The 130,876-nt window shown below is 46.0% G+C and overlaps 2 protein-coding genes and 1 pseudogene across 3 annotated transcripts; 1 reads left to right on the forward strand and 2 right to left on the reverse strand.

Annotated features, from left to right (window-relative positions):
• Nucleotides 1-5,757: 5,757 nt before the first annotated feature.
• Nucleotides 5,758-50,278, reverse strand: BRAP (BRCA1 associated protein). 2 transcript variants are annotated; one of them, XM_054442150.1, is made up of 12 exons: nucleotides 49,164-50,278; nucleotides 46,603-46,764; nucleotides 44,998-45,196; nucleotides 42,522-42,711; nucleotides 36,044-36,157; nucleotides 29,007-29,155; nucleotides 23,943-24,018; nucleotides 22,595-22,733; nucleotides 22,123-22,232; nucleotides 18,942-19,031; nucleotides 13,259-13,362; nucleotides 5,758-8,166 (listed from the first exon to the last, which is right to left on the reverse strand). In XM_054442150.1, exons 1-12 carry the CDS (start codon nucleotides 49,243-49,245, stop codon nucleotides 7,803-7,805), a joined length of 1,779 nt encoding a protein of 592 aa, XP_054298125.1. In that variant the 5' UTR covers nucleotides 49,246-50,278; the 3' UTR covers nucleotides 5,758-7,802. The 2 variants fall into 2 exon arrangements, with proteins under 2 accessions (XP_054298125.1, XP_054298127.1); XM_054442152.2 differs by lacking the exons at nucleotides 22,123-22,232; nucleotides 22,595-22,733 and having other exon boundaries at nucleotides 49,164-49,422.
• On the reverse strand, nucleotides 32,129-36,034 carry LOC134737643 (PEST proteolytic signal-containing nuclear protein-like; annotated as a pseudogene).
• ACAD10 (acyl-CoA dehydrogenase family member 10) lies at nucleotides 49,523-121,350 on the forward strand. Its single transcript, XM_054442153.2, is given in 23 exon segments — nucleotides 49,523-49,769; nucleotides 56,684-56,793; nucleotides 58,327-58,526; nucleotides 67,750-67,898; nucleotides 71,295-71,489; nucleotides 75,085-75,243; nucleotides 79,720-79,879; nucleotides 83,067-83,208; nucleotides 88,854-88,922; nucleotides 92,236-92,417; nucleotides 94,087-94,237; nucleotides 98,194-98,339; nucleotides 101,107-101,280; nucleotides 108,894-109,294; nucleotides 110,376-110,516; nucleotides 111,279-111,416; nucleotides 111,525-111,615; nucleotides 112,547-112,702; nucleotides 113,399-113,577; nucleotides 118,051-118,151; nucleotides 118,153-118,186; nucleotides 119,922-119,999; nucleotides 120,587-121,350. Coding segments are annotated over 22 exon segments (3,270 nt in total). The 5' UTR covers nucleotides 49,523-49,769; nucleotides 56,684-56,710; the 3' UTR covers nucleotides 120,728-121,350.
• Nucleotides 121,351-130,876: the final 9,526 nt, after the last annotated feature.

Below are 130,876 nucleotides of genomic sequence, written 5' to 3' on the forward strand. Positions count from 1 at the left end.
GTCCCTTTTGCAAACAGTTGGGCTCATAGCATCTGCATAAGCAGAAACTGATCAGTTAGAATATGAGTGAATACAGCTACAGCTAAGGTTGCTTCTATCACAAAAGATAATTCCTAAAAAATGCTGCCAGAAGACCCTCTGGCTGCGTGTGATAAGTCACAATTTGGTTGCTCTCTGTTGGAGTGTTTCCAAGATAGCAACTCTCCTTATTCCTCCTAAAATTTTCCGCTTACATGTCTTTACTTCTAGGTCTTTCTCTGTAATCTGTTGTGCCTTTAAAATTAATGCCTGTCCCTTCTTTTCAGTTAGCACTGAAGCCTTTTAGTGCTAAGCATTATGCTAATGATGTAAACTGATACAGGCGAGTTTCTTAAGTTGTGGAAACATCTTTATTTATTTATTTTTTTTAGACAGAGTCTCGCTCAGCCGCCCAGGCTGGAGTGCAGTGGCGTGATCTCAGCTCACTGCAACCACCGTCTTCCTGGTTCAAGCGATTCTCCCGTCTCAGCCTCCTGAGTAGCTGGGATTACAGGCACCCGACATCATGCCTGGCTAATTTTTGTATTTTAGTAGAGACGGGGTTTCGCCATGTTGGCCAGGCTGGTCTCAAACTCCTGACCTCAGGTGATCCGCCCGCCTCGGCCTCCCAAAGTGCTGGGATTACAGGCATGAGCCACCGCACCCGGCCGGAAACATCTCATTCTTTTACAGGGGACTTGAGTTCTCCCAGTTCTCTAGGGAAAACCTGAACTTTTGCCTATTGGGCCATAACCAAGGGATTGAGAATTCAAATCAGGAGTTGATATAGCTGGGAGAGCAGTGGTGTGATCATAGCTCACTGCAAACTCGAACTCCTGGGCTCCAGAGATCCTCCTGCCTTAGCCTCCTGAGTAGCTGGGACTACAGGCATGCGCCACCCCTGGCTAATTGTTTTTAATTTTTAGTAGAGACAAGGTCTATGTTGCCCAGGCTGGTCTTAAACTCCCAGCCTCAAGCGATCCTCCTATCTCGGCCTCCCAGAGTGTTGGGATGACAGGTGTGAGCCACAGCACCTAGCCTGGGCTCTTCCTTTTTAAATTAGGAGACACATGTACAAGGAAATCTGGTCTGGAACCTGCTGCTGCTTCTGGGCAAAAAAATGGCAGAAGACATCCTCACAGAGGCCAAGTTGGAACTGTTTTTCCTATTTGGCATTTATGCTTAGTGCTGTAGGTTTACTTTTACCATTTTTTTTTTTTTTTAGATGGAGTTTTGCTCTTGTTGCCCAGGCTGGAGTGCAATGGCGTGATCTCTGGCTCACCACAACCTCTGCCTCCTGGGTTCAAGCGATTCTCCTGCCTCAGCCTCAGGAGAAGCTGGGATTACAGGCATGTGCCACCATGCCCGGCTAATTTTGTATTTTTAGTAGAGATGGGGTTTCTCCATGTTGGTCAGGGTGGTCTCAAACTCCCAACCTCAGGTGATCCTCCTGCCTCAGTCTCCCAAAGTGCTGGGATTATAGTCGTGAGCCACCATGCCTGGCCTGCTTTTATCTTTTGAAAATACAACACCCAGGCTGGGCGTGGTGGCTCACGCTTGTAATCCCATCACTTTGGGAGGCCGAGGTGGATGGATCACTTGAGGTCCGGAGTTCGAGACCAGCCTGGCCAACATAATGAAACCCCGTCTCTACTAAAAACACAAAAATTAGCTAGGTGTGATGGTGGGGACCTGTAATCCCAGCTACTTGGGAGGCTGAGGCAGGAGAATCGCTTGAACCCAGGAGGCGGAGGTTGCAATGAGCCGAGATCCAGCCACTGCACTGCACTCCAGCCTGGGTGACAGGGCAAGACTTGGTCTCAAAAAAAAAAACCACCACCCAGATTTATCCTGAGTGCTGTACACGTTCTTGTTCTGGGATCTTGCATGTAATTTCACTCTTGGACTTCCCCTCCTGGACAAACCTCCCTGCATTTGTTTCAAGGCAATCTTGAGCTGGATCGGAAAGGAGTCTTGGGTCAGGAGATTTAGAACAAGGTCTGAAAAGAAACAAAGCTGCTTCAGTTCACTTAGTAAGTGTGGTAATTAGCCTTGGAGTAACAAATGTTATCTGCACCAGTGCAGCTCCGTGCCAAGTACGAAAACCACATTTTCCAGATGATTCCAGTGAGTTTTTCACTCGAAGCAATTCAACATTAGGCCCCAAAGACTGCAATCATCTTGTATAAAACAAGATTGTTCATCTCTTCCTTTCATGCAGCAAGAATGCAAAATCCAGATTAAGAACCAACTGCAGAACCCCTTTCTTCCATGTCCTCCTAAGCTTCCAGAATTACAGGGAGAGACTACTCAATGTTCATGAAAAGCATACTAGCTACAATAATTCTGAAATTGTTTTGGCTTCTGGAAGTACAAGTTTCCAAATTAATGTCTGATAGACCCTATGGTCGTAAATGTCTGTGAACATGTGAGTTTCAGGAATACAAGGTAAAGAAAGGTTATCACTAAAACATGAAAAGATGGCCAGGCATGGTGGCTCACGCCTGTTAATCCCAGCACTTTGGGAGGCCGAAGCAGGCAGATCACTTGTGGTCAAGAGTTTGAGACCAGCCTGGCCAACAGGGCGAAACCCCATCTCTACTAAAAATACAAAAATTAGCCGGGCATGTAGTGTGCGCCTATAATCTCAGCTACTCAGGAGGCTGAGACACGAGAATCACTTGAACCCAGGAGGCAGAGGTTGCAGTGAGCTGAGATGGCGCCACTGCACTCCAGCCTGGGGGACAGAGCGAGACTCCATCTCAAAAAAAAAAAAAAAGAAAGAAAGAAAGAAGTTGTTGATTATGGCATTAATCAGGATAAATAGGCCAGCCCCCACTCCAGTAAAAATTAAAAGCCTTATGTAACTTCCCTGAAGTCCACTAATACCCAAATGCAAATAATGCTTTTCACTTGCTCCAGGGAGACTACAGAACAGGGTTTGGGGGAGGCCCGTGGGTGAGGGTGGGAGGTGAAAAATCAACTTCACCTTGCAGAGGAGAAGCAGACACTTGGCCTTGGCTCTAGGATAAAACTTGGGGCTCCTAAAGGACAGACTTTTCTCCCTATTACTCCTTCACTCTTTACTGTCAAAGCTATATCTGGGCCAGGTGCAGTGGCTCACACCTGTAATCCCAGCACTTTGGGAGGCCGAGGCAGGCAGATCATTTGAGGCCAAGAGTTTGAGACCAGCCTGGCCAACATGGCAAAAGCCCATCTCTACCAAAATACAAAATACAAAAAATGGCTGGGCACAGTGGCTCATGCCTATAATCCCAGCACTTTGGGAGGCCGAGTAGGTGGATCACTTGAGGTCAGGAGTTCGAGACCAGCCTGGCCAACATGGCAAAACCCCATCTCTACAAAAAATACAAAAATTAGCCAGGCATGGTGGTGTGTGCCTGTAATCCCAGCTACTTGGGATGCTGAGGCATGAGAATTGCTTGAACCCAGGAGGCGGAGGTTGCAGTGAGCTGAGATCACGCCACTGCACTCCAGCCTGGGCAATAGAGTGAGGCTCTGTCTCAAAAAAAAAAAAAAAAAAAAAAAGCTGCATCTGTTGGTGTAACCATTTTATAGGTATTCTGGGTCTCTATTTCAAGATTTTTCACAGGGAAGCATGAAAAGGACTGGCCAGCAGAAAAGGTCTGCCACAGAATACTCGGTGGCTTCCTAAACTCAATTAAGGTGATAGCCTGGTCTCTGGGTAGTTTAAAGGACCCCCAGCACTGTTAAGGTGCAGGAGCTGATTCTTAAGAGACTTTTAATTTCCCTTCTGCTGCCAAGAGAAGTGATGCAGCAGAGTCACTCTGCAGCAGTTAATTCAGCTTTATCCTGGAGAAAACAAGAGTGACTTTTTCCTTTTTTAGATAAGCCCATGGCATCGCACAAGCCAAAATATGCCACCAGCCCAAGCAACGTGGCATCATGCATGGCAGCCAAATCTCATGGATGGTATTTGTAGCTTGTGGAGCCTGACTGTACTAGGAGAGGGGTTTCTAAACGATGACAGAAGGTTGTTCATTCGTGATTTGCCAAGTTCTCCACACTCTACTAGCTCGCTGTAGAAATCAGTTTCTCAGCCCTTTTGAGGAGGACAACTTTGCCATGCAAGCAGAGAGTGGGCAGTTGCTTCAGTGTTTATATATTGATCAATGTATCCTAACAAGTCACATTTATGACGGTTTCGCACCAAGAACAACAAACCCCCCCAAAAAAAACAATCTCAGCTTAGTGTAGGGCATGGGAAATAGTCTCAGGTGTAGAAATTGCTTTTAGTGGCTGGGTGCGGTGACTCACAACCGTAATCCCAGCACTTTGGGAGGTTGAGGCGGGTGGATCACTTGAGGTCAAGAGTTCGAGACCAGCCTCGCCAACATGGCAAAACTCCGTCTCTACTAAAAATACAAAAAAATTAGCTGGGCGTGGTGGCACGCGCTATAAGCACAGCTACTTGGGAGGCTGAAGCAGGAGAATCGCTTGAACCCAGGGGGTGGAGGTTGCAGTGAGCCGAGGTGGAGCCACTGCACTCCAGCCTGGGAGAGAGAACAAGACTGTCTCAAAAAAAATAAAAAATAAAAAAATGTGCTTTTAGTTTGCAAGAGTTGTGTGCCTAGGACTTCCCTTGCCCAGTTCAGCTACTTTTCACTAGTTTGGGAACCTGGAAGAAGGGAGTGGAAAGATGAATAATCTAGATGCTCACTATATTGTTGAGGGCCTTTTTTTTTTTGAGACAGGGTCTGTTGCCCAGGCTGGAGTGCAGTGGTACAATCACGGCTCATGCAGTCTCGAACTCCTGGGTTCAAGCGATCCTCCCACCTCAGCCTCCCAAATAGCTGGGACTACAGGTGTGCAAGACCACGCCCGGCTAATTAAAAAACTTTTTTTTTTTTTTTTTTTGTTTGGTAGAGATTGGGTCTGGCCATGTTGCCCAGGCTGGTCTTGAACTCCTGACCTCAAGCATTCCTCCCACCTCAGCCTCCCAAAGTGGTCGGATTACAGATGTGAGCCACCGCACTCAACCAAGGGGTTGATTTTTACGTTGCTTTTTAAATCAAGGCCACTTTTTTTTTTGAGACGGCGTCTTGCTCTGTCACCCAGGCTGCAGTGCAGTGGTGCAATCTCGGCTCACTGCAAGCTCTGCCTCCCGGGTTCACGCCATTCTCCTGCCTCAGCCTCCCGAGTAGCTGGAACTACAGGCGCCCGCCACCACGCCCAGTTAATTTTTTTTTGTATTGTTAATGGAGACGGGGTTTCACTGTTAGCCAGGATGGTCTCGATCTCCTGATCTCGTGATCCGCCCGTCTCAGCCTCCCAAAGTGCTGGGATTACAGGCGTGAGCCACCACGCCCGGCCCACTTTTTTTTTTTTTTTTTTTTGAGATGGAGGCTTGCTCTGTCGCCCAGGCTAGAATGCAATGGCGCCATCTCAGCTCACTGCAACCTCTGCCTCCCGGGTTCAAGCGATTCTCCCACCTCAGCCTTCCCAGTAGCTGGGATTACAGGAACCCACCATCAAGCCTGGCTAATTTTTGTATTTTTGTAGAGGCGGGGTTTCACCATGTTGGCCAGGCTGGTCTTGAACTCCTGACCTCAGGTGATCTGCCCACCTCAGCTTCCCAAAGTGCTGGGATTACAGGTGTTGAGCCATTGTGCCCGGCTGACACTTTCTTAGATTATTAGAGACATGCTCCCAAGCAAACGTCAGTCAGAGACACAAATTTCACACAGGGCAGAATAATTTCAAAGTTTGGCTATTTTAATTCAATTTCATTGTTCAAGGTAGTATGGGTATATTAAGTGGTTCATTTCCCTCCTGAAGAAAACAACTTCTGTCTGATGTGATTTTGTGAAATTCAAACATGACTCTGACTGTTTAAAAAAAAAAACATTTTCTTTACATATCTTGGTAAGATTTTTTTTTCTGGGACATATTTTTTTAAACCTTCAAGTAGTTTGGAAACATTTGCCTATTTGCTCATTCCTCTGGGCACAGCCTTTCAGAGCATTTATCCCACCTATGCTGAAAAATCTGTTTTCCCAGGTGGTGGTGGGGCCACTGGACAGACGGGATCACAGAGAAATGAGGAGTGAGCGAGCTTTGTAAACTACTTCTAATTCTCTTCATTAGTATGCTATGATCCACCCCAGCTTCTGCAAGGTCAGACATGCAAGACAAGTACTTGGCCAAAACAGCAGGATTCTAACTAGTGTAAAAATAGATTTTAAATAAAATAGAATCTCTATAGGAAAGAGAATTAGGTTATGCTTTACATTCCCACTCTTAAGATATCTGTATATATAAGTCCAAGAGAGACTCAAAGAGTTGGTCTGCCCTAAGTAAAAATTAAGAATGTCTGAGTACATTCATTTTGCAACATTACAGGTAAAGTTTTTTGGGAAATGCTGCAGCACATCCCACAAAAACGGATGGTGATTAGCGATACCGTTGATGTGCTAACAAGTAACATGTAAGACATTTAGGTCAAAGGGGATGAGGCCTAATTACAGGCTAAAAACCTATTCTGAAATGTGATCATTTGAAAACCTGTGGCTAATTATAAAGCAAAAACCAAAACCTCTTGTTTAACAATACATCTTACTAACCTATCCTTCTACCTCTTCAAGAAACTAAATTCCAACTCAGGTCTTATTTTAAGTTTGCTCAGTTACTGCAGGTTATGAATTATTTGACATTTATGGTTCCAGAGAGAGTACACAGCCCCTCTGTTGACCCACACAAGCGTTATATGACTGTTCTAAAGGGGGCTCTGTTGAAATTCTAATTTTAGGATTTAGAAACAGCCTTTGGTTATATCTTGAAAGCATAATTGAAAATCTGCCCAAGCTCTCTCTAGCTGCAACCTGAACACGCAGCCCAATATTTTGTAAACATTTAGAAAATACTAAACCCAACAAAATACACAATTAGCTAGTCAGAGGCCTCACTCTACATTTTCACACGGATGAGAAATCTCCCCACTTAGTCTTGCTAGATGCTAGGATACCCACTCTGAGATTTGAGTTTGGGAACAGCCATTAAGCCTCCTCCTTAATTGCGGTTCATAATGACGTATGAAGTCACCAAAAATAAACAGTGGAGCTGCCACCATTTTTCCTACACTGAGTCTACCCAATGTGCCCCGGGTTATTTGTTTTTCCTGGCTGGCCCCAGAGCAAGAAGAGATGACTGCTGGTAAAGAGCCAGGGCCTGGTTTACTACCGGGCCTCTTTTCAGATAACATTCAAGCAATTCTTCCACTCCCCAGAGGAAGGGGGAGATGATAATGATATGATACTATTGCTAGGGAATTTTCATAACTCCTTAGTAGCCAATGGAAACCTCTCTTTAAAGCAGCTGTTATGACCTCAGAGAGGTTTGGTGCTTTAGTGCTATATAACCTTACCTTTGAGGTTACAAGAAATAACTTAACATCTTAAACCTACCCCAGAACTGAATGTCAAATACACCAACTCCATAAATACAACGGAAAAATGCACAGCAGAGTTGGGGCTTCTACCAAGCAGGAAGGCAAAATGGTCATTAGAATGTCTGAGGTTAGTGAACTCTTAAGACCTTTTCAAACGCAGCGCCTTTCTATCAGCCCTCCAGTCAGCACCCTCTACATTCACTACATCACACACTAGCAAATGAAAGAGCCAAACAACTGTGGCTTGATCCTCACTTGTACTTATTAGGGCCCACCCTCACATTTAGCTGAAGGTCCCAGCACACTCTCACAGTGTCAGGGAGAACAGTCTCAGGGACGTCTGTTGCTCTGAAGGTCACTTGCCCCTCTTGCTGCGGCCCTTCCTGGAGGGCAACTTCCCACTGCCCCCCGAAGAGGCAGGGCTCGAGGCTGAGGCCATGGCGATGTTGATCTGTCCCTCCTGGATTTCCTGCCGGGTCTCGGCAGGCAGATGGTTGATCTTCTGCTGGGTCTCCAGGTAGAACATGACATCACGCAGCTGCTCCTGGATCTCGGTGATCTGCAGATCTTTTTGGTCACAGGTCTCCTTCAAAATCCTCTCCTCCTCTTTTAGCTTGTTCTGCAGGAGGACTTGGTTGGCTCGCAAACACTTGTTCATTTCCTGCTCCTCTTTGAGCTCGTTGGTAAGTTTGGCCACTTTTGTGTTTAGCTGAGTGCACCTTTTGAAAAACAAAGGAAGACAAAAGCACATTTTTCATTTGCTGACACAGTCCCCTTTCTGCGCTGGGATTGAACAGAGAAACCATGACCTCAGAATCCCTTTAGGACAGACCCCTTTCTCCCATGGTGAGGGAGACTGGTTTGCTGCCATCACAATCAGCTATGCAAAGCAAGAATTTTGCTCTACTTAACACAAGTGTATTTTTTTCTGAGATGGAGTTTTGCTCTTGTTGCCCAGGCTGGAATGTAATGGCACGATCTCAGCTCACTGCAGCCTCCACCTCCTGGGTTCAAGCAATTCTCCTGCCTCAGCCTCCCAAGTAGCTGGGATTACAGGCACCTGCCACTATGCCTGGCTAATTTTTGTATTTTGAGTAGATACTGGGGTTCCGCATGTTGGCCAGGCTGGTCTTGAACTCCCAACCTCAGGTGATCCACCCGCCTCAGCCTTCCAAAGTACTGAGATTACAGGCATGAGGCACTGCGCCAGTCCACAAGTGTATTATTTATTTATTTATTTTTTGAGATGGAGTCTCACTCTGTTGCCCAGGCTGGAGTGCAGTGGCGTGATCTTGGCTCACTGCAACCTCTGCCGCTTGGGTTCAAGCGATTCTCCTGCCTCAGCCTCCCAAGTAGCTGGGATTACAGGAGCCTGCCACCGTGCCCGGCTAATTTTTGTATTTTGTATTTTTAGAGAAGGGGTTTCACCATCTTGGCCAGGCTGGTCTTGAACTCCTGACCTTGTGATCCACCCACCTTGGCCTCCCAAAGTGCTGGGATTACAGGTGTGAGCCACTGCGTCCAGCCCACAAATGTACTTCTAAGACACTTTTTTTTAAGCATCAGAAAGTTTTCAGTAGCATAAACTATTGTGACTGATGGTAAAAATTCTACTGCTTCTTTGTTTTGCAGTCAGTGGTTAAATAGGTGCCTTCGAGATGATAGCTGTGATAAGGAAGTTATGAGGAAAAGTGGCATTCTTGGAGAGTCAGGTACTCTGACTTCATTGCATTTGCTGAAGGGGAAAAAAAGGGCACTTATTCTAACCAAAGGGCTTTAGACTTGGGAGTGCCCTATTCTTGATGTCCAGTCTTACTCATAAGTAAAGAATTGCAAATGAAACCACCATTTGAGGCCAGGTGCATTGGCTCATGCTTGGAATCCCAGCACTCTGGGAGGCTGAGGTGAGAGGATCACTTCAGCAAATGAAAGAGGAAATAAATGAGTTCGAGACCAGCCTGGGCAACAAAGTAAGACCCTGTCTCTACACAAAATCAAAAAAATTAGCCAGGTGGGGTGGCATGCACCAGTGGTCCCAGATTTACAGGAGGCTGAAGCTGGAGGATTGCTTGATCCCAGCAGGTCAAGGCTGCAGTGAGCTGTGTTCATGCTACTGCACTCCAGCCTGGGTGACAGAACGAGACCTTGTCTCAAACAACCCATACCATCTGAGACCCAGTAGAGTGGCTCATGTCTGTAATCCCAGCACTATGGGAGGCAAAAGTGGGAGGGTCACTTTGAAACCAGCCTGGTCAACATAGCGAGACACCGTCTCTACAAAAGAAAAATTTAAAAAATTAGCTGGGTGTGGTGATGTGCAGTTGCAGACCCAGCTACTTGGGAGGCTGAGGCAGAGGACTGCTTGAGCCCAGGAATTTGAGCCTGCAGTGGGCTATGACTGCATCACTGCACTCCAGCCTGTCTGACAGAGTAAGACCCTGTCTCAAAAAAACAACAACAAAAAACAAAAACAGTCACACACAAAAAACACAAAAAACTCCCACTATTTGAGATGCTATTTTTATGCATCAGAACACCCAAGAGCTGAGCCATGAGAAAAGAGGCACTTCCACACTAGCACTGGAGCATGAACTGGTATAAACTCTTTCGAAGACAACTTGGCAACATCTATAAAAACAAAAAATTTGGGCCAGGCACGGTGGCTCACGCCTGTTATCCCAGCACTTTGGGAGGCCGAGGAGGGTGGACCATGAGATCAGGAGTTCAACATCAGCCTGGCCAACATGGTGAAACTCCGTTTCTACTAAAAATACAAAAATTAGCCAGGTGTGGTAGCTTGTGCCTGTAATTCCAGCTACTCGGGAGGCTGAGGCAGGAAAACTGCTTGAACCCGAGAGGCGGAGGTTGCAGCGAGCCGAGATCGTGCCTGGAGTGCCACTGCACTCCAGCCTGTGTGACAGAGCAAGATTCCATCTCAAAAAAATAAATAAATAAAAACAAAAAATTTGCATGCCCTTTGACACAGCTATTTTACTTCTAGGAATTTATACCATAGAATACTCAGGATTGGGCAAAAAGAGACATGGAGAAAGATGCTCTTTACAGTATTGCTTATAGTAGTGTGATATCTGACACAACTTGACACAGCTATTTTACTTCTAGGAATTTATACCATAGAATACTCAGGATTGGGCAAAAAGAGACATGGAGAAAGATGCTCTTTACAGTATTGCTTATAGTAGTGTGATATCTGACACAACTTGACACAATCAATAGGGACCTGGTCAAAATTATTATGGCAGGCCAGGTGCAGGGCTCATGCCTATAATCCCAGCATTTTCGGAGGCCAAGACAGGAGGATCACTTGAGGCCAAGAGTTCAAAACCAGCCTGGGCAATATGGCAAGACCCCGTCTCTACAGAAAAATTTTAAATTGGGCAGGCATGGTGGCACACACCTGTAGTCCTAGCTACTCAGGAAGCTCAGACTAGGAGGACCACTTGAGCCCAGGAGCTGGAGGTTGCAGTGAGCTATGATTACGCCACTGTACTCTGGCCTAGGCAACACAGCAAGACCTTATTTCAACAACAACCACAACAACAGAAATCATTATGGTACATCCATACAATTAAATAGCATGCAGATGTTACAAAGATCAGGATAGATTTAGATGTGCTAGTATCAAAAAAAATCCAAAAACATATTTTATCAAAGAGAATACCTAGATTCTATTTTTGCAGAGAAAAGATTATGCATGTGAGATATTTATGTGGGCAGAGCTAAACATCTAGAAGAAGAAATATTCACTGGTACTGGTTAATAATGGTTAACACTAGATAGCAGGATCTAGAGGGTGAAAAAGAACTTCCAGTTTTTGCAGGGTGTGGTGGCCCATGCCTGTAATGGTAAAACAGTCTCTACAAAAAATTAGCCAGAGGCCAGGCATGGTGGCTCATGCCTGTAATCCCAGCACTTTGGCGGGCGGATCACCTGAGGTCGGGAGTTTGAGACCAGCCTGACCAACATGGAGAAACCCTGTTTCTACTAAAAATACAAAATTAGCCAGGCATGGTGGCGCATGCCTGTAATTCCAGCTACTCGGGAGGCTGAGGCAGGAGAATTGCTTGAACCCCGTAGGCAGAGGTTGCGGTGAGCCGAGATCACACCATTGTAGCCTGGGCAACAAGAGCGAAACTCCATCTCAAAAAAAAAAGAAAGAAAAAAAAATTAGCCAGGGGTGGTGGTGCACAGCTGTAGTCCAGCTACTTGGGAGGCTGAGGTGGGAGGATCACCTGAGCCTAGGGAGGTGGAAGATGTAGTGAGCCGGCTGAACACAGTGGCTCACGCCTGTAATCCCTGCACTTTGGGAGGCCGAGGCGGGCGGATCTTGAGGTCAAGAGATCGAGACCATCCTGGCCAACATGGTGAAACCCCGTCTCTACTAAAAATACAAAAATTAGCTGGGTGTGGTTGCGTGCTCCTGTAGTCCTAGCTACTTGGGAGGCTGAGGCAGGAGAATCACTTGAATCTGGGAGGCGGAGGTTGCAGTGAGCTGAGATCGCGCCACTGTACTCCAGCCTATTGCGCCACTGCACTCCAGCCTGGCAACAGAGCAAGACTCTGTCTAAAAATAAAGATGGGCCGAGCACGGTGGCTCACGCCTGTAATCCAAGCACTTTGGGAGGCCAAAGTGGGTGGATCATGAGGTCAGGAGATCGAGACCATCTGACTAACACAGTGAAACCCCATCTCTACTAAAAATACAAAAAAATTAGCCGGGCATGGTGGCGGGCGCCTGTAGTCCCAGCTATTGGGAGGCTGATGCAGGAGAATGGCGTGAACCCGGGAGGCGGAGCTTGCAGTGAGCTGAGATCGCGCCACTGCACTCCAACCTGGGCAACAGAGTGAGACTCCGTTTCAAGAAAAAAAAGAAAAAAAAAAAAGATGTAGTGAGCTAAGGTTGTGCCACTGTACTCCAGCCTGGGTGACAGGGAAAGACCCTGTCTCCAAAAAAAGAAAAAAAAAACCCCCGTCCAGTTTTTACTTTGTATTCTTTAACAGTTGTTCAATTTGTTAGGGTGCTGAAAGTACAGGGTAATTTTTAACCTTCTATTAATTTTGTAGTGTTGTTTTTACAATAGCTTAACAAAATTTTATTTTTGTTGAGACAGGGTCTCGCTGTTGGCCAGGATGCAGTGCAGTGGTGAGATGTTGGCTCACTGCAGCTTCTGCCTCCCAGACTCATGTGATCCTCCTACTTCAGCCTCCTGAGTAGCAGGGTCTTCAATTCCTGGGCTCAAGCAACCTGCCTGCCTCAGCCTCCCAAAGTGCTGGGATTACAGGCGTAAGCCACCATACCTGGCTGGTAATTTCAATCAGTAGCAACTATCTTCCCAAATAACAGTAAATAAGGAATGTTAACGCCATGCTGTTCATGAGTTTTTTGCTCCATATTCAACATCTCTTGCCTTTAACTCCTGCCCAAGGCCACAGCATAGAACATCTCCAGCTTAGACACAGTCTCCTTCCTAACTGCCAGTTCTCAGCCACAATGGCTCAAAGAAGCCGAAGGCTCTGGATGGAAGAAAATTGCTTTTCACAGGCAAAAATGGAAGATATCTGCACACAGTGCAAGTGCACAGACATCAGAAGAGAGCACTGCATTCCACATGGCATCCATCTGGTATGAAACCCCGCATTTTTTAATAAACGAGAAGCCTGTTCCATATATAGGGAGACTCCTGAAAACCTGGTGATACATATATTTGAAAATGAGGGTGTTTCCATAGGAATGAAAGAAACTGTCTGTTTATAGAGCCTGTTACAACAGAATAGACCGATTATACCTACTTTCTTTCCACAGACTGCTTTTCTTTTAGGAGATCATTTAGTTTGTGCTCTAGATTATCACACTTCTCAATCGTTTCTTTAAACTTGGTCTTCATGTTGTTAATCTGAAAGAGCAAAGAGAAATCAGATTCATTTCACAAAGGTAATGTGGTGTGCTCTTTGGGACTAACATCATATTTTTCCCCCCAATTATCTGTATATAACTTTGACAAACCAAAATTAGAAAAGGTGAGATATGGCAGTTTCCAGGCAGGGGAAAAAAAATAAAGAAAAGGTGAGGTAATCATTTGAAAGAATTTCTGTAATAGGATTAAAAATGCCGGGAAATCTTTTTTTTTCTTTTTTTGAGCCGGAGTCTTGCTCTGTCGTCCAGGCTGGAGTGCAGTGGGATGATCTTGGCTCACTGCAACCTCCGCCTCTTGGGTTCAAGCAATTCTCCTGCCTCAGCCTCCCAAGTAGCTGGTACTACAGGCGCCTGCCACCACGCCCAGCTAATTTTTGTATTTTTAGTAGAGACAGGGTTTTACCATGTTGGCCAGGCTGGTCTCGAACTCCTGACCTCAGGTGATCCACCTGCCTCGGCCTCCCAAAATGTTGAGATTACAGGCATGAGCCACCACGCCCGGCCTAATTTTTGTATTTTTTAGTAGAGATGCCACGTTGGCCAGGCTAGTCTCAAACTCCTGACCTCAAGTGATCGGCTCGCCTCGGCCTCCCAAAGTGTTGGAATTACAGGCATGAGCCACTGCGCCTGACCTAATTTTTGTATTTTTTGTAGAGACAAACATTGATAATCTAAGAAACTTGTGACAGTTGACTCTAGTCGTTTATTTTTTCCAATTCACAATATTTTTTTCATGTATCATGAAGCCACATGGAATATAAGCAGTCCATGTTCTTTTGAGTCTATTTATAAAAACAATATACATAGACTAATTCATATTACACAGCCTTAAAAACATAAGAGAATTAAAAAATTCTGATGTATAACATATCAGACGGCAGCCATCCTAGCCCAGAGTATGTTGGAGTCTGGCTAGGTAGATACTGGATCCACTTCTGTGTGAAGATCTGCGAACTTGGGAATTTCCTCAACTCCACTGGTCTAAGGACACTAGCAAAAGATTTGGTGGGGAGGCAAAGTTGGGAGGCCGGGTGAACCACAAGGCAATATAACAGGAACTGAAAGTGGCTGAGAATTTAAGTCATACAGCCCAGGGATCAGCTAGACCTTTCTTTTTAATCATTTTCCATACAGCCTGCCTAGCAAGTCTCTAATAGCACTAGCTCTAATAATAATACTAATACTACTACTAATAATAGTAATAATAATAGGCCGGGCAAGATGGCTCATGCCTGTAATCCCGGCACTTTGGGAGGCCAAGACGGGTGGATCACGAGGTCAGGAGTTCGAGACCAGCCTGGCCAAGATGGTGAAAGCCTGTCTCTACTAAAAATACAAACATTAGTCAGGCACAGTGGCAGGCGCTACTCAGGAGGCTGAGGCAGGGAGCAGCTTGAACCAGGGAGGTGGAGATTGCAGTGAGCCAAGATCACACCACTGCACTCTAGCCTGGGAGACAGAGCAAGACTCCATCACAAAAAAATACAATACAATACAATACAAATAAATGTTTTGTTCAAATTAACTTTATAGCCAACCTCCATTGGAAGAACATGGAAGAGAGATTTCTTTTTTTTTTTTTTTTTTTTTTTTTTGAGACAGAGTCTTGTTCTGTCACCCAGGCTGGAGTGCAATGGCGCTATCTTGGCTCACTGCAACCTCCAACTCCCGGGTTCAAGCGATTCTCCTGCCTCAGCCTCCTGAGCAGCTGGGACTACAGGTGCATGCCACCACGCCCAGCTAATTTTTGTATTTTTAGCAGATATGGGGTTTCACCATATTGGCCAGGCTGGTCTTGAACTCCTGACCTCATGATCCGCCCGCCTCGGCCTCCCAAAGTGCTAAGATTACAGGCGTGAGTCACCACGCCTGGCTGGAAGAGAGATTTCTAAATGTACTTCTATGTCATAAAAATCAAAATAGCTTTAAAATCGCTCAAATTCTAGTTAGGTATTAATTTTCTCTTCAATATTATTTTAAAATAACAGAGCACTAGATCCTTTTGAAATTTTCTTCTAAACTGACTCCTGTCAGTTTAAGGAAGTTGAAAAGGACAGAAATTACTATCATAAGGAACCAAACTGTACATGTCTTGGACAGTAAAGATACTTAAGCCAAACACATTTAAATCAAGATGAAAATATAAAGGTAACCCTAAAAAGGTTTGTTCGTTTGTTTGTTTGTTTTTTGAGACGGAGTCTCACTCTGTCGCCCAGGCTGGAATGCAGTGGTGCAATCTCGGCTCACTGCAAACTCCGCCTCCTGGGTTCATGCCATTCTCCTGCCTCATCCACCTGAGTAGCTGGGACTATGGGCATCCACCACCACGTCCAGCTGATTTTTTGTATTTTTAGTACAGACGGCGTTTCACCATGTTAGCCAGGATGGTCTCGATCTCCTCACCTTGTGATCTGCCTGCCTCGGCCTCCCAAAGTGTTGGGGTTACAGGCATGAGCCACTGCACCTGCCCAAAAAGGTTTTTAATATTGCTACAGACAAATGTTAACAATGATTTAAATTAGTGCTTATTAAAACATTTCTGGTCCGGTGCCATGGCTCACGCCTGTAATCCCAGCCCTTTGGGAGGGCCGTGGCAGGTTTGTTTGAGCCCAGGAGCTGGAGATCAGCCTGGGCAACATAGTAAGATTCCCCCATCTCTCTCTCTCTCTCTCTTTTTTTTGAGATGGCATCTCGCTCTGTTGCCCAGGCTGGAATGCAGTGGCGCGATCTCAGCTCACTGCAACTTCCGCCTCCCTGTTCAAGTGATTCTCTTGCCTCAGCCTCCTAAGTAGCTGGGACTACAGGCACGTGCCACCACGCCTGGCTAATTTTTTGTATTTTTAGTAGAGATGGGATTTCACCATGTTAGCCAGGATGGTCTCGATCTCTTGACCTCGTGATCCGCCCACCTTGGCCTCCCAAAGTGCTGGGAATTACAGGCGTGATCCACTGTGCCCGGCCGACCCCCCGATCTGAATAAAAATTCTTTTTAAAATCAGCCAGGCACAGTGGCACCCTCCTGTGGTCCCAGCTACTAGGGAGACTGAGGTGGGAGGATCGCTTGAGCATGAGAGGCTGAGCCTGAGGCTGCAGTGAGCTGTAATGGTGCCACTACATTCCAGCCTGGGCAACAGAGTGAGATCTTATCTCAAAAAACAAATGAAAAATTCTGACCATTAGCCCACAGTAAGAAACACCCATGACACACACAAAAGTGAAATGTTTCACAAAACAATATTAATTGTACTACACCCTAATATTTACATCTACACTATTTTATCTAATAAAAATGCTAGTTGTGGTCCACCAAACTCATTTTACAATCCACAGCTGGAAAAATACTGATTAAAATGGAGCTAGACATCCACAAGAGAAGATATACTTTTAGAGGAGTTCACCTTACGACTGCCTCTGCCTACCATGTGTTCCTCATACATGGCCATGAAAACTAAGAACCTTTGAGTGTCTGTGAGCTTCATCGTCTAGAATAGGCTCTGCTCACATGCTATAATAACGGCACTACCTAAGGCACTGGGGGAAAGAAACAGTGTTTATAACTGAAGCCCACAGTGAATTTCAACCTTGATCCACACCCCTCCTCCACATCTACGGAAGGCCCACAAACAAGAATCTCTGTCAGTGAGATCCAGGGTCCGGGTTACTGTTTCTCCCTGAACATGTTCTACTGCTGGGGGTGCTAATGGACAAGGGACTAGCCAAAAGGAGGACCGTGGCGGAACAAAAGGCTTGCATCATCCATTAACTTATGGATAAATGACATTTGTTACCAGAAAACAAAAGCATCCTTTTAAGCACCCCAAGCGTTTTATTTAGAGCTGCTCTGGCTTCCATTTTACCCTGACCTAAAAGCAAACATAAGTTTCAGTGTTTCGTTTTCCTGCCCCTTGACTTGCTTTTCATTGGCATGTTTTAGGGAATGCAGTTAATCCTGAAGAATCCTAGAGGGCAGAGAGAATCCTGAGCTTAGCTCTCAAGGGTCTGGATGAAGCACTTGAGATAGTCACACTGGTATATCCCGTGGAAAAACCCATGAGTGCAGCTGCAGTGGAGCTGCCAATGCACTTCCCGTGAGCCAACTTCACAGTACGCGGCAGCGACCTGCGCTCTGCTCCATCGAGAGCCTTGGGAGGTGGTCCGCCCTGCACATACTCTAATCAAGCCCTATTCAGAACTAGTAAAGTCAAGTGACCTTGGGTGCCACTGGAAGGGCACATGCATTGATTAGAAGGCTCTTGTAAGAATTTCATCAATAACTTTTAACTGCAGATCATTTTAAAACTGACTTTTTTTTTTTTTTTTTTGAGACGGAGTCTCGGTCTGTTGCTCAGGCTGGAGTGCAGTGGTGCAACCTTGGCTCACTGCAACCTCTGCCTCCTGGGCTCCAGCAATTCTCCTGCCTCAGCCTCCTGACTAGCTGGGATTACAGGCGCCTGCCACCACGCCCGACCAGTTTCTGTATTTTCAGTAGAGATTGGGTTTCGCCATGTTGGCCAGGCTGGCCTCAAACTCCTGACCTCAAGTGATCTGCCTGCCTTGGCCTCCCAAAGTGCTGGGATTACAGGTGTGAGCCACTACACCTGGCCTAAAGCTGATGTTAAGCATTAATTTTTACAAGACTTGATTTTGCCCACTTATGGCATATCCAGAAACTGGGGCCCATGGCCCTGCCTGCTAAACTCCAGGATATTCCTAGCCACCTCAGAGGTGGGCCCCAAGCCCAGCTCTGTACTGCCTATCTGAAGGCCCAAGGATAGGTGAGGACTCACAAAGTTACTAAAGTAATCATTGAGAAATTTTACAAGATTTTATTTCATACTAAGGGAATCACTGAATTACAAACACTGTCCCTAGGTCCAAAGAAAGGTTCCTAGAGCCATAATTATACACAATTATACACAGGTGCTTACTAGTTTTCAGACTACCTTCTTTGGAAGTCACAGGGTTCCTTGCACATACTGGAGACAGAGCTCTGGGCTGGGCCTTCCATCTGAGTTTCCACCAAAATCATACCACTTTTTAATTTTGCTGAAGTAGTGAATGGCATCTTTTTTAAAGGACTATTTTGTTGAAATTTGAAAACTGCTGCCCTAGACCTTCAGGGTGAATAATGAAGTGCCAATATCTCTGCCCAATTTTATTTCCTTCCATTTAGAAAGGCTCTGCGCCATTTCATTGCCTTAGAAGTTCATGTTTAGCTCCCAAAGGCAGCAGTTCCCAAGTGCCTGACTCAAATGACAAACCCTCATGTAGATACTTCTATGTTTTTAGTGGAACTTCACAAGGCACTAGAAAACCAGATTGAGGTTAAAAAAAAAAAAAAAAAAAGCAAACAAAACCCCCTAAGACCCCAAAATATCAAAAAAGTCAAGCCTTTAAATCCAAAGTTTCTTTTTAGTGGCAAAACAGTTCTCCACCTATTACCTGCCTGAGAAGGGAAGATGGTAAGATTCCTCTTTCCCTGTACTCTGCCTTCCACACCCCCCATCAGAGTGCCCTGCCATATGTCATTTCAGCAGTCACCAAACCAAACAGACTTACTTCCTCTGCTGTGTCCTTCTCTATCCGAACTATCTTGTTTTCCCAGTAGATTCGCTGAGATTCCAGCTGGCTTGTTAGTAAATATGAATACTAGAAACACAGAGAATAAAGACCAAAATGTAAGTCACTGTTGTCAGTCTCTGAAATCCAATTTAAAAATCTGATCTTTAATGATCCACAGAAAACTAAAACTAACCAACAGAATGGTATATTTAAGCCCTGCTTCTACTCTACTCAATATATACTGGACCAGGGGACACAAATGACATTATGCTTCTGTCCTCCTGGGGCTTACAATCTAGTCAGAATAAATGTACTTATAAAAACTTTTATTCTGGTCAAGCTGACTTTAAGAAGAACCACAGTGGTTTTAAATCTATGTGTAACTCAAATAAACTTACCTGTCTCCCTGACCCCATGAAGCAGTCCTGTCCCAGGTCCTGTCCCACCCAGCACTTGAGTCAGGCACCCCCTGACTGATAGCACTGTGCCTATCAGTAACAGCACTCAGGACAGCAGCACTTCATCACCAGTTTACCTGCCTGTCTCCCTGACTGGACTATGAACTCTTTGAAAGCGAGGGTTATATCTCTACTGCTGTATCCCCAGTGCCTGGCACATGGTGGATGTCAAGAACTGTTTGCTGCATGACTGCATGAATGAATGAACAGTGCTGTGTAACCACAGGGAAGGGACAGATGTCGTATGACAGTAAGACCTGAGAGAAGGCGAGATTTGAGAGGGTGCTGACAGATAGGAGAAGAACAGATAAAGACAGAGATCCGAGTCCAGAGAACTACTTGACCAAGACAGAGCTGTGGACATTAGAATCTCTTCAGAAATGAATGAGTAACACTAATGAGGCTGTTGTAACACTAATTTGCTGGGTTAGGAGATATGGCGCCAGTGGAAGGCTTTGGGGTATTATAATATTGACAAATATGGGCAATGGGGAACCCAAGGCCAAGGAGTGGCAAGGTCACATCTCCACTTTGGAAAAATCATTCTAGAAGACTAGAAGAGATATAAACATGTCTGCAGGCTACAGAGAGGGCAAGGAGAAGAACATCTATCCTACTGAACCCTAAGCTCCATGAGAGCAGGGAGTTTGTTCAATGCTGCGTTTGCAGCACTAGCACCAGTGGCTGACAGCAAACATTTTTCTTTTTTCTTTCTTTTTTTTTTGTTTAAAACTGGGTCTCACTCTGTTGCCCAGGTTGGAATGCAGTGGTGCAATCACAACTCACTGCAACCTCAACCTCTTGGGCTCAAGGGATCCTCCTGCCTCAGCCTCCTGAGTAGCTGGGACTACAGGTACATGCCACCACACCTGGATAATTTTTTTAAAAATTTATTTTTAGTAGAGACAAGGCCTTGTTATGTTGCCAAGGCCGGTTTCGAACTCCTGAACTCAAGCAATCAAGCCTTGGCCTCCTGAAGTGGTGGGATTACAGGCATAAGCCACCATGCCTGGCCAATAAATATTCCTTTCTTTTTGGAGATGGAGTTTTGCTCTTGTCGCCCAGGCCGGAGTGCAATGGCACCATCTGGGCTCACTGTAACCTCCGCCTCCCAGGTTCAAGCGATTCTCCTGCCTCAGCCTCCCAAGTATCTGGGATTACAGGCGCCCACCACCACACCCAACTAATTTTTGTATTTTTAGTAGAAGTGGGGTTTCACCATGTTGGCCAGGCTGGTCTCAAACTCCTTACCTCAGGTGATCCACCCACCTCAGCCTCCCAAAGTGCTAGGATTACAGGCATGAGCCACTGTGCCCGGCCAGTATTTCTTGTATGAACAGAATGCATGTACACTTAATGTGGAGGATTTACTAATTCTAAACACTTACAAGTGTTTGATCTTTTTTTATTAATACAATGATTTATTAATAACAATATAAACCTCATTTTAGGCCATTTTACTATCAGACCTTTAAGAGTCTTGAAATGAGCAAGTTTTCAAATGTCCACTTCCTCCTAAGGTTAAGGTATGTTTCTAAAACAACATTTTTTGAAATTTATATAAAACATGACTCGTGGCCGGGTACGGTGGCTCACGCCTATAATCCCAGCACTTTGGGAGGCCAAGGCAGGCGGACCACGAGGTCAGGAGATCGAGACCATCCTGGTTAACACAGTGAAACCTTGTCTCTACTAAAAATACAAAAAATTAGCCAGGCGTGGTGGCACACACCTGTAGTCCCAGCTACTCGGAAGGCTGAGGCAGGAGAATCGCTTGAACCCGGGAGGCAGAGGTTGCAGTGAGCCGAGATTGCACCACTGTACTCTAGCCTGTAGCTACGGGAAGACAATCTTAACACTGAACTTGAGACAACTACAGACATCACAATGAAAGTAATAAGACACAGTGAAACTTAGACTTTTTTTTTTTTTTTTGAGACAGGGTCTTGCTCTGTCGCCCAGGCTAGAATGCAGTGGCACAATCTCAGCTCACTGCAACCCCTGCCTCCCGGGTTCAAGAAATTCTGGTGCCTCAGCCTCCCAAGTAGCTGGGATTACAGGCATGAACCACCACGCCCAGCTAATTTTAGTAGGGACAGGGTTTCACCATGTTGGCGAGGTTGGTCTCGAACTCCTGATCTCAGGTGATTCGCCTGCCTCAGCCTCCCAAAGTGCTGGGATTACAGGGGTGTGAGCCACTGCACCCAGCTGACATTTAGACTTTCAAAGAAGAAAAACAGAATAAAAATATTTTAAAAACACCTCACAGCAATGACCAAACTTTTTTTTTTTTTTTTTTTTGAGACAGAGTTTCGCTCTTGTTGCCCAAGCTGCCGTGCAATGACGTGATCTCGGCTCACTGCAACCTCTGCTTCCCAGGTTCAAGCGATTCTCCACTTCCCGGGTTCAAGCGATTCTCCTGCCTCAGCCTCCCGAAGAGCTGGGATTACAGGCGTGTGCCACCATGCCCAGCTAATTTTTTGCATTTTTAGTAGAAACAGGGTTTCACGTTAGCCAGGCTGGTCTTGAACTCCTAAACTCAGGTGATCCACCTGCCTCAGCCTCCCAAAGTGTTGGGATTACAGGCATAAGCCACCGCGCCCGGCCATGACCAAACTTTAAAAAAAAATGTACATCCAGGTAAATGACAAATATTTCAAATTAGAATAGTAAAGAGCAGTAGAAACAGATACTGAGTGATAACTCATTAAGTCTCTTACCTCTAACTGTAAGGCATCTATTTTCTCTTCCTGGCAAGTATCCCCCTCACATTCATACTGTACTATTTTTCCATCTGTTTTACTTGCAACCAGTCGATGAACATAGTTATCTAAAGAAAGAGTCAACAAAAGTGTGTTTCTTTAGAATGAAAAGGGTCTCTGTACACTTTTAACTCTGACAAAATTTTTTTTTCCAGATCTAATTTAAATGCCTTACAATATTTCTTTAAAAGTGTCAAATCATTTGAATTTTAGAGGGGAGGGAGAAAGCAAGAATGGAAGTATTAAATCCCTTTATAATGTGTGATTCAAGACATTCCTAGAAAAATAGTGCCCTCAGGGAAACTGAGAATTTGGGTTTGCAACAGCTGTCAGAAGATGACATTTCAAGCTGGGAGGGAAAGTGAAGAGGTTGTGAAGGCAAAGTTTCCACACAGAATGAGTCCAAATTAGAAAAGAGAGTGGTGTTCACCTCCAGCATAGTCCCAGACTCGATGGTTGGTAAGCTGCATGGCATACGTGTGCTGCGTTTCCTCAAAGTGCTTATAAGCATGTCGACTGACATACCGTCCACATCCTATGTGGCCGCATATTAAACAAATCCAAAGATTCTGCCGGAAGAGGTAAGATCTTAATTAGTTAAATAAAAATAAATGATCTGGCTGGGCGCGATGGCTCGGAGGCCGGGGCAGATGGATCAACCTGAGGTCAGGAGTTTGAGACCAGCCTGGCCAACATGATGAAACCCCATCTCTACTAAAAATACAAATATTAGCTGGGCGTGGTGGCAGCTGCCTGTAATCCCAGCTACTCAGGAGGCTGAGGCAAGAGAATCGCTTGAACCCAGGAGGTGGTTGCAGTGACCCAAAATCGTGTCACTGCACTCCAGCCTGGGCGATAAGAACAAGACTCCATCTTAAAACAAACAAACAAACAATCGATCCAGCTCACTCAGAGTGGGAAGGAACCTGAGACACTAGAAGACAGAATTGTTGGTTGGGCACAGTGGCTCACACCTGTAATCTCAGCATTTTGGGAGGCTGAGGCAGGAGTATCGCTTGAGCCTAGGAGTTTAAGACCAGCTTGGGCAACATAGCAAGACCCCAACTCTACAAAAAAAACAAAAAACAAAAACAAAACAAAAATAACCTACTAGGCCATGGTGGCATGCACCTGTGGTTCCAGCTGCTTGGGAAGATGAGATGGGAGGAAGGCTTGAGCCCAGGTATTTGAGGTTACAGTGAACTATGATCATGCCACTGCACTCCAGCCTGGGTAACAGAATGATACCCTGTCTCAAAAAAAAAAAAAAAAAAAAAAAGAAAAAACTGTTTCTACAGGAGCCTGATTGATTAAATGTATGTTTAAAACCCAACAATCAAGGATGCTTTTATGGGTCATTTTTTTTTTTGCTGATTTCTAAGGAGCACTATGTGAATAGCAAGAAAAAAATTCACAATTCATCAGTAAAAGTCTAAGCCTTTCAAAAGTGCAAAGAAAAAAAGGAATAAATTTAGCTCAGGAGCAACATAATTTGTGTATTCATATGTCTTGCCTGACCCTAGACAAAAAGAAAAAAAATTTTAAAGAATTTAGGCTGGGTGCAGTGGCTCACACTTGCAATCCCAGCACTGTGGGTGGCTGAGGTGGGAGGACTGCTTGAGGCCAGGAGTTCGAGACCAGCCTGGGCAACACAGTAAGCCCTGTCTCTTAAAATAAAAAATAAATTAAAAATAAAGAACTTAAGTCCTACCAGGCAGAAGAAAACTCATGACAATTAAAGCTGCATTCTTTGTTCTTTTCCATCACCCATTACTTACTTCCTGAACACCACACTCAAAACACTTATTTTCTTCTACTGGCTCGGGCGTTTGACAGTACCGGCAAACAGGACACCTATCCAGGACACCAAAAGATAATGGTGCAGGTTAAATATAAAAGACAGCTGTTACAGAACCCAAAAGTCAAACACTAGATTTTATATCCTCCTCCTCTTATATGCTATTTTTAACATAACTAAGCATATCACTTAAAATAAAATATACAAAATAAAAATATACAAAATCTTGATAAAACAGAACAGAGAAATTGGGATCTGCCTCATGTCCTTTTCCGCTCTTCTGTCCAAAGCTTAGATGATCAAAGAGCTAAGTATTTACAGGTTACAATTAGGATTTCATTTCATGTCTGATTATTTATAATTTTTTTTTGTTTTGTTTTGTTTTTTTGAGACAGAGTCTTGCTCTGTTGCCTGGGCTGGAGTGCAGTGGCGCGATTTCAATTCACTGCAACCTCTGCCTCCCAGGTTCAAGCAATTCTCCTGCCTCAGCCTCCCGAGTAGCTGAGACTACAGGCATGCACCACCACACCCAGCTAATTATTGTATTTTTGGTAGAGACGGGGCTTCACCATGTTGGCCAGGGTGGTCTCGATCTCTTGACTTCATGATCCACTGGCCTCGGCCTCCCAAAGTGCTTGGATTACAGGTGTGAGCCACCGCTCCCAGCTTGTTTGTTTTGTTTTGTTTTTTGAGACACAGTTTTGCTTTTGTTGCCCAGGCTGGAGTGCAAAGGCATACATAGTATCGGCTCACCGCAACCTCAGCCTCCTAGGTTCAAGCAATTCTCCTGCCTCAGCCTCCTGAGTAGCTGGAACTACAGGTATGCGCCACCACGCCCGGCTAATTTTGTATTTTTAGTAGAGATGGGGTTTCTCCCTGTTGGTCAGGCTTGTCTCAAACTCCCAACCTCAGGTGATCTGCCTGCCTTGACCTCCCAAAGTACTGGGATTACAGGTGTGAGCCACTGTGCTCGGCCTATAATGTATTTTTACTCCAAACAACCTGTCTTATCCCCATTTCCCAAAGATTTAAATCATTCAAAAAGTACCCTTTCTTCTCCAGGTTGCTCCTAAGAATTGGATTTAAAATCTGTAGTAAAAAAACAAAGGTTTTTTTTTTTTTTGAGACAAGAGTCTTGCTCTGTCACTCAGGCTAGAGTGCAGTGGCACGATCTCAGCTCACTGCAGCCTCTGCCACCCAGGTTCAAACGATTCTCCTGCCTCAGCCTCCCAAGTAGCTGGGATTGTAGGCGTGCACCCCCATGCCCAGCTAATTTTTGTATTTTTAGTGGGCATGGGGTTTCACCATATTGGCCATGCTGGCCTCCCAAAGTACTGGGATAACAGGCATGAGCCACCGCACCTGGCTAAACACAAAGGTGTTAATGTACTTATTGAAATGCACATGATATCTCACTGCACCATAAACATCATGTGGAAGATACCAGTGCTCTATTAGGCATTCATGTCTCAATTTACAAAAAGCCAATAAAAACAATGTTGAAAAAATCCATTAACTGTTTTCTATTACACTCCACACAAAATAATACTAAATACTAGTCATGAGTATTTTTGTTAGATGGGCAACTAGGACAGAAAGTGGGTTATAGCTGAGGCTGACTGAACTGGCACCAGGAAGAAACAATGCTCAAAATATAACTAGTGGCCAGGTGTGGTGACTCACACCTGTAATCCCAGCACTTTGGGAGGCCTAGGCGGGCGGATTACCTAAGGTCGGGAGTTTAAGACCAGCTTGACCAATACGGAGAAACCCTGTCTCTACTAAAAATACAAAATTAGTGGGGCATGGTGGCACGTGCCTGTAATCCTAGCTACTTGGGAGGCTGAGGCAGGAGAATCGCTTGAACCCGGGAGGCAGAGGTTGTGGTGAGCTGAGTTTGCGCCATTGCACTCCAGCCTGGGCAACAAGAGTGAAACTCCGTCTAAAAAAAAAAAAGATATAACTAGTAACAGTTACCCAACTAAGTAAATAAAACCAAGAAAATGGAATAAACAGGAACAACACTAAGTGTGTCACAGATGACACAGCTCTATCTGTGTAAGAGAAAGGAAAGGATCTAGTCCACTTCTTCCTTTAGCATCAAAAGAGACGACAGAAGACAAACTCAAAGAAAGAACAGAAATGGTAGCCAGAAAGCAAAATGCAGTCTTACTAGAGGTAGAAATTGGCTTTGTCTCATCCCTTCGGTCTGTGTGGTGGCTGTGAAAGTGGTTGAATAAGAAAACAGGCCAGGTGCAGCGGCTCACATCTGTAATCTCAGCACTTTGGGAGGCCGAGGCAGGAGGATGGCTTGAAGCCAAGTCTACCCTGGCCAATGTAGCAAAAGCCCTTCTAAAAAAAAAAAAAAAAAAAGAACAGAACCAGTTCTTGAAATCTAATTCTCTACATTGTGCCCAAATGATCAAAACGATCTTTCTGAAATGTAAATTTGATCTTGAAAAGAAAAAAAAATTACAAGAATAAACTTATAAATAAACAATTAACATTCTATGATATACTACCTCATCTGTCTACTAAAAAATAATCAACAGTTTATCGGCCAGGCACAGTGGCTGAGGCCTGTAATCCCAGCACTCTGGGAGGCTGAGGTGAGTGGATCACCCGAGGTCAGCAATTCGAGACCAGCTGGGCCAACATGGCAAAACCCCATCTCTACTAAAAATATAAAATTAGCCAGGTGTGGTGGTGCATGCCTGTAGTCTCAGCTACTCGGGAGGCTGAGGCACGAGGACTGCTTGAACCCAGGAGGTGGAAGTTACAGTGAGCCGAGATCACACTACTGCACTCCAGCCTAGGTGACAGAGTGAGACTCCATCTCAAAAAAAAAAAAAAAAAAAAAAAAACCTAACAGTTTATTAAATTCTTCCTGCCTTTCTCTGCAAAAAATTATTTTATCCTATTTTCCTGATGAGATCTTTGGGAGCTCTTCCCAAAGCCTTCTCTGACATCTCTCTCTATCAAAAAGACCAACATTGCCTCCTACTGCAGCCCTTTCTGAGTACCCCTGGTTGGGGATGCCATCATTCTCTCTTCCAATCTCCACCCTGAACCACATGTGTTTACATACAAGTGTAAACTCTCTTATACCAAACCACCCCAAAGAGGACCTGAATTTGCTTCCTCTGTCTCAGCATCTCTCACAGTTCTATGCATGTACCAAGGCTCAAAACTCACTAAATGAACTGCATGATTCTGAGGGCAAATGGCATGTCTTATATCTCATATGACAGGTTGAATTCTAGTCCCAGTTCTGGCATTCTCTGGCCATGACACTTTGAGCTTGCAAATTCTCATCTCTGGGCCTCAGTGTCCTCCTCCTGTATAAAATGAGGTTATTGGAAAAAATGGTCCCTGATGAAACTTCCAACTTTAAAATGCTATGGTTCTGTAACAGTTCATTTATATCAAAAGGAATACTGGGGATGGGTATCATGGCTCATGCCTATAATCCCAGCACTTTGCGAGGCCAAGGCAGGAACACTGCTTGAGCTCAGGAGTTCAAGACCAGCCTAGACAACACAGCGAGACCCCATCTCTACAAAACAAACAAAAAAACAATTAGCTGGGTGTGATGGTGCACACCTGTAGTCCCAGCTACTTGGAAAGCTGAGGCGGGAGGATCACTTGAGCCCAGGAGTTTGAGGAGGCAGTGAGCTGTGATCATATCACTGCATTCCAACATGGGTGACAGAGCAGACTCTGTCTCAAAAAAAAAAGTAAAACTGGAGTGGCAGGGAACAAAGAATTGCCTAGAACTTAACTGGTATAGCAGATGGACTGAAGATACAGATAAACACTTTAAGGAATGCACATATCTCAGTATGGCTTTGTTCAAGGCAACCAGACAATTCCTTGAAAAACTCCCAAATGATACCTAAGAATTGACTGAGGACTTCACGGAATTGGAGCAAGACTCCTGTCCAGCTAAATAAGCAGAGCAGTGATAAGCTGCAGAGACCCAGTTTATTTATGTGCTCCTCAGTGTCTACCAAGCTCCTCCTGTGTGCCACATCCCCCACCAGGTGTGAGAGACACAGCAGTGAGCAAGCCAGGCATGGCCCCCGCTCTGTGAAGCTGATATTCTTCTTCCAGCCACCAGGCCACTTGTGGGTGGACAGAGATTCCTGTAGACTTTCACCCCTCCTCAATTCTGTGCTTGGGAACATGATCTTCCCCTTCCCCCACTGCCTTCTCTGGGTTCTGCTCTTTACCCGGCTTGACTCCTAATTATCCTCCTGGAGATGCCACTTCTCAGGTGGTCCTGGCTTCATTAGGGCCCCAGTTCTCAGTCCCAATGTTGCACACTGCTCTTCTGTAACACTGGTTATGGCTGTGATTTATTTACTTGTGTGATTTCATTCTGGGTTCCCCTCTGTACTAGGAAATCCAGAAGGCCAGCATCTGATACACCTTTCTGGTTAAGTCCCACAGTGCAGTCTGCAAAGGGAGCAACCATCCTGGATTTAGGGGGTAAAAAAAAAAGGTACAGGCCTCACCTGTTCTTTGTCTGTAGCAACATCACCTATGACTAAGATCTGGTATGTTGGGAATCAGGAGACTGCAGAGTAGATCTCATACTTAGTAACTGCTATTTCTACTGGCCACCAAGCCATCAACAGCCCAGCAAAGCTAAAATATTAGGCTGCTGTAGCCCAGTTGATAAGAAGCCCAGAGTGAATGGCAGACACCAAGTGCAGCTGATACATGAGATTCCAGACCTAGATTTCATTGCAGCATGAGAGCCTCAAACTAAGCTTTGCTTTTTTTTTTCACTCTCTGTCTCTTGGAAGGAAAGAACAACTCATGCTGCTTTGGGGAATTCCACAAGGGTTCAGAATCAGCATACTAAAAAAGGACTTGGTCTCAGAATGCTGATTCCCTGAACTTAGGAAAGGGAAGGAGAAAAAGGACCTCTTGAATAAAGCCAAATACTTGGAATGGTTCATTTCTGCTGGTGGCTCTTTTTAATTCTGGAAGGGTTACAATGGGCTTGTACACAGAGGGGTTCGGCCCCTGCACTCACGTGGTGTCGTCCCAACGCTGTAGACACTGGCTGTGGAAGCTGTGGTTACATAACGTTGTGAGGATGCCATTCACAGACTCGTCCATGCGCTCTAGACACACCGTGCACTTGGGGAGCTCAGTCAGGTCCATCACTGGGAGGCTGGCACCCTACAGGAAACACCTCACATAAGCCTCACTCTTCATCTACCAGCAATACTTTATTTTTCCTTCTTTTTTCTGAGACAGGGTCTCGCTCTCTGTCACCCACGCTGGAGCCCAGTGGCGCAATCATGGCTCATTACAGCCTTGACCTCCCAGGCTCAAGAGATCTGCCCACCTCAGGCTCCCCAGTAGCTGGGATTACAGGCATGAGCCACTGTGCCAGGCCTTTCTTCTTTTAATAATAGTATTCTAGTTGCTTTTCTGACTCCTGGCAGGATATCCTCAATATCATTACTCTAAGCAAATAATTTAAATTGGTAATATTTTCATTCATTTATTCATTCATTCAAGAAACAAGGATGGAGTACCTCCTGTGTTCCAGCACTGTGCCAGGTACTGGGAATACAGCGGTGAACAAAACAAAGATCTCTGCCCTCACAGAACTGACATTCCAGGAAGGGAGACTGCTGTCAAAACCTTAACATACAAATCTCAAATGTGACCAGACTCCTAGCTCAAGCTCTAAGTGTCTACGACTATAATAGAATACAAAGGAACAAAAGAATAGCTGGACCTGAAGGATTTTTCCATAGAGTAAGTTATAACTTAACACTTTCTACTCAGTGATGACAGCACCAACAACACTGATTTTTCTTTATTCCCTCATTGTACAGATAGAGATTGAGCCCCTGCTATGTGCAGCAGACAGACACTGTTCTAGGTGTGGAACAGTGGTGAGCAAAAACAGATACGTTAAGTCCAAAAAACAGTCAGCTCCTGCCCCCACAGAGCTTAGAATCTAGTGGAGGGAGAGACAAAAACCAAACTAAAAAGCAAACAATACAGGAAGCCACAACAGGGTGTGAATTAGGGGGCATGACAGTCTAGATGGTCAGGAAAGGCATTCCTAAGACAGTGCTTGACTTGACGCTTCCAGCCAGAAAAGGAGAAGGAATTACTTAGGCAAAGGTCAGGGAGCACACACTTACGGACGGAGAAAAAGCACATTAACCTACAGTCCCTGAAGAGTAGATACTTACAGGAAATCTCTCAAGAAGCCATGTTCATTTAAGAAAGGGATCTCTAAAACTGAGGCCTTGTGCAGCATCCAGCACAAAGGATGCCCAATTTTATCACATCAATTTTTTTTTGAGTTTGACAAATTTATCGGTATTTTAGTAAAGACATACATCTCAGTTGTTTCTCTCTCCCAGCTTGACCTTAGGTTAATATTTCATTTGGGTCAAGAAAAGAATACCTAGGAGAGGTATGTTAACAAACAGGAAAATGGACAAAAATTGATAGTTTGCCTACATTAAAGTAAGTTAAATTCATGTATTTTGATATAATTAACTCATGTAAGAACTAAGTTCTATATACATTTCCATTGTTTTACTTGGGGCTCGTTCTAAACTCAAATGCTAGTGAACAAGTGTTAGGAATATACACGGGATGCTTCTCTGGAGTTATTACCAACTACAAGAGCTCAGTGAGCAGTTACCACCAATAAAACAGTCTGAAGCTGCCTCCAAATATAATATTGTAGGAGTTTTCAAGGAAATTTTTATACTGTATGCTTCTTTTGTCTGTGACTATGCTTTTAAAGATGTGTTTAACTGTCACATTAAAAAAGATGCCGGGCGGGGTGGCTTACGCCTGTAAGTCCAGCACTTTGGGAGGCCGAGGCGGGTGGATCACAAGGTCAGGAGTTCAAGATCAGCCTGGCCAAGAGGGTGAAACCCTGTCTCCACTAAAAATACAAAAAATTAGCCGGGTGTTGTCGTGGGTGCCTGTAATCCCAGTTACTTGGGAGGATGAGGCAGAGAATTGCTTGAACCCGGGAGGTGGAGGATGCAGTGAGCTGAGATTACACCACTGCACTCCAACCTGGGTGACAGAGTGAAACTCCATCTCAAAAAAAAAAAAAAAAAAAAAAAAAGCTCATATACAATGCAAAAATACAAAAACAAACACCCTACAATACACAAATCTCACAAAGTATATGTGGTGAGATTCCAAAAAAATGTTTGAAGATGCATTTTCTTTCCTTCTACTCCAGTATCTAAAATGTGCTTTTTGAGAGGCCATTGGTCAACATGTATACATTTAAAATCAACCATGTAATTTTACTAGTAAGAAAGCTGGGGCTGGCACAGTGGCTCAGACCCGTAATCCCAGCACTTTGGGAGGCCAAGGCGGGTGGATCACGAGGTCAAGAGTTTGAGACCAGCCTGGCCAACGTGGTGAAACCCCATCTCTACTAAGAATACAAAAATTAGCTGGGCGTGGTGGTGCGTGCCTGTAATCCCAGCTACTCAGGAGGCTGAGGCAGGAGAATCGCTTGAACCTGGGAGGCATAGGCTGCAGTGGGCCGAGACTGCTCCAATGCACTCCAGCCTGGGCAACAGAGCAAGACTCCGTCTGGGTGGGGGCGGGGTGGGGGGAAGCCAGTAGTTAAGTTCAATTTAAATTGGATTCACAAGTTAGTAATTTAAATCCTCAGACAAAGTTACAGAAAGTGTATCTTCTTGTTTTCCATCTTCATACAATGTTAAATTTTTTTTTTTGGTGTTTATACTTTTTAAAAAATAAAAATAGTCAAATGCTTAATATGTACGTTTAATTTTTTGGTGGTGGTTTGTATTTTAAAAGAAACAGCTTCCTTATGATTTGCCTCAAGTTCTGGTGGAAATGCTTAAAGCAACTAGCTAATAAACAAGAGAAGCACATTCGAAATACTGATTTACTTTGGTAGCAAATGGTTTTTCTTTGAAGACTAATGAAGATACACAAGACCCATTAAGGTGAAGTGGGCTATTTCAAATATTCAACAGTTTACATTAAAAAAAATCCTTTTTTTTTTTAATTTGTTTTTTTTTTTGAGACGAAGTCTCGCTCTGTCGCCCAGGCTGGAGTGCAGTGACGCGATCTCGGCTCACCACAAACTCTGCCTCCCGGGTTCACGCCATTCTCCTGCCTCAGCCTCCCGAGTAGCTGGGACTACAGGTGCCCACCACAACGCCCAGCTAATTTTTTGTATTTTTAGTAGAGATGGGTTTTCACCATGTTAACCAGGATGGTCTTGATCTCCTGACCTCATGATCCACCCTCAACCTCCCAAAGTGCTGGGATTACAGGCGTGAGCCACTGCGTCCGGCCAAAAAAAACTCTTTTAAGAGCTAAGCATCTGTATCCACTGATAGCAATGCAATACCTACTTTACAATGATTTGAAACAAAACAAATGCCTATAAGGAAAAAAGCTGCATTTTAATTTTGTCTAAATTTACTTTTAGTCAATAGTTCAGTAACGTTTTCCTCCCAATACTCCCTGTCTCTATAAGGCTGTTCCTGGGAGCCAGACAAGTTTAGGTAATAAGGGAGTTAAGACAGTAACTGCTTACAGCTTTAAACAGACAATAACTATTTGCTTCCCTCTTTTTTTTTTTTTTTTTTTTTTTTGAGACAGAGTTTCGCTCTTGTTGCCCAGGCTGGAGTGCAATGGCGTGATCTTGGCTCACCGCAACCTCTGCCTCCTGGGTTCAAGTGATTCTCCTACCTCAGCCTCCTGAGTAGCTAGGATTATAGGCATGCACCACCACGCCTGGCTAATTTTGTATTTTTAGTAGAGACGGGGTTTCTTCATGTTGGTCAGGTTGGTCTTGAACTCCCAACCTCAGGTGATCCGCCTGCCTTCGCCTCCCGAAGTGCTGGGATTACAGGTGTAAGCCACCATGCCTGGCTTTGCTTCCCTCGTAATGTGTTAATAGTTGTCTCTAAAAAAATATGCAATTCTTAAAAAGGTACCATTTCTGATTTATTATCTGTAACCTTTGGAAACTAATCACATGAAACTACAAAATTAGCAAATGTCTTGAAATCTGTATGTAAAACATAAATTACCTCTAATTTTGAACCCTAATTTATTAGTGTGCAACTCAATATTTTAAAAAAAATGAAAGACAAAAAAAAAAGTGGCTCCAAAAATAGTCTTATACCATTCTTTAAAAAAGGAAACTGTTCCTTTTAACTTTACACCTACCCCACACCCCAATTTCAAAACATCGTTTAATTGTCTTGGTCATTGACATTTCCAACGTAAGATTTTATATTTCGCTCCCATAGCTTCTGGCTATCAAAAAACCCATGCTTTCTTTTATTGAAGGAGTTTGGTCCAGCTGATGTTGGTGTATCCCTTCCAATATTCTTCATCTTCATCTTTGCTTCTGGAGACATTTCCTCGGGTTCACTATCTTCATTAAAAGCTGCTGCTCCTGAAAGAGTGTTTGGAGCAAGAGTTGGAACAGTTTCTTTTGGCTTATTTGATCCAAGTTTGATGGATATTGTTGATGCTTTCTTTGTCATCCACCTAAGGCAAATCCAAACTTGGAGATCACTGTAGGTTTTGTTGGGAGGTCTGCAGCTTCTTCTTCAGCTGACCGTTTCTCAATGCCGCGACTGGAACTTTCCCCTCCATTACTGAAGAAACAGTTTTAGTTTTCACAAGTTTTTCTGCCTCTTCTTCAGGTCCTCTGGCGGCTCCAGCTCGCTGAGACTTTTCAGCCTTCTTCTCTCCCATCCACCATTTTCCCCTGCCGCCCACTTATCAAATTTTGATTTCACCTAATCAAATGCTAAAGCAATCTACTCAGAACTAACTTCCATCAAGCGGATCTCAAAGTAAAAAGACCTTCAGGTCTACTTAATTTTTTAATTTTAATTTTATTTTTTAGATGGGAGTCTTGTTCTGTTGCCCAGGCTAGAGTGCAGTGGTGCGATCTCAGCTCACCGCAACCTCAGCCTCCAGGGTTTAAGCAATTCTGCCTCAGCCTCCCGAGTAGCTGAGACTACAGGCATCTGCCACCACACCCGGCTAATTTTTGTATATTTAGTAGAGATGAGTTTCCTCATGTTGGTCAGGCTGGTCTCAAACTCCTGACCTCAAGTTATCCGCCCGCCTTGGCCTTCTAAAGTGCTGGGATTACAAGCATGAGACATCGCATCTGGCCCAGGTCTAATTTAAAATCAAAGAAATCTGGCCGGGCGCGGTGGCTAATGCCTGTAATCCTAACACTTTGGGAGGCCAAAGTGGGCCGATCACCTGAGATCAGAAGTTTGAGACCAGCCTGGCCAACATGGCGAAACCCTGTCTCTACTAAAAATACAAAAAGTAGCCGGGAGTGATGGCGCATGCCTATAGTCCTAGCCACTTGGGATTCTGAGGCACGAGAATTGCCTGAACCTGGGAGGTGGAGGTTATAGTGAGCCGAGATCACGCCACTATACTCCAGCCTGGGTGACTCAGTGAGACTCATGTCTTCAAAAAAAAAAAGAAAGGAAAAAGAAATCTTAATCTTAAAATATATCTTAAAATAAAGAGCTGTATCGCTACTTTATAAAATGATTCCAGTGAGCACATAATATAGGAAAGGTTCCCATGGGAGTGAAAGATCAGAGCCATTACAAATTGCTATCAAAACAGAATCAAGGCCATGCACGGTGGCTCATGCTTGTAATCCTAGCACTTTGGGAGGCCAAGGCGGGCGGATCACTTGAGGCCGGGAGTTCAAGACTAGCCTGGCCAGTGTGGTGAAACCCCGTCTCCACTAAAAATAAAAAAATTAGCCCGGCATGGTGGCATATGCCTGTAATCCCAGCTACTCAGGAGGGTGAGGCACAAGAATCGCTTGAACCTGGGAGGTGGAGGTTGCAGTGAGCCAAGAGAGTGCCACTGCACTCCAGCCTGGGCAACAGAGTGACACTCTGTCTCCAAAACAAAACAAAAAAAAACGGAATCAAGAGGCCAGGCACGGTCGCTCACGCTTGTAATCCCAGCACTTTGGGAGGCCATGGTGGGAAGAATGCTTGAGCTGAGGAGTTCAAGAACAGTCTGGGTAACAGGGAGACTTTTCTTTTTTTTTTTTGAGACAGGGTCTCACTGTTGCCCAGGCTAGAGTGCAATGGCAAGATGATGGCTCACTATAGCCTGGACCTCCCCCGACTCAGGTGATCTTCCTGCTTCAGGGTCCCGAGTAGCTGGGACCAAAGGTGCTCAGCATCACACCTGGCTAATTTTTGTATTTTTTGTAGAGACAGGGTTTCGTCATGTTGCCCAGCCTGGTCTCGAATTCCTATGCTCAAGCAATCCATCACCTCGGCCTCCCAACTCCTGTGATCAAGCGATCCGTCACCTCAGCCTCCCAAAGAGCTGGGATTATAGGCATGAACCACCGCACCCGGCCAGGGTGATCTTGTCTCTAAATCAAATTTAAAAGATTAGCCAGGCATGGTGGTACACGCTTGTAGTACCAGATACCCAGGAGGCTGAGGCTAGCAGATGCTTGAACCGGAGAGACACAGGCTGCAGTGAGCCAAGGTAACACCACTGCGCTCCAGCCTAGGTGACACAGCGAGACCCTGCCTCAAAAATTAAAGGCAGAAACAAGAATTAGGAAGACAATTAAGGGTTAATATTGAAAACAAAAACATTTATTTTCAGCTCCAGGATTCGTTGATCTAGAATTGATAAACACTCAATTTCAACAATGCAGTATCTTTTTTCTTTTTTTTAACGTTTTTTGAAATTTTAGAAAATGAGAAATTCAATAAAATTCTCTATTTTAAAGTATACAGTTCATTGGCTTGTAGTATATTCACAAGGTTGTGCAACTGTCATCACTATCTAATTCTAGAACACTTCCATCACTTTCAGAAGAAAGCCTGTATCCTATTAGCAGGCACTCCCCATTCGTCTCTTCCTGCAGCCCTGACAACCACCAGTCTACTTTCTGTGTCTATCGTCTGGCCTATTCTGGGTATTTCACAGATACCTTAGCATTCAATTTTACACCAATCTGATATATTTTAATTAAATATAGGAACAATTCACACTTACATCTTCAGATTTGAGCACTTCAGCTCTTTCCACATACACTAGCTGGCAAACGTCATCTTCTATTGAGTTGAACTGGCGGCCATTGCATGCCATATAAAAACTATCCGCATCAGCCTATGTAAACCAACGGAGAAAAGGAAAAAAATTAAGATAGATACTCTGAAAATCTGCTTTACATTCAATATGCATGGCTTTATTCATTCTCATCAGCTTTTAAAATTTATACTTAGGAGAGAAAGCAACCACCAAAAGTCACATCTACTGAAGCTGATTGGTAGGCTAATCGCACTCTGTAAGTCAATATTCCACATTTACAGTATTTCCTGGGCTACAACAGAGTTTTTACTTGAACTGGCAGAAGGTACTAAAGTGCAACAAGCTGAAAGCTGGTACAATTTTAATATTCAACCAGCAACAGTCAACACTTCCCTTACCAGCAGTTTTTTTTCCCTCTAGTCATCACTTGTGCAGCTGAAAGTAAACACTCATTTCTGCAAAGCCTGGCACCAAATAATAACTGACGCTTGTTATGAAAGAACTCTTTAAGGAAATGTCAGCATTGGGCTGGGTGTGATGGCTCACGCCTGTAATCCCAGCGCTTTGGGAGGTCGAGGCGGGTGGATCACCTAAGGTGAGGAGTTTGAGACCAGCCTGATCAACATGGAGAAACCCTGTCTCTACTAAAAATACAAAATTAGCCGGGCATGGTGGCCCATGCCTATAATCCCAGCTACTCAGGAGGCTGAGGCAGGAGAATCGCTTGAACCCAGGATGCAGAGGTTGCGATGAGCTGAGATCGGGCCATTGCACTCCAGCCTGGGCAACAAGAGCGAAACTTCATCTCAAGAAGAAAAAAAAGAAAAAAGAAAATGTCAGCACTTATGTTAGAAAAAAATAAAAGACCAGGGGAACTGGTATGAAATGAAAAACCAACTACTCTTTAATAAACCAAATAATAATAATGATAATAATACATGAGAGTTAGATCCCATCTAATGGATCCCATCAGGAGGTCTTAAACCTCCACCTACTGTCCAATACCAAAAGCAAAGCTTAGTCAAGGTCAAGGGGCCCAAGATGAACCAGCCTTTAAAATACTAACAGTCTCATTCCCTAGCGTTAGAAAATGGGTGAAATGTGGAAAAACAGTCCCCTTGAGGTAAAGCTGCAAAGGCACATGTGCGTCTATGAAATGGACACAGGTAAACAGAACCTTCTAGTCTAGCCTTAGTAGAAGCAACGGAGATGATTCCAGTTTTTAAACTCAGCCAATTTTTTGAGGCAAGCAGGGAGGCCAAGGCTTGTCTGGATTTTATTCCCATATGGGCATTAGCCCAAACAGAGGAAGTTATGTGCTTTGGCCCTACCAACATTGACAGGCTGCTTCTGGGAATTCTGCAAAAGGAAATGCAGCATCGTCAACCTTAAGGAAGAGATTCAGGGCTGCACCAGGCAAAAATAGTCCTGCCTGTCCACCCTCACAAGGTTCTGAATCTCACAGACACTGTAAGCTTCTTGGCAGCTTTTAATTCCTCTCTAATGAGGTAATTGTGAATTCTTGATTACTTATGCTTCCCCCCCACCTTTTTTTTTTGAGATGGTGTCTCGTTCTGTCACCCAGGCTGGAGAGCAATGGCACGACGTCGGCTCACTGCAACCTCTGCCTCCCAGGTTCAAGCAATTCTCCTGTCTCAGCCTCCTGTGTAGCTGGGATTATAGGCATATGCCACCACACCCAGCTAATTTTTTGTATTTTAGTAGAGACAGGGTTTCACCAAGTTGCCCAGGCTAGTCTCGAACTCCTGAGCTCTGGCAATCCACCCACCTCGGTCTCCCAAAGTGTTAGGATTACAGGCATGAGCCACCGCGCCCGGCTACTTATGCTTTCTTAACATGACCAAGTGAGCTAAGCAGCTGAGGAAGGATGATCAATTCTGAATATACTTTTATTTTGGAGGGGCAGAGTGGCAACAGGTCGGGGTGGAGAGGCTTTACTTAAGAAAATAATCTGTGTATTGAGCATAGTGCATTATAATTTGAAAATGTTTAAAGCCAGCTGTTGGACAAGAAGCCTCTTTAATACTAAGAAGTTACAACCTAATATGGCTTCCCCCATTCTTCAGGAGCAACGGTTTCTTGAAATGCTTTTGGCTGAGTAAGCAGCAAAGTCAGCACATGGATTCACCAGGAGAAAACGGACTGCCTGAAAGTCAGGGCCTTCTCTCATCTCTTCAGAGCCTCAGGCACCACCAGGGGCTGGCAGAGCCCTCTTGGGGTCTAGAGCTCTGCAAATGCTCACTAAATGACCAGGCCTCCTCAGAGGAAAGGACAAGGCATGTGACCAAAACCATTCAATGAATTATTCCTTTCTGCTACCTGAGCCCAGGAGTTTGAGACCAGCCTGGGCAACATGGCGAAACCCCATCTGTACAAAAAATACAAAAATTAGCCGGGCATGGGGGTGGAAGCCTGTAGTCCCAGCTATTTGAGAGGCTGAGGTGGGAGGATAGCTTGAGCCCAGGAGGTGAAAGTTGCAGCGAGCCAAGATCGTGCCACTGCAGTCCAGCCTGTGCAGCAGAATGAGACCTTGTTTCCAAAAATATAAAATAAAATAAAAAAGGAGAAGAGGCATGCAGGTGAGTTGTCATGGTGGCCTAAACTAGGATGATTGTGGCAGAAATGAAAAAAGTAAAAAAAAAAAAAGTACTTTTTTGTAACGACAACATCACTAAATAGCTGAGATTTCCCAATTAACATATTGAGCTCTTCTTTAAAATCTTGGTATTAGAAATGCACCTTCGCCTGTTCACATATTTTCTGAGCATCTAGTATGTGCCAGGCCCTGTGCTATGTACTAGGTAGAGAGTAGGGAACAAAATACACATGGTTCCTACTTCAACTCACCATCTAAATGCACTAAACAAAAGCCTGAAGCTAACTGCAAAGAACATTGCAGAAACAGCTTTTACTGAAAATGTTTGCATTGTATGGACCCGAAACTTTAAATAAACCTGGCTTTTGTTTCCTTCTAGTACTTTGGTTTTATGGTTCTCTTCTGAGGATTAATTCAGAAAAAGACAAATCCATATGATCAAGGTCCTTCACTGTCACAGGAATCAACTACAGTGTTGAGAACATACCTCTGCTTCTCCAAGGAGGCGTCTGCTAAGGCTATGGTAACTAAGCATGCAGGTGAAAAAAAGCCAACATACTCTATTAAGTGGCCATCTGTCCTTTTCTGCCCCCAAGAACAACAAAATTGAACTTCCTTCTGCTTTGCCTATGTCCTGAAGAACTGTAAATTCTCTACCCAAAGACCAAGTTTCTAAGGGTCACACTACAAATTTGTAAGCACAACCCCCCCCTTTTTTTTGATCTTTTAAAACAAATTTTTAAGAGACAGGATCTTGCCATGTTGCCCAGGATGGTCTTGAACCCCTGGCCTTAAGCAATACTCCTGTCTTGGCCTCCCAAGGTGTTGGGATTACAGACATGAGCCACCACACCTGGCCTCACAACTCTTTCAGCTAAAGCTAAGGCCAACAGAAATTCAAAAATTACCAAAGATAAAGAGAAGGCTTGTAAGTCCTTATTTAAAAATCTGTGGTGAGGAAAAGAATAAAAACGTAGTTAGGTGCCCAGGCTATGGAGTCAGGCTGCCTAGGTTTGAACCCTAACTCTGACACCTACTAGCTGTTTAGCTGCGGGCAAGTGACATATCTGTGCCTGTTTCCTCAACTGTAAAATACATGGCATCTTTTTTTTTTTTGAGACACAATCTCGCTCTGTTGCCCAGGCTGGAGTGCTGTGGAGTGATCTTGGCTCACTGCAACCTCCGCATCCCAGGTTCAAGTGATTCTCCTCATCAGCCTCCCAAGAGGCTGGGATGACAAGCGTGCGCCACCAATCCAGATAAGTTTTGTATTTTTAGTAGACATGGGCTTTTGCCATGTTGGCCAGGCTGGTCTCAAACCACTGCCCTCAAGTGTTCCGCCCACCTCGGTCTCCCAAAGTGCTGGGATTAAAGGCGTGAGCCACTGCACCTGGCCAACATGGCATCGTTGAGAGGATTCAAGGAGACAATGCATGGAAAGCACTTGGCACAGGGTCCAGTCTCTAGTAAGTGCTTCAGAGTTGATAGCTACTGAGCCTATTATTCTCACTACAGCCGATATTAGTTTAACTTCCAGTCTTACAACAAGAGGGTATTATTAGGTCTTAGAAAATCCCTGATAGGATGATAGGGATCAGCCCCTAAGATCCAGAGTTAGCAATAAATAATACAACTCATGATACCAAGATAAAGGGTTCTAGCCCCATGGGGAAGAACATGCAGCAACCTGTTTCACAGTCTCAGAAAAACATGTCAACTTGAGCAACCTTCACTTGATCAAAAGACACAAGGGGAAGGATAGTGCAGATGCACAAGGAAAATTCATTCACACTAAATATCCACAGTATTACCTGCACATTATGAAGGGCAATACTTGTTATAGGGAACGGTGTTGGTTTATTAAACAGGTGACTGTGGTGGATTTATAAGACTTCAGACTATTTTAAAAGCCTAAATGTTCTTAAACATTTTTTCCCAGTCTATTTCTGGGTCTTTTCCTTTGTTACTTGCTTATTGTCCTAGTTGTTAAGTAGAAACTATAACAATACTGCTGTCATAGAATGTCTCACAAACAACCGCCTCCCTTCCCCACACCTTCATCACACTCCTACTAGAAGAGAAACGCGTCCCTGGAATTAAAAGTGAGGGTGCCACACTCTTGCTTGTCATTTATGTCTAGCTATGTAACCCTGGGCAAACCACTTATCTCCCTCTGCAGTCACCCTCCTCATCTGTAAAACAAAGATAACAACACAGTTTCCGCAAGGGATTGTAGTGAGGATTAAATGAGACAAAGTGTATTGAACACTTAGCACAGTGAGTGATACAGAAGCCATCAATAAATGTTGGATATTATCATCGTTATCCTTATTATTACATGTGCTCCCAGACTGAAACGGCTTAAGGCACGATTTCCTCATGGTTTGCAAAGCTCCTTGGCACCTTTGGAAGGCTTTCTGACGGACAGTGAAAGGAGCTATTCAAGTGTTTTTCTGTTCTTAATGTCAACTTGTAAACTTTAAATCCAAAGGATAATTGAAACATTTTAAATGTCTCCCTAAATGATGGGGTACTTTGTAAATATAAAACATAATAACTGTGTACTCTCTTGCAGACAGAACTCCACACTAAAGCTTCACTCTGGGGCTCACAGAACAGGTACACTCTTCCACCATTAAAAAGAGAATGAGTCCAGGCGCAGTGGCTCACGCCTGTAATCCCAGCACTTTGGGAGGCCAGGGCGGGCAGATCATCTGAGGTCCAGAGTTTGAGACCAGCCTGACCAACATGGAGAAACTCCGCCTCTACTGAAAATACAAATTAGCCAGGCATGGTGGTGCATGCCTATAATCCCAGCTACTCCGGAGGCTGAGGCAGAATGGCTTGAACCCGGGAGGCAGAGGTTGCTGTGAGCTGAGATCACGCCATTGCACTCCAGCCTGGGCAACAAGAGTGAAACTCCGTCTCAAAAAAAAGAAAAAAGAATGAAAGAAGTGGGGGTAATGGAAAAATAATAAGATGGTGTTAACTTCAAAAAGTTTGTGAACCACTGCTTTTCTGGAATAGTTACCGCTTGTTTAAAAAAACAAACAGGCTGAGCATGATGGCTCACGCCTGTAATCCCAGCACTTTGGGAGGCTGAGGCGGGTGGATCACAATGTCAGGAGTTCGAGACCAGCCTGGCCAACATAGTGAAACTCCGTCTGCACTAAAACTACAAAAATTAGCCAGGGATGGTGGTGCATGCCTGTAGTCCCAGCTACTCAGGAGGCTGAGGCAGGAAAATCGCCTGAACCCAGGAGGCAGAGGTTGCAGTGAGCCAATACCACACCACTGCACTCCAGCCCGGGCGACAGAGCGAGAATTCATCTCAAAAAGAAACAAACAAAAAAAAAATCACTAGATCTTTTTTTTTTTTTTGAGACGAAGTCTCACTCTTGTCACCCAGGCTGGAGTGTAGTGGTGTGATGTCAGCTTTCTGCAACCTCTGCCTCCTTACAAAACCCTGAACTTCATACCCAATCTGATCTATAAAAAATCATGGGCATGAGGCCAGGTGCAGTGGCTCAGAGCATCTGTAATCCCAGCACTTTGGGAGGCCAAGGCAGGAGGATTGCTTGAGGCCAAGAGTAGTCTGGAAAACACAGCAAGATCTCATCTCTACCGAAAAAAAAAAAGTGTATATGTTATAATGGTATTTCTGCTAATGAATTTAGAAACACATCTAGAATTACAATTACATCTCAGAAGACACATCAAGAATCTTAAGTGCAAAATGTTGTAAATCACACACAGCTACCATCATAGTTTGAATAACACAGTTTCTGTGGCAAAGAGATTTTTAATACCTTTAATAACTTTTACCTGTGCACTAAACTTTATCAGCACCATATACTGGTTGGGAGTAGAGTCTCTGATGATTTTCATTTGTTCAATTACTTCGTTAAATGGGGCAACAAACTTCATAAGGTCATGACTGGTCATTGCAGCAGGGACTGTGAGAATACACAGCATGGCACTGCGCCGCACATCTTCTTTTAAGGAGGTCATCTTACTAACAAAACAATAATTAGAGTGTCTTGAATAGATGAGGTATGGTTAGTTTAAGCAATATTAGACAACTTTTATGTCCAAGAAAACAGGAAAAAATAAAAATTGTAATATTTCATTAATTAATTGTTCTATATTATACCCCCATTGGACTTTTTAATCTTCAGTTCAACATTTATTACGGTTATAAATCTGCATTCGGCAAATTTGCAGTGTTTTACTCTCATCAATGTTTGAATAATAATCTGTCACTGGTGGCCAGGCGCAGTAGCTCATGCTTGTAATCCCAGCACTTTGGGAGGCCGAGGCGGGTGGATCACGAGGTCAGGAGATCAAGACCATCCTGGCTAACACAGTGAAACCCCATCTCTACTAAAAATACAAAAAAAATTAGCTGGGCATGGTGGCAGGTGCTTGTAGTCCCAGCTACTTGGGAGGCTGGGGCAGGAGAATGGTGTGAACCCGGGAGGCGGAGCTTGCAGTGAGCCAAGATCATGCCATTGCACTCCAGCCCGAGCCACAGAGCAAGACTCCATCTCAAAAAAAAAAAAAAAAAAAAAAAATCTGTCTCTGGTTAACTTAAAAGCACAACTCTGGCTATGGACCTCTTAAAAGGCCTTAAAAAACAGCTCTAAATATACGAGATAATTCTGTCTTTTTTTTTTTCAGACAGAGCCTTGCTGCATGGTCTCGGCTCACTGCAACCTCTGCCTCCTGGGTTCAAGCAATTCTCCTGCCTCAGCCTCCCAAATAGCTGGGATTACAGACGTGCGCCACCACGCCGGGCTAATTTTTGTATTTTTAGTAGAGATGGGGTTTCACCATGTTGGCCAGGCTGGTTTCGAACTCCTGATCTCGTGATCCCCCTGCCTCAGCCTCCCAAAGTGCTGGGATTACAGGCGTGAGCCACCACACCCAGCAAGAGAGAATTCTAAACCACGAGGATGTAACTGAGGATTACAGGAAGTGTTACCAAGTTGAGATGGCCAGAATAGAGAGGAAAGAAAATCCTCCCACAATGCAATTTGTTTTTTGAAATGCTGCAAACTCACTTGACAGCTGTGATCCAGAACGGCTACCTGTGCCGGGTGCAGTGACTCACACTTGTAATCCCAGCACTTTGGGAGGCTGAGGTGGGCTGATCACTTGAGGTCAGGAGTTCAAGACCAGCCTGGCCAACATGATGAAACCCCATCTCTACCAAAAAAAAAAAAAAATTAACTGGGCATGGTGGTGTGCACCTGTGGTCCCAGCTACTCTGAGGTGGGAGAATTGCTTGAACCCGGGAGGGGAGGTTGCAGTGAGCCAGGATTGCACCACTGCACTTCAGCCTGAGTGATGGAATGAGACCCTGTCTCAAAAAAAAAAACAAAAAACAAAAAACAAAATGGCTACCTGAATAGTCACTGTTTTCCTAGTAGAGATCTGGCAAATGAGTTAGCACAAGAACAGCCTTAAGGTATCAGCTACTATTATCCAAGAAGGTAGTGGCTGGACTTGTAGATTATCTAGCCAAATGCTTCCTTTCCTTGGGGCTCCAGCAAGCTTTGTTCGAACCACAGAAAATGGTAAAAAAGAGGTAATAAAATTGTAATGAGTTAACTGACTTCTTAGCAGCCTCTTCAGTAAAGATTTGGTGGGGACATGAGACTACAAAGATGCTGTGGATCATTTTCTTTGTCCTTTCAATTCCCCATCACCTTCCATGCCTATCTGCTAAGAAAACATTTTCCTGGCAGGGTGCAGTGGCTCACGCCTATAATCCCAGCACTTTGGGAGGCTGAGGCAGGTGGATAACCTGAGGTCGGAGTTCAAGACCAGCTTGGCCAACACAGTGAAACCCCATCTCTACTAAAAACACAAAAAATTAGCTAGGTGTGGTGGCGGGCACCTGTAATCCCAGCTACTTGGGAGGCTGAGGAAGGAGAATCACTTGAACCCAGGAGGCAGAGGATGCAGTGATCTGAGATCGCACCATTGAACCCCAGTCTGGGCAACGAGAGTGAAACTCCGTTTCAAAAAAAAAAAAGAAAACATTTTTCCCACATGTTCTCTTAAGTGTATCTACAGGCATTTCTTTTATAAGGAAAAGCTTTGACCCAATCCACAAGATTAATCAAATGTAAAACATCTGAGAATTCTCTAACATACAACAGACAAAAGTATTATTATTTTGAAGCTTAAAATACCCACTTTCCTTCAGGGCAAGAGACTACGCTAAAGCAAAGCAAAAAAAAAAAAAAAAAAAAAAAAAAATTGACTAACCCCCAAGAAAAGAGGGTTTTCTTACTTTGTCTTATATAGGTGCATAATACCATGAACTATTTCAACTGACGGATTTCCACTGAAGAATGAAATCTGGTCTGGAAGCTGCTTGGATGGAGAATCTGGGGCAGCGTTTATGCATTCCTTACTGTGATCCTTACTTCTTTGCGCAGTGAGGGAGGCTTCTGAAGACTTCCTTTCTTCCACTGTAGTTTTTAGTTCATCTTTCACCAATTAAAAAATAGCAGATTATAAATGGATAGGACATATGCTGAAGGATTCGAACTAGATTAAAATTTCAAGTCAGAGGAATAAACTTTGATAGAGTAATTATAATGTAATGCATTAACAGCTATTATTTGTAGAATAGCTGAGTTTATGAGGGCATCATACTTTAAAGCTCTCTTTGCTCCATAAAAATCTCATTAACACCCTCAGGAACTTAAGGATGGCTATTGCATTTGGCAATACCATAATGCAAGCAGGTATCTTCTTTAAAGCTCTCTTTGCTCCATAAAAATCTCATTAACACCCTCAGGAACTTAAGGATGGCTATTGCATTTGGCAATACCATAATGCAAGCAGGTATTTTCTATCACAAAATCCTAACTGGGACAAACATTCAGGGCTACTAAGTTTGAAATCCAAACCTACCAGTTCTGACCACCTCCATGTTGGAGATGTAGTACTATCTACACATCCACTTCCGCAGATGAAATGAGCTGGCTGGCTGGGTGCAGTGGCTCATGCCTGTAATCCCAGCACTTTGGGAGGTCAAGAGGTTGAGACCATCCTGGCTCACATGGTGAAACCCTGTCTCTACTAAAAATACAAAAATTAGCTGGGTGTGGTAGCGTGCACCTGTAGTCCCAGCTACTTGGAAGGCTGAGAGAGGAAGAAGAATTGCTTGAAACTGGGAGGTGGAGGTTGCAGTAAGCCGAGATCGCGCCACTGCACTCCCACCTGGCGACAAAGTGAGACTCTGTCTCAAAAAAAAAAGCAAGCAAGCAAGAAAGAAATGAGCTGGCAGAGCAGGGGAAAACACAACATGTTTATTTGGACACATTAATGATCTGCCACTGAACTAGGTGGTAAGAAATTCTCCCTGGTAGCCGGGTGTGGTGGCTCACACCTGTAATTCCAGCACTTTGGGAGGCCGAGGCAGGCGGATCACTTTGAGACCAGGAGTACGAGACCAGCCTGGCTAACATGGAGAAACCTTGTCTCTACTAAAAATACAAAAATTACCCAGGCGTGGTAGAGGGCATCTGTAATCCCAGCTACTTGGGAGGCTGAGGCGGGAAGACTGCTTCAGCCCAGGAGGCCGAGGTTGTAATGACCCGACATTGCACCACTGCACTCTAGCCTGGGCAACAGAGACCCTGCCTCAAAAAACAAAAAGTCTCCCCCCGACACTGAACTGAATTGTCAACCCCAACTGTCTGAATTAATTTGGAAGAAATATTTGGAAACGCTAACATGTGGCTTAACAGTGTCATATAAAGCACACAGGTAGTGAAAGATAAAAGTATGGTAGATGTTGAAATTGTAGGCTCATCAAACACCGTGTATAAAATAGGCAACCAGGGTTCACATTACAAAAGAGAGTCCGGGGTTTTAGAAAGCATACCTGGGTTGGACTTCATGGTCTCAATGATCACATCTGTCATTTCTCGACGGCCGAGATGCTGATGGATAATCGCTACTTTCTCTCCTGGTGACTTCCCTTCTAAACAGGCTACAGCTGAAGCTAGTGTCGTCTTTTTTATCTCCTCATCAGACATTTCCCCAGCTAAAGAACACATGAATGATTAATACAAGGTAATAAAACAAGCTCCTCTCTGTTCTCTATTCCTCTATCATTAGGTTTTCCTTTTCTTTCTCCTGCCTTCCGCCAAGATGATAAGAAGCCTTTGTAGTATCCATCTCACTCACCTCTGGGACCACTGCAGTATGCAGCAAAGAGTCAATAAGCAGCCAGGAGAATATACTCAGAAATGCAGGGCTGTTCTACTGAAATCATGCACTTTATTTTTATTTTTTGAGACAGAGTCTCACTCTGTCACCCAGGCTGGAGTTCAGTGGTGTGATCTTGGCTCACTGCAATCTCCACCTCCCAGGTTCAAGTGATTCTCCTGCCCCAGCCTCCCGAGTAGCTGGGATTACAGGCACACGCTACCATGCCCAGCTAATTTTTGTACTTTCAGTAGAGATGGGGCTTCACCATGTTGGACAGGCTGGTCTCGAACTCCTGGCCTCAAAGTGATCCGCCCACCTTGACCTCCCAAAGTGCTGGAATTACAGGTGTGAGCCACTGCACCTGGCCCAAAATCATGCACTTTAAAGCAAATCGCCAAAGGGGGAGCCTTAAAGAAGGTTCAACAGTGATCATGCCCAGATGAGCTAACATTTTAGTAATACCTGATAAAATGAAATTGTGTTCAGCCCAAAATGAAGATATCAAGTCCATTAAAAAAACAAAATTTCAAAAACTTGTAGGGGTAGTCTTAAACATCCTGGCTTATGCTCATGCCATGAACCAAGCCATGAACATCTGTGATTACCGTCCTAAATCAATGAAACACATGAAAAGGGAAACGGAATTTGGAGACTTAACTGAAATATCCCTAATATATGCTCTGTCAGGGCAGGGACAAGGCCTGTTTTGCCCACCACTGTATTCCCAGCCCTTATACCACAGTGCCGAGCACACAGAGGAAGCTCTCTAAATGTTTGATGAATAAATGACTACATGACTGACCCATGCAGATGTCTATATGCGGCTAACATCAATTTAGCTGACTTTCAGAACTCAGAAGCCACTTTTAGCCTTTGGAAAGGTGCTCATAAGCCATAAAATCATATTCAATCTTTAATTTGCAGCTCCAAAGGTCAGGTCCTCAGGAAGTTCCCAATGACACCATCCCTACCTGCCCCCATCCCTCTCTCCAAACCAAACACATCTTCTTGTAATAGTTTCCCAAATTGTTTCTCCTTTCCTTCACAGCATTTACCACAGTTGTAATTCTACACATATTCTGCACTTATTTAATTCATCTGTTTCCTCCACGAAACTGGGGTGCCATTAAAGCAGAGACTCTGTCTGATTCAGCACACAAGGAACGCTCCAGCAGATATGAGCATAAGTTTTTTTTTTTTTTTTTTGAAATGGACTTTATCTCTTGTCGCCCAAGCTGGAGTGCAGTGCCACAATCTTGGCTCACCGCAACCTCCACCTCCCGGGTTCAAGCGATTCTCCTGCCTCAGCCTCCCCAGTAGCTGGGATTACAGGCACCTGTCACCACGCCCAGCTAATTTTTGTATTTTTAGTACAGACAGGGTTTCACCATGTTGGCCAGGCTGGTCTCGAACTCCCAACCTCAGGTGATCCGCCCGCCTCGGCCTCCCAAAGTGTTAGGATTACAGGCGTGAGCCACCGCGCCCGGCCAAGTATTTCTTGAATGAATGTTAGTTAATTATCTGAAGACCAAGGAACAGAGTCAGAGCTGCATTCCCCACTAAGGAGCTTCCTTACTCGTGTTAATGGTGTAAAAAGCTCAGACTCAAGTCCAGCTCACTGAGTTAGAATCCCAGTTTCACCCATTACAGATAACCTTGGGCAAATCAATTAATCACCAAGCTTCAGTTTCCCAATGTGTAAGAGGCACATGCCGCACCCATCTGCCTCTTAGGGCTGCTGCAAAGGTAATTAAAGAATACAATATACAAAAGGTGCTTAGTACAGTGCTGGGATATAGGAAGTGTCCAAATTTTAGTTATGACTATGGTTAGGGGGCACCTCAACGGGTATCCTTCCAAAAGGGAACAATTTAATTAACCCAGGGACCGTCCAGCGTTGCTGGGGACCCAGTCCCTGCCTTTACGAAGCCCATAGGGAAGCAAGTGAGACAAACACACCACTCGACTATCTCGAGAGGGAGAGGCGCCAGGTATAAACTGAATGTCCTCAGACGGCACAGGGAGGGAGGTTCGAGGCAGGGCTTCCCTGAGATAATATACGGGAAGGCCTCTCAAGGGTGGATGGGAAAGAGAGGGATCCTGATCACCTCTCCGTGTCTTCCTGAGGCAAGAGCCCTCGCCGCGGGCTTTTCCCGGGCCAGTGCTTTGGGAGGGGAAGCCCTCCGGGCCCAGACCCGGCTACAGGTAATGCGGCGAGGCCGCGGGACTCACCCGCGGCGCTGAAGCCGAAGCCGGCGGGGACAGGCGAGTGTTCCGCGAGCTCCAAACGGATGACAACCAGTGACACACTCATAGGGCAGGCGCTGGCCGGCGCGGGCCCCGGCGGGCTCAGGCGAGGCTGGAAGGCGAGCCAAGAGGCCGAGCGGCCCGTGGCCGGCAGCGCCGCCACCGCCTCAACGCAGTCGCCGCCGCCTCAGCAGCAGCACCTCCTCGAACAGCCCTCGGAGCCACAACAACCTCTACTTCCGCCTCCCGGCCGCCGTCGCTGACCCGCGGTTTACGCATGCGCGCATGACCGCGCACAGCGATTGGGCGACGTGGCAGGGGTCAGCCACTGCCCTTCCGGACGCGATTTTGAGGAGGTCGGAGCGGAAGGACGTCGTGGCGATTGCTAACGCTGGGGTCCCACGCTTAGGCTGAGCTGCAGGTTTTCGCACAGCTGCGAGTTAACCTCTGCCTGCCCCAGAGGCCTCGTCCTAATCCACCTCGGCTGACGGCGCGGGATCCCTGGCTCCGCGAGGTCTCCGAATTGCTCGAGCTGTCTGCTATGCAGAACTTTGCCCCTTTTGTTGTGTTTGACTCCCGTCTCTAACCCTAGTATGGATGGTTTTGTTTCTGTCCCACTTTACAGATAGGTACAACGAGGCTCAGAGAGGTGAAGTTCCTTCTAAGGGGCCGTAGAGAGTGGAGACTCGATCGCTGTTCAGATAGCGATCTGGCTGGGCGCGGTGGCTCACGCCTGTAATCCCAGCACAGAGGCTTAGGCGGGCGAATCACCTTAGGTCAGGAGTTCGAGACCAACCTGGCCAACATGGTGAAACCTCGTCTCTACTAAAAATACAAAAAATTAGCCGGGCTTGGTGGCGAGCGTCTGTAGTCCAAGCTACTTGGGAGGCTGAGACAGGAGAATCGCTTGAACCCGGGAGGCGGAGGTTGCAGTGAGCCGAGATAGTGCTACTGCACTTCCGCCTGGGCAACAAGAGCGAAACTCCGTCTCAAAAAAAAAAAAAAAGAGAGAGAAAAGATGGTGATCTGCTGTTACGAGCACAGTGCTGCAGTTAGACCTGGGTCCTCCTCCCCACCCTGTCACTTCACAAATGTTTACTGAGAGTCTAGACACCCTTGGGATGCTTGAGATACGTTGGCGTATAAGATAAACACAGTTCCTGTCCGTACTATGAGGTCGACCTACCTCAGCAGTTGTGCAGTCTTGAACTAGTATAGTCATTGCATAAAGTTGGCATGATATCATATCCTCATGCAGTTGTGAGGATGAAATGGAATTATGTATATGGAGATAACATTAGCTTTTCTGAGGCTCAGCATTCTTTCCAGTATGTCAGACTGGCTTTTGCATGTAGACACTGACACAATCAATGCATATGGGACACATACATGACAGGATGCTACTCTAGGTACATTGTGTAATGATACATATGTAAGTACATAGTACATTCTAGAATAGATGTGTGTGTATGTGGACATAGTACGTTGTAGATGTGTGTGTATGTGAACTATATAACGTGACCACAAGACATGCATATATAGATCTTGTGACTACATCCTATGAAATACGTTTCCACATGCCCTGTTTAAATCAGGGTTTCTCAACTCTGCACTATTAACATTTTGGGTCCTGATTATTCTTTTTTGTTTTTGGCAAGGGGGCGGGGTGTCCTGAGCGTTGTAGAGTGTTTAGAAACATCCCTGGCCTGACCCACTAGATGTCAGTAGCACCTCTCCCCAGGTGGTGACAACCAATAATGTCTCTGGACCTTTCCAGATGTCTCCTTGGGGTTAAAAAACATAACCCTTTTGAAGAATCACAGGGTTATGTGAAAGTGCATAAACCATACACACATACTGTATGCATAAAACCTATGAGACCTCTTGTGAACTTTTTTAGTATATTACTGTAGAAGATAACATTTCAACATGTGCCAGGTACTAATTTGAGTGTTTCATATACCTTGTCTCATGCAATGGTCACAATAACTTTATGAAACTGGTACCATGTCCCTGTTCTACAGAGGAGTAACCTGAGGCTTGGAGGAAGAGTAACTGGCTTAGGATTTCACAGGTAGTAGTGGCAGAGCTGGAACTGAAATCCAGGCAATCTGAATACAGAACTAACACTCTTTATCTCTTTACCAAACAAACCATTTTTTTTTTTTTTTTTTTTTTTTGGTATTTTGAGACAGAGTCTCACTCTGTCGCCCAGGCTGGAGTGCGGTGGTGTGATCTCGGCTCACTGCAACCTCAGCTTCCTGGGTTCAAGCTTCCTGCCTCAGTCTCCCAAGTAGCTGGGACCACAGGCGCACAGCACTGCACCCAGCTGATTTTTATATATTTTTTTAGAGATGTGGTTTCACCATGTTGGTCAGGCTTGTTTCGAACTCCTGACCTTGTGATCCACCCGCTTCGGCCTCTCAAAGTGCTGGGATTACAGGCGTGACCACCGCACCTGGCCCCAAGCATCTTCTTAATGTATGACAACACACACTGTGTGTGCATATTTATGAGAGCATCATTTAGGTAGCAAGTCTGCATTATCATGCTAATCCCATTTTGAGTGTCAGGAAGAAGATAAATCTTTTTTTTTTTGTTTGAGATAGAGTCTCGCTCTGTTGCCCAGGCTGGAGTGCAATGGCAGGATCTTGCTCACTGCAACTTCCACCTCCCAGGTTCAAGCAATTATCCTGCCTCAGCCTCCTGAGTAGTTGGGATTACAGGCACCTGCCACCACGCCCGGCTAATTTTTGTATTTTTAGTAGAGATGGGGTTTCGCCATGTTGGTCAGGCTGGTCTCGAACTCCTGACTTTAGGTGATCTGCCCTCCTTGGTCTCCCAAAGTGCTGGGATTACAGGTATGAGCCACTGCGCCTAGCCTGACAAATCTTTATGGTAGGTACCAGTAACAGAGAACTACAACTGTTAGCCAGAGTTGGGCAGGTTGGGAATGTTACAGCTCTTTGTGGCTACCAAGGATTAAACCTTTCCCCATCTTTTCCCTGTTTTCCGATATTTCCAGTTTATGCATCCTTCCAGCTCATATGGAGCACCAGCTATGTGTCTAAAACCTGTACTACGTCCCAGGGGATGTATGCATACTAAGATGAATGAGATAGTCCTTGTCTTAAGGAGCTTATGAGTTCAGAAACACGTAGATGTGAAAACAGGCTGGGCACAGTGGCTCTTGCCTGTAATCCCAGAACTTTGGGAGGCTGAGATGGGAGGATCGCTTGAGGTCAGGGGTTCAAGACCAGCTTGGCCAACATGGTGAAATCCTGACTGTATTAAAAAAAATACAAAACCTTGTAATCCCAGCACTTTGGGAGGCCAAGGCAGGCGGATCACGAGGTCAGCAGATCGAGACCATCCTGGCTAACATGGTGAAACCCCGTCTCTACTAAAAATGCAAAAAATTAGCTGGGCGTGGTGGCAGGTGCTTGTAGTCCTAATTACACGGGAGGCTGAGGCAGGAGAATTGCTTGAACCCGGGAAGCAGAGGCTTCAGTGAGCCAAGATTGCCCCACTGCCCTCCAGCCTGGGCATCAGAGCAAGACTCCTGTCTCAAAAAAAATGAAAACAATTACTGTGTAATGGGGTAAGTGCTCTGCCGAAGATATAGAGAAGAGGCAATGGGAGTGAAAAAAAGAAGTCCCACACTCTACCTGGAAGAAGAAAAGAAAAGGCTCCCCAGAGGAGCTAAAACTGAGGTTGTGATGTCAAAGTGAATGGAAGTTTACCTAACAGATAAAGCAGGGAAAGGTGTTCCAGTCAGTGAGCACAGCAGGTACCAAGGCCTAGAGGTATGAGAAATGACAGCATTTCCTGCCTTGGGAAGTGGCTAGAGCAGAACAGTTGTCTGTAGTTGAAGGAATAAGCAGGCTGCTTGTGGGAGCATTGCCCACATGTCCATTAGTGGGACTACGTGGAGGACAGTGTCCTCCATAAGGATTAAAGTCGGGCGGGGCGCGGTGGCTCACGCCTGTAATCCCAGCACTTTGGGAGGCCGAGGCGGGCGGATCACCTAAGGTCAGGAGTTCGAGACCAGACTGACCAACATGGAGAAACCCCGTCTCTATTAAAAATACAAAATTAGCCGGGCGTGGTGGTGCATGCCTGTAATCTCAGCTACTTGAGAGGCTGAGGCACGAGAATCGCTTGAACCCGAGAGGCGGAGGTTGCGGTGAGCAGAGATGGTGCCATTGCATTCCAGCCTGGGCAACAAGAGTGAAACGCTGTCTCAAAAAAAAAAAAAAAAAGGATTAAAGTTGCCCCTTCAGACCCCAAAGGCATTTTTCTTTTTTTTTCTGTTTTTTTTTTTGAGACGGAGTCTCCCTCTGTCACCCAGCCTGGAGTGCAGTGGCGCGATCTCGGCTCACTGCAACCTCCGCCTCCCAGGTTCACGCCATTCTCCTGCCTCAGCCTCCCGAGTAGCTGGGACTACAGGCGCCCACCACCACGTCCGGCTATTTTTTTTGTATTTTTAGTAGAGACAGGGTTTCACCATGTTAACCAGGATGGTCTCGATCTCCTGACCTCGTGATCCGCCTGCCTCGTCCTCCCAAAGTGCTGGGATTACAGGCGTGAGCCACCGCGCCTGGACCCCCCAAAGGCATTTTTCATCTCTACTAAGCCCTCACACAAAATATGAAAGTGTGTAAGTAAATTTTTCTTTCTATCATAAACATTGGCCTTGGCATAGGAACGTAAGTAAAACTGAAAATGCAAATGAACCTTGACATTTTTAGTTTCAAATATTGCCCCCAAATTCAGCAAATTTCCAATTACTGTCGTTGCATGGTGGTATCCTCAGCAGATGGGTGCAGGACCCCCTGCAGATGCCAAAATCTGTGGATGCTCAAGTTCCTGATATACAATGGTGCAGCATTTGTTTATAACCTATGCACACCCTCCTATATGCTTTAACCCATTTCCCGTTTAGAAAAAAAAGTACTTGACCGGGTGTGGTGGCTCACACCTGCAATCCCGGCACTTTGGGAGGCCAAGGCCGGTGGATCACTTGAGGTCAGGAGTTCGAGACCAGCCTGGCCAACATGGTTAACACCCATCTCTACTATAAAAATACAAAAAATTAGCTGGATGTGGTGGCGAGTGCCTGTAGTCTCAGCTACTTGGGAGGCTGAGGCAAGAGAATAGCTTGAACCTGGGAGGCAGTTGCAGTGAGCCGAGATCATACCATTGCACTCCAGCCTGGGCGACAGAGCAAGACTCCGTCTCAAAACAAAAAAAAACACAGCAAAAAACGTGCAGCTCGCTGCCAGCGCAGTATTCGCAGGGCAAGCAGGATATGAGTTAAGTAATCCCTAGATTACTTATAATACTGGCTGGGCACGATGGCTCACGCCTGTAATCCTAGCACTTAGGGAGGCCGAGGTGGGTGGATCATGAGGTCAAGAGATCAAGACCATTCTGGCCAACATGGTGAAATCCCGTCTCCACTAAAAATACAAAAATTAGCCAGGCGTGGTGGCACGCACCTGTAATCCCAGCTACTCAGGAGGCTGAGGCAGGAGAATCACTTGAACCTAGGAGGTGGAGGTTGCAGTGAGCTCCGATCATGCCACCGCACTCCAGCCTGGTGACAGAGGGAGACTCCATATCAAAAAATATATATATTTAATATATATTATATATATTAAATCATATCCATATCAAAATATATAAATATATATACATATATGTATGTATACCTAAAACAATGTAAGTACTGTGTAAGTAAATAGTTGTTAACCTGTATTTTTTGTTTGCATTTTTTATTGTTGTGTTGTTATTTTTGTTGGTTTTTGTTTGTTTGTTTTTGAGATGGAGTCTCACTCTATAATCCCAGCTGGAATGTGGAGTGCAGTGGTGCAATCTTGGTTCACTGCAACCTCCACTTCCCCAGTTCAAGTGATTCTCATGTCCCAGCTTCCCGAGTATCTGGGATTACAGGTGTGCACCACCACACCGGGCTAATTTTTTTTCTGTATTTTTAGTAGAGACAGGGTTTCACAATGTTGACCAGGTTGGTCTCGAACTCTCGACCTCAGGTGATCCGCCTACATTGGCATCCCAAAGTTCTGGGATTACAGGTGTCAGTTACTGTGCCCTTACTGTGTGTGTTTGTTTTGTTTCGTTTTACTTCAAATATTTTCTTTTTTTTTTTTTTTTTTGAGACGGAGTCTCTGTTGCCCAGGCTGGAGTGCAGTGGCACCATCTCGGCTCACTGCAAGCTCCGCCTCCCGGGTTCACACCATTCTCCTGCCTCAGCCTCTTGAGTAGCTGGGACTACAGGCGCCCACCACCACGCCCAGCTAATTTTTTGTATTTTTAGTAGAGACAGGGTTTCACCGTGTTAGCCAGGATGGTCTCAATCTCCTGACTTTGTGATCCGTCCGCCTCGGCCTCCCAAAGTGCTGGGATTACAGGCGTGAGCCACCGCACCCGGCCTTACTTCGAATATTTTCTATTATAGTTGGCCGAATCTGCAGATGTGGAACTCACAAATACAGAGGGCTGACTATACATGAGAAACACATTATATTCAAGATTTACCACTTAAGAGTCCTTTCTCTAGGTGTTTATAGAGGTTAAGTATCCCTTGTCCCAAATGTTTGGAACCAGAAGTAGTTCAGATTTTGGATTTTGGTATATCTGCGTATATATAATGAGATATCTTGGGGTTGGGACCCAAGGCTAAACATGAAATTCACTTATATATATATGTATCATATATATCTTATACACATAGCCTGATGGTAATTTTATACAATATTTTAAATAATTTTGTGCATGAAACAAAGTTTGTGTTAAGTACTCACATGTGGAATTTTTCACTGTGGCATCGTGTGGGGTCTCAAAAAGTTTTGGATTTTGGATCATTTCAGGTATCAGATATTTAGATTAGGGAAGCTCAACCTGTATAGTTTTTTGAGTCCTAGCCGGGCGCCGTGACTCACGCCTGTAATTCCAGCACTTTGGGAGGCCGAGGTAGGTGAATCACCTGAGGTCAGGAGTTTGATACCAACCTGACCAACATGGCGAAACCCCATCTCTACTAAAAATACAAAAATTAGCCAGGTATGGTGGTGCGCACCTGTAGTACCTGCTACTCGGGAGACTGAGGCAGGAGAATCATTTGAACCCGGGAGGCAGAGGTAGCAGTGAGCCAAATTCGTGCCACTACACTCCAGCCTGGGCAACAGAGTGAGACTCTCTCTCAAAAAAAAAAAAAAAAAAAAAGAGTTTCTGATTTTGGAGCATTTCAGATGTCAGATATTTGGATTGGGGATGCTCAAACTATATAGTTTTGGAGTCCTTTTGGCCCCACTGAAGTGACTCCTGTAAACTCAGATGCTGTCTTACCAACCTGTTTTGCACTCTCCTGATTTTTAGTAAGTTTTTTAACTGTAGAAATGACACAAAAAGCTTAAAGATTTTCATGAAGAAAATAGAATTTGCCTTCATTATTTTGTTTTTTTCCCCCATCTTTTTATTTCAAGCTTATAGAAAAGTCGAAAGAAGTTACAATGATCTCCCGTTATACCTTTCATCTAGACTCACTATTAATGTCTGGCCATGTTTGGTTTTCTCTATACACGAGTGTATATAGGTATGCATCTGTATACATGTGCACGTATGTGTGTTGTGTGTGTTGTGTGTGTCTTTTTTTTTTCTGAACCTTTTGAAAGTAAGTTTGGGGAACAGTTACCAAGCTGCTGCAGTGATCTGTAAGTGGAAATGATGGTGTTTTGTGGTGTGAGGGTGTCATCGTAAGTGCTAGGAGGAGGTGAGTACAGGACATCTTAGGTGCACACAGGAGAGACTCCTAATGAGTCTTTTCTGGTATCCCCAAGAGTTTTCATGAAGACAGTGACTGGTAAACTACAACCCAAAGGACTGTTTGGAATTAGCCAGGCAACAGGTGGAACAGAGCATTGCAGAGGAGGAGAACATGTGTTTGAGGAAACTGCATGTAGATGTGTATGTCCAGATCATCCCAGGTTGAGGTGAAAAAATGGGGAGCTGCTGCAGAAAGGAATGAGATTTTTTTTTTTTTTTTGAGACAGACTCTGGCTTTGTCACCCAGGCTGGAGTGCAGTGGCACAATCTTGGCTCACTGCAACCTCTGCCTCCCAGGTTCAAGCAATTCTCCTACCTCAGCCTCCCAAGTAGCTGGATTACAGGCACCCAACACCATGCCCAGCTTATTTTTGTGTTTTTGAGTAGAGATGGGGTTTCGCCATGTTGGCCAGGCTGGTCTCCCAACTCCTGACCTCAGGTGTTCTGCCCATCTCAGCCTCCCTAAGTGTTGAGATTACAGGCGTGTGCCACTGCGCCTGACAGGAGTAGATCTTTTAAGCCAGGCTTAGGAATTGGGAGTTTATTTTAAGGGCAATGGGGAGCCATTGAAGGTGTTGTTTGTTTGTTTTTTGAGATGGAGTTTTGCTCTTATTGCCCAGGCTGGAGTGCAATGGCATGATCTTGGCTCACTGCAACCTCTGCCTCCCGGGTTCAAGCGATTCTCCTGCCTCAGCCTCCCGAGTAGCTGGGATTACAGGCATGTGCCACCACGCCCGGCTAATTTTGTATTTTTAGTAGAGATGGGGTTTCTCCATGTTGGTCAGGCTGGTCTCGAACTCCCAACCTCAGGTGATCCACCCGCCGCGGCCTCCCAAAGTGGTGGGATTATAAGCATGAGCCACCATGCCTGGCCCAGATTTACAATTTTTAAAGAATACTCTGACTGGAGGGTGAAGAAAGAATTGGAGAGAGGTCTGAGAAGAGGCAAGGGTGCCAGTTAGGATCCATGGGCAAGATGGTGGCAGTGAGAATGCAAAGAGGTAGATGAGATTTTTAGGAGAAAGACTTGACAGCACAGAACTAGATAGGGCAAGGTGAGGTAGAGATTGCGGAAAGTCACAGGAGAGTCCCAGCTTTCTAGCTTGGGCAGCCGAGTAGGCGATGGAGCCCTTGACTAAGTAGCCAGGGAGGGAGGAGACACTGAGGTCAGTTGTGGGTGTGATTCGAAGTGCCTGTTGGAGATGGGTTAGAGATGTCTGGCTGGCCCCTCTGAGCTCCAGGATGGAGGCCTGGGTGGGAGGCAGTGCAGGCAAGTCACGCCCTGTGCCTTCTTCCCACACAGCCTCGGCCTCACCATGTATGTCAGGAGCTGTTTCCAGTCCCCCTGTCTCCAGTGGGTATGGAGGACAGCCTTCCTGAAACACACCCAGCGCAGGCACCAGGGGTCCCACCGATGGACGCGCCTTGGAGGCAGCACCTACAGAGCGGTGATTTTCGACATGGGCGGAGTTCTCATTCCTTCTCCAGGGAGAGTCGCTGCAGGTGAGCTATTGATTCTGTTTCACTTTGCGGGACTAGGGTGGCGGTGGGAGAATGAAGGGTGATCGGGAAGCCAGAGGGGAACACTCGGGCAGCAGTGTGTCCCAGCAGGCCATGCTCTGGCTCTCGAGTCGAATTCCAAGCACCACTAGGGGGCTGAGTGTCCTGGGCGCGTGGTTCAGCTTCTCCAAATCTTACTTTCCTCATCATTAAATAAGCTAATGGTAGTGCCTTCCTCCTTGGGATTCGGCGGAGAGTTATCCGTGGGAAGCACTTGCTTAGCACAGTGATTGCTCAGTGCATCCTAAATTCTCAATGGATGAGCTGCCATGAATGCTGTGATTAGAATTTAACCACCAAGGCAGGGCGCAGTGGCTGAAGCCTGTAATCCCAGCACTTTGGGAGGCCGAGGTGGGAGGGTCGTTTGAGCCCAGGAGTTCAAGACCAGCCTGAGCAACATCATGAGACCCCATATCTGCAGAAATTTAAAAATTATCTGGGCATGATGACAGGCACCTGTAGTTCTAGCTACTCAGGAGGCTGAGGTGGGAGGATCACATGAATCCAGGTGGTTGAGGCTGTAGTCAGCCATGATCATGCCACTGCACTCCAGCCTGGGTAACAGAGCAAGACCCTTACTCAAAAACAAACAAACAAAAAACCCAAAGAATTTAACCACTTCTTCTTGGGAACTGTTCTACTTCTGAAATCTAGAATGCTGAAATTCCCCTTTTGATTACAGCCTTCCTCCCTTCTACCCCACTCCCTCTAAACCTGCTTCTGGACTGACAGGGTAAGGGTCAGCCGTCTGGTCTCTGGTCTTCTCTTTACCAGCCCCTTTCTGGTTTTACTTCTTTTCTACTCAGTTCAGTTTTTATTAGTTAGAGTCGTTTTAGCTTCAAGCAGTAGAAAACCTAACAAAACAGTGACTGAAACGAGCTAGAAGTTTCTTTCTCTTGCACATAAAAGCTCAGGTATGTGGTCTGGGGCACTGTGTGATGCGACTCTGTGGTATCAGGGACTCCGACTCTTTCTAGTATGTTGCTCTGCTGTGACTTTTCATTTCCACTCTTACCTTGTGGTCTGTCTTGGCCGTGTCACCTCCTGCTATCATATTCTCATGACAGCCAGCAGGAAGGACAAAGGGCCAGACAGCCATCCCTCTCCTTTTGACCTTCTGTGGTGGCTGGTTGGCCAGTTCTCCATCCTAAATCAACCCAGGCACAGGTTTTCTGTGCCTGCGTGTCTAGGCTTTCCAGCACTGCTGACCAAATTACTCAGCCATGCGAACTGGCTGCACAAGCTAGTTTCTGAGCTCCAGCCTCAGTTGGGCCATTGGTGCTATGCCTGAGCCTCTCTGTTCCTTTACTCTTGTCTCTCTGTTCCTTCACTCGTATCTCTGTCATGTTTACCTCAGGGGCTGTTCCAGACTGTCCACTCCCCCTGCTCCTTACCACCCCCAAATATTCTTGCTCTGCAGACAGCTGAATCTATTCTTTTACAAAGAACATAAAGACTAAGCCTGAGCAACACAGTGAGACCCCATCTTGAGCTAGGATTGCACCACTGCACCCCAGACTGGCACAACAGGCTTTTTTAGAGAACCTGTCTCTAAAAAAAAAGGCAGCGGGGAAGAACATAAAGATCACTGGACAGAAAGTTTCTTGACTTTCTCTAGAATATCTTAAGAACCAATTCACTTCTCTCCATTCCCACTGCCTCCACCCTTGCCTTCTCTCACCCGAATGATGTCGTCAGCCTCCTAACTCTTCCCCTGCCTCTGGCTCTCTGGATTTTACAAAATCTCCTCCCAGCTCCAGAATTACCTTTCTAAAACATAGATCTTGCTTCTGCGCTTAGTGGTTCACACCTGTAATCTCAGCACTTTAGGAGGCCGAGGTGGGCAGATCGCTTGAGCACAGGAGTTCAAGACCAGCCTGGCCAACCTGGTGAAACCTCGTCTCTACGAAAAATACAAAAAGCGTACCTGGGCGTGGTGGTGCATGGATGTAGTCCCAGCTACTTGAGGGGCTGCAGTGGGAGGGTCTCTTTAGCCCGGGCGGTTGAGGCCGCAGTGAGCTGAGATTGCACCACTGCACTCCAGCCTGGGTGAGAAAGTGAGACCCTGTCACAAAATAATAAATAAATAAAATAAAAATAAAGCATAGATCTTGTTCCTTTCATCCCTGGCTTGAAAACCTTGAATGCCTGCATGTGGTCCCCTAGATTAAGTCTAGAAGCTTTCGCGTGGGATTCAGGGCTCCTCTCAGTTCTAGCTTTCCTGCTGTGGACTACCTGATGCTACCCAGGCATGCCAGACACATTTGCATGTTTGTGCCTTTGCAAGCTCTGTTTCCTCCCTGCCTCCTCTGCCTGTTCAAATCCTACTGATGCTTTTAATGGCAAATTTAAGGGGATATTATTCAGCAATGACTGGAATCTTTTAAACACTCAGTAAATCTCATGGTTGTTACTAACTTCACGAGTCCTCTTCTGTCAAGACTTCTCCAACCTCATTTGCAACCTGGGCAGAATGTTCCTGGATAGCCAATTCCCATTACGTTTCACCTTCACCAAGACATTTTAGTTTGCAGTGGGATATGTACATGTCTCCTCTATGGGGCTCTTGGATTCCAGGAGCCCAGGTCTGGGATTTCTTCACTTCACTGTTGGCAGTGTTAGCTCTGCAGGCTGGCTCAGTCATTCAGGAAATGTTTGATGGGTAGGTATGTGAGCAAAATAGTGATGCCTTCTACTTTGTCTTTTGCTTGACTGGAGCTTCTAATGTTATTTATTTCAAATGAACCATATCAAGGGTCATTTGATAAGAATATACTAGAATTGGCCAGGTGCGGTGGCTCATGCCTGTAATCTCAGCACTTTGGGAGGACGAGATGGGCAGATCACTTGAGGTCATGAGTTTGAGACCAGCCTGGCCAACATGGCAAAATCCCATCTCTACTAAAAATACAAAAATAAGCGAGGCATGGTGGTGGGCACCTGAAATTGCAGCTACTCTGGAGGCTGAGCAGGGAGAATCACTTGAACCCGGGAAACAGAGGTTGCAGTGAGCTGAGATCACACCATTGCACTGCAGCTTGGGAGACAGAGCAAGACTCTGTCTCAAAAAAAAAAATAAAAAATAAAAAATACGTATATATACTAGAATTACTGTACTATACTATTTTTTTTTTCTTGAGGTGGGATCGCGCTCTGTTTCCTAGGCTGGAGTGCAGTGGTACAATCATGGCTCACTGCAGCCTGAAACTCCTGGGCTCAAGCAATCCTGCCTCAGGCTCCCAAGTAGCTGGGACTACAGGTGTTTGCCACTATGCTTAATTTTTGTTTTTTATAGATACGGGATCTTGCTATGTTTCTCAAGCTAGTGTCGAACTCCTGGGCTCAAGTGATCCTCCTGCCTTGGCCTCTTGAGTCATTGGAATTACAGGCGTGAGTTACCATGCCTCACCTGCTGTCTGTTTTTGTATGGCCTGTCAGCCAAGAATGACTTTTATGTTTTGAAATACGTAATTGAAAAATATCAAAACAAGAATAATATTTTGTGACGTGAAAATTATGTGAAGTTCATATTTCAATGTCCATAAAAATGAAATTTTTTAGAAAACCGTCTTGCCCATTTGTTTACATATTGTCCATGACTGCTTTTGCCCTGTACTGGCAGAGTTGAGTAATTTCAACAGGGTCCGTAATGCTTTCAAAGCCTAAAATATTTACCATCTGGCCATTTTCAGAAAAGCTTGATTTAAGCTGTTAGTTTACTATAAAATTAGTACACACGACAAAGAATTCAAAGTATAGCCCAAACAATTTAGTTTTTTTATTTTTTATTTTACTTTATTTTTCTCCAAAAATGCATTTTCAGACCAAAGCTCAAACGCTTTAAGATTGAATTTAGGCCGGGCACAGTAGCTCACGCCTGTAATCCCAGCATTTTGGGAGGCCAAGGCGGGTGGATCATGAGGTCAGGAGATTGAAACCATCCTGGCTAACATGGTGAAACCCCGTCTCTACTAAAAATACAAAAAATTAGCCAGGCGTGGTGGTGGGTGCCTGTGGTCCCAGCTACTTGGGAAGCTGAGGCAGGAGAATGGCGTGCACCCAGGAGGCAGAGCTTGCAGTGAACCTAGATGGCACCACTGCACTCCAGCCTGGGCAACAGAGCGAGACTCCATCTCAAAAAAAAAAAAAAAAAATTGGGCATGGTAGTCCATGCCTGTAATCCCAGATACTCAGGAGGCTGAGGCAGGAGAATTGCTGGAACTCGGGAGGCAGAGGTTGCAGTGAGCCAAGATAGCACCACTGCACTCCAACCTGGGTGACAGATCAAGACTCTGTCTTGGGGAAAAAAAAAAAAATTGAATTCAGAGGGTATAATGATTTCAAAACTTCAAAATGTTTGCCTTTAAAATTTTTGTTAGTGTGATAGACGAAAATTCCATCTTTGTGGTTTCTTTTCTTTTCCTTTTTTTTTTTTTTTTGAGACAGAGCATCATTCCGTTGCCCAGGCTGAAGTGCAGTGGTGTGATCTTGGCTCACTGCAACCTCCATCTCCCGGGTTCAAGCAATTCTCGTGCCTCAGCCTCCCAAGTAGCTGGTATTACAGGTGTGTGCCACCATGCTCAGCTAATTTTTGTATTTTCAGTAGAGACAGGGTTTCACCATGTTGACCAGGTTGGTCTCTTTTTTTTTTTGAGACGGAGTCTTGCTCTGTCGCCCAGGTTGGAGTACAGTGATGCTATCTCGGCTCACTGGAAGCTTCGCCTCCCGGGTTCACACCATTCTCCTGCCTCAGCCTCCCGAAGTAGCTGGGACTACAGGTGTCCGCCACCACGCCCTGCTAATTTTTTGTATTTTTAGTAGAGACAGGTTTCACTGTGTTAGCCAGGATGATCTCAATCTCCTGACCTGGTGGTCCACCCGCCTCGGCCTCCCAAAGTGCTGGGATTATAGGCATAAGCCACTGGGCCTGGCCTTTTTTTTTTTTCTGTTATTTTAATGTTCATTTGCCTGATTGCAACTGAGGTTGCGCCCTTTTTTTTTTTTTTTTTTTTTTTTTTGAGTTAGAGTCTCACTCTGTCACCCAGGCTAGAGTGCAGTGCTGTGATCTCGGCTCACTGTAACCTCTTGTCTCCCTGGTTCAAACTATTCTCCTTCCTCAGCCTCTCAAGTAGCTGGGACTACAGGCATGCACCACCACACCTAGCTAATTTTTTGTATGTTTTTAGTAGAGATGGGGTTTCACCATGTTGGCCAGGCTGGTCTTGAACTCCTGACCTGAAGTGACTTGCCTGCCTCAGGGTTCCAAAGTGCCGGGATTATAGACACAAGCCACTGCTTCTGGCTTTTTTTTTTTTTTTCCAGAGAGCATCTTGCTGTATTGCCCAGGCTGTCAGGCTGGTCTCAAACTCCTAGTCTCAAGTGATTCTCCCACCTCCTGAGTAGTGAGCCTTTTTTTTTTTTTTTTTTTTAATATTATTGGTCATTCAGTTTTTCCGTGAATTGCTCACTTTTCTTGTTGATTTTCAGTAAACCTTTTTTTTTTTTTTTTTTGAGACAGACTTTTGCTCTTGTTGCCCAGGCTGGAATGTAATGGCGCAATCTTGGCTCACCACAACTTCCGCCTCCCAGGTTCAAGCGATTCTCCTGCCTTAGCCCCCTGAGTAGCTGGGATTACAGGCATGCACCACCACCCCTGGCTAATTTTGTATTTTTAGTAGAGACGGGGTTTCTCCACGTTGGTCAGGCTGGTCTCGAACTCCCTACCTCAGGTGATCCACCCGCCTTGGCCTCCCAAAATGCTGGGATTACAGGCATGAGCCACTGCGCCCAGCCAGTAATAACCTTTTATCTGTTACATCACTTGCAAATATTTTCTCCCTTTTATGCCTTATGTTTTGATTCTATTGATAATGCTTTTAGCTGTACCAAAGTTTTCTTTTTCTTCCTTTCTTTTGGAGACGAAATTTCACTCTGCCACTCAGGCTAAAGTGCAGTGGAGTGACCTCGGCTCACTGCAACCTCTGCCTCCCAGGCTCAAGCTATCCTCCCACCTCAGCCTCACAGGCAGCTGCACTATAGGCTCGCACCACCACACCTGGCTAATTTTTGTATTTTTTGTAAAGATGGGTTTTCACCATGTTGCCCAGGCTGGCCTTGAACTTGGGAGCATAAACAATCTGCCCACCTCTGCCTCTGCCTCCCAAAGTGCTGGGATTTTAGCCATGAGTCACCATGCCCAGCCTTCTATATTATTTTCGAAGTTTTAGAATTTTGTTTTTCTGACTTGGATATTTACTGTATTGGGAATTTGTTTTGTGATGGCCTGAAAGATGATTTAATTTAGTTTCTATTCCATATTGAAACCTAGTTATGCCAACCCCGTTTATTGAATAGTCACTGCTAAAAGAGCATAAAATACAGAGAAAATTTCCTGCTGCCACCTCGACCCTTTCCTAGTTGGTTCCAGACTTCAGTGGTTGTCATTGTGAAAAGTTTCTTGTTTATTTTTGAAAAATTGCCCGTGTGTGTTGCGGGGGGGGGGTTGGGGGGGCATATACAAATTGGATCATATGCTGTAGACTGTTCCATAGCTTTTTTTTGACTCAGTATTATATTTTGCCATCTTTTTCATATCAGTTGGCATATGTCTAGGATCTAGTTTGGAGGTTAGTAAACTTTTTCTATAAAGGGCTAGACATGGTGGATGTGATGGCTTATGCCTACGATCCCAGCACTTTGGGAGGCCGAGGTGGGAGATTGTTTGAGGCCAGGAGTTTGAGACTAGCCTGGGCAACATAGTGAGATCCCCATTTCTACAAAAAATAAAAAAATTAGCTGGGCATGGTAGCACGCACCTGCAATCCCAGCTACTCAGGAGGCTAAGGCAGAAGGATCACTTGATCCTGGGAGCTTGAGGCTGCAGTGGGCCATGACTGTGCCACAGCACCCCAGCCTGGGCAACAGCAAGACCCCATCTTAAAAAAAATAAAAATAAAAAGGGCTAGATAGGCTTTGTGAGCCAAACTCTCAGTCACAACTATTAACTTCTACCATTGCAGCAAGAAAGCAATAATAGACAATAGTAAACAAGTGTGGTTGTGTTCCAGTAAGACTTTATTTACGAAAATAGGTAGAGCCAGGCATGCTGGTGTGTGCCTGTAGTTCCAGCTACTAGGGAGGCTGAGGTGGAGGTTCATTTGAGCCCAGGAGTTTGAGGCCAGCCTGGGCAACACAACAAGACCCCATCTCTTAAAAAAATAGATAGGAGACAGATTTGGCCCCAAGCCATATTTTGCTGACCTTTGGGCAAGTTTATATGTTTTAACATCTGTATGGTATTCCGTTATATGAATATATCATAATTGATGTAATAAACACCTTATTAATATGCATTTAACTTTTCTAGTTCTTTTTATTATGAGCAATTCTGCACAAACAACTTTGTACATAACCTTTGCTTACTTTCATAAATATATATGGAAGAAATTTCTGAAAGTAGAATTACTATGTCAAATGTATGTGCATTTCAGATTTTGACAGAAATTATCAAATTGCTGTCTGCAGAGGTTGTGCTTGTTTACGCTCCCGTCAACAGCATATGATGGTGCCGGTTTCCTCACATGCTTGCCAACTCCGGGACTGTGAAAAATGCTATATGCTTTAGCTCTAAAATTAAAGAAGTATTTTTTGGATTGAGTTTTAAAAGTCTTGTTATTTTCAAAGGACATATACCAGATTGTTAACATTGGTTATTTCTGAAAGATAGGATTGCTTGTCCTTTTACTTTCCTTCCTTCCTTCTTTCCTCCTCTTTTTTTTTTTTTTTTTTTAAGAGATGGGGTCTTGCTCTGTGTCCCCAGGCTGCAGTGCGGTGGCACCATCATAACTCACTGCAGCCTCAAACTCCTGGGCTTAAGCGATCCTTCCACCTCAGTTTCCCGAGTAGCTAGAATTACAGGTACAACCCACCATGCCAAGCTAATTTTTAAATTTTTTCTAGAGACAGGGTTTAATCATGTGGCCCAGGCTGGTATCAGACTCCTAGCCTCAAGCGATCCTCCCATTTTGGCCTCCCAAAGTGCCGGGATGATAGGTGTGAGCTACTGCACTCAGCCTACTTTCTTTTATATAGCTTTCTATGAAATATATCTGAAAAATTTTCAATGCACAGACACTACTTTATGAGAAAAAAACAACAAAGGTGTTTTAATTCCAAAACAAAAGCTATATATAAAGTATATTTTGTCTTAGATATATGATTATGAATGTTGTATGTATATATTTGCCCCCAGCATCTGTATTATAGACAGAAAAAGTAACTGTGGATGAGGAGAAACAATCCTTGCACAAATGTTCCCAGTATTCTACAGATGCTGATGCTGATCCATCCACTGCCTTAGCTCTTTGTGGACAGAAATTTCCTTCTTGGCCAGGCACAGTGGCTCACACCTGTAATTCCAGCACCTTGGGAGGCCCGAGGCAGGCAGATCACCTGAGGTCAGGAGTTTGAGATCAGCCTGGCCAACATGGCAAAACCCTGTCTCTACTGAAAATACAGAAATTAGCCAGGCTTGGTGGCACATGCCTATAATCCCAGCTGCTTGGGGGGCTGAGGCACGAGAATCAGTTGAACCTGTGAGGTGGAGGTTGCAATGAGCTGAGATTGTACCACTGCTTTCTAGCCTGGGTGACTGAGTGAGGCTTTTTCTGAAAAAACGAAGAAATTTGCTTCCTTATCCACAAAGACAGCATTTTAGGCGAACATTTCAGTGTACTCACTCCATGCTGTGAAGAATTACTATAGCTTATAGAAGGAAGGGCATGTTCTGGGGGCCACCAGGATCTGGCTTATTCCTTCATGTGCTTCCATAGTCTCTGCCAGGTCCAGGTAAGTGCCCTAACGTGTGGTCCAGTGAATATGAGACCAAGGAAGAAAATTCATCATGCAGTGCACGGAGTCCTCTCAAGCAACCACTAAGGATCTGATGCTTCACAGCAGTGTGCTCTCTGTAGTACACATTAGCATTGCTCTTCCTCTGGGGGTCTAAGGTTGAGATTTTGCATTTTGTGAATGTCTGCAAATTTCCAACAGCATCCACCCTGGCAGTGCAGCGAGGCCGTAGGAACTGGTATGGTAATTTTCCTGAGCTCCCTAAACCCCAGCATGTATCAATGTATTCCACTTTTGCATATTTTACTTCCTATAGAATGGGAGGTACAGAATCGTATCCCTTCTGGAACTATATTAAAGGCCTTGATGGAAGGTGGTGAAAATGGGCCCTGGATGAGATTTATGAGAGCAGAAATAACAGCAGAGGGTTTTTTACGAGAATTTGGGAGACTTTGCTCTGAAATGGTGAGTGATAAACATACCTACATTTCCATATTTTTCTTTTTGCCTTGAATAGTGGTTGCAACATTCATGTATAAGTTAGTTAAACTGAAAATAAAGTGAAACCTAATAACCCATTACATGTTTTAAAGTTATTTCTTAGGCTAGGCACGGTGGCTCATGCCTATAATCCCAGCACTTTGGGAGGCCCAGGGGGTGGATCACCTGAGGTCAGGAGTTCGAGACCAGCCTGGTTAACATGGTGAAACCCCGTTTCTACTAAAAATACAAAAAATTAGCCAGCTGTGGTGGCGCACACCTGTAATCCCAGCTATTTGGGAGGCTGAGGCAGGAGAATTGCTTGAACCTCAGGGGTGGAGGTTGCAGTGAGCTGAGATCATGCCATTGCACTCCACCTTGAGCAACAAGAGTGAAACTGTCTCAAAAAAATAATAAAGTTATTTCTTTCACCCCTGGGTGTTCAATGTTCAATTCATATATGAATAACTAAAAGTATTCTTAGCCGGGTGTCATGGCTCACGCCTATAACTTCAGCACTTTGGGAGGCTGAGACAGGAGAAGTGTTTGAACTTTGGAGTTTGAGACCAGCTTAGGCAACATAGCTAGACCTCGTTTCTACTACAAATCAAAAAAATTAGCCAGGCATGGTGGCGCACACCTGTGGTCCCAGCTGTTCAGGAGGCTGAGGCTTGTGCCCTAGGGATTGAGACTTCAGTGAGCCATGACTGTGCCACTGCACTCCAGCCTGGGCAACATAACAAGACTCTGTCTCAAAAAAAAAAAAAATTCTTTACTAAGTTCCTCCAGCATATTTTTTAAAATGTTTTCTGGTGTATTATAAAGGATATTATGAAGGATACGAACGAACAGCCAGATGACAAGATACCTGGGGGCAAAGGTTTTAGAGCCACTGTGCCCTTTCCGGGCCTGCCACCCTCCTCCCAGCACCTCCATGCATTCAGCAACCTGAAAGCTCCCCTCTAATAGATACTAAAACAGGAGCTGTCTACATAATGGCTCTGATAAAAAAGCTTATTTAAAGCAATAATAATATTGAACATTTTTTTCTGTACTGTGCACTGTTCTAAGCTCTTTATATAACTCATGTAACTGCAATAGCTCTACTAAAATATAATTTAAAATATAGTAAGAAAAGTTCTGTAGGTAGATGGTGGTGATGGTGATGGTTGCATGACAACACGACTGTACTTAATGCCACTGCACTGTGTACTTAAAAATGGTCGAGTGCGGTGGCTCACACCTGTAATCCCAGCATTTTGGGAGGCCAAGGTGGGCGGATCACCTGAGGTCAGGAGTTCAAGACCAGCCTGGCCAACATGGTGAAACCCCATCTCTACTAAAAATACAAAATTTAGCCAGGCGTGGTGGTGGGCATCTGTAATCCCAGCTACTTGGGAGGCTGAGGCAGGAGAATTGCTTGAATCCGGGAGGCAGAGGTTACAGTGAGCCAGGATCGAGATCACACCACTGCACTCCAGCCTGGGTGACAGAGTGAGACTCCATCTCAAAAACAAAAACAAAAAAAGGTTAAAATGGTAGATTTTGTGTTACATATATTTTCCACAATTTTTATATATATATATATATATATAAATATGTATATATAATAGTAAACTTTGAAAACATTATGCAAAGTGAAAGAAGCCAGTCAAAAAAGACTGCATGGTATATGATTCCATCTGTGTGAAATGTCCAGAATAGGCAAACCCATAGAGATAGAAAGTAGATTGGTGGTTTTCTAGTACAAGGAGACTTTGGGAGAAATGAGGAGTGATTGTTAATGGGTACGGTTTACTCCTTTTTTTTTTTTTATTTTTTTTTTGAGACAGAGTCTCACTCTGTCACCCAGGCTGGAGTGCAGTGGAGCGATCTCGGCTCACTGCAACCTCTGCCTCCTGGGTTCAAGCGATTCTCCTGCCTCATCCTCCCGAGTAGCTGGGACTACAGGCATGTGCCACCAGCCCCAGCTAATTTTTGTGTTTTTAGTAGAGATGGAGTTTCACCATGTTGGCCAGGATGGTCTCAACCTCTTGACCTTGTGATCCTCCTGCCTTGGCCTCCCAAAGTGCTGGGATTACAGGCGTGAGCCACCACGCCTGGCTGGTTTGCTCTTTAGAGTAATGAAAATGTCCTAAAATTGACGGCAGTGATGGTTGCACAACTTTGTAAATATATTAAAAACCATTGAATTGTACTCTTTAAATAGGTGACTTGCACGGCATGTGAATTATAGTTCAGTAAAGCTGTTCTAAAATCTGTGTGTGTATATGTATATATAAAATAGCAGACTTGCCTTTGCAGATTTTGAAATGTGATAATATAAGAGTTTTCTTTTTTTTTTGAGATGGAGTCTTGCTCTGTTGCCCAGGCTGGAGTGCAGTGGCATGATCTCGGCTCACTGCAACCTCCGTCTCCTGGGTTCAAGCAATTCTCCTGCCTCAGCCTCCCAAGTAGCTGGGACTGCAGGTGCGTGCCACCACGCCTGGCTAATTTTTTGCATTTTTAGTAGATATGGGGTTTCACCATGTTAGCCAGGATGGTCTCGATCTCCTGACCTCGTGATCCGCCTGCCTCAGCCTCCCAAAGTGCTGGGATTACAGGCATGAGCCACCACGCCCGGCCTTATAAGAGTTTTCAAAACCCACACAGATTGAATTTAAAAACAAGAAAAAAATTGATCAGAAACTAAAGTTCATAATGGTGATACTGAGGCAATACAAAAAGCATTAAATGACTTCTCAATCATTAAAAATTAAATGACATATACTTCATATACTTTTAGAGTTCACTGTATCCTCTTATGATATGCTGTTTTTTTTTTTCAACTAGCAATCCATGAGCAGAATAAAGAACTCATTTAATTGTAATATTGATATAAATAGCTCCATTCCCTACTCTGTTGCTCAGGCTGGAGTGCAATGGCTTGATCATAGCTCACTGCAGCCCCAATCTCCCAGGCTCAAGCCATCCTCCCACCTCAGCCTCCTGAGTAGCTGGGACCACAGGTATGTGCCACCAAGCCTGGCTAAGTTAAAAAAAATTTTTTTTTAGATGTCACTTTGTTGCCCAGGCTGGTGTCAAACTCCTGAGCTCAAGCAGTCCTCCCACCTCAGCCTCCCAAAGTGCTGGGATTACAGGTGTGAGCCACTGTGCCCAGCCTGTAACTCTAGTCCTAGATAACTTTTAAAAACCTTATGTGAGAGTTCAGCACAGGGGCTGAGGAACACAGTTCCTGCAGGCAGCAAGGTATGAGCCTGGGCTCTTGTAGCCAGAGAGCAGAAGGACGCCAGGAATAAGCATTTTTTTTTTTTTCTGTTGGCCATGAATGTTTGTCACTCTTAATGATTGCTGTTCTCCTGTGCCCTCTCCTGTTCTTAGTCAAAGACCTCCGTGCCTGTGGACTCATTTTTCTCTCTGCTGACCAGTGAGCGAGTGGCAAAGCAGTTCCCAGTGATGACTGAGGCCATAACTCAAATTCGGGCAAAAGGTCTTCAGACTGCAGTCTTGAGCAATAATTTTTATCTTCCCAACCAGAAAAGCTTTTTGCCCCTGGACCGGAAACAGTTTGATGTGGTAAGCTTGAGCTAATTGAAAACCATTGGAACAGAATCTGTGGCCTCACTTCAGGGTGCAACGTTAAATGCTGTCTTCTAGCAGGTCTTGAGTGAGGGAGTTTTTCCTTCAGACACTTGACTAAGTTAGGTTTAAATGCAATAGGTTGAAAACAGACCCTTTAAGATATCACTGTGTTCTTAGCAAGGTCAGACATTTATGGCATTTGATTACTGGTTGACACTTCAGCTTTACATTCTGAATTCGAACCTTAGTCTTCATATAACACAAGCATCTCTATCAGCCCTCATATCTTAATGGATCCTTTGGCCTTTTCTAAGACTAACTATGTTGCCTTCTATTTCTGTGACATTAGTTCCTAGACCAGTGCTGTCCAATAAAACTTTACTGCTTTCCGCGGCCTGATTTACTTCCTATACTAAATCCATCTGCTCCATGTGTGTATCCCAACCTGTCATGTGATAAACCTATCGTATTGACATGCTTGGCTATATTTGGGTACCTTACCTATTTATTTATTTATTTATTTATTTATTTATTTTATTTATTTTATTTTGAGATGGAGTCTTGCTCTGTAACCCAGGCTGGAGTATAGTGGCGCAATCTCAGCTTACTGCAACCTCTGCTTCCCAGGTTCAAGTGATTCTCATGCCTCAGCCTCCTGAGTAGCTGGAATTACAGACGTGTGCCACCATGCCTGGCTAATGTTTATATTTTTAGTAGAGATGGGGGTTTCACCATGTTGGCCAGGCTGGTCTCGAACTCGCAACCTCAAGTGATCCACCTGCCTTAGCCTGTCAAAGTGCTGGGATTACAAGTATGAGCCACCGTGCCTGGCCTATTTATTTATATATATATATATTTTTTTTTTTTGAGACAATCTCGCTCTGTTGCCCAGGCTAAAGTACAGTGGCACCATCTCGGCTCACTGCAACCTCCACCTTCCAGGCTCAAGCAGTTCTCCTGCCTCAGCCTCCTGAGTAGCTGTGATTACAGGCATGCATCACCACCCCTGGCACCACCACCCCTGAATTTTTAGTAGAGACAGGGTTTTACCATGTTGGCCAGGCTAGTCTCGAGCTCCTGACCTCAAGTTATCTGCCCACCTCAGCCTCCCAAAGTGCTGGGATTACAGACATGAGCCACCATGCCTGGCCCCTATTTGGGTACTCTCTTTTTTTTTTCCTTGAGAGAAGGTCTCTCTCTGTCGCCCAGGTTGGAGTTCAGTGGCGCAATCTCAGCTCATTGCATCCTCCACCTCCCGGGTTCAAGCAATTCTCATGCCTCAGCCTCCTAGTAGCTGAGACTACAGGTGCATGTCACCACGCCTGGCTAGTTTTAGTGTTTTTTATGAATATTAGAGACTGGGTTTCACCATGTTGGCCAGGGTGGTCTCAAACTTCAGACCTCAAGTGATCAACCCACCTCAGCCTCCCAAAGTGCTGAGATTACAGGCGTGAGCCACCGTGCCCGGCCCTATTTGGATACTTTAAAAATGTTTGTTTTTGTCTTACAACCAACAGCAGTGATAATTCCCTTTAGAGACTCCAAAGCCCAGATTGGCAGTTGATCTTCCAGCACTTTTAGAGTTGTGATGGATCAGAAGGACCCTTCCCCTGGCCCATTCCTCCAAAGATATTCTGAGTCAGTGCAAAAGGGAACAGCTCACGAAATATAGTGAGAGTCATGGTAGCCTCTGGAACACGTTGGATTAAATTTCTCTGATAACTCAAGTATTGGACATTTTGCTACCAGAGCCCCTTTCTGATTCTTTCCATCTTTGGAAGAGCTACTTTTGCTGGACTCCAGGAAGTGGCATATTACCTTAGCCCTACATCTGCCTATGCCTGGGTGTATTTGTACCCTTCGTTGGGCCAGTGAGATTAAAGATTTTCAACTCTGCCTACACATCACATGACCTGGAAGTTTGTAAAGACGCTGGGTCTGTTTCCCTGGAGGCTTTCATTGAGTATGTCTAGTTGGGATCCAGGCATGTGTATTTCGAAAAAGCTCCACAGGTGATTCTGCCTTGCAGCTGGGGTGAGATACCCCAAGATGCGGTAAGGGACTTCAGATTCTGTCCATGCTTTTCTTTTATCACACAGCCTCTGTCATGCTTACCTTGAGAAGGAGGCTTTCCCTCCATCTTCCTGGGATATAGCCTTGATAAATAAAATCATTTTTATCTGATCTACATTTGGAAAAACACTGACCTTGTTCCCACAGTTCCTGCTTTGCCAAGAAAGTAATAGAAGCCCTGAATAAGTTCATGCCATCATGTGCAAAAAAGAAAAGAAAGAGAAGGCTAGAGATCTTATCAAATAAATCTTAAGAATTTATTTTACTTCCCCCAAATATAATTCACCTAGTGAGAGGAGCCGAATGCTTCCTGGAACTTTGCCCCATCCCCCCCAATTCCCTCCACTCTCCCATCTCTTGTCTCAGCCAGTACAGCTCTGCCGCTTCCATCTGGTATGTTACATCGACTGGTGTCTGAGATACCCTGCTTCTGTACTTCTCACTATTGACGTTTTCTGTAGGGTAGCTTCTTAGACTTTTTTTTAGCTCATTCAGGTCCTTTGGAGACAAGAGAAAGCAGAAAGGTCCAGTTTATTCCAGACATTTATTTACCTGAAAGGGCAGTTCTCACCCAACCCAGAATGCAAGTGTAGGGTAGAGAGAGGGGCCATTGGGTTTGTCCTTGGCCTTGGAGAGCTTGGGTCATTCCAAGTGGCAAGTCAGAGATTTAGTTCTGTTCTTAGGGCAGATCAGAGGGTATTGGTTATAGGCTATGTGGCTGTCTTGGGCCCACTCTATAGGAGATTAAGCCCTGGGGACACTGTGAAAGGACTTTCATGGAGTCAGTGGATCAGAGACAGCCTGACACTGAGAAGGCTTTCCCGTGTTTTCCTGAACTCTTACCAGCACCCTCCACCCATTCCGGATCAGATATGTGGCTGAAGCAAGGTCGTCAGAGTACAGGAGCCTCTTAGCATGTCAGGAACAGTGTCAGCCCTCCCATGGAATTTCTGTCTAAATGGAGTATGGATGAGTTTTTAACCTCTGAAATAAACACTGAGTTCGTATTTATTTTATACTTGTAATAGTGTCTTCTTTCTGGAAAAAAAAAATGGTGAAATACTTTCCGTCAAACTGACATGTACAGTTTTTCTTCTGCTCTATTTAGCCCCAAGATGTGACATTAGCCAAATGCTTTGTCGTTTTGGAACTCACTTAAGTTTCATTTAAGTTTCACAACTTACTGAGCTAAGATAGGTAAGATGACTATTAATATTATTCCCATTTTATTGATGATGGCACTGAGGGCCATTATGGCTTTGCTCACTGCACAGGGTCACAGTGTCTGAAACAGACACTTTGGTTTCTCGAGTTTGCCCCCACGTTGTAACCCAGTATTATCAAATTACTCAATGTAAGAAGGCAACATCATTTTATATCATAACACTCTTAAATTACTTGTTATAATAAATCTCAACTGTCCTTCTTATGCTTCTCCTTTCAAAAAGTTTATCAGCGTGCATGTGGGAGCTTCACCTTTCGGGACATTCATCTCTCATTCCTATCTCTCCATCAGATCGTGGAGTCCTGCGTGGAAGGGATCTGTAAGCCAGACCCTAGGATCTACAAGCTGTGCTTGGAGCGGCTCGGCCTGCAGCCCTCCGAGTCCATCTTTCTTGATGACCTTGGACCAAATCTAAAAGCAGCTGCCAGACTTGGTATTCACACCATTAAGGTAATAGTCACTAATTTTTGAATCCCCTCTCATGCACCAGCCACTAGTGCAATGTTTCTCTGTAATCTTTTTACATTTGTAGCTCTAGCTTTCCTTAGGGTTTTCCCCTATGTTTCCATAGTCATCTTATTTTGTGTTAATTATGAAATCTATGTGACTAGCTGCTTGTATTTTCAACAGGAAGCAAGACAAACAGGTACTGAGAAGGCAGGTTGAGAAAAGAGATGGGAAAGGAGGTGAATGGCAGGCTTAAGACCTTTGTGGGGGTGTTCACACTGTCCTCATGATCCAGTGATGCTGCCTTAAGTGGGGAGCCAGCGGCCACCAGCCATGCAGGCCATGCAGCTCACTGCTGTAAAGCACGAGAAGCTATGTGAGGGGGTCTCATGCCAACTTTTTTCTATTCTTTTTTTTTTTTCTCATACAGGGTCTTGCTATGTCACCCAGGCTGGAGTGCAGTGGTGCAATCATAGCTCACTGTAGCCTCAACCTCCTGGGCTTAAGTGATCCTCCTACCTCAGTCTCCTGAGTAGCTGACCAGAGACATACACCACCACACCCAACTAATTTTTGTATTTTTTGTAGAGACAGGGTTTTGCCATGTTGCCCAAGCTGGTCTCGAACTCCTGGGCTCAAGCGATCTGCCCACCTTACCCTCCCAAAGTGGTGAGATTACAGGTGTGAGCCACCACGCCTGGCTTCTATTCTTCTATGTTTGGGTTTTCATCGTTGAGCTGATGGGCCTGTAGGGCAAGAGCAAACATTGCAGCATAATGTTTCTTCTTGGCACAAGAGGGTATTGTGAAATTTTTTTTTTTTTTTTTTTTTTTTGAAACAGAGTTTCACTTTGTCGCCCGGGCTGGAATACAGTGGCATGATCTTGGCTCACTGTAACCTCTGCCTCCCTGGTTCAAGCAATTCTCGTGTGTCACCCCCTGAGTAGCTGGGACTATAGGCGCACGCCACCATGCCTGGTTAATTTTTTGTATTTTAGTAAAGACAGGGTTTCACCATGTTGCCCAAGCTGGTCTCAAACTCCTAAGCTCAGGAAATCTGCCTGCCTCGATTCCCAAAGATTCATGGCCTCACCACGCCCGGCCGTGAATCTTTTTTGAGATAAGGTCTTGCTAGATTGCCCAGGGCTTTGAACTCCTGGACTCCAGCAGTCCTCCCACCTCAAGCTTCCCAAGTGGCTGGAACTGTGGGTGCACACATCATGCCTAGCTGTTTTGTGAACACTTGACCAGTGCTTCTCTTTGCAGGATAGAAAGTTCAGTGTGGTTAGGAGTTAAATGGGAAGAGGAAACTCATTTTACTGCTCCCTCATTAGCTAAATATCCTGGGTCCGAAGGCCTTCCTCAGAGCACTGACTTCTTTGATAATTTCCCTCTAAAGGACTACCCTTTGTAAAAAGTAAAATAGAAGTTCTTCTTTAAAGACTTTCCTTATTATTTAATTACGAATAAATAGTAACTTCTTTTAGGAGCAAAATTTATTTAAAGACCTGTGCTAACTTTTTTTTTTTTTTTTGAGACGGAGTCTCGTTCTGTCGCCCAGGCTGGAGTGCAGTGGTGCAGTCTCGGCTCACTGCAAGCTCCACCTCCTGGGTTAACGCCATTCTCCTGCCTCAGCCTCCCGAGTAGCTAGGACTACAGGCGCCTGCCACCACGCCCGGCTAATTTTTTTGTATTTTTAGTAGAGACAGGGTTTCACTGTGTTAGCTAGGATGGTCTCAATTTCTTGATCTCCTGACCTCATGATCCGCCCGCCTCGGCCTCCCAAAGTACTGGGATTACAGGCGTGAGCCACCACACCCAGCTGACCTGTGCTAAATTTTTTTTTTTTTTTTGAGACGGAGTCTCACTCTTTCGCCCAGGCCAGACTGCAGTGGTGCTATCTCTGCTCACTGCAAGCTCCACCTCCTGGGTTCACGCCATTCTCCTGCCTCAGGCTCCCGAGTAGCTGGGGCTACAGGCGCCTGGCTAATTTTTTGTATTTTTAGTAGAGACGGAGTTTCGCCGTGTTAGCCAGGATGATCTCGATCTCCTGACCTCGCGATCCGCCTGCCTCGGCCTCCCAAAGTGCTGGGATTACAGGCGTGAGCCACCGCACCCAGCTATGCTAACATTTTTAAATATTTGCTAGCTGCGATAAAGAAATTAATGTATTTTATGTTTTTAGCTCCTACAATTTAGTCTAAATATTTGCCTTGGCATGCTAATACTGGTCCAAGCAAGTATTGGGTCATAGCTTGTTTCTCTTCTTTATTTGAAGGTGTTTTTATTTTTCTCAGCATTTTACAAGTTACTTCCTTCTTCCTTTGTTTTCCTCTACCTTTGCCTGTTTTAAAAAGTTTTAAGTTGCTAGCCAATTAAGACAAATACAGAATGTAAAGTCTCGTTCCAGCCAATGGAAACTGGACACAGCAGTAAGGTGGACGCGTTAGGTTATAAATAACCGTCTCCTTTGTTCAGTATACTTTCGTGGCAAAACTGCTGGCGAGTGTACCCTTTTTGCAGGAAGTAAAAATAGCCTTGCTGAGTAAATTAAATTTGTGTTCAAGTGCTATTAGGACCTACCAGCCAGATGGCCTAGAAAAATAAAATAGCTTTAAATATAATATTAGCAAAAAACGTCCGGGTGCAGTTGTTCACGCCTGTAATCCCAGCACTTTGGGAGGCTGAGGCAGGCAGATCACGAGGTCAGGAGATTGAGACCACCTGGCTAACACAGTGAAACCCTGTCTCTACTAAAAAAAATACAAAAAATTAACCGGGCATGGTGGCGGGCACCTGTAGTCCCAGCTACTCAGGAGGTTGATGCAGGAGAATGGTGTGAACCCAGGAGGTGGAGCTTGCTGTGAGCCGAGATTGTGCCACTGCACTCCAGCCTGGATGACAGAGTGAGACTCCATCTCAAATAATAATAATAATACTAGCAAAAAAAAAAAGATGTTTGTTTCATAATTAAAACTCAATGTTGTACCTTCGTTCCTAGTAATACTGCCCCTGATGGACTATAACAAAAGTGCTACAGGATTAACAGCCCTATCTGATAAACTTGCCAAGAATTCTGAAATAAATAACCCATTTTCTAAAATAATAAAACATTGGTTCAGTGGATAAAAAGAAGTTTTAACTTCAGTTCTCACCTCGTTTGCTCTTGTTATTGGTGTACTTATTCTTGTAGGCTGTTATATTATTCCCTGCCTTCAAAGTTTTTTTGTTTGTTTGTTTTGAGACGGAGTCTCACTCTGTTGCCTAGGCTGGAGTGCAGTGGCTCAATCTCGGCTCACTGCAACCTCTGCCTCCCAGGTTCAAGTGATTCTCCTGCCTCAGCCTCCTGAGTAACTGGGATTACAGTTGCACACCACCATGCCCGGTTAATTTTTTTGTATTTTTAGTAGTGACGGGGTTTCACCACGTTGGTCAGGCTTGTCTCGAACTCCTGACCTCGTGATCCGCCCCACTCAGCCTCCCAAAGTGCTGGGATTGCAGGCATGAGCCACCATGCCCGGCCTTCGAAGTTTTATACAAAATGTTGTCTCTGCCACACTTACAGAGTTAACTCCTAACTCTCCTCCACCCTATTTGGAAAAATTACTTCTATTAGAGGGACAAACAAAGCAATTAAGTCAAAACATATTAAACAAGTTTGAAGAGAAATGATAAAATAAAAAGAGGGGGAATTGTAAAAAGTAAAGTAGAGGTTCCTCTTCAAAGACTTTCCTCCCCATTTAATTAGGAATAAATAGTAACTTCTCTTAGAAGCAACATTTATTTGAAGACCTGTGCTAACATTCTTAAAAATCTGCTAGCCATGATAAAGAAATCAATGTACTTTATGTTCTTAGCTCCCACAATTTAACCTAAATATTTGCCCTGGCATGCTTATACTGGTCCAAGCAAGCATTAGGTCATAGCATGTTCTTCTTCCTTATTTGAAGGTGTTTTTACCTTTCTCAGCATTCCACAAGTTACTTCCTCCTTCCTTTGTTCTCCTCTACCTTTGCCTCTTTTAAAAAGTTCTAAGTTGCTAGCCAATCAGGACAAATACAGAATGTAAAGTCCCATTCCAGCCAATGGAAACCAGACACAGCAGTAGGGTGGATGCGTCAGGTTATAAATGACCCTGTCTCCTTTGTTTGGTGTACTGTTGTGGCAAAACTGCTGGCGAGTGTACCCTTTCTGCAGGAAGTAAAAATGGCCTTGCTGAGTAAATTAAATTTATGTTCAAGTGCTATGTCTTTATGGCACCAGGGAACAAACATTTCAGACACCTCCTAGGAAACAGATAGGAGCCCCTGAGGCCAGGATTGACTGCTGGCACTTGTTCAATATGTATTCTCTACACCTGTACTACCATGAATTGTAAAATTAAAAATATATATGTATATATATTCTCAACATTCTGTGAAAAGAAGGGAAAAATAACAACAACAAAAAATATACATCTACATATTCTCTCTGAAACCAGGTTAATGACCCAGAGACTGCATTAAAGGAATTAGAAGCTCTCTTGGGCTTTACATTGAGAGTAGGTGTTCCAAACACTCGGCCTGTGAAAAAGATGATGGAAATTCCGAAAGATTCCTTGGAGAAGTACCTCAAAGACTTACTGGGTATCCAGACCACAGGTATGTGGGCTTCTTTCGTGTTTTGGTAACTCTTTCCAAGGCAAAGGTTTTGGTCTGTTTCTCACTTTTCAACCCTAATGGAATGGGCTGGAGACAAAGAAGCTTTACAGTGAGGAAAATAGCCACTGGGCCTGGTGCATCGGAGCGCTGCTTTCAGTTTTGCTTGGGAAAAAGCATTAACTTCCCTATTTATGGATCTCCAAAAGTGTACCTATCCCACTCTTACACCTGAGAGTGTGGTATGGCAGTGGTTGCCTGCTTTCAACAGGGAGAGGAACTTGGGGACTGCAGTATGTGCTCAGAGGATTTTACAGTTTCTAATGCTTTGAGACGACAGCCCATTTTGTGAAGACGACTTAGAAGTTACATTGGCAGGCGGGGTGCAGTGGCTCACGCTTGTAATCCCAGCACTTTAGGAGGCCGAGGCAGGTGGATCACGAGGTCAGGAGTTCAAGACCAGCCTGGCCAACTTGGTGAAACCCTGTCTCTACTAAAAATACAAAAATTAGCTGGGTGTGGTGGTGGGTGCCTATAATCCCAGATACTCGGGAGGCTGAGGCAGGAGAATTGCTTGAACCCGGGAGGTGGAGGTTGTAGTCAGCCGAGATCGTGCTACTGCACTCCAGCCTGGGTGACAGAGCAAGACTCCATCTTGGGGAAAAAAAAAAAGAATTTGCATTGCTGACCGGGGCATAGTGGCTCGCTCCTGTAATTCCAGCATTTTGGGAGGCCGAGGCAGGCGGATCACTTGAGGCCAGGAGTTCGAGACCAGGCTGACCAACATGGTGAAACCTTGACTCTACTAAAAATACAAAAATTAGCTGGGTGTGATGGTGCACAACTATAGTCCCAGCTGGTCTGGAGACTGAGGCACAACAATCGCTTGAACCTGGGAGGCAGAGGTTGCAGTGAGCCAAGATCGCGCCACTGCACTCCAGCCTGGGCAACAGGGTGAGACTCCATCTCAAAAAAGAAAAAGGAAAAGGAAAAAAAAAAAGGGCTGGGCGCAGTGGCTCATGCCTGTAATCCCAGCACTTTGGGAGGCTGAGGCAGGCAGATGACCTGAAGTCAGGAGTTCGAGGTCAGCCTGGGCAACATGGCGAAACCCCATCTCTACTAAAAATACAAAAATTAGCCAGGCGTTTTGGCGGGCGCCTGTAATCTCAGCTACTTGGGAGGCTGAGGCAGGAGAATCACTTGAACCTGGGAGACCGAGGTTGCAGTGAGCTGAGATAGTGCCACTGCAGGCCTGGGCCTGGGCGACAGAGTGAGACTCCATCCCAAAAAAAAAAAAAAAAAAAAAAAGGAAAAATAATGTTGCTGGGTGTGGTAGCTCACCCCTGTAATCCCAGTACTTTGGGAGGCCGAGATGGGCAGATCACCTGAGATCAGGAGTTCGAGAGCTGCCTGGCCAACATGGCGAAACCCCATCTCTACTAAAAATACAAAAATTAGCCAGGCATGGTGGCACATGCCTGTAGCCCCAGCTACTCAGGAGGCTAAGACAGGAGAATCACTTGAATCCGGGAGGTGGAGGTTGCAGTGAGCTGAGATCGTGCCACTGCACTGCAGCCTGGGCAGCAGAGCAAGGCTCTGTCTCCAAAAAAAAAAAAAAAAAAAAAAGTTGCATGATTTTAAAACACAACAAATTGTCTCCATTTCTTGGAGAGAAGTTTTCTCTTTCCTCCTTCACATTCCGCCCTCAGAAAACCAGGTGCCCTGTGTGCTTTAGAGGACACTTTTGGGCCAGGGGTGGTGGCTCATGCCTGTAATCCTACCACTTTGGGAGGCTGAGGTGGGCAGATCACTTGAGGCCAGGAGTTTGAGAGCAGCCTGGTCAACATGGCGAAACTCCATCTCTACTAAAAATACAAAAATTAGCCGAGTGTGGTGGCGCATGCCTGTAGTCCCAGCTACAGGGGAGGCTAAGGCAGGAGAATCGCTTGATCCCAGGAAGCAGAGGTTGCAGTGAGCTGAGATCGCGCCACTGCACTCCAGCCTGGATGACAGAGGGAGACTCCATCTCAAAAACAAAAGAAAACAAAAAAGAAGACTTAAACAATTTTTTTTAATTTAATTTAATTTAATTTTTTTTTAGTTGGAGTTTCGCCCTTGTTGCCCAGGCTGGAGTGCAATGGCATGATCTCAGCTCGCTTCACCCTCCACCTCTTGGGTTCTAGTGATTCTCCTGCCTCAGCCTCCCGAGTAGCTGGGATTACAGGTACCCGCTACCATGCCTGGCTAATTTTTGTATTTTTAGTAGAGACGGGGTTTCACCACATTGGTCAGGCTGGTCTCAAACTCCTGATCTCAGGTGATCCACCTGCCTTGGCCTCCCAAAGTGCTGGGATTACAGGCATGAGCCTCTGTGCCTGGCCAAAGAAGACATTTTTCCCAGGTAATAAAGGCTTCACCCTCTTGCTCCGTGAAAAAGGCTTTTATTGATGGAGTTTCATGTTAGGATGTTTTCCAGCAATTGGATTATTGGTAGTGGCCTCTGCACAGCCAAGACGCCCACTCTGGCCAGCCAGAAGAACTCAGGCCGACTTCTGTTGCTTGCCTGCTCTTCTAACCAAGTGAAATCAGTCTATACCCAGGGTTCAGTCTTCTTATGGAGCTGAGAATGAATTAGTTTCACCTCAGCCAGGATCCTGCAAGGGAGCCACAAAATTCAGCCTAGTGCAGTGGGAAATTGCATCTCATGAAAGCAGCTTTGGGTCAGGCCGAAGGCCTCTGTGTTGCTCCTTTCAGCTGTCCCGGCAGTGTCAGGCAGAGGGACGTGCAAGGGCACCTTTCATCCTCAGGCTTAAAGCATTCCATTTGGCAAGATGGGTTGCCATGGCTGCGTTTGTGCTTGATAAATAGAATGAACATGTTTTTATTCATGGAGCAGGAGTTGGCAGGAAGGACAAAATTGGACACCTGCACAAAGTGGGAAAATTACTTTGGTATAAAATGAATGGCCTTTGACAAACTGTAGTGGCATGTGATCCTGGACCTGAGTTGGTGGAGTGTAGACCTGGGACTCAGTCACTCCTAGTAGGCAGGGAAGAGGTGCTTTTCTTGCACTGCATGGCAGATGAGGATATTTTGAAGCCCAAATGCAGAACTCATTAGAAAGAAAGAATGTTTGCTCAGATCTGTCCTCCAGGACTGGTTTGAGTTTTCTTTGTTTTCAAACTTGCAGGCCCATTGGAACTCCTTCAGTTTGATCACGGGCAGTCAAATCCAACTTACTACATCAGGCTGGCTAATCGTGATCTAGTTCTGAGGAAGAAGCCCCCAGGGACACTCCTTCCATCTGCCCATGCCATAGAGAGGGAGTTCAGGTAAGTTTTCAGGGCCAGGGGAGCACTTGCCCACTAGCCTCCACTGTGCACAAGCTCAGCCCTAAACTGAAAAGTCAGTACTCCATAAAAACACCCCGACATTTAAAACTACAATTATGGGCCAGGCCTGGTGGGTCACACCTGTAATCCCAGTGCCTTGGGAGACCGAGGCAGGAGGATCATTGAGCCCAAGAGGTCAAGACCAGCCTAGGCAACGCAGCAAGACCCTGTTTCTACCCAAAAAAAAAATTAGCCTGGGTGTGGTGGCATGAACCTGTAGTCGCACCTACTCAGGAGGCTGAGGTGGGAGGATTGCTTGAGCTGGGAGGTTGAGGCTACAGTGAGTTACTGTGGCATCATTGTACTGCCACCTGGAAGACATTGTGAGACCCTGCTCCAATCCCCAAAAAAGCCAAATGTAAATTAGAACTATTCTGGAAAACAATATGATACAATTTATTAAAAGCCTCAGTGTTTTCATACTTTCAGACCTAATAATTCCAATTATGGGGCTCTGTCTTAAAGAAATAATTCTAAGTAGGGGGAAACAGCTTTATGTATTAATATGCTCACCATAAAGTTGTTTAATAATAAGAATTTAGAAGGCCAGGAGCAGTAGCTAACGTAGTCCCTCCCTTCGGGAGGCTGAGGCAGGTGGATCACTTGAACTCAGGAATTCAAGACCAGCCTGGACAACATAGTGAAAACCTGTCTCTACCAAAAATACAAAAAATTAGATGGGTGTGGTGGCACATACCTGTAGTTCCATCTACTCAGGAGGCTGAGGTGAGAGGATCTCTTGAACCTGGGAAGTGGAGGCTGCACTGAGCCAAGATGGGCACCACTGCACTCCAGCTTGGGTGACAGAGCGAGACTCTGTCTCAAGAAACAAATAAAAGAGTTTGGAAACTACTTAAATGTACTATAATCTATACCGTATCAGGAAATTATTAAGTAAACCTTGGTATATGTACTTGTCGCAATGACAGTAATAGTAATAGCTAACATGTATTGAATGTTTAGTATGTGCCAGGCACTAAAATAAATGCTTTGAATGTCTTGTTACTACAGAGCATCCTCACAATTCTATGATATGTTACTATTATAATCCTCATTTACAACTGGGAAAAGTGAGGCTTAAAGAAACCAAGGCAGGCAGATTGCTTTGAGCTCAGGCGTTCGAGCCCAGCCTGGGCAACATGGTGAAACCCTGACTCTACAAAAAATACAAAAATTAGCCAGGTGTTGGTGGCTTGCACCTGTAGTCCCAGCTACATGGGAGGCTGAGGCTGGAGAATCACTTGAACCCAGGAGGCAGAGGTTGTAGTGAGCTGGGATCGTACCACTGCACTCACAAAGTGAGACCCTGTCTCAAAAAAAAAAAAAAAAAAAATTAACCAGCATACCCAGGATCATAAAACTAGTAAGCAAGTGCTAGAGTCCGGCTTTATAGCCAGTCCGTGAGATTTTGTAGCTCACCTTTAATGATTATGCTGTTATTGCAGCTAATAAAAGTATGCCTATAATAACAAATGTGTATGATAAAATTTTAAGATAGTAAAGGCAGATACAAACTGCATATGTAGTATTAGCTGATTTTTTTTTTTTTTTTTAGGCAGAGTGTCACTATTGCCCAGGCTGGAGTACAGTGGTGTGATGATACCTCACTGTAAACTCGAACTCCTGGACTCAAGTGATTCTCCTGCCTCAGCCTCCCAAGTACTACAGGCACATGCCATCATGCCTGGCTAGTTTTAAAAATTTTTTTGTAAAGATGGGGCCTCACTATATTGCTTGAACTCTTGGCCTCAAGCAATCCTCCCACCTTGGCCTCCCAAAGTATTGGGGATTACAGGCAGGAGCCAGCGTGCCTGGCCAAGGTATTTGATTATTAATTCAATTTAATAAAAATATTATTACTCAGATATTTTATTTCATCTTGTTTTAGTTTTGGTAAGTTGTAATTTCTAAGGAGTCTGTTCATATCACCTAAGCTGTTGAATTTATTATTTATAATATTCCCTTACTATCCTTTTAATATATGTAGGATCTATAGTGATATCCTTTTTTTTTTTTTTTTGAGATGGAGTCTTGCTCTGTCACCCAGGCTGGAGTGCAGTGGCATGATCTCGGCTCATTGCCACCTCCATCTCCCAGGTCCAAGTGATTCTCCTGCCTTAGCCTCCCAAGTAACAGGCATTACAGGCATACGCCACCATGCCCAGCTAATTTACTATTTTTAGTAGAGATGGGGTTTCCCCATGTTGGCCAGGCAGGTCTACAACCCCTGACCTCAAGTGATTCACCTGCCTCGGCCTCCCGAAGTGCTGGGATTACAGGCGTGAGCCACTATGCCCACCCTAGTGATATCCTTTCTTTATCACTGCTGGTATTGATTGATAATTTGTATTCTCGCTCTCTTGTTAGTCTAGCTAGGGATTTATCAATTACGTTGATCTGGGAACCACAGTTCGGTTTTGTTACATTTTTCTATTGTTTGTTTTGTTTTGAGGCGGAGTTTTTGCTCTGTCACCCAGGCTGGAGTGCAGTGGCGCGATCTCTGCTCACTGCAACCTCTGCCTCCCAGGTTCAAGTGATTCTCCCGTCTCAGCCTCCTGAGTAGCTGGGATTACAGGCATGCGCCACCACACCCAGATAATTTTCGTATTTTTAGTAGAGATAGGGTTTCACCACGTTGGTCAGGCTGGTCCAAACTCTTGACCTTGGGTGATCCACCTGCCTTGGCCTCCCAAAGTGCTGGGACTACAGGTGTGAGCCTCTGCACCTGGCCTGTTTTTCTTTTCTAATACAAGCATTTAAATATATAACTTTTCAGGTTGGGCGTAGTGGCTCCCACTTGTAATCCCAGCACTTTGGGAGGCTGAGTCAGGTGGATCACCTGAGGTCAGGAGTTCAAGACCAGTCTTGCCAACATGATGAAACCCTGTCTCTACTAAAAATACAAAACTAAGCCAAGTGTGGTGGTGCAAACCTATAGTCCCAGTCAATCGCGAGGCTGAGGCAGGAGAATCTCTTGAACCCAGGAGGCAGAGATTGCAGTGAGCAGAGATTGCAGTGAGCCAAGATTGTGCCATGGCACTCCAGCCTGGGCAACATAATGCGACTCTGTCTCAAAAAAAAGAAAAGAAAAAAAGAAGTGCATTGTTTAATTTTCAAATATTTGGGTTTTTTTTCTAGGTATTGTATGTGAATGAATTCTAGTTTAATTCCATTGAAGTCTAATAAATACCCTAAAAGATTTCAATTTTTTGGGTTTTTTTGAGATGGAGTCTCTCTGTCACCCAGGCCGTAGTACAGTGGCGCGATCTCGGCTCACTGCAATCTCCACCTCCCGGGTTCAAGCAATTCTCCTGCCTAAGCCTCCTCAGTAGCTGGGACTACAGGCACATACCACCATGCCCGGCTAATTTTTGTATTTTTAGTAGAGATGGGGTTTCACCATGTTGGCCAGGATGGTCTCAATCTCCTGACCTCATGATCCACCTGCCTCGGCCTCCCGAAGTGCTGGGATTACAGGCGTGAGTCACTGCGCCCAGCCTTTTGTTTGTTATTGTTTGAGATGGAGTTCCACTCTTGTCGCCCAGGCTGCAGTGCAGTGGCATGATCTTGGTGCCTCCTGGGTTCAAGTGATATCTCCTGCCTCAGCCTCCTGAGTAGGTAGAATTACAGGCGTGAGGCACCATGCCCGGCTAATTTTTGTATTATTATTATTATTTTTTGAGACGGAGTCTCGCTCTGTTGCCCAGGCTGGAGTGCAGTGGCACGATCTTGGCCCACTGCAAGCTCTGCCTCCCAGGTTCACGCCATTCTCCTGCCTCAGCCTCCCGAGTAGCTGGGACTACAGGCACCCGCCACCACTCCTGGCTAATTTTTTTTGTATTTTTAGTAGAGACGGGGTTTCACCATGTTAGCTAGGATGGTCTCGATCTCCTGACCTCGTGATCCGCCCGCTTCAGCCCCAAAGTGCTGAGATTACAGGCATGAGCCACTATGCCTGGCCCTAATTTTTGTATTTTTAATAGAAACGGGGTTTCGCCGTATTGGCCAGGCTGGTGTTGAACTCCTGACCTCAGGTGATCTGCCCACCTTGGCCTCCCAAAGTGCTGGGATTATAGGCGTGAGCTAGTGTGCTGGGCTAGATTTTAATTTTTATTGAAATTTATTGAGATTTATTTTATGGACCAGCACATGACTTATCTTGGTGAACATATTGTGTTTACTTGAAAATAATGTGTATTTTGCAATATCTGAGTGAGTAGTATACAAATGTCTATCAGATCAAGTTGGTAGTGGGTTCAGATATGTCTTTAGATAAATCTATTTTTGTCTAATTCTATCATTACTGAGAAAGGAGTGTTAAAAGCTCAACTAAGACTTGTGGATTTCTTCATTTTTTTCTCTTTAATTTTGATCATTTTTACTTGATGTATTTCAAAGCTCGGTTGTTTAGCACATACATATTTATGATTGTAATATCTTTCTGATGAACTTGCAGTTGTATCATTTTCAAATGTCCCTCTTTGTCTCTGGTGGTACACTGTCGTAAAGGCTGCTTTATTTGATATTAAAGTAGACGCACCAGCTTTCTTATGCTTAGTGATTGCATAATACTTCCATTTCCATCCTTGTTTTTGCAACCTATCTATGTTTATATATTCAGCGCATATCTCTTGTAGACATCATATAATTAGGTCATGTTTTTATGTCCAGGCTGAAAACGTCTGTCTTTTATTTTTATTTTATTTCTTTTGTTTTGTTTTGTTTTTTATTGTCACCCAGGCCGGAGCACGGTGGAGCGATCTTGGCTCATTGCAACCTCCGCCTCCTGGGTTCAAGCGATTCTCATGCTTCAGCCACCCAAGTAGCTGGGATTACAGGTGCGTGCCGCCACACCTGGCTAATTTTTGTATTTTTAGTTGAGACAGGGTTTTACCATGTTGGCCAGGGTGGTCTTGAACTCTTAGGCTCAAGCAGTCCTCCCCCTCAGCCTCCCAAAGTGCTGGGATTACAGGCAGGAGCCACCGTGCCTGGCCAACTTCTGTCTTTTAATTGGAATCTATTCATCTTTTGAGTTTCATGTAATTATTGATATGTTTGATTTAGGTCTACGGTTTCACCATTGGTTTTTTTGTTTGTCCCATCAGTTTTTTTGTTCTTACCTACTTTTGGGTCAATTGAATAGTTTTTAGAATTTCATTTTAATTTATGTACCATTTTTAATTCAGAAAAGTAATTTCAGGCCAGGCGCAATGGCTTACGCCTGGAATCCCAGGACTTTGGGAGGCCAAGGCAGGTGGATCACCTGAGGTCAGGAATTTGAGACCAGCCTGGCCAACATGGCAAAACCGCATCTCTACTAAAAATACAAAAATTAGCTGGGCGTAGTGGTGCACATCTGTAATCCCAGCTACTCGGGCGGCTGAGGCCTGAGCATGGCTTGAACCTAGGAAGTAGAGGTTGCAGTGAGCCAAGATCGCGCCACTGCACTCCAGCCTGGACGACAGAGTGAGACTGTGTCTCAAAAAACAAAACAAAACAAACAAACAAAAAACAAAGAAAAGTAACTTCAAGAAAATCTCATCAATTCAGCCAGCAATTTTGTTTATTTTCATTTCTCCTGGCAGGATTATGAAAGCCCTTGCAAATGCTGGAGTACCTGTCCCTAACGTTCTTGATCTCTGTGAAGATTCAAGGTAAAGTTCAGATGTTTTTGCTATTTGCACATTCAGGCTACAGGAGAGAAAAGCCCATATGCTAACACAAATTCCAATTTGTTAAAGACAAATAAAATTTGGGTAGGAGGGAAAAGAAACTTTATCACAACCTCTCCCAGAAGTTCTCAGATATTTAAGTTATCCTGCAAGATAAGTATATGCCTGCTTTAGGGAGAATTGGAAGAAAACATCTTTTTTAACATTCAAAAAATACATATTTATCTAGTTTCATGTTGCTTGTTTTTTATTTATTTATTTATTTTTTTATCAGAGTCTCTCTAAACTGTTTTGTTTTGTTTTTTGAGACGGAATCTCATTCTGTCACCCAGGCTGGAGTCCAGTGGCCTAATCTCGGCTCACTGCAACCTCTGCCTCCTGGGTTCAAGTGATTTTGCTGCCTCAGCCTCCTGAGTAGCTGGGATTACAGGCGCCCCCTACTACGCCCAGCTAGTTTTTGTAATTTTTGAGTAGAGACAGGGTTTCACCATGTTGACCATGCTGGTCTCTAACTCCTGACCTCAGGTGATCCGCCCACTTTGGCCTCCCATGATGCTGGGATTACAAGTGTAAGCTGCCTCGCCCGGCCCTAAACTATTTTAAATAGCTTTGTAACATGCTTTTTGAGTATCTCTTCTTTCCTAACGTTTTAATTATGTAACATTTGAAACCTTCAGAAAGGTGAAAGAAGAAAAAATAATACAATGACTACCTGTTTACACTTCATGTGATCAAAAATTAAAACATTGTTAACATTTTGCCACATTTATTTTCTATATATGTGTGCGTGTATATATGTATGCTTTTAACATGTAGATAATGATTTTTTTTGGCTGAACCTTTTGAAGTAAGTTTCAGACAGCATGCATCTCTCAAGAATAAAGACATCAACCGGGCACAGTGGCTCACGCCTGTAATCCCAGCACTTAAGGAGGCTGAGGCAGGCAGATCACTTGAGCCCAGGAGTTTGAGACCAGCCAGGGCAACATGGCAAAATCCCATCTCTACAAAAACAAACAAAAAATTAGCCAGGTGTGGAGGTGCACACCTGTAGTCCTTCCTACTTACCCAGAAGATTGAGGTGGGAGGATCACCTGAGCCTGGGAGGTGGCGGCTGCAGTGAGCTGTGATCACACCACTGCACTTCAGGCTGGATGATAGAGTGAGACCCTGTCTTTTTGTTTTTTTCCTTCCTTTCCTTTTTTTTTTTTTTTTTTTTTTTTTGAGAGGGAGTCTCACTCTGTTGCCCAGGCTGAAGTGAAATGGCACGGTCTGGGCACACTGCAACCTCTGCCTCCTGGATTCAAGCAATTCTCCTGCCTCAGCCTCCCAAGTAGCTGGGATTACAGGCATGCACCACCACACCTGGCTAATTTTTGTATTTTTAATGGAGACGGGGTTTCGCCTTGTTGGCCAGGCTGGTCTCAAACTCTTGACCTCAGGTGATCCATCTGCCTCGGCCTCCCAAAGTGCTGGATTACAGGTGTGAGCCACTGCACCCGGCTGACATTGTCTTTCATAACCACAACACCAGTATACCTATTTAATAACAGTAATTGTTATATAACCAGTATAACAATTATTTAATAATAATACTGAATATCTAGCCCATGTTCAAATTTCCCCCATCCAAAACATCTTTTGTAACAGTTTTTCAACTTGAAACATTTGTAATGGTAGGATTTTCAAAACAGTTTTTTAGAGTAGTAAACTGGAGGCTGAGGCAGGTGGATCACTTGAAGCCAGGAGTTTGAGACCAGCCTGGCCAACATGGTGAAACCCCGTCTCTACTGAAAATACAAAAATTAGCTGGGCATGGTGGCTTGCGCCTGGAGTCCCAGCTACGTGGGAGGCTGAAGCAGGAGAATCGTTTGAACCCGAGAGGCAGAGTTTGCAGTAGGCCAAGATCGCACCACTGCACTCCAGCCTGGGTGATAGAGTAAGACTCTGTCTCAAAAATAAATAAATGAATAAATAAATAGAGTAGTAAACTGATTGCTAGTAATGACCAAAAGATGGATTAGTGACATGTCATTGGGTCACCTTAGTACTGCTGGGTGGTATATACACCACTCATATCACCAAAAAATGATAAAAATAACCTCAATAACAAGAAGGGATACTTATTGAACCCTTATTGGAACCAGAGACCATGCCAGGCACTCTGTATGTTTGTTCCTTAATTCATTTTTTTTTTTTAAGTAACAAGTATCCTGAAGCTCCCTTAGTTCTTGCAATACCCTTTGAAGTGGGTATGTTTTACAGATTAAAAAACAACAACATGGCTGGGTGCAGTGGCTCACGCCTGTAATCCCAGCACTTTGGGAGGCTGAGGCAGGCAGATCACCTGAGGTCAGGAGTTTGAGACCAGCCTGGCCAACATGGTGAAACCCCGTCTCTACTAAAAATTCAAAAATTAGTCAGTCATGGTGGCATGCACCTGGAGTCCCAACTATTTGGGAGGCTGAGGCAGGAGAATCGCTTGAACCCAGGAGACGGAGGTTGCAGTGAGCCGAGATCGCGCCACTGCACTCCAGCCTGGGCGACAGAGCAAGACTCCATCTCAAAAAAATAAATAAATAGGCCAGGAGCGGTGGCTCACGCCTGTAATCCCACCACTTTGGGAGGCCAAGGCGGGCGGATCACGAGGTCAGGAGATTGAGACCATCCTGGCTAACACGGTGAAACCCCGTCTCTACTAAAAATACAAAAAATTAGTCGGGCGTGGTGCCAGGCGCATGTAGTCCCAGCTACTTGGGAGGCTGAGGCAGGAGAATGGTGTGAACCCAGGAGGCAGAGCTTGCAGTGAGCCGAGATCGCGCCACTGCACTCCAGCCTGGGTGACAGAGCAAGACTGTGTCTCAAAACAAAAAATTTTTAAATAAATAAATGAAAAATAAAAACCTGGTTCGGTATGACTCCAGAGGTCCTTCTCTGAGCCTTGCTGCTTGCTACATTATTACACTTTGAATCCATTTGTGTGGCTTACGCAAATGAACCAGGGAGAAGAGAAAAGCATGCTGTCCAAGAAGCATAGATGGGTGTGCGTGTGTGTGCGTGCACGTGTGTATGTACGTGTGTGTGCATGTATGTGGATCGATCATTGCAAGAGAGGATACTTCTAATGCACTGTGCTTATGTGAAAGGAAAAAGGAAGTATCCAGTGCTCTGGGTCTGAACTCTTCACCAGCTCTCAACCTGTATACCCAGGGACAGTGACAAAGAATAGGGTCATGACTAACGGCCTGCCACATTATGACTCTGATCCCTGAAACCCCTTCTGTGTTCCTCTCAGTGTCATTGGCACCCCCTTCTATGTGATGGAGTACTGCCCAGGTCTTATCTACAAAGACCCTTCCCTGCCAGGGTTGGAGCCCAGCCACAGGCGAGCCATATACACTGCCATGAACACAGTCCTATGCAAAATTCACAGTGTGGATCCTCAGGCTGTGGGGCTTGAAGACTATGGGAAGCAAGGTGAGCAGGAGACCACGTCTCCCATGCTAGTTGTTTCATCGCTAGTGCTTCTGCTTTTAGGATCTGAATTGTTTTGGGTCGTTTTGGGTATTAACACACCAAGCGTAAGGCAGACTTAGCTTCTTCCTTGGAAATCCAGTTAGTTTTAATGGAGGTGTTGCTGACTTAGGCATTTGGGCCTTCAATAAATCCCTTTATGAACTACACAATCTTTCTTCCCTGCAACTTTTTTTTTTTCGTTTTTTCTTTTTTCCCTTAAATATTCTGCTATCCAATTCCCTGCAACTTTTATCTCACTAGACCATTTAAATTTTTTTTCTGATACTGACCAAAGGTATTTAAAATGTATTTTTCTCCGTTTTTTACCCTTTCCCCTAAATATTCTTTTCAACAGGAATATATATATTTTTCGAGATGGCGGTCTCACTATGTTGCCCATGCTGGTCTCAAACTTCTGGGCTCAAGCCATCTCCTATCTCAGCCTCCCAAGTAGTTGGGACTCTGGGCATGTGCCACCGTGTCCAGTTTCAACAGGGATAGTTTTTTTGCTTGTTTGTTTTTTGAGACAGGGTCTCTCTCTGTCGCCTATACTGGAGTGTAGTGGCGTGATCTCAGCTCACTGCAGCCTCAACCTCTTGGGCTCAAGCAATCCTCCCACCTCTCCCTCTTGAGTAGCTGGGACTACAGGTACACACCACCATGCCCAGCTAATTTTTGTATTTTTAGTAGAGACAGCGTTTCGCCATGTTGCCCAGGCTGTACCCGAACTCCCACGCTCAAGTGATTTGGCCTCCCAAAAGTGTTGGGATTACAGGCATGAGCCGCTGCAGCCAGCTCTCATGTAGTTCTTAGCACATGCCAAGAATAGTTCTAAGGGCTTTACATATTTTATTCTCCCAACAGCTCTATGAGGACCATCTCAAGATGAGGAAACTAAAGCATAGAGATGTTAAGTAACCTGCCTGAGATCACACATCTAGAGAACAGCAGAGCTGGGTTTCATAGCCTGGCAGTCTGGCCCCAGGGTTCATGTGCTCAGCTAACCACTGTTGTTTAGCCAAAAAGTGATTTATGAAAGGCTGTTAGGAAGCACACAAGATCTTTTTTTCTGAGACGGAGTTTTGCCCTTGTCACCCAGGCTGGAGTGCGATGGTGCAATCTTGGCTCACTTCAACCTCCACCTCCCGGGTTCAAGCGATTCTCTGTCCTCAGCCTCTCAAGTAGCTGGGATCACAGGCACCCACCACCACACCTGGCTAATTTTTGTATTTTTCAGTAGAGACATGCTTTCACCATGTTGGACAGGCCGGTCTCGAACTCCTGACCTCGTGATCTGCCCGCCTTGGCCTCCCAAAGTGCTGGAATTACAGGTGTGAGCCACGATGCCCGGCCACAAGGTCTTTAAGAGGACCAGAGATCATACTTGGAGACCACACAGCTAGGAACAGCACCCAGACCACACTAATCCAGCCAAACAGCTGGTGACTTCCACCTTGGGCAGCAGGAGCATCATGTGGGAAATTCTCCAGTCATAGGAATGTGTTCAAAGACACTGCACCACCCACTGCAGAGCATGACAAAGGGTTTCACTGCACTGTTTTTTTTTTTTTTCCGCTACTTTCGGAAGTTGCTGAAATTGCACACCATGTTCTAATCCTGTTTCCCGCAGGGGACTATATTCTGCGCCAGGTGCGAACCTGGGTTAAGCAGTATCGAGCTTCCGAAACCAGCACCATCCCAGCCATGGAGAGGCTGATCGAGTGGCTGCCCCTCCATCTTCCCTGTCAGCAGAGGACCACAGTGGTGCACGGGGACTTCAGGTAGATGTGGTGGCAGGGAGAGCTGAAAAATGACAGCAAGGATGCTCCAAGGGGGAATTGAGCAATTGGTATTGGTGCAATTTATAGTCAGGAATTATTCCTATTACAAAGCACCTCTCTGTGTGTGGCCTTTTCAGGCAGGGTTTCTCAGCTCTGGCACCGTGACATGTTGAATTGGATATGTTTTTGTGGTGGGACCTACTGTGCATTGTAGGATGTCAGGCATCATCCCTGGCCTCAACCCACTCGATGCCAGTAGCGCCCCTCCCCACAGAGTGTGACAACCAAAAATCTTCACAGACCTTGTCCAGTGTTCCTAGGGAGGGCAGCATTCCTCTGTTGAGACCCACTGTTTGAAAGTAAGGCAGAGTCTACAGCCATACCACCCTGAGCAGGCCCAATCTCATCTGAAAGTAAGACAGAGTGAGGGTGGCACTCACCTCCCAAGAGGCCTGGGGATGGACATTCTCACTGGGTGTAGTGAAAGGATTGAAAGAGAGTGACAGGGTCTCTGGGGGTATGTGATGAGCCTGTAGCATGGCTAAAATGGGAACTTCAGTATGCCTGGCGTCTGGTGACAGTGTCTAGCTTTATCTTATCATCTCTTGCTGTGAAAACTACCCATTAGGTACTTTTATAGGGTAGTGTTTATAGTGTTTTCTGCTTCGCAGCACCTGGAGATGTGCTTTTGATGCAAGCATGCCTTATTTGACTTGTCTTCTTGCCCATCTGGAGACCCAGGCCTTTTATTAAACAAGGCTAGACAGTGAAGGCTAATTTTAAAGACATTTCCATTTCTTTTTTTTTTTTTAGACAGAGTCTCACTCAGTCGCCCAGGCTGGAGTGCAGTGGCGTGATCTCAGCTCACCGTGTACCCCACCTCCCGGGTTCAAGCGATTCTCCTGCCGCAGCCTCCCAAGCAGCTGGGATTACAGGTGTACACCACCATGTGTGGCTAACTTTTGTATTTTTAGTAATCCAAAAATACAATACATTTTTAGTAATACAAAAATGTGAGATGGGGTTTCATCATGTTGATCAGGCTGGTCTCGAACTCCTGCCCTCAAGTGATCTTCCCACCTTGGCCTCCCAAAGTGCTGGGATTACAGGCGTAAGCCAGCATGCCCAGCCTTAAAGACATTTCTTTGCCTTCCAAATTTGATTGGCCTCTCTTCTTTGGCTTGACCGGTGTCCCTCGCTCCCGGCTTCTTCCGTTAGCCAGCCACCTTTGGGGATCCCCCTGGGTCTGAGAGTGGACAGCTGAGATTTCTTTGTCATGTGGTCATCACGGGAGCTTGAGGAACCTGCCTCTGCGTCAGAGACTGATGGGGCCAAGTGCTTCCCCCACACTGCCTTGAACTCGGTGTGCAGTTGGGCTGTATTTGACCCCCTCCTCCATCTTCTTTCTCCACTTGGGACTCTAGAGCACTTGCCTGACAACACTTTCCTTGCCAGCCATTGCCATGTATTTCCTTTGGCGGGGAAGACCTCAGGTGGCCTTTGTGTCACCAGCCCACAACAGCTGCTCTGTGGACCTTGTCTTTGCTTCTCTTGGCACCTCAATGATCCCCGAATGTGATCAAGTATACAGCAGGCAGGAGATGTCCAGTGCGGTCTGAGCACCCCCTCCCCTAGCTATAGTGAAGTATGATAATCATTTAGGATGTTGCTTCCAGGAAAGGCATCCTCTGATTTTAGAGAGCGTGCTGCTGCTTATTGATCAACACAGTCAGAGATAGTTCTGTCTTTTGATGGATGGAAGAACATTTCTTGCTAGTGGAGTGAATCAGCGGTGGTGGGAGCATAAACTGCTGCAGCTACTTTGAAAAGTAGCAGGCAGTGGCCAGGAACGGTGACTCATGCCTGTAATCCCAGCCTCCCAAGGCCAAAGTGGGCAGATCACTTGAGGTCAGGAGTTTGAGACCAGCCTGGCCAAGATGCCAAAATCCCATGTCTACTAAAAATATAAAAATTACCTGAGTGTGGTGGTGCCCCTGTAATCCCAGCTACTCAGGAGGCTGAGGCAGGAGAATCACTTGAACCTGGGAGGTGGAGGTTGCAGTGAGCCAAGACCGCGCCACTGCACTCCAGCCTGGGTGACAGAGTGAGACTCCGTCTCAAAAACCAACAAAAAAAGAAAACTAATGGGCAGTAACATGGAAGATGGGAATATGCTACAACCCATCGTTTCTTGTAAAGAAGCATCTGCTGCAGCTTTGTACCAAGAGACTCAGGCGAAGATGTTTGTTTTGGTCATGCTTGTAATTATAATACATGATAAATAAAGTGTAGTTCGGCCATATGTTGGAATTCTATTTAGTGGGTAAAATAAACCAATTTGCTGTACATAGGTCATAAGTCTCAAAAAAGATAATCTAAGTAGAAAAAGATTTCAAAAGGGTAATATATCATTTATGAAAATTTAAAAATAATTGAAAGAACACTATATGTGGTATATAGGTACAGGTATAGATAAGAGAAATATAGAAATGTCTGAGACTGATAGATACCAACTTCAGGATAGCAGTAAATCTGTCATTTTTTAAAAATCTGAAGGAAATATAACAAAAAAGCAGGTATAATATCTGTTAAATCTGGAAGATGGACACATGAGTCCTGTCATTATGTCATTCTTTGTATTTTTCTGCATGCTTGATGTTTACTTTTTCTTTTAAATAAAGCATGCATTACAGACAGCCCTGGCAGGAAACAGAAAGCATAAAAGAGGCTATTTGGGGAGAGTTCAATATAGGGTTATAGCATGGTTTAGAGGAACCACTGAAGAACAGCGTGGAGTCCCGGGGCCAGTAACAGTGAGGGGTCAGTCTGACAGGGCAAGCATGTGCTGTGGTTATTGCTACTCTACAACAAACTTTGTCAGAACTGAGTGGCTGTCAACAACGACAGCAGTCATTTTGCTCATGAATGTTTGCAGTCTGGGGACAGGACAGTTATTTCAAAGTAGGGCGGCTGTCGGGCGGGGCTGAATCTTCTGAAGACTTGCTAGCATGCTGGCCGTGGGCAGGGAAGATATGAACAACCGGGCTCCTTGGGCCTCTCTTTCTGTCTCTTTGTGGTTCCCACATGGTCTCTCCAGCATGGCAGCTTCTGGGTAACTGGATTTTGTTGTTGTTGTTGTTTGAGACAGGATCTTGCGCTGTCACCCAGGCTGGAGTGCAGTGGCTATTCATAGGCTGGAACATAACTGACTGCAGCCACCAACTCCTGGGCTCAGTGGTACTCCCGCCTAAGCCTCCTGAGTAGCTGGGACTACAGGCGTGCACTACCATGCTCAGCTAATTTTTAAATTTTTTTTGTAGAAATAGGGTCTTGCTATGTTGCCCGGGCTGGTCTTGAACTCCTGAGCTTAAGCAGTCCTCCCAAAACGTGGGGATTACAGGCATGAGCCATTGCACTCAGCCCTGGACTTCTTACCTGGGGGCTCAGGGCTCCAAAATAGTGTGTTTCAAGAGACAGAGGGCTGGGCAGAAGCTGTATCACGTTTTCTGACCTAGTCTAGCCTCAGGAATCCCTCAGCATCACTTCCACGTGTCTTATATCTGTTAGAAGCAAGATGCTTCACTGGGCCAAGCATTAGACTCTACCTTTTGTGGGAGAAGTGTCAAAGGATTTACAGATCTGTTTCAAAACCATCACAGGGAGGGAGTAATTCCCTGAACCCAGAGAGGCTAGCTCTCTGGGGAGGGCTGCAGAGAAGGAGCCGGGGAAATAAATAACCAGGCCCCTTCCCATCTCCTGCTTTTGATTGGCTGAGTCCAGCCGGAAGCCAGAGGGCAAGGGAGTCCTTGGAGCACACAGCCCAGGGAGCTCAGGTGCCCGGGCACAGAGGGGATGGGAGGGTGGGGAGCCAGCCTGAAGGGCAAATAGACCACGCAGAATCCACCCTAGCCAGCAGTTTTCTTAGTGCTGTCTCTATTCCTCCTGGGACTTTTCAGGCTCGACAACCTGGTGTTTCATCCAGAAAAGCCAGAGGTGCTTGCTGTCCTTGACTGGGAACTTTCTACCTTGGGCGACCCCCTTGCCGATGTGGCCTGCAGCTGCCTGGCTCATTACCTGCCGTCCAGTTTTCCCGTGCTGAGAGGTAGGAACTGCTGCTGGAGGATAGTGGGGGAGCAAGCCAGTTCTCAAAGCATTTGGGAGCACACTCAGCTGAAGTAGTCCGTGGTTGGGCAGGGGAAGTGAAAGTGAGGTCCTGGTGGTTCTGGTGGGAAACATAACTGGAATGCAGTCCTGTCACATTTACGGGAAAGTGGATATAGGATGTGTGTTAATTGAAAGTATGCCTGTATAGGCACCTCTTATGCTTTTACACAGCTAACTTCTATTTAGGGTTTTAAATTAAAAACACATTCATTGTGGCTGGGCGCGGTGGCTCATGCCTGTAATCCCAGCACTTTGGGAGGCCAAGGCGGGCGGATCACAGGAGTTCCAGACCAGCCTGGCCAACATGGTGAAACCCCGTCTCTACTAAAAATACAAAATTAGCTGGACGCGGTGGCGCGCACCTGTAACCCCAGCTACTCGGGAGGCTGAGGCAGGAGAATCGTTTGAACCTGGGAGGTGGAAGTTGCAGTCAGCCGAGATCACGCCATTGCACTCCAGCATGGGCAACAGGGTGAGACTCCATCTCAAAAAATAACAAAAACAAACCACATTTATTGTAAAAATACTAGAGCCCACAGATAGCAACAACAACAAAACAGTTAAAATCATTAGTAGTCCTAGAGATAACCATTTGCTAACATTTCATTATCTATCCGTGTCATCTTTTCTTCTGTGTGTATATGTACATTTCCTAAAACAAAACAAAAATGTAACCTGATCTAATGACATGCTTTTTTTCACTTCGTTGTATACTGTAGACATGTTTTCATGACATTAAGTATTTCTTCTACAGCATAATTTTTAATGAGAGCATATAATTTTATTGTGTAGAATTAAGGGAAGATGGCCAGGTGCAGTGGCTCACGCCTGTAATCCCAGCACTTTGGGAGGCCAAGACGGGCGGATCATGAGGTCAGGAGATCGGGATCATCCTGGCTAACACAGTGAAACCCCATCTCTACTAAAAATACAAAAAAATTAGCTGGGCGTGGTGGTGGGCACCTGTAGTCCCAGCTACTCGGGAGGCTGAGGCAGGAGAATGGCGTGAACCTGGGAGGTGGAGCTTGCAGTGAGCTGAGATGGTGCCACTGCACTCCAGCCTGGGTGACAAAGGGAGACTCTGTCTCAAAAAAAAAAAAAAAAAAGAATTAAGGGAAGACATTTGGGTTAATTCCTATTTAGATATTTAATTTGTTTCCAATTTTTTAATATTAGTTCCCCTACCTCCATGAAAAAAAGGCAGTGAATATCTTTGTAGTAATATATTTGCCTATATATAAGGTATACTCCTAAGATTAATTTCTAGGAATGGAATATACTACATGCTTCTAAATCATGAAAATGTCACAAATGGAGGAAATAAGTGAATTTTTTTTTTTTTTTTTTGAGACAGAGTCTCGCTCTGTTGCCCAGGCTGGAGTGCAGTGGTGCCATCTCGGCTCACTGCAAGCTCCACCTCCTGGGTTCACACCATTCTCCTGCCTCAGCCTCCCAAGTAGCTGGGACTACAGGCACCCGCCACCATGCCTGGCTAACTTTTTGTTTTTGTAGTAGACATGGGTTTTCACCGTGTTAGCCAGGATGGTCTCTATCTCCTGACCTCATGATCCACCCTCCTTGGCCTCCCAAAGTGCTAGGATTACAGGTGTGAGCCACTGCGCCTGGCCTGTGAAATTGTTTTATTTACTATAATTATCATTTTCATAATTTGGTGAGATCTTTTTGTTTATTTTTATATTTATTTATTTGTTTATTTGTTTGTTTATTTTTGAGATGGAGTCTCACTCTGTCACTCGTTTATTTATTTTTGAGATGGAGTCCCGCTCTATCGCCCAGGCTGGACCACAGTGGCACAGTCTCGGCTCACTGCAACCTCTGCCTCCCAGGTTCAAGCGATTCTCCGGCCTCAGCCTCCTGAGTAGCTGGGATTACAGGCGTGTGCCACAACGCCTAGCTAATTTTTGTATTTTTAGTAGAGACAGGGACTTCACCATGTTGGCCAGGCTTGTGTCGACCTCCTGACCTCAAGTGATCTGCCCTCCTCAGCCTCCTAAAGTGCTGGGATTAGAGGCATGAGCCACTGCGCCCAGCCAGTTGTTTATTTTTTAATTTTTTTGAGATGGAGTCTCACCCTGTCACCCAGGCTGGAGTGTGGTGGTATAATCTCAGCTCACCGCAACCTCTGCCTCTTGGATTCATGCAATTGTCCTGTCTCAGCCTCCCTCTCAGGTAGCTGGGATTATAGGCGCACACCACCATGCCTGGCTAATTTTTGTATTTTTAGTAGAGACAGGGTTTCACCAGTTTGTTCAGGCCGGTCTTGAACTCCTGACCTCAGGTGATCCACCTAACTCGGCCTCCCAAAGTGCTGAGATTACAGGCGTCAGCCACTGTGCTCAGCCTGAGATCGCTCTTTCCACATCATTTTTGATCAAATGACTGGTTGAAGATAATATGCATCCACCCTTAACTGTGGCCAGATGGAATTGGAAGCTCCCATTCCTTCCTTTACTGCCAATCAAGTCTGAAACCTGTAAGAGCCAATTTGTGAATAATGACTTCATGCCTGGATCCCCAGCCATCTAAGGGAGCAAGAGCCAATGCAGGAATAAGCTAACCCCTGGAATTGGTCGTGAAACTAATTTGCAAGGGACATGGCGATTTTCAGAATTTAAATATTTGCCAGCCACAGGGGCGTGTCACGTCAGTGACTATCCCCATGAATGGCCCTGTCTTTCTCACAGGTTTTAATGACTGTGACTTGACACAGCTGGGAATCCCTGCTGCAGAGGAGTATTTCAGGATGTACTGCCTCCAAATGGGGCTCCCTCCCACTGAGAACTGGAACTTCTATATGGCTTTTTCCTTTTTCCGTGTGGCTGCAGTCCTACAGGGAGTCTACAAGCAATCACTCACAGGTAATGGGATGGCTGCCCTGAAGAGCTGCTGGGGGGTGAGTCACAGTGAGGACCGTGCCTCCACTTGGAAACCCTCTCAGGGCCACAGAGGCTTTGGAGAGACCGGTTTGGCCAGGATTCTCTGAGATTCAGTTAATCTAACCATTTGTCCATAAATATTTTCTTTACAATATTTATTTATTATTTGTTGTTGAGACAGGTCTTGCTTTGTCACCCTGGCTGGAGTCCAGTGGTGCGATCCTGGCTCACTGTAATATCTACCTTCTGGGTTCAAGCGATTCTCCTGCCTCAGCCTCCAGAGTAGCTGGGACTACAGGCCTACGCCACCATGCCTGGCTAATTTTTTTTTGTATTTTTAGTAGAGATGAAGTTTCACCATGTTAGCCAAGCTGGTCTCGAACTCCGGGCCTCAAGTGATCCGTCTGCCTTGGCCTCCCAAAGTGCTGGGATTACAGATGTGAGCCACCATGCCCAGGGTCTTTACAATATTTAAACTTGTTTTTTAATTATTAAAGTAATGCACAAAGAAATTTTTCCAGTTAAAGCATTCATGCACATGATCAAAATTTGGTCATATAGAATTATGTAAAATTGTATCTCACCCTTTTCAACACCATTCCTCAAAGATAAATGTTACTGTTAAGAGTTTCCTGGGCCCTCCAGTTTTTCTGTTTATCTATCTTCTCTCTCTCCTCCTACTTTTACACAAATGTGATCATCCTACGTGTATTTTTCGGAACTTTGATTTTAAAATTTTGTAAGCTTAAGAATTTCTGTGAAATATGTGTGTGGCCATTTGCATATTTAACAACTATATGAGGCAAATTTCTTGTTTTGTGTGTGTGTGTGTGTATGTGTATGTGTGTATGTGTATGTGTGTTGAGACAGTTTCTCACTCCGTCGCCCAGGCTAGAGTGCAGTGGTGCGATCTTGGCTCACTGCAACCTCCACCTCACCAGCTCAAGCAATTCTCATGCCTCAGCCTCCCAAGAAGCTGGGATTATAGACACATGCCACTATACCCGGGTCATTTTTTTTTGTTTTTAGTAGAGACGGGGTTTTGCCATGTTGGCCAGGCTGGTCTCGAACTCCTGACCTCAGATGATCCATCCACCTCGGCCTCCCAAAGTGCTGGGATTACAGGCATGAGCCACTGAGCCCGGCCATCCCCCAAGTCTTTAGGTAAAACCGTTGTGGTCTTTGACAACTTCCTTGCTTGCTGGTATGATGAAATGTTCCAGGTTCATCTTGGCTATCCAGCCTACCCAACATGGTGAAACTGTGTCTCTACTAAAAATACAAAAATTAGCCGGGCGTGGTGGCGGGTGCCTGTAATCCCAGCTACTTGGGAGACTGAGGCAGGAGACTCACTTGAACCTGGGACGGGGAGGTTGCAGTGAGCCGAGATCGTGCCACTACACTCCAGCCTGGGCGACAAGAATGAGACTCTGTCTCAAAAAAAAAAAAAGACTTGGGAGCCAACCTGAACGGGCTCCCACTTGCTAACAATAGGAAACTTTGGGCATCACCAAGGATGATAGCTGAAATGGATGAAACGCATCAGGTATGTTTAAATCCATGAGTAGTAGCCGGGCATGGTGGCTCAGGCCTGTAATCCCAGCATTTTGGGAGGCCAAGGTGAGCAGATCACTTGAGGTCAGGGATTCGAGACCAGCCTGGCCAACATGGTGAAACCCCATCTCTACTAAAAATACAAAAATTAGCCAGGTGTGATGGCGGGTGCCTAAAATCCCAGCTACTCAGGGGACTGAGGCAGGAGAGAGAATCACTTGAACCCAGGGGGCAGAGGTTGCAGTGAGCTGAGATTGCGCCCGTGCACTGCAGCCTGGGTGACTGAGCAAGACACTGTCCCCCCCAAAAAATAAAAATTAAATAAATAAGTAAGTCCATGAGTAGTGATACAAAAACAAAGAGACAGAGTCTCATTGATGACCTCAGAGGATGCCAGGAAAGCAACTTATTATTCTGAAAATTGGAAAATGGGGTGGGGGGGTGGGGAATCAAGCATTTGTCCTGTCTTTCCTGTACAAATGATACTGCAGGCTATCCAAATAATCAATGAGGGAATGTTTCTCTCTAGAGAAGTATCCTGGACAGAATAATATAGAATTTGCATATCACCAATTTGCAACTGCTAATGCATTAATGGATGTGGGCAATAAGCTTCAATGAAAGCCAACACCACTGAGAGACAGACAGCCAGACATTATGTACCTCCTGATGCTTCCCTCAAAAGTCACACCGACTCTGCCCAGGTCTCCAGTGCTAGTTGCCAACTCATGGGAAACACAGGGTTCAGAGGGACATGTTCAGCAGCACCCTGGGCACAGCACTCACAAAATCCAGATTCTGGAAAACATCACAGGGCAAACAACTCAGTTTCTTCAAACACGTACATTTCAAGGGGAGGAAAAGGGTGAAAAAGGAACCTGTAGATTGAGAGAGACTTAAAAGAAACATTAGGCTGGGCGTGGTGGCTTACGCCTGTAATCCCAGCACTGTGGGAGGCCAAGGTGGGTGGATCACCTGAGGTCAGGAGTTTGAGACCAGCCTGGCCAACATGGGGAAACCCCGTCTCTACTAAAAAATATAAAAATTAGCCAGGCCTGGTGGCGGGCACCTGTAATCCCAGCTACTCGGGAGGCTGAGATAGGAGAATTGCTTGAACCCAGGAGGCAGAGGTTGCAGCGAGCCGTGATTGCATCACTGCAGTCTAGCCTGGGCAGCAAAGTGAGACTGTCTCAGAAAAAAAAAAGGGGGGAGAGACTTAAAAGATACATTAGCCAGTTACAGTGTTGGGACCTTATTTGGATCCTTTCTTGAACAAATTATTTGGAAAAAATTTTGATGATAGTCAGTGAAACTTGAATTCTGAGTGGATAGTCGATGATATGAAGAAGTTACAGTTAACGATTTTTTAAGGGTGATAATAGTATTGTGGGTTTTTTAAAAAGTACTTGTCTTTAGAGTTTTGAAAGAATCCTAGATGAGATATTTGGGATTTACTCCAAAAAATCCAGGACAGTGGGAGTGGGGATGGCAGGGAATGAAACCAGACTGGGCCGGCGTCGATCATTGCGGAAGGCGAGCGGTAGAACCCGTAGGCTCATTATTCTCTCCTCTCTACTCCTGTGTGTCTTTGAAATTTTCCAAAAGGAGGCCAGTCGTGATGGCTCACGCCGGTAATCCTGGCACATTGGGAGGCCGAAGTAGGTGGATCACCTGAGGTCAGGAGTTTGAGACCAGCCTGGCCAACATGGTGAAACCCCGTCTCCACTAAAAATACAAAAATTGCCCGGGTGTGGTGATGCCGCCTATAATCCCAGCTACATGGGAGGCTGAGGCAGGAGAATCACTTGAACCCAGGAGGCAGAGGTTGCAGTGAGCAGAGATCGTGCCACTACACTCCAGCCTGGGTGACAGAGCAAGACTCCGTCTCAAAAAAAAAAAAAAAAGCCGGGTGCGGTGGCTCATGCCTGTAATCCCAGCACTTTGAGAGGCCGAGGTGGGGGGATCACGAGGTCAGGAGATCAAGACCATCCTGGCCAACATGATGAAACCCCGTCTCTACTAAAAATACAAAAATTAGCTGGGCTTGGTGCCGTGTGCCTGTAATCCCAGCTACTACATGCCTGTAATCCCAGCTACTAGGGAGGCTGAGGCAGATGAATAGCTTGAACCAGGGAGTCAGAGGTTGCAGTGAGCCGAGATTGCGCCACTGTTCACTCCAGCCTGGTGATAGAGTGAGACTCCATCTCAAAAAAAAGAAAAAAGAAAAAGAAATTTTCCAAAAGCAAAACTTAAAAGGCAAGGAGAAAGAAGGAGAAAGGAATTCATCATGAGGTTTGCTAGTGCTGAGGGAGTGTTTAGCTTTGCAGTCAGTGACACCCCAAGCTTGCTGGCAGCCTGTGTTCTCAGCCAGGTTGCCAGAGTCTTCTGAGAGAAGCAGTTGCAGTAGGGGAATTGATCATTCATTCCCAAGTATATGAGCCTCTACTAAAAGCCAGCACTGTGCTAGGTGGTCCTGGAGATACACAGTCATGAGGAAAACTGTCCAGAGAAAAGCCAGTACCCAGAGAATTTCTAGTTTAACTGTACCTCGTCTGATAAGCAGGGGATGCTGGAAGCAGGAATTTCTGGAAACAATATTTTCGCTCTTTTGGGAAAATACAGTATCAGCTGTAAGCCACTATTTCCCATTTTTTTTATGGTTTTCCAATAAACACTAACCAGAAATATTTACTTAAACAGAATGGCGGCTCAGTCCTTATGGTGATGAATAGGCCTGGTCGCCTCTGACATTTCCTAGCCGGCTGCCAAATTCTCTCCCTGCTCTGCTCCAGTGACCTGGGAAAAACTTAATAGACTGCCCATTTTAGAGTCTTCACACTAAGTGTCCTCAGCCTGTCTCTCAGGAAGCCCTTTGACATGTTTTTAAGATCCCGTGAGCCATTGTCGTGGCTTCTGGTTTCTCTCGGCCCAGAGCTAAAACACCCCACCTGTTTGCCACCAGACAGAAAAATGTCTGTTTATTCAGGCCTTTATTCCTCTTATCTTACTGTGCACTCCTTTCCCTCCCTCTGGGAAGCCAGCCAGACACACTGAGGAAATGGCTTAGTTTTCTCATATAAAAACAACAAAATCCATTTTTTGAAAGAATAATATAAAAACGTATGATGAATGGGGAAAAAACCAACTATACAAATATAAATATTACTTCTATACATGTGTCTTCTACAATTAGCTTTAAAATCATTTTTGTTTGAACAGCTGAGATATTTGGTACTGGCCAGGAAAAGTGGAGCTTAGAGAAGGGGTATCTGTTTCCAAGACATTCTCTGTATGGTGTCATTTACAAAAGAGCTCAAATCAGCATTAGATTGGGAAGGGGATGAGAGAGACCAGAGCCCAGTGAGCAGAAGATTAACAGTATGTACCTGCCCAGCCCATGTGTCCTTCTCCTTCCTTAATAAGTGGGTGCAGAAATTAGATTTCTGGTAGATGGCCACTGAAATTCTATCAAGTGCTTATGACTGCAACTTACGTGGACACCAGTGATGTGGTCTCTTCTGCTGGAACTACATTTGGAAAATATACCAGAAGCAATAGGTCTAAATCAATCCAAGCTTATACAAGTGACTTTTTCAGAGACAAAGTAGCAGTCTCAGAGTGGGAGCCAACTAAATAGAAGAAAATTAAGAATACACCTCTTACTCTGTTAGAAGAAGAAAATCCTTATGAATAATAAGGAACATAAGGGAGTATCTTTCCCTTCAATGTGCTGTGTGCAGTCTGAGGAATAAAGAATAAGCCCCTACTGTGTGTCTGCAGGGAAGGGGCTATCTGGTTTCTGACTGACTTCCCTGGGTTAGGTTCATACCTAGCACCCAGAAGGTCCTCAGTAGAGACCTGTTGAGGTCCAGTGGGCTAACTCTCTGCAGGGTAGCAAAGAATTTGCTCTGAGTTTGTTCCTAACTCTGTAAGGAATAGTTTAAACTATCTTTAACACCAAAGCTGCATGAAAATGGCTGTCTCAGCTGGGCATGGTGGCTCATGCCTGTAATCCCAGCAGTTTGGTAGACTGAGACAGGAGGATTGTTTGAGGCCAGAAGTTCGAGACCAGTTTGGGCAACATAGTAAGGCCCCATCTCTTATTTAAAAATAAATAAAATATTTATTTTTTGAGACGGAATTTTGCTCTTGTCACCCAGGCTGCAGTGCAATGGCATGATCTCGGCCCACTGCAACTTCCACCTCCTGGGTTCAAGCGATTCTCCTGCCTCAGCCTCCCCAGTAGCTAAGATTACAGGCGTGCATCACCACACCTGGCTAAATTTTGTACTTTTAGTAGAGACAGGGTTTCACCATGTTGCCCAGGCTGGTCTCAAACTCCTGACCTCCAGAAATCCACCCGCCTCGGCCTCCCAAAGTGCTGGGGTTACAGGCGTGAGCCAGTGCACCCAGCCTAAAATGAAATCATTTTAAAAAAGAAAATGGCTGTCTCTTGAGAACTATCAATTTATCCATTTATTGGGTACAGTCTCTTGGGGACATGGAAGTGCTAGAAATAATCCAGGAGAGCTGGCTGTGAAAAAGTTCACTGTGAGGAGACATTGTACACATAGCAGTCTGGATGTGTCTCAGATGCAGGGCTCTGAGTGATGGAGGCCATACTGAAAAGGCCACGTGCTGAGTGACATATGTATTTATGGGACATCCTGGAAGAGACAGACTACAGGAACAGAGATCAGTGGGTGCTGGGGATCGGGGCGGCAGGAGTTGAGTACAAAAGGACACTGGGGAAATTTCCAGATGATGGAAATATTCTGTATCTTTTTTTTTTTTGAAATGGAGTCTCGCTCTGTTGCCCAGGCAACCTCCACCTCTCGGGTTCAAGTGATTCTCCTACCTCAGGCTCCCAAGTAGCTGGGACTATAGGCATGTGCCACCATGCCTGGCTAATTTTTGTATTTTTGGTAGAGACAGGTTTCACCGTGTTGCCCAGGCTGGTCTCGAACTCCTGACCTCCAGTGATCCACCTGCCTCAGCCTCCAAAGTGCTGAGATTACAGGTGTGAGCCATTGCGCCTGGCCGAAGTATTCTGTATCTTGATGGCAATGGTAGTTACCCAACTATGGGTTTGTTAAGACTCTACATTAAGGAGGTGTATGTACACCACACCTTAATTTTTTTATTTTTATTTATTTATTTTTTTTGAGATGAGTGCCTCACTCTGTCACCCAGGCTGGAGTGCAACGGCACGATCTCGGCTCACTGCAGCCTCTGCCTCCCAGGTTCAAGCGATTCTCCTGCCTTAGCCTCCTGAGTAGCTGAGATTACAGGCACACACCACAATGCCTGGCTAATTTTTGTATTTTTAGTAGAGATGCGGTTTCTCCATGTTGGCCAGGCTGGTCTTGAACTCCCGACCTCAAGTGATCCGCCCACCTCAGCCTCCCAAAGTGCTGAGATTACAGGTGTGAGCCACCGCACCTGGCCACCTTAATTTTTTTATTGGGGAAAAATGTGTTTGTAAAAAAAGTCTTGATGCACATTTTACAAGAAGAAAGAGACACTGTGAGAGCCAAATAGTGAGTTGAGTGATGCTGGTGTTGATTCCATCCAGAGACAGTGGTGTCTAGAAATTGGCTCTTCCTTTAGTCAGTTGTGGCATTGCTGTTATCAATTTTGTAGCAAGGGTAGTCTAGGATGCAGGACTTCTTATAGCCCACTGGCAATGGCAGAGGTGATCTGGGGTGTTACTGATTAAATGTAGTCTTTTAGGAAAGCAGGGATCAAGAGCAGAGAGCAGGCAGACCTAAGTTGGACTCTGGCCCCAGCCCCCTAACTTCCAGCTCGTCCAAGTCATCTCCTTCTCTAAGACTCAGTTTTCTTGCCTGCAAAGTACAGGTGAAAGCAGTTGTATTGCTTTGGGGATTCAGTGAGCTATAGTGGCTCTTAGCACAGTGTTTGGTACTTAGCAAGTGCTCAGCAAATGGCAATAGCTGCTGAAGTGACAGTGTCATCACATGTTAACATCCCTATGATGGGTCGTGTGGGAGTAATCACTGTTTTTCTTTGATTCTGCTTAGGGCAAGCAAGCTCCACATGTGCGGAACAAACTGGAAAGCTGACCGAATTTGTGTCTAACCTGGCGTGGGATTTCGCAGTCAAAGAAGGGTTCCGGGTTTTCAAAGAGATGCCCTTCAAAAATCCGTTAACAAGGTCCTGCCACACGTGGGCCAGGCCCCAGTCCCAGTGGTGCCCCACAGGCACCAGGAGTTATAGCTCCGTTCCAGAAGCTTCCCCAGCTCATACCTCAAGGGGAGGTCTGGTTATCTCTCCAGCGAGCCTCTCTCCACCTGTCAGAGAGCTGTATCACCGGCTGAAGCACTTCATGGAGCAATGTGTGTACCCTGCAGAGCCAGAGCTGCAGAGTCACCAGGCCTCAGCAGCCAGGTGGAGCCCCTCCCCACTGATCGAAGACCTCAAGGTAAAGCAGCCATGGTGAGGTGGCAAGACCCCAATACCATGGCATACCCTCCCCGACCCCACCGGGCTCACCTAAACCATCCCAGGCCGTGAAGATACAGGAGCGCCGAGTTGAATGATCTTTGCTTCCATCGTCTCAGAAAGAGCCAGCTCTTCATGACTCAGTTTCCATCTCTTGCTCTTGCTGTGTCTGTGTCACAGGCAAATGGCTCAGGTGTGACTGCACAGCCCAGGCAGTGGAATGCTTGGCCTTAGAAAGCCAGGGCAGGTTGGGCCTATCTCATGCGTATTTGAATTATGTAAATTTGAAACAGTGCTGTATCAGCTAATAAATCTCTCTCTAGAGAACCCGTAATATCACAGCTAGAGGGCCAAATCCACTGTGAGCTGAGTTTCTGTGTTGTCTCCCAGTGCTGTTACTTCAGCAGATAAACAGAAACACCTGCTGTTCTTATCACATGAACCTTGGATTGTGTTAGTTTTGAAATTACTTGAGATCTTCAGGAGCATAATGCAATCATCATCTACTTTTCTTTTTTTCTCTTTTTTTTTTGAGACGGAGTCTTGCTCTGTGCAACTTCCGCCTCCCAGGTTCAAGCGATTCTCCTGCCTCAGCCTCCCGAGTAACTGGGATTACAGGCACATGCCACCATGCCCAGCTAATTTTTGTATTTTTAGTAGAGATGGGGTTTCACCATGTTGTTCAGGCTGGTCTTGAACTCCTGAGCTTGTGATCCGCCCGCCTTGGCCTCCCAAAGTGCTGGGATTACAGGCATGAGCCACCATCTTTTTTTTTTGAGACAGGGTCTTACTTTGTCACCCAGGGTGGAGTGCAGTGGTGTGATCATAGCTCACTGCCGTCTCAACCTCCTGGGCTCATGTGATCCTCCCACCTCAGCCTCCTGTGTAGCTGGGACCACAGGCACAGCCACCATGCCCAGCTTCTCATATCATTTTTTTGGGGCACATGTGCATGTTTGGTTATCTGCCTTGTTTCCTCCAATCTCTTTCATTGTTTTCCACAGTTCAAAATAAAATGAAATCTTCCACTGTGGTTTCCTGACTTATTTTCCCCATGATAGGAGAAAGCCAAAGCTGAAGGACTTTGGAACCTTTTCCTACCCTTAGAGGCTGATCCCGAGAAAAAATACGGAGCAGGACTGACCAATGTGGAATATGCACATCTGTCTGAGCTCATGGGCATGTCCCTGTATGCCCCCGAGGTACCTTCTTTAAAGTTTTCCTCAGTGTGTGGGAACATCCTGATCTTCATAAGAACTCAATCCTAAACAGATAAACCAGATTCAGAAGCACCAGCATGAACTTGAACTTTTTTTTTTTTTTTGAGATGGAGTCTCGCTCTGTCACCCAGGCTGGAGTGTAGTGGCGCAATCTTGGCTCACTGCAACCCCTGCCTCCTGGGTTTAAGTGGTTCTCCTGCCTCAGCTTCCCAAGTAGCTGGGACTACAGGCATGTGCCACCACACCTGGCTAATTTTTGTATTTTTAGTAGATACAGGGTTTTACCATGTTGGCCAGACTGGTCTCAAACTCCTGACCTCAGGTGATCCACCTACCTCGGCCTCCCAAAGTGCTGGGATTACAGGCGTGAGCCACCATGCCCATCCAATTTGAAGCTTGAAATATTGACGTGAGAAGGCCAGGCATGGTGGCTCACACCTATAATCCCTTTGGAGGCCGAAGTGTGGGGGATCACTTGAGGCCAGGAGTTCGACACCAGCCTGTGCAACATAGTGAGACCCTGTATGTACAGAAAAATAAAAAATTAGTCGGGTGTGGTGGTGCATACCTGTAGTCCCAGCTGCTCGGGAAGCTGAGGCACGGGAGGATGGCTTGAGCTGAGGAAGTCGAGGCTGCAGTGAGCCATGATCGCGCCACGATACTCCAGCCTGGGTGACAGAGCTTGACTCTGTTTTTTTTAGAAGAGGACATGACAGTCATGGTCATGCTCCTTTTCCTTCTCAGGTATGTAACTGCTCTGCGCCTGACACGGGCAACATGGAGCTGCTGGTGAGGTATGGCACCGAAGCACAGAAGGCTCGCTGGCTGATTCCTCTGCTGGAGGGGAAAGTCCGCTCCTGTTTTGCTATGACTGAGCCCCAGGTACCTCGCCTGGGCTGCCACCCACTTGCCTGGCCCTGTTGTTGTCGGCCCCGCAGGGAACACGGGCTGTCTGCCGGTGGCTCTGACTGGAATGTGCTCCCCACTCAGGTTGCCTCTTCAGATGCCACCAACATTGAGGCTTCCATCAGAGAGGAGGACAGCTTCTATGTCATAAACGGTCACAAATGGTGGATCACAGGTATTTGGCCTAAAATGCACTTTTCAAATGCACATCAGGGAGTCTGTACTGATAGGCGTGTCTCTCAATGCCTGGGAGGAGCCTCTGCTTTTTCAAGTTGACACAAAGGAGATTCTGTCACTTAGCGCCCCCAGCAGAGGCAGCTGGGAGAATAGGAGGGTACTCCGTGGAGCAAGCTGTTCTCAGAGGTGGCACTTCACAGGGCAGGGACGTCCCCCGGTGCCCACACATAGACGGATGCCTCCCTGCACATGTGACCCCAGGAATCTCTCCACTTCTTGCTGTTAATTCTGCCTTGGGCAGCTCCCCTTCCTTGGTGGCTTCCTGGCTTCTCGATCAGGTGTGTTACATCCTAAGGGCTAATGACAATCCTGACTTTTAGGGAGTGTCCGGTGTTACTTCTGCAGGGCCCCTACAAGTAGCCGTGGAGCTTACCTCCCAGAGCCCATACCTCCCTGGACATTAAGAATGAGCATCCCCATTTTGCAGAGGAGGAAACCGCACTTAGACTTAGGTCCCTTGCCTGGGGTATGAGCCCCCAGCCGGCAAGTAGAGAACCCAGAGTCAAAGGTTCACCTGATTCCAAGGCCCGGGCCCAGAGCCGTTATGTGTGCACCACCTGTGGGAGCCGAGCCAGCTGTCAGGGATCAAGTAGCAGTTTTCATCCTCTTGTCTCTAAATTATATTTTCTACTCTATGTGATGCTTTTAAAAACTTGCTCTTATGATGTTGGATTCATTCCTCACTGGGACAAAACCCAATTTGCTCTTATTTCTGGTCAGCAGTCTGCAGATGCTCATCTGATTACATGGAGCCTTAAAGAGCTCTGTCTGCTTCCTCACTGTGCCTTTCTTGGGCCAGGACCACGTGTGTAGAGATTTGATGGCCCTGGTGTCAGATGATGGGGTCTGTCTGTCTCCTTTCCCGGCAGGCATCCTGGATCCTCGTTGCCAACTCTGTGTGTTTATGGGAAAAACAGACCCACATGCACCAAGACACCGGCAGCAGTCTGTGCTCTTGGTTCCCATGGATACCCCAGGGATAAAAATCCAGCCTCTGACAGTGTATGGACTGGAAGATGCACCAGGTGAGACCTCCAGAGGCGGGTCACCCCTGGATGTGGGTCTGGTCCCCAGGAAACACCATTGAGGAGCCCCTGCTTTTGTTCAGGACTTGCCACATCCCACGTCTGAGGGTATGATGACATTTGGAGTCACATGCTCCTGCATTTCATTTCCATACATGAATATCAACCATGCAGGCGGATTTCAGACAGGCATTTATGCATTTTTTCCCTCTTCTAAACTTAGAAGGTATTCAGGAGTCTGTGACACAAGAAGCCTTGCAGGGCAGAGGCAGGAAGTGGACCCCAAACCTAGTCTTCCAGACCCCAGTGTGAACAGCTGACCTCTAGGCCACAGCCCTGGTTTGGTCCGCTCCAAGTTTGGTTCTCTGCTAATGGTGTTCACATTTTTACTTTCAGTGTTTTCATAGGATCACTACATTGTCACAAACCACTAGGAGCTTCAGCTTAAGGTGGCATTATTATGTTTTTATAAAAGGAATCACAGAATAGTCATTTGCCATTATAAATCAGTGATTCATTTTCTGTGTTTAACAGGCTCTTTTCTGCCATCCTTTTTCCTTTAACCATGTCCCAGTAAGACGGCTAAATAAAAGGCAGGGACATTGCCAGCAGATAACCCAGACTGAGGTGAGGAATAAACACATCCAGGGGAAATGACTATGGCAATTGCTCATGGTGATCGTTTGGGTCTTTCAGGTGGCCATGGTGAAGTCCGATTTGAGCACTTGCGTGTGCCCAAAGAGAACATGGTCCTGGGCCCTGGCCGAGGCTTTGAGATCGCCCAGGGCAGACTGGGCCCCGGCAGGATCCATCACTGCATGAGGCTGATCGGGTTCTCAGAGAGGGCCCTGGCACTCATGAAGGCCCACATGAGTGCTTCCCCCCGCGCCCAGCACTGACTCAGAACCACCACCTTCTGCTTTGCTGTCGGACTTCAATTCCTACCTGTTTTCTGAGTGCAGTCCTAGCAGGTGAAGCAAGGTGATGTCTTTGCCAAGAAGTTGCGTTCCTGTCTTTGCTTCGCATCTGCTACTTTGCTGCAGTTTGGATTCAGAGCAGAATGGACCCCACTCTATTGAGGTGACCTGAAGGGAAAGGCCAGGCTCTGTAGCAGCAGAGGGCAAGGTTCCAAGGTGTAAAGGTCATGCTGCTAGCACATTATTAAAAATCAGTCTGGGTGCAGTGGCTCATGGCTATAATCCCAGTACTTTGGGAGGTCTAGGTAGGAGGGTTGCTTGAAGCCAAGCATTTGAGACCAGCCTAGGTGAGAAAGAGAGACTCAGTCTCTACAAAAAAAAAAAATTTTTTTTTTTTTTGAGATGGAGTCTTGCTCTGTCACCAGGCTGGAGTGCAGTGGTGTGATCTCGGCTCACTGCACCCTCCACCTCCCGGGTTCAAGCAATTCTCCTGCCTTAGCCTCCCAAGTAGCTGGGAATACAGGCGCCCGCCACCACGCCCAGCTAATTTTTGTATTTTTAGTAGAGACGAGGTTTCACCATGTTGGCCAGGATGGTCTCGATCTCTTGACCTTGTGATCTGCCCGCCTCGGCCTCCCAAAGTGCTGGGATTACAGGCGTGAGCCACTGTGCCCGGCAAAAAAAAAAGTTGTTTGTTTTTTTTTTTTTTGAGACGGAATCTCACTCTGTTGCCCAGGCTGGAGTGCAGTGGTGCGATCTTGGCTCACTGCAACCTCGGCCTACCAGGTTCACACCATTCTCTTGCCTCAGCCTCCCAAGTAGCTGGGACTACAGGCACCCGCCACCATGCCTGGCTAATTTTTTGTATTTTTAGTAGAGACGGGGTTTCACTGTGTTAGCCAGGATGGTTTCGATCTCACCGTGTTAGCCAGGATGGTTTCGATCTCACCGTGTTAGCCAGGATGGTCTCAAACTCCTGACCTCATGATCCGCCCACCTCGGCCTCCCAATGTGCTGGGATTACAGGCGTGAGCCACTGTGCCTGGCCAAAAAGAAAAAGTTTTAAGTGCCAGGCATGGTGGCATGTGTCTCTAGTCCCAGCTACTCAGAAGGCTGAGTTAGAAGGATCGTTTGAACCCAGGAGTTTAGGGCTGCAGTGAGCAGTCATCACACCACTGCACTCCAGCCTGGGTGACAGAGTGAGACCCTGTCTCTTTAAAAATAAATAAATAAATAAAAATCAGACACCAGGGAGATCCCATGTTGCCTGTTTTTGTCCCTAGGTTTCCATCATCTGGCCTGTACCACCCTCCTCCACAGCACTTCCAGAAAACTTTATTCTGCCATGACCCCACCACCCCGAAAGTTTAGAAACCTAGGATAAAAGACAGCTGCTTCCAGGACAGGAATTCAAATTGGTGATTATCGATTTCAGAAATCGACGCAAACCCTGAGACCAAAACCAGTGTCTCACAAGAACTGCTACTGAAAGAATAGAGGCAGTCTGAATTTTTGATTACTGAGAAAACCTGTGATTACACCCTCTTGAGTTAAGACTGACCAGTTATTTTTTCTTTCTAAGTAAAACGCTCCTGTCTGTGGACTCAGTTATGGTGCTTCAGCCCCACGTGGAATTAAATTCAGCGTTCTGGCAGAATAATTGGACTGAATGAGTCAGACAGAAGTCTCCAGAAAGTGCATAGCATGAACATGGCACCTCCACTGAGGACTTGGTTGGAGTAATTAGGACTCTACAAAAGATTTGCTACAAGGAGGTTCATAACAGTGCTCATTCAAATAGCAACATTCTGAACAACCTATAAGGCTAACAATGACTGTTGGCCAAATAAAACACAAGATGTCATACAGTGAGACTTTAAATGATGCTGTGGAAATCTATTCCTTAACATGGAGAAATTGCTCACTATATACACTTAAATTTTAAAAAAAAGACTGTGGCCAGGTGTGGTGACTCACTCCCAGCACTCTGAGAGGCCGAGGCAGGCAGATTGCTTGAGCCCAGGAATTTGAAATTAGCCTGGGCAATATGGCAAAACCTCATCTCTATAAAAAATAAAAAATAAGGCCAGGTGCGGTGGCTAATGCCTGTAATCTCAGCACTTTGGGAGGCTGAGGCGGGCGGATCACTTCAGGTTAGGAGTTTAAGACCAGCCTCACCAACATGGTGATACCCCATCTCTACTAAAAATACAAAAGTTAGCTGGGCATGGTGGCACATGCCTGTAATCCCAGCTACTTGGGAGGCTGAGGCAGGAGGATCACTTGAATCCAGGAGGCGGAGGTTGCAGTGAGCTGAGATTGCGCCACTGCACTCTAGCCGGAGTGACAAAGCAAGACTCTATCTCAAAAAAAAAAAATTAAAATTAAAAAATTAAAAATAGCCAGATGGGGCTGGGCGTGGTGGCTTACACCTGTAATTCCAGCACTTTGGGAGGCCAAGGTGGGCAGATCACCTGAGGTCGGGAGTTCGAGTCCAGCCTGACCAACATGGAGAAACCCTGTCTCTACTAAAAATATAAGATTAGTCGGGCATGGTGGCGCATGCCTGTAATCCCAGCCACTTGGGAGGCTGAGGCAGGAGAATCGCCTGAACCCGGGAGGTGGAGGTTGCGGTGAGCTGAGATCGCACCATTGCACTCCAGCCTGGGCAACAAGAGCGATACTCCGTCTCAAAAAAAAAAAAAAAAAAAAAAAAAAATTAGCCAGGTGTGGTGGCACGCATTTATAGTCCTAGCTACTCAGGAGGCTGAGGTGGGAGGATCTCCTGAGCCTGGGAGGTTGAGGCTGCAGCAACCTGTGACTGTGCCACTGCACTGCAGCCTGGGTAACAGAGCAACACCCTGTTTGGGAAAAAAAAAAAAAAAATAGAAACAAAAACAGGCTGTTAGCTTTGTTGCAAAATAATGTTTTGTTGTTGTTGTTGCTGTTGTTGTTGTTTTAAGCAGGCTGGCCGCGTGCTGTGGCTCACGCCTGTAATCCCAGCACTTTGAGAGGTCAAGGCAGGCAGATCACCTGAGGTCAGGAGTTCAAGACTAGCCAGGCCAAAATTGTGAAACCACCCCATCTCTATTAAAAAAATACAAAAATTAGCCAGGTGTGGTGGCAGGCACCTGTAATCTCAGCTACTTGGGAGGCTGAAGCAGGAGAATCACTTGAACCTGGGAGGCAGAGGTTGCAGTGAACCGAGATCGCGCCACTGCACTCCAGCCTGGGCAACAAAAGCGAAACTGTCTCAAACAAACAAACAAAAAGGCTACAAAACAATATATAGACTGTGGCTCCCGTTTTTGGAAAAAGTAAGTATATATAAAAAAAGTATAGAAGGATAAAGGAGAATATCCACCAAATATTAACTAGAGGTGACTAGATGGTGGGATTCTAGGTGCTCTTACTGTCTTCTCTTTTTTTGTTCTGAAAACAGGTAGTTTTTCTGCCATGAGATAAATTATTTGTGTAGATTGTTTTTAGTGGAAAAAAAAAACAACAAAAAACTAGGCTGGGTGTGGTGGTTCATGCCTGTAATCCCAACACTTGCGGAGACCAAGGCAGGAGGATTGCCTGAGTCTAAGAGTTTGAGACCAGTCTGGGCAATGTAGTGAGACCCTGTCTCTACAAAAAATTGAAAAGTTAGCTAGATGTGGTGGTTCTTGCCTGTGGTCCCAGCTACTCAGGAGGCTGAGGTAGGAAGATTGCTTGAGCCCGGGAGGTGGAGGTTGCAGTGAGCCAAGATCACGCCACTGCACTCCAGCCTGTGCAACAAAGTGAGACCCTGTCTCCAAAAAAATAATAAAAATAAGAAGGAAAAAGAATAAATAAAACAATAAAAAAAAAGGAATACTTAGAACCTTTTCTAATGCCTTGTGACTTTCAGAATTTAAAATCCCCATTGCAGATAAGGCCACCCATGGCGGAAGGCCAGGAGCGAGACGGGGCTGAGGGGACCTTGCTCCCATTGGAGCTGCAGGGCGGGAAGGGGTGCTGCGGTCAGCAGAGGGCACCCTTCGCCTGTGCCGTGTGCAGTGCCTGCAGTCACTCCCTCATTCCCAGGAGTAGCTTTGGGCCAGATGCTGGCTCAGATCTATAACTGCTCCTGTCTGGTAGCCAGGCCTGCCCAGATGTGCAATGGCTGGAATAAAGGGTTCTTGGAAGCAATTTGTTACAGGCACCCTGTGAGCTGTGGCTGGCTGTGGCTCACGTGAAGGTTGTATGTCAGACCTGCTCCCTGGACATGGCCCATGGCTACACACAGGCACCTTGGCTGAGAAGCTGCACGGTCCTGCTTTCACTCTCCTCCCTTGCCCTGTCCTGTCTGCTGCCACCCAGCTCTGCAGGCCACCAGCCCCCGCCTCTCGTGGCCACCCCCAGCCCAACATGTCCTCAGCCCCATATCTCCTGTGTCGACAGGTGAAGTCCCGCGTGGCTTTTGGGAAGCCCCTGGTGGAGCAGGGCACAGTGCTGGCGGACATCGTGCAGTCGCGCGTGGAGATTGAGCAGGCACGGCTGCTGGTGCTGAGCTGCCCACCTCATGGACCTGGCAGGAAACAAAGTAGGGGCAGGGGCACGAGGGGGCCTCCCAGAGGCAGAGATTCTTCCTCCTCATTCAGCAAAGCATGAGAGCCTGGCTTCTTGACATTAGAAAGTTTATTTCACCTCTACTTGGAGCTGTTTGGGCAGTTTTTCAAAAATAGAAAAGGCACAAGAAGCGAGGACTGGCCTTTGTGTTTTACTGACCTGGTGAGCTGCTTAGTCCAAGGCAGTGGGTCTCATGGGGCCACAGGGCCCCTGGGTGGCCCTGGACTCCCAGGGCCATTGGTGGAGGTGTTGGGCAACCTAAGAGTAAGGCAGGGAAAAGGGACCCTCTGCTGGCCTTCATCTGAATATTGAATTAACAAAAATAGAAGCTTATTTTCAAGTGTGACATTAGTCATTCACTAAGGCTCTTTTTAACCTTTTATTTATTTATTTTTTGAGACAGGGCCTTGCTCTGTAGCCAGGCTGGAATGCAGTGGTACATCATGGCTCACTGAAGCCTCAGCCTCCCAAGTACCTGGGACTCCAGGCGCATACCTCCATGCCCAGCTAATTATTTTTTGTAGAGACCGGCTCTCACCATGTTGCCCAGGCTAACTAAGGCTCTTTCTAAGTGCTTGTGATGACCAAGCATAATGCCATGTTGACCTTGCTTTGTCCAGCTTTCTGTGGGGCAGCCTCCAACCCCACCCAAGACCCTCAGCCGTCAGGGACCAACCCAGGCTCACAGTTCCTGGTTCTTTGACACTGGCGTGCTAGATATGGTGGGGGCTGCTGGGTGTCTCCCTTGAACACCCTGCCCCAGGGCAGATCACTGTAGCTCGGTTTCCCAGAGCCCTGACTGGCCTTGGTCCACTGCTGCTTAGAGGCAGAGCTGGCCATGATCCTGAGCAAAGCACAGGACCCTCCCCTTATCTCTTCAGTGTGTGCTGGCTGTGTTCCCCGTCATCTGGGAAGACAGCCACATTCTGCCAGCACTTACTTCACATCTTGTGACATAAGATAGTAGTTGCCAACATGGTGCCCTTCATCCCTGGGTGCTGTCAAGCCATACACCAGGCAGGGGCAGTCTCACCCAGCTCACATCAGCGAGACCTTGGGGCCTCTGTTTTGGACTGTGGTGTTTGACTTCCTGCTGGGAATCTGATCATTCTTCCAGGCTTTCTGCCTTCGGGTCTTTTTTGTGGTTTAGTTTTTTGTTTTGTTTTTGAGAGACAGTCTTGCTCGGTGGCCCAGGCTGGAGTACAGTGGCACAATCTTGGCTCACTGCAACCTCTGCCTCCCAGGTTCAAGCAGCTCTCTTGCCTCAGTTTCCCAAGTAGCTGGGACTACAGGTGTGTACCACCACACCCAGCTAATTTTTGTATCTTTTAGTAGAGACTGGGTTTCACTATATGTTGGCCAGGTTGGTCTCGAACTCCTGACCTCAGGTGATCTGCCCGCCTTGGCCTCCCAAAGTGCTGGAATCACAGGCCTGAACCACCGCGCCTGGCCTGTTGTTTGTTTTTGAGAGGGGGTCTCACTCTGTTGTCCAGGCTTGAGTGCAGTGTTGCAGTCGCAGCTTACTGCAGCCCCGACTTCCCAGACTCAAACAATCCTCTCACCTCAGCCTCCCAAGTAGCTGGGACTACAAGCACATGCCACCACACCCTGCTAGTTTTTGTATTTTTAGTAGAAATGGGGGGTGGGGGGCCTCACTCTGCCACCCAGGCTGCCCTCGGGTCTTTTATAATCGCATCTCCTCCTTACAGGCTGCAGCCTTGGATATAGCCATGATTAAAATGGTCGCCCCGTCCATGGCCTCCCGAGTGATTGATCGTGCGATTCAGGTGAGCACAGACCAGACAGTTGGCTTATTTGAACCATCAATACCAGTTGCCAAACTCTCCTGTCTTCAGCCGCCCAGCCTCCCATAAACCCTGGCAGATGCCCTGTGTCTCCCACTCACCATGCATGCAACTTTCCTTTTCCTCTTCTGAATGACCCAGCAAGGTGGGGGGTGCCATCCTACCCCCATTTTGAATGTGAGGAAACAGGCACAGAAAAGTGAAGTGAGTTGTCCAGGTCACTGAGCTTGCAAGTAGCTGACCTCAAATTCACATGAACTTGGGTTTTCATAAGCCCAGAGCCCAGGCTCTTTCCCATGCAGGGAGGCCGCCTCCTCAGATCCTAACCCCCGGCCCCAGCATAGGGCAGAAGGCACCTGCAGAGTGGGCCTGGGGAGTCTGGAGGTCGTGGGATGGCAGGTGTGGCCCCATGGAAGCCCTCTGGAATATTAGTGATTGTATCACATAGGTGCCACAGGGAAGTCCGGGAAGATGGTTGTTATGGGCCATCAAGAGCAGGCTATCATTTCTGGGGCTCTCGGAGACAAGGGCTGACCCAGGGCCGCCTCCCTCCACCCTGTGTCTGCCAGGCCTTCGGAGCAGTAGGCCTGAGCAGCGACTACCCACTGGCTCAGTTCTTCACCTGGGCCCGAGCCCTGCGCTTTGCCGATGGCCCTGACGAGGTGCACCGGGCCACGATGGCCATGCTAGAGCTGAAGCACCGCATTTAGAGCCTTGGGGCTGCAGTGGCTCAATGTCCTGGCTGGACCAGCTGTGCCCAGATCTGTCACTGATGTGCCTCGAAAGATCCGGTGTTTGTGGCTCCTGCACCCTGCTCAGCAGCTCTGTCCCAGGACAGTCAGGGTGGAATCAAGCTTTCTGGTTCTCCACAGAAGGCATCTCTGCAAGAAGCCTGGAGTCTGTTTCAGGCCAGGAGGAGGGGATTTGCTGAGGGCCAAGGGGGTTCTGGGACAGTCTGGAAAGCTGGTCTTCAGGCTCTCAGTCCCGGGCTGGGCAGGCACGGTCACTTCACTTCAGCCTTTCAGTCCCTCTCTCTCTGCCTGTGGGAATCTGGACACATTTTGGGAGGCCTCCCGAGGCTGTGGGACGTGCTTGCTCTGGCAGCTGCAGGGTTCCTGTCTGGCCTCCCTGGTGAGCAGAGGGGTGGCCACGACGGGCGGCGGCCTAGAGACCCAGGGCCTGGGCGCCTGGGAAAATGGAATGCAACCCACATTGTAAAGCCACTGGCATCTGATTATCTCCATTTGAACACACAGCACAGAACAATTCATTTAAATGTTATTTTGGAAAGGGGTTTTGGGGACACAGAAGAATAAGAAAACACATCTCAGAGACTTTGTGGACTTTCTGTGTCATACAAAGAGAATCGAGTGGAGAGGTTCCCTTCAGTGCCTTCGTGCCTCCTCCCGCCTGTGTTTCCTCGAGGTCTAAGCCATCATCTCAGCCCCATACATGCTGGGAGCGCAGAGGCCACGGGTCCGATAAGTCCCGAGTTGGCTGCCTTCCCTCACTATGTAGCCCGGGGCTCTGTGCTCATACATACTTTACCCAGGAGCTGTCATCTGAGGCCCCTACAGCCTCCACCTGCTCCACAGTCAGAATATCTGGGGGAAGGGGAGGTGGTGGCCCATTCGCCATTACACTTTGGAGCGCAATCTCTCTTTGAGGAGAGTGGAAATGCTTACTCACTTGCAGTCTGAGCTCCTTGAGAAACGCAGTGACATGCAGAGGTGAGCCAGGGGCAGTGAGGACCCAGCCTGCTCGTCTCATAACTCGTGGTGGGGTAGCCAAAACTTGTCTCCGGTTAGACCAGACGGGCAGGAATCATCCCCTCTGGCTGCCACATTGCAGAGGTGACCCTGTGGAAACTGCCTTCCCTGAGAATGGCCAGCCAGGACTGCGCCCCTACAGGATTAGCACCACGAGGGGCCCGTGAATGGGCTCCTCAGACCCACATGCCCAGGGGTCTGGGGAGGCAGGTCCTCCTTCACCACACTTGAGAAACTGCTTGTTGCTCAAGGAAGTTAAACCCCAAACAAATGCCTGTCAAAATGCCAGCCACACTGGCCAGGAGCCCACTGCCAAGCTGGCAGGAGCGCAGCAGCTGAGTGCTCCCTCAGGCCCCGGGAGGAGGGGTTTTCTTCAAAAAAAAGGAAGTGGTCATGGCCTGGCCTGTCTCGTGGGTCTAAGAATGTCTTTCCTGGCCTCTGAGGTTAACCTTGCCTGTTCAGTAACGCGGCTGCAGAGGGGAAAATGGGAGTCAGGCTGTGGGTACCCCCATATCTCCCTCAGATCCTCTGCCTTGAGGGCTAGAGGCCCCGGGGGCCCCAGGAATGCTGCCTACAGACAAGCAGGTTCCCCCCAGGCCCTCCACCTCTGCTAGATCATTCTGCCCACCACTGTCGAGGGAGCCTCAGCTCTGGGCCCGGCACGAGTCCAGGCCTTGGGGAATGTGCAAGTAAACAAAACAGGACAACTGCTGGCCTTTGGGGGTTTGCATCTCAAGTAGGGGATGGCGGTTAGTGCTCCAGAAGCCTGGGCGTATGATGGGGCAAGCACTGCTGGGGCTGGAGGCTGAGGGGAGGACTCTTTCTAGAAGAGGTGTCTCAGCCAAACCTGCCTGACAAGAAGAAAGGGCAGGCTGGGCGCTGCGGGTCACACACATAATGCCAGCACTTCGGGAGGCCAGATGGTGTCTGGATGCCAAGACCTGTGCTCACCAAGGCCTGATTTCAGATACCATCAGATCATTCCACAACAATCCTACAGAGGCTGCAAAGAGACACTTCCAGGCAACTTGTCTGGGCAGGGCCCCTTCAAGACGGCAGCTGGGAGTGACACCAAAAGAGGCTTCAGTGATCTCTGCTGCTTGTACCCATTGTCAGTCCCCCAGGGTTGTCGGTCACCACCCAGGGCTTCAGAGTTCCCCAGGGATGCCTTAGGCGTGCCAAGGCTGTCACTCAGAGACCCCTCTTGTTGGTATTTCTGCTGCCCTCCCTGCTGCGACATAGGTACAGATTTCTCCCCTTTGTCCATTTTACCAAAATGGATGCACGTTGGGACAGGTGAGTCCCGGACTCCAGCGGCCTGGGGCCCACACCTGCAAGTAACCTGGGACAGGGTTTCTTTTAATCGAGTTGACTGAGTGGAGAAATGGCCCAGAGGATTTTCTGTCCTATCAGTGTTAGACGGATGACACAGTGGTGAAGAGCTGTCAGAGGTAAAAGCGGACACTAAAGTGGTAGGGACAGGTTTTATTCATTTTTCTGAGACAGAGTCTCACTCTGTTGCCCAGGCTGGAGTGCATTGGTGCCATTGTGGCTCACTGCAACCTCCATCTCCTGGGTTTAAGCAGTTCTCCTACCTCAGCCTTCCGAGTATCTGGGATTACAAGCATGCACCACCATGCCTGGCTAATTTTTGTATTTTTAGTAGAGACAGGGTTTTGCCATGTTGACCAGGCTGGTCTTGAACTCCCGATTTTAAGTGATCTGCCTGCCTCAACCTCCCAAAGTGCTGGGATTACAGGCGTGAGCCACTGTGCCCAGCAGGGACAGGTTTTAATCAGTCAAAAGCCATTGCCTTAGAGAGCAGGGCCCAGTGGGAACTGAGCTCCACTTGGATTTGTGCGGAGGTGATGGGAGGGGTGGTGGTTGGGAGGGGGGCTCAAGAGTCAGGAAGGGGAACTAGAGAGAGCAGGAAGGAGCGTGGTTGGCGTGACACCCGTCTGGGTTTGCTAACTGGCGCTTAGGGTTAGGCTCCTGCCCTCCCTTGGAGGCTGGGAGACAGGGTCTCCATCTTCTAGTGTTGCTGGAACAAACAGTAATTTCTTTCAGCAGCTTTGGGCTTTCTCAGGCAGGTACGGGCATCCCACGGATGTGGTCTTGAAATGTTGGACACCATGTAACTGTTAAGTCTTTTCATGGGAGTATGGGGGTGTGGACTTAAGCATTTGTGTTGAAAGTCTGCAGTTTTTATAGGCCAAGTTTGAGGTCTAGTGGAGATGGGAGCTCAGAGGGAGGCTGGCGAGAGTGTGGTCACGGAGAGAATTTTTGTCAGGACTGTGGCTCTAGATTCAAATGGACCAAATTCAAATGGGTTTAAATCCTGGCTCTGTGACAGAGTAGCTGGGCAACCTTGGGAAATGTTCCTTCATCTTAGAGACTTAGATCTCTTGTTTTATTTATTTATTTATTTAAATTTTTTTTAGAGACCAAGGTCTCACCATGTTGGCCAGGCTGGTCTCAAACTCCTGAGCTCAAGCAATCCTCCTACCTCGGCCTCCCAAAGTGCTGGGATTATAAGCATGCACCACCACACCGGGCCAGATTTCTCATTTGAAAAATGAGTAAACCAGTCCTTGCCTCCCAGAATCACCTGAGGATTAAATGGGATGATGTGTGGCTTACCATAAGCCACAGCACACACCAGCTGTTCGTGTGTGGCTGGAGTCAGGAGCAGGACCGGCTAAAGAGGAGGTGGCTGTGCTCACATTGGGGTGCAAGCATGTGGGGCCTCATCTGGGCTGAGGACTAGCCTGGACCACCTAAGATGCCATGCTTCTCATACTCAACTAGCAAAGGAATGCCCCTGAGATAGGGTTAAAATGCAGAGTGTGGTGCGGTGGGCCTGCCTTCCTAACACACTTGCAGGTCATGCTCCTTGTTTTGGGACCCACTTTGAGAAGGGAGGATGAGAAGGGCTTGACTTCCCTAATCTGATCCCCAGGGGAGGCAGAATGAGCAGACACCGCCTGGCTGGAATCATAAGAGCTACTGGGTATTTAGTACATACCAGGTGCCAAGAACTATCTGTATATTATTATTATTATTATTATTATTATTATTATTGTTGTTTTTTGAGACAGAGTCTCACTCTGTTGTGCGGGCTGGAGTGCAGTGGTGCGATCTCAGCTCACTGCAGCCTCTGCCTCGCGGGTTCAAGTGATTTTCCTGTCTCAGCTTCCTGAGCAGCTGGGACTACAGGCACGCACCACCACGCCTGGCTAATTTTTGTAATTTTAGTAGAGACGGTTTCACCATGTTGGCCAGGTTGGTCTTGAACTCCTGACAGGTGATTGACCCGCCTCAGCCTCCTAAAGTGCTGGGATTACAGGCATGAGCCACTGCACCTGGTCAGTTATGTTGAACCCTATAACAATTGGCAGATCCTTTTATTCTGCCCCTGCTAGAGATGAGGAGACAGAGGTTCAAAGGAGTTGCACAACTTGCTTAAGATCACACAGCTTGTCAGTGAATTCAAACCTAAATTCAGAAGATCCCAGAGCTCTTTCTACTCCATGGCATGAATCGTTAAGATCACCTCTGAGAGGTACTGGCCTCCTCACCTAGGAAAGGAGGAAGATGATGAGGCTTATGTCACCAAGGAGAGCGTGCTGTGCCCTCAAGAAGTGCATGAGCTTCTGATGCTTCCAGAATAATCTCCGGGATGCCCCCCCGACTGCCTCTTCGGGGGTCAGGCTCCATGATGGGGGTGTCTGCCCTGTGGCCCTGGCTGCATGTGGGGTGTCGAGCCAGCTGTGTGTCTGAGAGAGAGAGAGAGAGAGAGAGAGAGAGAGTGTGTGTGTGTGTGTGTGTGTGTGTGTGTGTGTGTGTGTGTGTGTGTACATATGCAAACAAGGAGGGCAGAGCTGGGGCTCAGGGCTGACCACATTTTTCCTCCTACCTGTGAGGGCAGATGTCTTACTGTGTTTTGTTTTGTTTTGCTTTTGAGATGGAGTTTTGCTCTTGTTGCCCAGGCTGCAGTGCAATGGCATTATCTCAGCTCACAGCAACCTCCGCCTCTCGGGTTAAAGCGATTCTCCTTCCTCAGCCTCCCAAGTAGCTGGGATTACAGGCATGCACCACTACACCTGGCTAATTTTGTATTTTTAGTAGAGACGGGGCTTCTCCATGTTGGTCAGGCTGGTCTAGAACTCCCAACTTCAGATGATCCGCCCACCTCGGCCTCCCAAAGTGTTGGATTACAGGCTGAGCCACTGCCCCCAGCCAGATGTCTTCCTGTTAAAATGGGGCTTTAAATTCCTCACCTAACATCATTGTTTGCAACAACAGCAACAAAGAGCTTCCATAGACAGAGTCAGTGTCCCAGAACGGGGACTAAACAACCAAACATATAGAATCTCACCAGTCAGTGACCCTGAAGGAGACCTCAGTCACCACCTTTGTTAGAGAGCAAGTGGAACTAGGGTTTTTTAAAGCCTGAAAGCACATCAGTTGTGCCCTAACAATCAAAGGTTTCAGAGTAGTTGAAAGCTAAGAATTTGAATATCTTAGAGGATGTCAAGCGGCTTGCCTGTGCTTCTGCCGGCCCCATTCCTGCCAGTGAGCCCACAGACAAGGGGTGATGAAGAACCAGGAAACGGATGGAAAGAAACGTGGAAGAGAGGAAAGCCTCAGACTGTCAGGGCAAAATCTAGGTTGAGAGTTAAGTTTTAGTTCATGCTTTGGAGAGACTGAGCCACAAGGAGCCATAATTACAATAGAGTTTTAACACATCCAGGTGATTTTGGTCTGCAGTATTTGGTTGAGGACTATGTGAAAGCAGCTGAGGCCGAATGTGGTGGCTCACACCTGTAATCCCAGCATTTTGGGAGGCCAACTTGGGTGGATCACTTGAGGCCAGGAGTTTGAGACCAGCCTGGCTAATATGGCGAAACCCTGTCTCCACTAAAAATGCAAACATTAACCAGGCATGGTGGTGCATGCCTGTAATCCCAGCTACTTGGGAGGCTTGAGGCAGGAGAATCGCTTGAACCCAGGAGGCAGAGGTTGCAGTGAACTGAGATGGTACCACTGCACTGCAGCTTGGGGCAACAGAGAGAGACTCCGTCTCAAAAAAAAAAAAAACAAAAAACAGCTAAGGAAGGCTACTATGGTCACAAAAGACTTCCCAGAAGATGGGACTTGGGCTGGATCTTGATAGGGAAGATTTCCATGAGGAGAGAGGGCAGGACATGGGTGGAACAGGTGCACCAACAGTAGGGCACCAGGGATGAGAGAGCTGCCGGTTAGGATTATGGTGAGCACCACAGACCGCAGACAAACCAGAATAAACGAACCTGTGGACCAGCGTGTCCTGCACTGAGACACACACCACGCACACCAGCAGGGACGAAGCACGTTGCCCACATGGTATCGATGTATGTGAATGTGGATAAGTCAGCTCATTTTCTCCTTCCCCTCCCCACAACCAAGTTTACTGCTGCTCCTGGCTCCCCCATCATGGGGAACAGCACATGGTAAGAGCCTCAGCACCCCCTCCACTCCTCTCTCGCCCTCATTTCCACACAGCTACCTGTCAATTCCACCTTCACACTCTCTCTGCCAACTGAGCCCTCCTCATCTCTCTGCCTCTGGCCTGCCTTCCCTCTACAACTGAGTTTCCATGCAGTTCTCAGAGGAATCCCTCGAAGGCACATGTGCAACCTCATCACTTCCAGGCTGAAAGATCTTGGTTAAGAGAAATATTAGTACAAGCTATTAAGACTTAGGAGGCGGCCGGGCATGGTGGCACATGCCTGTAGTCTCAGCATTTTGGGAGGCCAAGGTGGGCCGACTGCTTGAGCCCAGGGGTTCAAGACCAGCAGGGGCAACATAAAGAGACCCTATCTCTACAAAAAAAAAAAAAAAAAAAAAAAAAATTAGCTGGTGCCTTAGTCCGTTTTCATGCTGCTAATAAAGACATACCTGAGACTGGGCAATTTACAAAAGAGGTTTAGGCCAGGTGCAGTGGCTCATGCCTGTAATCCCAGCACTTTGGGAGGCCAAGGCAGGCGGATCACCTGAGGTCAGGAGTTCGAGACTAGCCCGGCCAACATGTTGAAACCCCGTCTCTACTAAAAAATACAAAAATTAGCCAGGCGTGGTGGCACGTCTGTAATCCTAGCTACTTGGGAGGCTGAGGAAGGAGAATCGCTTGAATCTGGGAAGCGGAGGTTGCAGTGAGCCAAGATCGCACCACTGCACTGCAGCCTGAATGACAGAGCGAGACTCTGTCTCAAAAAAAAAAAAAAGAAAAGAAGTTTAATGGACTTATAGTTCCACATAGCTGGGGAGGCCTCACAATCATGGCAGAAGGCAAGGAGGAGCAAGTCACGTCTTACATGAATGGCAGCAGGCAGAAAAAGAGCTTGTGCAGGGAAACTCCTGTTTTTAAAACCATCAGATCTCGTGAGACTCATTCACTATCAAAAGAACAGTGCAGTAAAGACCTGCCCCCATAATTCAGTCACCTCCCACTAGGTTCTTCCCACAACATATGGGAATTGTGGGAGTTACAATTCTAGATGAGATTTGGGTAGGGACGCAGTGAAACCATATCAGTCAGGCATGGTGGCATGCACCTGTAATCACAACTACTAAGGAGGCTGAGGTGGGAGGATCAATTGAGCCTGGGAGGTGGAGGCTGCAGCAAGTCATGATTGTGCTACTGCACTCCAGCCTGGGTGACAGCAAGACTCTGGTCTTGGGGAAAAAAAACGAAAAGACTTAGGAGAAAGCTACAGTGATGAAAACAGTGTCATACCGGCACACGTATACAGAGATCAATGACACAGAATATACAGTAGTTCAGAAATAGCTACTTACAGGCACTTAGTAGTAAAAAGATGACTGGCAGGATGTATTTGTGCCATATATGATAGACAAAATGTTAATTGCCTGGATACATATAAAGCACCTACAAATCAATTTCAGAAAGACCAACAATCCAATAGAAAAGTGAGCCAGAGACATGAGCAGCTAGTTCATAGCAGAGGAAACATGCATGACTTCATCTAGGCAGAGATGCTCAAGCTCACTCGTAAAAGAGAAGCAAATTAATGTGGTAGTGAAATGCCACTTTTTCATCTCTCAGATTAGCAAAGCTAAAAAAAAATCCTGAAACTTCTACTGGTGAGGGCGTAAGGAAACTCAGACATGACAGGGAGTGGGGCATAAATTAATCAAACTTCTTTGGAGGGTAATATATCTGTATTTAAATTGTAAATATTCTTTGTTCCATTTCTACTAATTTCTTTTCTTTCTTCTTTCTTTCTTTTTTTTTTTTTTTTTTTTCTGAGATGTAGTCTCACTCTATCACCCAGGCTGGAGTTCAGTGGCAGGATCTCAGCTCTTGGCTCACTGCAACCTCCGTCTCCCAGATTCAAGCAATCTCCTGCCTCACCTTCTGGAGTAGCTGGGATTACAGGCACTGCGACCATTCCTGGCTAATTGTGTGTGTGTGTGTGTGGGTGGGTGGGTGAGTGTGTGTGTGTGTTTAGTAGAGACGGGGTTTCACCATGTTGGCCAGGCTGGTCTCGAACTCCTGACCTCAAGTGATCCACCCACCTCAGCTTCCCCCCAGAGTGCTGAGATTACAGGCACGAGTCACCGTGCCAGCCTCATTTCTATTAATTTCTTAAGCAAATCAAGAACATACATTGTGGCATTGTTTGTAGTGGCAAAAGATTGGAAACAACCTAAATGGCCATCATAGGAAATTCATGAAATAAAACTACCTCATGTATCTAGAGGAATACCATGAAACTGTTGAAGAGAATGGGGACATAGTCCTTGTGTGCTGTGACAAAACGATCTCCACACACAGTATTAAGGGAAAAAAAGTACCTGGCGCGGTGGCTCACGCCCGTAATCCCAGAACTTTGGGAGGCCGAGGTGGGTGGATCACCTAAGGTCAGGAGTTCGAGACCAGCTTGACCAATATGATGAAACCCCATCTGTACTAAAAATACAAAAATTAACCAAGTGTGGTGGCATGCACCTGTAATCCCAGCCACTCAGGAGGCTGAGACAGGAGAATTGCTAGAACCTGGGAGGTGGAAGTTGCAGTGAGCCCACATGGTGCCAGCCTGGGCAACAAGAGTGAAACTCCATCTAAAAAAAAAAAAAAAAGCAAGTTGCCATTGGGAAGGGGAAGTGGGGCCTGCATGGCTGAATTCAGAGAAGGAAGGGAGTCTTGGTTATCAGATTATCTCTGCAGCTGATCTCCAAACCTATTTCCCTTCTTCCTGGCACACAGGGTCACTCATTTCCCAGACTCTTTTGCATGGAGGCATGGTTGTGTGATTGAAATCCAGCCAGGCGAGCAGGCTCAGCCCACAGAAACCTCCCATGGGCCACCCCCATGCCTTTTCTTCCTCTGGTTTGTGTGGAATGGTGCTGAGCCCCCAGGGCGACTTTGGTGGAATCTGGTGTTGAAATCAGAGTCCCACCGCCCGGCGCGGTGGCTCACGCCTGTAATCCCAGCACTTTGGGAGGCCGAGGCAGGTGGATCACAAGGTCAAGAGATCGAGACCATCCTGGCTAACACGGTGAAACCCCGTCTCTACTAAAAATACAAAAAATTAGCCGGGCGTGGTGGCGGGCGCCTGTAGTCCCAGCTACTCCGGAGGCTGAGGCAGGAGAATGGTGTGAACCCGGGAGGCAGAGCTTGCAGTGAGCCAAGATCGTGCCACTGCACTCCAGCCTGGGCGACAGAGCGAGACTCCGTCTCAAAAAAAAAAAAAAAAAAAAAAAAAAGCAAATCATGCAAAACATCCTGTTCTAAACTCTGAACCACTGCTTCCAAGACCCTCCCTGCCCTGGCCCTGGCCGCCTCTCTCCTTGTTAACTGGGCTCCATTCATTCTTTCCATTTCTCTAACACGTGCCAGGTGGTCCCATCTCCTGGCCTTTGCCCTTGCTGTTCCCTGTCATCATTCAGGTCTCACTTGTCATTTCCTGACCATGGTACTTATAAAAGCAGTGCCGTCTGCCCCATCCATGTCACCTCGTTCATCTCCTTCACCTCCGAAATGATCTCGCTGTTGGGTTTACTGCCGGTCTCTTCACCTGGAGC

Source organism: Pongo pygmaeus, chromosome 10 (assembly GCF_028885625.2).
Source record: "Pongo pygmaeus isolate AG05252 chromosome 10, NHGRI_mPonPyg2-v2.0_pri, whole genome shotgun sequence".
Lineage (NCBI taxonomy): Eukaryota > Metazoa > Chordata > Mammalia > Primates > Hominidae > Pongo > Pongo pygmaeus.

What these genes read in the sequence shown, in the direction of transcription:
- BRAP (XM_054442150.1), bottom strand. Translation starts at nt 49,245, where the DNA reads ATGAGTGTGTCACTGGTTGTCATCCGTTTGGAGCTCGCGGAACACTCG. An exon ending in CAGCGTTGGGACGACACCAC is followed by an intron (nt 24,019 to 29,006) that starts GTGAGTGCAGGG and finishes TGTCCTGGATAG; the next exon opens with GTGTCCTGTTTGCCGGTACT. An exon ending in TAGATGCCTTACAGTTAGAG is followed by an intron (nt 19,032 to 22,122) that starts GTAAGAGACTTA and finishes CTGTGTTTCTAG; the next exon opens with TATTCATATTTACTAACAAG.